Source organism: Elaeis guineensis, chromosome 5, assembly GCF_000442705.2.
Source record: "Elaeis guineensis isolate ETL-2024a chromosome 5, EG11, whole genome shotgun sequence".
NCBI classification, from domain to species: domain Eukaryota; kingdom Viridiplantae; phylum Streptophyta; class Magnoliopsida; order Arecales; family Arecaceae; genus Elaeis; species Elaeis guineensis.
Window position 1 is genome coordinate 55,032,150 of NC_025997.2, and position 144,179 is coordinate 55,176,328.

Here is a 144,179-nt window from a genome sequence, read left to right on the forward strand (position 1 = left end):
AGCAAAAATAATAGTTTATACTGATCACTCAGCAATTAAATATTTACTTGAAAAGAAGGATGCGAAATCGAGACTAATTCGTTGGGTGCTCTTATTGCAGGAATTTGACTTGGAGATTAGAGACAAGAAAGGAGCAGAAAATCTTGTAGCAGATCACTTGTCTCGGTTAGAGTTAAGTAAAGAAATTGAGAACACTGAGGCACATTGAAGAAGACAAGAGAGATGAAATGACTGAGGACGAGTTGCAAACTCGCACAAGCGCATAGGCACGCTACAAAGGGGAGTACCCCTAACCTTTAAGAATACCTTGCTATAATATGTATTGTGATGATGATCTTGTCATTGAGCACAATGTCCAATTCAGATTTGGGGGTGCATTTGCATGAGCATTTCGTGTTAATAATATAGGATTGCCATTATGTTTGTATCTTTGTCTTTATTTTTTAATAAAATTTAATTAAAAAAAAAATGGAATGTTGATTCATTGATCACTTGTAAGGATATAGAGGGGGATAATTTTACTTTTGTGTTATTGTTTGGCTATCTTAGCTTTAAAATTTGGAAGTCAAATTCAGGGATTGACTGTTTTAAACTTGTAAATACTTAAATAAAATCTCGTATAGGAGATAGTTACTTTGCTTCACCAATCCTATTTGTGAGCTTTGTTGCAATAAAATGTAGACAATTTACTTGAAAGAAATGATATAGGCATTCCTTTGGCATACCCTTTTTGACCCCTTGTATTTTCTTTTCATCCTATCTCATATCTACTATTCATATTTTTTGAGAATAAATTGATTATAATGGTTAGAGCATATTGAATTTTTAGTTTTTCTTCCATTCAAAAAAAAAAAAAAAGCACAATCTACTTCGCTGTTTCAAGTTGCCTAGTAACTAGGAGCATTCATGAGCCCCATGTTTGCTTTTACATCAAACAGTGACTTGAATTATGAGTATGCAAAGCACTTTGAGCATAAATCAAGCAGTTAATCTCTCCTATCTAGTCAATCAATCTAAATTCTGGATATTTTGGTGTGAGGATCCCTAAAAGGCAAGCTACAGGACTCCAAATTGAGCAAGATTAGATCCTATAGAATTTTGAGAGAAGCAAAAAAGGAACATAATTTACAGAATTGAATTTGGATTCCAGATAAGGTGGCTATGGTAGGTTGAAGTTGGTAACAATATTGGACACAACAAGAAACACCCGATACACCCAGATTCTTCTTAGTGTTTCTTGGCACAAAGATCTGATATGGCAACCAATTTTGGGTGGCAAAGAGCTATCTTGGAAAGAATTAAATGAAAGAAAATTAGAGTCCAAACTAATTCTGCATGAGGAGCAAACTTAGAAAGAATTGGAACCAATTCTTGAAAAACTTGATTTGGGCAGCCGAAACCTTACTTTGTTTTGCAGATTTTGTGGACCCAAGAAGGAAGAAATTCTTCTTCTCTAATTAACCATACCTCCTTTCCTTCTTTTACTATAGAAATCATAATAAAATCAAAAAATTTGGGCAGCATAAGGAGTAGATGGCTGGTGGTTGCTTAAAGCCTATCCAAAGGAGGAGAGATTCTATACCAAATAGAAAGAATGATATATAGAATAAAATCATGAGAAAAATATCACCTTAACCCTAGCCCTAGCCCTATTTAAGGATCAAAAAATACCAGCAAAAGGGAGAGGAGAATCATCTTTGAAAGCTAGAAATCAAGCAAGGAGAGTTTGGAGTATCTGGAAGATTTGAAGAGAGGATTCATTCGGCTCTGCAATTCCTTCAGAGTTTTTAATTTTTTCTCTTATTTACTTTGAATTTATTTTCTAGAACTCATTGTTAGGATGATTTTAGAGTTTTATTCAAGTAAACTTGAGTTTGATTTTGATATGATGAAAAGCTAAATTTCTAGCTAGGGTACCTGATGTAGCTTGGATTTAATTTCAATTCCAGAATCTTGTATTAATTTTTTTTGTTAATGCAATTATTTATTATTTGCACTTAATGCTTTTAAGTATTATTATCTTTGGTACTTGATTGATTTTGATTTATAATTGGTACTGGGAAGGAAGATTATAAATTAGAGTTAATAACAAACATCATCGGAATAATAATTAGAGCGGGAGCAGAAGATTTGACCTGTGGGATCTTGAAAATAATCACTGTGCTTATTGAACTAATTGAAATCTATTTTACTATTGGAAGATAGATTATAGGTTTTAATTAGTATATTTAATAAGACTCGGGAGAGATTATTAAATAATTTAGAATTATTTATCCTTGCATTAATAATTAAATTTGGATTATTAATCGGAATAGCTGGAATTGATAATTGGTCCAAGTGAAATCAGATATACCCTAGTGCTTTATCAATCGAATTTTGATTCAGCTTTCATTGAGTTCTTTAGAGTTAATTTTATTTTCCACTGTCATTCAGTTTTGATCGTTTAGATATTAGTAAAATTAGCATTCATTTTTGGTAATTAAACTCAATCCTCGTGGGAACGATCTCTTATTTATCATTATATTACTTGAGCGATTTCGTGCACTTGCGAAATAGGCTATCATCAGGCCAATCTAGGTTGGTCCCGAAACTTCTCTTGTCATTGCTGTTGTTCCTTCCTCTTCTTGCTTTGTTTGTTCAGCTTCCGAGGGTTTATTCACAATCTTTCCCGATCTTTCGGGATTTCCTTCTTTCTTTTCTCTTGTTGCAGGCACGGACGTAGGAGTTGCTCGAGCGGCCCTCACCGTTGACGTCCCTTACGACACCGAGCCTTCAGTCCTCCGAGCCCTTTCGAGGAGTTCTCCTGTCGGGGCTTCTGCCACGGAGGTCCGTCTCGAGGGGATGCTACAAATCGAGAGGAGGAGGAGAAGGAAAACAGTGGCCCACAAGTTCAGCGGCCGTCGAGCTGCCACTGAGGGCTTCCACAGCTTCGAAGGGGACTCGAGGGAGAATTCCTTTAATAATAGGGATTTAATAACGGAACTGGCCGGTGAATGCGTCTCGCCCGAGAATTTTGAAGTAGTTGAATGGGGCGACACCGGTCAAGGAGGTAGAGTTGCCGTCATAAGCTGTGGCGGGCTTCTTGACGTCGTCGGGGTCGAGGGACCAGAGGCGATCGGTGCTGACGATGGAACAGTAGAACTTGTTGCGGGGATGGTGGAAGTAGCGCATGCTGACCTCATCGAAGTACCTAGGATGGTAATTGTCGGAGAGAACATGGTGGTGGTGCATGCCTCCGACGTTACCGCGGCCTCCGGGGTACTTTCGGTTCTTTTTGATGCAGGTCATCGTTGCCGCCGCCGTCGCCACCGCCGCCCCTTGAGTTCTATCCCCCCTTTTCCTCTTAGGGTTAGGGTTTCGACAATGGGACAGAATGAGGCGGAGGGTGAGAGTCGATGGGTTCATCATACGTACTGAGAAATACTGCTGAGAAAGATGGAACTGGAAGGAGAAGTCGAAAGCTTGAAGCGATCTCTAATATATTCCTTTCAGGTCTTGTAGCATTGTTCTTCTTTCCTTGGCCTTCAGGGCTTTGTAATGTATACCTTGTTAATCAAAAATGAAAAAGAGATTTTTTGTTACCTTATCCGCACTTTGCATCAAATTATCGTCCGTCGAACTTCTTTTATTTTTATATTTTTTTTCTTTATCTCGTTTGATGTCGATGTTGTCTGAAGGTTCTTGGTCGTCGCCACGTTGGCTTGCTTTTCTTGTCATCTTTTTTTTCGGCCTTAAGGGCTTTGTAATGCATACTTAGTTAATGAAATAAAAAAAAATTTTTCATTACCTCTTCTACTCATGTGTTGAGTTGTCGTTTATCGAACTTCTTTCGGTTTTTGCCTTACTCGATATCGATGTCATTCGAAGGTACCCAATCGTCGTCGCATTGACCTGTCCCTTTTGTTTATGGCCACAGATTTATCCAGGACCACTCGAGTTTGATGCTTCCTTTTGGAGTTCGAGCTCAGGGGTCTGAACTTCTCGTCGCCTTGAGGAAGCCATCTTATCCTTGACCTGTGTTGAGAGCCCTCTTGGAGACTGGGGATTTTTGATAAGAATCTCTGTCCTCGCTGAGATGAGGTCCCCTGTATCTTTGATGTAATTTATTTTTCATTTGTCGCTGGTGTAGTTCGTCGCTTTCTTTTTTAACTTCCTCCCTTTTTCTTTTTCTTTTCTCGAGTGAGGGTTTTCCCTCTGCTCTTAGTGGGGTCACGGGAGCGCAGAGGGGCCGTCGAGAAGGTTTTCTTTTTCTTATCTAGTCTTGAATGATCGGATCTTAGTTGGCGTCAGGACGAAGTTCTCCTCCTATTCCTGATGTAGTCGATTTCAGCTCAGATTAGGATGAGATTCTCCTCCTGTTCCTAACAAGGCTGTAGGGGCACATATGGGCATTGCAGGACCTCTCCCCTCATCCGATCTAAAAGTAACCGGGCCTTCGACTTTGCTCATGTTAGGATGAGGTTCTCCTCCTATCCCTAACAGGGCTGTGGGGGCACATATGGGCGTTGCAGGGCCTCTCCCCCCATCCGATCTAAGGAGAACCGAGCCTTCGACTTTGCTCATGTTAGGGCGAGATTCTCCTCCTGTCCCTAACAGAGCTGTGGGGATACATATGGACGTTGCAGAGCCTCTCTCCCCATCCGATCTAAAGAGAATCAGGCCTTCGACTTTACTCATGTTAGGGCGAGGTTCTCCTCCTGTCCCTAACAGGGCTGTGGGGGCACATAAGGACATTGTAGGGCCTCTCCCCCATCCGATCTAAGGAGAACCGGGCCTTCGATTGTGTCGAGATGAGGTTCTCCTCCTGTTCCCGACACGATTAGTTTCGATTGTCCTGTCAATATAAGCTCGTGCCAAGAGAAAAGACATGTGGATATAAAATTTTTATTTAAAGTAAAGTTATCGATAATACATTCGTAAATTTTTCGAGCTCCATGGTCGCAGGAGGTCTGCTCCTCCGAGTTCTTTGAGGTAGTAAGTTCCGGGCTGGACTACCTCCTTGACTTCGTACGGGCCTTCCTAGTTTGGAGCAAGCTTCCCTTGATCCGGAGGTTGCGAGACAGCGGTTCGTCGAAGCACTAGGTCTCCTGCTCTAAAGACTTTATTTTTGACCCGGGAGTTGTAGTAGGGGACAACTTTCTGTCTATAAGCTGCCATCCAAACTTGAGCTGCCTCCCGCTTTTCTTCTAACAAGTCGAGGTTGCTTTGAGATCCTGCGAATTGTGATGCTCGTTGAATGCCACGACTCGTGCTGACGGGAGTTTGAGCTCAATTGGGATAACAGCCTCCATTCCGAAGGCTAGAGCAAAGAGGGTCTTCCCCGTGGGCAGTCTTTGGGTAGTTCGGTACGTTCACAACACATGATAAAGTTCGTTTGCCCAAGTTTCCTTCGCTCTTTCGAGTCTTGTCTTGATTCCTCGCAGCAGAGTTCTGTTGATCACTTCAGCTTCGCCGTTGGCCTGAGGATGGGCTACCGATGTGAAGTTGTGGGAGATGTTTAGGTCCTCACAAAATCCAGCAAACCTCACTCTCGCAAATTATCGCCCATTATCAGTAATTAGGATTCTTGGTAGGCCAAACTTGCAAACGATTGACTTCTAGACGAAGTCTTGCACTTTAACTTCTGTGATTTTTGCCAACGGTTCGGCTTCAACCCACTTGATAAAATAGTCAATTGCTACCAGGAGGAACTTTCTTTGCCCTGACGCCATGGAAAAAGGTCCAAAGATATCCATTCCCCATTGCGCGAACGGCCATGGGGTGCTCAAGGGTGTAAGTTCGAAGGCGGGCTGTCTTCAATGGAGTCGCATACATTGTCGGCTAGTAATACCCTTGTCGGAGCAACTTGTGAGATAAGGATCTAGCCCCCAGATGGCTTTCGCAGATTCCTTCGTGCACCTCCCATAAGGCGTAGTCAGCTTCCGAAGGTCGGAGATATTTTAAAAGGGGCAAAGAGTATGACCTCTTGTACAATTTATCCTCATAAAGGATATATCGGGAGGCTTGATTTCTGAGCTTCCGAGCTTCTTTTGCATCATGAGGAAGAACCCCATCTCTAAGATATGCCACCAGTGGGTCGATCCAACTGGGTTCATGGCCAATTTCCATCACGGGCTACGATTCTTCCGTACTTGAGCACTTCAGAACTTCAAAGAGGATTTCCTTGGGTAGTTCAGTCGGAGCCAGTGTAGTCAACTTGGAGAGGAGATCGGTCCTGATATTTTTCGTTCTTGGAATAAGCTTGATGTTGAAGCTACTAAAGGCGGGGACGATCTCCTTTACCTTTTCAAGATATTTGGCCATGCTGTCCTCCCGTGCTTCGTAGTTTCCGCTGACTTGTCCCACTACCAATTGGGAGTCACTATAAATTTGGAGCCGATCTACTCCTAATTCTTTGGCGATCCTCAATCCTGCAATCAGAGCTTCATATTCCGCTCCATTGTTCGTTGCGGAGAATTCGAAGCGCAGTGCGTACTCCGCGATGATCCCCTCCGGACTGATCAAGATCAGGCCCGCGCCTGCGCTCGACATGTTGGAGGATCCGTCCACATAGAGGGCCTAAAAGCAATCAGGGAGGTCTGTTTCTTCTTCAGAGGAGTTCGATCGGGACTCCAGGCTGTCAGTTTCACCTTGTTCAGGTTCGGCCTCCTTCGGGATAGTGCATTCCACTATAAAGTCTGCCAATATCTGAGCTTTTACTGTCGGTCGAGGTTGATAGTTGATGTCAAATTTTGTAAGCTCGATCGTCCATTTCGCTATCCTCCCAGAAGCATCCGTCCGGTGTAGAATCGCCTTAATCGGCTGGTCGGTGAGTAACGTTACGGTGTGCCCTTGAAAGTAAGGTCGGAGCCTCCGGACTGCAATCAACAGGGCATAAGTTAGTTTCTCTAATTTAGTATACCTGATTTCGGCGTCTCTCAATGCACGACTGATGTAGTAGATCGGCCGTTGAATTTTTATTTCTTCCTTAACAAGAACTGCTGCGAGAGCCATAGGGGAGACCGCCAGGTACAAGAACAACTCCTCCCTGAGCTCGGGCTTCGTCAATAGCGGAGGCGAGCCGAGGTAGTTCTTTAGTTCTTCGAATGCCTGTTGACATTCAGTGGTCCAACAGAAGTTCTTCGGCTGCTTGAGGGTTTGGAAGAAGGGTAAGCACCATTCGGCCGACCTCGCAACGAAGCGATTCAGGGTTGCCACCCTCTCTGTAAGGCACTGAACTTCTTTTATCGACTTCGGAGCGGCCATCTCCTGGATGGCGTGAATCTTCTCCGGATTGGCTTCAATTCTGCGTCTCGATACCATGAAGCTCAGGAATTTCTCCGAGGTCACTCCGAAAGCACACTTAGTTGGGTTTAGCTTCATCTTATATTTTCAGAGGACATCGAAGGTCTCTTCGAGGTCGACGACGTGGTTCGTTGAGGATTTACTTTTCATGAGTATGTCATCTACGTAGACCTCCATGTTGCGGCCAATCTGCTCTTTGAAGATTTTGTTCACCAGCCGCTGATAGGTCGCACCTGCATTTTTGAGATCGAAAGGCATGACCCTGTTACAGTAAAGACCATGGTTAGTAATGAAAGCAGTCTTTTCTTCGTCTTCTGGTGCCATTCTGATTTAATTATAGCTGGAGAATGCATCCATGAAGGTGAGAAGCTCATGGCCCAAGGTTGCATCCACCAGTTGATCAATTCTGGACAGAGGGTAGCTGTCCTTTAGGCAGGCTTTATTCAACTTTTTGAAGTCTATACACATCCTCCACTTGCCGTTTGCCTTTTTGACGAGGACCATGTTGGAAATCCAGTCAGATAGTTGACTTCTCTAATGAATCCGACCTTCAGGAGTTTATCCACTTCCTCGGCTATCGCCTTTTGTCTTTCCGGTGCATGACCTCAAATTTTTTCTTTCATCGGCCGATGCTTTAGATCAATGGCCAGACGATGTTCTATGACCTCTGCGTCGATCTCCGACATGTCCGTCGGAACCCAAGCGAAAATATCTACATTCTTTTGTAGGAAATCAATGAGCTGTGCCCGCACCTCTTCCCTCAGGTTGGATCCGATCTTCACCACATGCTCTTTATTCCCATCATTCAAAGAAATTGAAACAAGATCTTCAATTGGCCCACCTCTTTCCTCAGTGAAGTCATCGCGGGTGTCCAATCCATCAACCGGACAGAGGTCAGATCGATCACTTCTTTGCAAGGTTATGCTGTAGCAGTGTCTCACCAAGGCTTGATCTCCTCTGACCTCTCCAACCCCCTGACCCGTAGGAAATTTCAACTTTAAATGGTAGGTTGACACCACAGCTCAGAGGGCGTTAAGGTCGGACCGGCCGAGTATTGCGTTATAGGCGGACGGCACCTTTACCACCAGGAAGTCCACTCGTGCCCTGGACTGTTTCGGAAATCGACCTGCAACCACAGTCAGGGTTATCATTCCTTCCACAGGCATGGCATCACCCATGAACCCTACCAGTGGGAGTTCACCGGCCCTAAATGATCATCCAAAATCGATATTTTCGAGAATGCATCGTAGAACAAAATATCGGTCGAACTTCTATTGTCGACAAGAATACGACGCACATCGTAATTAGCTATATTTAAAGAAACTACAACCGCATCGTTATGAGGAAATTGAACTCTCCGAGCATCTTCCTCAGTAAAGGTTATGGATTCCTCAATCCTTTGTCGCTTGGGAGGTCCGGCCAATACACTGCTTGTTCCCCATCGGGATTTCCCTGAGATGGTGTTGGTGAAACCGGTCGTAGGCCGATTATCGGGCTGCTCTATGCCAACTGCCATCGCCGGAGGAGGAGCCTGGGAATCCGGAGATGAGGTCGGGGCTTACAGAGCTCGCTGAGATTTGGCCACGGGGGTCGTTGACCGCCTGGTGGATGCCCTTTAGAGAGGCATCAGGTGGAGATCAGGCAGGCAACCGGAGGAGGAGATGTCGGAGAAGATGACCAGAGGTGGTCCCGTTGAGCGCTCCTTTAAGAATAAGGGTACTGCGAAGACAAACCCCTTCCTCTAGCGTCAATCCTGTTGATGCAAAAATCCACCGGCGTCGGAGAAGCTGGAGTCGAGGGAGTCGCGGTCGCCACCGAGACCTGCAAAGAAAGTCTAAACCAGAGTTAGGGGTACTCCGGCAAGACCCTCCAATGCTCAAGTCAGTTCTCTACCTCAACAAGAATGGAGTGCTCGAATGAAAATTTTAGCAGAATTTTTAGATAGAGATTAGAGCTTAGAGAATAACACATCTGGGGTCTCTTTTTTATAGGCGGAGGGCGTAACAGATTGACAGTGACGTCTGTAACCACCTGGTGGTGGGCTGTTTGGGGCCATGAGGAGTTTGTTATGGAGAGTAGTGGAGTGGAGTCGTGGCCATCGTCGTGGCCTGCCACGTGGAGCCTGTTGTGGAGAGTGGAGTGATGTCCGTTGTCGTGACTTGTCAGAGCATGATGGAGCCATGTGGGATCCGTTATAGGAAGTGGAGCAGAGTCGCGGTCATTACTGTGGCCTGTCAAGGAGTCCAGGCCTGTCAGTCGAAGCTCGGTTGGGGTGTCTGGTGGAGAGGGGTAGCTCTCTGTCTGAGAGGAGCTCGAATGTTGCTGGCGAGCTTTCTACCATTGGGTGCCTTGGGCACTAGTACTGCAGGCGAAGGTCATCTGCTGTAGAAGCTCGGTCAGGGGCTTTTTGTGGATAAAGTTCAGTTTCACGCAGAATCTGACAGAAGGTCGACCGGCAGTGGATGTCGGATGGTGCTGGAGAGGTTCACCCACTGGAGGGGTTCGGCTGCTGGAGCCCGTGCGTCATAGGAGTTCGTCCGGAATCTGTCCGCTACAGAAGTTCGATCGGAGTCTGGTTCCCGTAGAAGTTCGGATGGGGATCATTTGTTGAGGAAGCTCGGCCGAAGCCTGCCTACAATAGAAGTTCGGAAGGAATTCGTTCACAAGGAAAGCTCGGGTGGAGGCTTACAGTAGAAATCCGACGCAGATCGCTCATAGTAGAAATTTGAAGTAGACCGCTTGTAGTAGTAGCTCGGAGTAGATTGCTTGTAGCAGAAGCTCGGAGTAGATCGCTTGTAGCAGAAGCTCGGTGTAGATCGCTTGTGGTAGGTGCTCGGAGTCCGGCCCTTGTAAGAATTCAGATGAGGTCTACCTGCAATGGGAGCTCAGGGCTGAAGTCCGACTCCCGTAGGAGTTCGGACGAAATCTACCTGCAGTAGGAGTTCGGAGAAGAAGTCCGGCTTTCGTAGGAGCCTGGATGAAACCCAGAAGGTGGTCGACCGCCATAAAAACTTGGATGGAGCCCGCCCGTCGTGGAGATCTGCTGTTGGGAAAGTTCGACCACTAACGAACTGACATAGTTCTGGAAGAAATTCGGATTGGAGTCGATCGAATCCTATCGAAAAAGATCCGGAAGGGGTCCGGAGAACGGTTGACCCTTGTAGGAGATCGGCCGATGGTAGAATTCAGAGAGCACTTGGAGCAGCCTGATGGACAACCGAAGAAGCTTATCGCTGGAGAAGCCCAGAAGATGCGGTAGGAGTTCGTCCGTCGGGGGAACTCGGTCGACACTCATGGAAGAAGCTATGGGAGTTTATCCATCGGCAGAACTTGAAAATATTGCGGAAGCTCGACCACTGGAGAGGTTTAGAAAGATGTCGCCCAAGGTTGGACGTCGGTAGAGTCCCGGGAGGGTCACTCCTGATACAAACTTCGACTGGGGGGGTATTTTATACCCAACAGTTAGTTAGGATATCTATTTGGATAGGGATAAAGCCTAACTAACTCAAACTGATTCTTATCAATTATTAGCGTGGGAAATAAGGCAATTTTGTGTGACAAAATTATAAAAGAGGATGGATTTTGGCGTGAGAAAAATCAACAGGTTGTTTTGTGCACCAACTACGTTGCCGCTTCCTTCATCCTCCACACCAACCACCTCTCATCCCTTCTCTTCCACGCCTCTATTCCACATCAGATAGAGATCTAAGAGAGAGAAAAAGAAAATTAAAAAAAAAATTTGATTTTTTTCTGGAGGTTAGGATCAATCCCCAGAATCCTATACAGGGCTGCTTCAAGTGATATCAAGTAAAGAGGCCTGATTCAAGCCAAAGAACGAAGCCTGCAAGGGAGCTAGCACCCCAGAGATTTTGGAGTTCTGATCGAGACATCTTTGTGTGGATACCAATAAAGGTTGGATGCTTGCACGGCTACGACAGCAATCCCAGACATCTACAGGATTCGATCTCACGAAGGAGAAGGGAAAAGCAATTAGATATACCTTTTTCTTGCTATTTATGATTTCATATCTATGTTCATAAATTTATTTATGTATATTAGATGATCCTAGACTTGATTATGATTTAGAATCAGCATTCTTAGATTAAATCAAAATTTTTAAAATCTACTTCCGTTGTGGTTACCGTAACTGTATAGATTTATGCATGCGAATCAACCTGTTTTCTAACACAATCATCCATCCATCAGTATAGATCTTAAAGTACTCTATTTGTCATCCATTTATCTATATAATCTTAAAATACTCTATCCTCTATCATCCGTTTGCTTGACAGATTTTAAAAGTAATCTATCCTTTATCATTCATCCGATGGTATAAATCTTAAAGCACTTCATTCTTATCATTTATCCATCTATATAGCTCTTAAAATGCTCCATCCTCTCTTATCCATCCACTTACATATATCTTAAAATGCTATATCCTTTATCATTCATCTAACTGCATAGATCTCAAAGCACTCTTGCATAGATCTCAAAGTGCTTTATCCTTTATCAGCCATCTATCTATATAGATCTCAAAATGCTCAATCCTCTATTATTCTTCCATTTGCACAGATCTCAAAATGCTCAATATTATATCATTATCTATCTACATAGATTTCAAAGTATTCTATCTTCTATCATCCATTTGCTTATACAGATCTCAAAGTGCTTCATTCGATATCATCCATCCATCTACATAGATCTCAACTCTATTATCCATCCACATAAATCTCAACTCCATCTGTCATCCATTAATTCACTTACATAAATCTCAAAGCTCTACATCCTCTATCATCCATCTGCTTGCATAGATCTTGAAGTATATAGTTCTCGATCATTTATTTATCTATATAGATCTCAAAACACTCCATCATTTGTTATTCGTCTTTCTACATAGATCTCAAAGCACTCTATCTTTTATTGTTTGCATAGATCTTTAAGTGCTCAATTTTTTATCATCTATCCATTTATGTAGATCTCAAAAAATTTTGTCCTCGGTTATCCATTCGTTTGTATAGATTTTAAAGTACTAAATCCTCTTCATCTACTTGTATAGATTTCAGTCTGCACAAATCTTAAAGCACTCCATCCTTTATCACCCATCCACTTATATAGTCTCAAAGCACTTTATCTTCTACTATCTATCCACATTGATAGATCTCAAAACACTCTATCATATGTGATTTAGCCATCTAATAGATCTCAAAGTACTCTATTTTTTATCATTCATCTATCTGCACAAATCTCAAAATGCTCTATCTTTTATCATTCATCTAACTGCATAGATCTCAAAGCATTCCCTTTCACTTCAATAATCTCTCATTTTTTTTGATGAAACACTTCAAGTCCCTAACTGAGCAAGTAGGAATGGCATTTCTAAAACTTTATAAAAGTTTAGCCATTGGCGGCCCTTAGATCGTGATATTTTATAACTAAAATAGATGGTTAGATTATATTATAATAAATTTGTAGTTTTGATGACTAAATGATATTTTTTAAATTTAACTCAAACGGGTGGGCGCCTCTCTAATATTTTACTTGCAAGGTGGCAACACGCGAGATTAGCGAAAACGACCCTCGAGCCCCGTCTTAGACTCCAAGAGAATCAAGCTGGGCTCAAGGAAACGTTAGAGACCCCAGCGGGTCGACTCGCCGGACCCGTCATTCCTAATACTGGTGCAGCCAATTAGACCTGAAATTTGTTGACATACCCGCCCAGCCTTTCGAACCGGGCAGTTCAAACGTTTGAACCGCCCGGTCAAACTTTTCGCGATCCCTGTCGTACTCTATTTCTCTCTTCTCTCCATCAACGCCGCTGTCCGGCAAGAAGGCTCCGTCTCTATCCCGTGAGAGACTCTACCTTTCCCTCTTCTTCTTCACCATCGATGTTATCATCGACGAGCAGGGAAAGGCCGCCATTGCTGACGAATGGATGGAGGAAAGGGACCGAGGATTTGAGGAGAAGAACGAACGGTTTGAAAAGGGGAAGGAAATCTTTAGGATTGTGCCCTCCAGCGGTTGACCCGCGGTCGAAACATGAACCGGTCACCCAGCCTCCAAAACGGGTTGGACCAGGTTACAGGTATTTTATATCTGGTTTCGTGTACCCGACGACCTGTAGCGTGAGTGGCGAAATTGAGGGTTCTGGGGTTTTAGAGCGGGAGGTTTTCGGCTGAAGCTGATAAGGCTTTCTCTCTCTTCCCCTCCATGGAAGCAATTGGGTCGCCATCTCTGCTCTCGATCTCATCCAATCTCTGGTAAGCTCCTGCTCACCAGCCTCTCTCCTAAACGGTAGGAGGTGTTGGTGGTGTTCACCGAATTCTTTGATTCATGAAATTAGTGATTGATTTGAGCGATTGATGTAGTAGGCATTAGTTGAATGCATTTTTTGTTTGGGGGAGTGCAATTTGGAATATGATCTTAACCGAGCTTTTTGGGTGGCGATAAATATAGAAGTACAAGGTTTTTTTTAAAAAAATATTTTATGTTTCAAAATTTTTGAAGGTAAACTTAGTTTGCTGAGGATAGCAACATAGTATGTTAGCATGCATATTTTTTACTAAAATTTCCAAAGCCTCTTTTTTATGTTGTATATATTTTGGAGAGTTATCTGTCATTTTCTGATTCTAGTCTGGAAAAGTTCTCTGTCTTTCGGTGGATATTTTCCATGGCAGTTGGGTGATTTATGATGTTTTCGTGCCCTGATTCCCCTCCTCCCCCTCGTCTATTCTCAATAATTCTAGTCTCGTTTATCATTGTCTTACCCAAGAAATATCTCAGACACTTTTCTCCCTCAGTGGTATCTTGTTGTGATCCAGAGAAGATTTATGTTTTCTTTTATCGTCCTTTATTTCAGCAAAACAAAGTTTATTGGGAATTCATATTCTCAGAGAGTAAAAATCAATGGAAGATTGGAAATAGTTAGTAGTGGCATGCTAGCACCAAGAAAGTTCATGCAGAGGAGGAAGAAAGTGGAGGTTTTCAAGGATGCCGCAGACGAAGCTGAGCAGAAGAAATGGCGGAAGTTGATGAGAGACATTGAGGAGTCGGGCTCAGCAGTGTCAGCTCTGAGAACCCAAAGAGCAAAAAGTGAGGCACTTCCAAGAGATTTAGTTCTAGGGACCCTAGTGAGGTTTAAGCAGCTAAAGAAATGGAACATTGTTGGTGAGGTAACTCCACTGCACTTCCATTTGTAAGTATTAAATCTTAACTCTTTCTTTTTGCTGAAAGAGAAAAAATTGCCATACAACTGATCTTTGAATATGTTGAAAATCATTCTGACAATTGCTTGATTACTATCAAGACTAGATTCTGCTATTTGGTTGCATTGATTGTGCATCTATCAAACATACAAACATCATCATCATCATCATTGAGGGAATTCTTATGCCTTGATAGTGGTTTAAGGAAACACTGCTAGTTATAGGACCTTTTTGATTCACGATAAAATTAGTGAGTGATGTATGCAAACTTTTGTTGATGGTATAATATTTATTATTGAAATGATGCCAATTATTATTATTATTATTGGTCAGATTCTTGAGTGGCTTAGGACCCAACACTGGTGGGACTTCAGCGAGATGGATTTTTTGATGCTTATTACAGCCTATGGCAAGTTAGGAGATTTCAACAAGGCAGAAAGAGTGTTAAGGTATATGAACAAGAAAGACCACTCTCCAAGTGTAATATCTCATACTGCCCTTATGGAGGCATATGGAAGAGCCCGGCAGTACAGCAAGGCTGAAGCAATATTCCGTAGGATGAAATCATCAGGCCCTGAACCATCTCCATTAACATATCAGATTATCCTTAAAACTTTTGTTGAGGTAATCATCTTTATTAAATATTTTTAGTTGTCACCTAATAGTTTGTCCTCTTGATCAACACATATTGTTTGGTATCATTTTAGATCTCCAATCTTTAGTATAAGCAAACCTTTTGCTTTATATGTCTGTTCTAAATTGGAGCTTTTGGTCCAAGATTTCGTTGAATTGCCTTACTCTAACTAGGTATTGTTTTTGATTTAAATGGTACTTTGGTGAAGCTTTCACTTGTTAATGCTCAAGTCTTGATGCTTTATCACAAAGAAATAATTCATGTATCTAGAGCATTCTCCAGATTAGTATGCTTAAGGGTGGTGAAGCGTTGTACAAATTGACCATGACCATACCCATTCAAACCTTATATTAGCTTTAAAAACTGGTGCAATCTGAAAATATATATCAAATTAAGAATGTATGATCATCAAGTCTTTTAAGTTAGGTTTCATCATTCCTATGTGTGATTTGTTTCAAAGAGTTTGTATATAGATAATAAAACATGTCATTTTATCTTTCATTCATACACATGACTCTATTACTTTGAGATACATGAGCATAAATTGAGGGCCTTCCTCCTTGTAGGTGTTATACAAATGACATCCCAAGGTTGCTAAAGATGGTTGTCAACATACCATTCTATTTTTACCATCTTTCATTGGGTATCCATATTTGCAATCATTGCCAAGTCTTTATGATTCAGTCAAGGAGAAGTAATTCTCTCAACCCGCTCAACTCGAATCTCTAAAGAAAATTGAGAAAAATAGAAAAATTAATGGTGTGGTCTAGGTTCTATTTCTTTGTTTAATCAATAATAAACTAAGTTGCATAACCTCTATTTATCCTAGTAAGGTTTGTTCTTTCACAAATTAGGTCGGATTCCTCTATTTCGAAGAGGACAAAGCTTTCCCAAAGTAGATATGATTAGTGAAAATAATCATAAAAAAGCTAAAATTTTATCCCAACAAAAATAGAAAAATATCCCATGTGGATTTTTGATTGGCTCAAAGTCTTGGAACCCAAAAGACTTTTTTGAAAAAGAAACTTTTGCATTGATTGATCCGTTTTGGAATTCAAATGATGGAATTTGGCCTTGATCGCTCAGTGCATCTCACACTTAAAGGGTAATGCTATATTGTAAAGCTTGAAACATTATCAAATTTTAAAAATTGATTACCTTAATTGAATGTCATACGAGCAAGTTGTGATCTTTAGAAGTTTGGCATATGATTTGGCTTCTTGATATGATGAATCTCACTTCTAGACCTTCTCAAATCCTCTCTATAGTAGCCAAAGTGATCCACATCGAGTCTAGCGACCTTTGTGGATCAAAGCTTCCCTTGTTAAGGTGATTTAGCTCTTGCTGAATCAGAATTGGAGATAAGGAAATGCTTGCTTCCTTGTCTCATGACTAAACCTCCTAGCTTTACTAAAAAATTGACCTTTCCAGTCAATGCAAAAAGACTCAATCATCCTACACTTGTTTTTTGTGACCTTCCCTTTAATGATGTAGTCTAGTGGCCTTTTTGGCTCCAACCATAGATTATCCATAGTTGGTAGCATTGGTTCTTAGCCTTGGTCCTTCTTGCTTTTGGATTGCAGCAACCACTTGTTTTACTCCTGTGTTTAGACCCTTATGGTTGTTCCTTGCCATCCTTTCTTGTTGGCAATGGCGACCTTGACTCCCTGCCATCTTGTTCTCAGTTGATCGATTGATAGAACTAAGAGGAGAGACTTTGGCCTCGCATGAGTGGCATCAGCTTCTCATATCATCATCAACATAAACTTACTGAGGTATTAACAAGTTGATTTGCCGGGACAATGGTTGCAAGATCTATTTTTCCGTATGTTCTATGAGCATTGATCATAAACTTCATCCCGTACTTTATGATTTAGTATTTTCTCTATCTCCTATAGAAGACCACATGTCAATCCCAAAGGTAGAGGCTCCCAAAGATGACCTAGCAGATATCCAAAGGAACTATTTCATTTGTTACTTTGTCAGTGTATTTTTTAGTTTTTGCGAAATTAAAGGTACATTTCTTGGTGACCTTCAGCTCGACATTCTTTTAAATCCAATTGAGAGGGTAGGGACGTGGATGAGATTTAGTATGCAACCTTAGTTTTTGAATTAGTCTTTCAGAGATGAGATTTTTCTGGCTTGACGGTACTTTGCTTCACTTGGTCTTTCAAGTGGAAGAATCTCACTTGCGCTTGTGGACTTGTCTTTCTCAAGTTTTCTTGCCATCAAACTTATTTTTTTTGTCTCTTGCTCAAGCTCAAGAAACTCCTCAATTTTAGTTACATTGAGGACCATCATCCTTTCTTCTTGGAATTCTCCTTTGGCTTCTTTCTTTTCAACTACAACTCGGAGTGAAGTTTACAACACTCATCCTTGGTATGCTCATTGATCTTGCAATGGTTGCAATAATTTTTTTGAGTTGTATTGGCTGGGTTCTTGCTTTGCTTCACCTCCTTGCTTTTATTTTTCACCACTTTTCTTGATCTTAGCACCCTTCTTGCCTTTCTTGGTCTGGTTCTTCTCTTCGATTTCCATGACTTTCATGCTAGCTTCATTGTTGCCTTCAACTTTGAAGTTGTAGCTCCTTCTAGACATTCTTATGGAGACCTCTGATATGCTTCATGAAGATTGAATGATTATCAATGGAGATCTCGAGTGAGATAGTTTGCTTATGGAACTTGGTGACGTAGTCCTAAATATATTGATCATACTTTTGTCACAGGTACTATCACTTAATCTATTGATTTTCTTTATGGCTAGTTGGGTAGAAGTTCTTAACTAAGTTCTAAAATTTGCTCCGTATCATATTAGATATATCGCTGTTCCTCATATGTGAATTCCACTAGGTTAGGGCATGGTTGGAAAGCTTTAGGTGGGCGAATTCTACCTTCTGGATGCTAGTGTATTTATAGATAGTGAAATATGTCTTTAACTGGTCTAGCCAACGATCCAATTTCTCTACATTGATAGTTTCATTGCATATAAGGATCTCGATTCGAGCTTCAATTTTGAAAAGTTGAAAAGGATGGTCTTCCTTGCTATATGATAGATCCTTGCTTCCAGACGTGAGAGATAATTTTGCTATAGGAGTTGGTGGTGCTTGTGTTAAAGGCATCATTAATCAAGATATGATTGTAGTAAGTTGGGCAATTTTCACCCTAGTTGTGTGAAAAGTCTATCTCATTGTCCATTTAAGATAGAAGTAGTAGGTATACTCATCTTTGCCCTTCAATGTGCTTCAAGTATTGACAACCCTTCTTCTATTAGCTTGTATGCTTGTGCATCTGAATCATAAACTACTCGTGCGTCTGGATCATAAACTAAGGCCCACCATAGGTGTAGAGGATTGAATCTCTAGTATCAACTTGATAAGATCGGTTATGATAAAGGATGTAATTTCTTTAACCTGCTCAACTTGATCTCTTAAGAAAATTTAGGAAAAAGAGAACATGGCGAAAGTCTTTCGTTAATCAGCAACAATTTGAGGTATATAGCCTTAATTTATACCAGTGAGGTTCATCTTTGCATAATTTGAGTTAAATTCCTTTTGGACAAAAGAGGACATAGCTGTCCCAACATAGATCTTGTTGGGGGGATATTTACCCTTTGCGGCCAAAGACATGAACTAACTGACTCTTGACGATCCCCGGCTTCTAGTGCTTTCATTGAAGCCAAACATTCAGTATCGACCGATCCTAACTTTGGCCTTATTCCGACTCCAGCCTTATTTTGACTCAGACTTCATGCCCATCTCAGTCTTTTTAACAATCGACATTCGACATCCATCCAACACTTGTAGACGGTCAAACATCTGAATCAGCTGATCTCTGACTCTAGTCGGAAACCTGCTTTGTCCTCCACCGATCTTATTTCATTGAATCCAGTCAGTTCCAGACATCTTCCCCCTTCAGTATACATCTCCTTCATACCACGTCGAAGCTCCTACGGGTGGAATTGGTCTGATCCCACCAGCACTGATCCCAATGGCATCCTTATTTCAAAATTCAAAAGCGCCTGCGATATTTAACGGGCTCCGAAATGGAAAAGATAGGTGCAATAACCACCTCATAAATTCCAGTCAAAAATCTCGCCACATCGCGTCTGAATCAGTCACGTAACTTTCTAAAATGGTTTTTCAATCTTTGTCTACAAAAGGACCTTCAGGAGACCCTTCGAAGGTATGCGCGAACAATCTCTCTATACTCTTTTTCACTTATTTCCACTGTTATCTGACTTGAGCATTGGAGGGTCCCCGTTGGAGCTAACTCCGATCATAACTTGCTTGCAAATTTTTCTTTCGGGAGGATGCGCCACCGCTCCAGCCTCTCTGACCGTGGTTCGGATTACAGTAGCAACAGATTGGCGCTAGAGGAAGGATCCTGACCCGATTGTGAGGAGCATTAGATTGAGATTATGGCACCACATAAAGCATTCTTCCGGCAATCTGTGGCCGCTGCAGCCTCCTAGTTAGCGGAGAATGTAGTCGGCCGATAGGTTTCGGCACAGTCGCTGTCGGAAGTCTCACAACCGTCCTCTCAGTAAGTGGTGGCCGTCAGCGCGGAACAATTCCATCTACTGTTCCAGCAAGTACAGATTTTGACTATCGTCATTCAGATGATGCAGCAACTCCACATTGTACCGTCGGTGGCAGCATCAGTGCAATCGGTTAATGCTACACCAACAGTAGCAGCTGCAGCAGCACCCCACCAATCAACGCAGCACTATTGGTAGACCCACACTCAGCAGTTCTCCTGCAGCAACCCGCAGTCGCATCGTAGGGACGACCGTTAGTCTCCCCGTAAAGCCCTGAGTGGGGGAGACAGACCCATCACAGTCGACCTCGCAGCCTAGAACATAGAAGACGGCGGTCGTCGAGTCCTCATTCTAGGTAGGATTCAATGCCTAGTCGTTGATCCTCCCCATAATGTTCAGAAAACTACATCTGAGATGCGGATATCGACCGCAGACTTCGAAAGATGAACGAGTGGATTGAAGCAATCCGCCATTAAGCACTGATGCATGACAATGGGTATAATACCAACCCGCTGTTTAGCGATCGGATTATGCAAGAGCTGCTCCCCAAAAATTTTAAAATGTTGCAGCTGGAGAGCTACTATGGGATCACCGATCTCGTGGATCACCTAGAAAGCTTCAAGTCTTTGATGCTCATTCATGGGGCAATTGATGCCGCCCTCTGTCGAACCTTTTCATCAACCTTGAAGGGCATAGCTCGGCATTGGTATACTAGCTTAAAGCCACGAACGGTCCATTCTTTCGATCATATAAGCCGGCTATTCGTGGGCCATTTTGTGAGCAGCAGGAGACAGTAGAAAGGATCGGACTCTCTGATGAACGTAAAACAGAGAGGAGAATCCATCCGATCCTACCTCGATTGCTTTAATGCGGCCGCATTGAAAGTCCGCGATCTGGATCAGTCGGTCACGATTGCCGCCCTAAAGGGCGGATTACTGAAGAACGGTCTTTGATATTCCTTAGAGAAGATCTATTCTCATGACTTCGCTGATATACTAGCTCGGATGGAGAAGTATGCTAGGGCAGATGAGGCATTCGAAGATGAGCCCCCGTTGAACCTGATCGAAGAAAGGAAGAAAAATCAATATCTCTGCCAAAGGATCGGCTGTGCTCCCACTCTCCGCTTAGATGTTAGAGGTCCCGAACTCCCCCACAGAACCCCCGATGGAGAGACAATTTTAGAAGGGAGCGGCGTGTCTCCGCCTAGGAGATTTACAAACTACACCCTGCTAAACGCCACCCGAGCTTAAGTGCTAATGGAGGTCAGAGATCGGATCCCAAGGGTGGGGAGATTGCGGTCTAATCCAAACTGACGGAACCATAATAAGTATTACCTGTACCACTACGATCATGGCCAAGACATTGAAGATTGTATTCAACTTTGGGATGAAATAGAAGAGCTTATTCGGTGTGGGTGCCTGGATCGGTTTATCAGGCGTCGACAGGAGCGGCCAGAGGAACAGCGGAGGTCGCTCGGCCCGTCAGAACAACGGCAAAGGGAATCTTCTGGAGATCGACTTCCTGTGGGAGTGATAAATGTAATAATTGGAGGGCATCGGAGTAGAGCGGAGGAGCCGGTTTAACCTTCCAAGAAGCCGAAGATTGAAAAATCCCTTGTCTTTACTGAAAAAGATGCCCAAGGGGTTCAATTCCCACATAATGACGCAATGGTTGTAACTTTGAATATTGAAAATTATAATGTACGTCGAGTCCTTATTGATAATGAAAGTTCGGTTGATGTTTTATTTTATGATGCTTTCTCTCAAATGGGCATATCCCAAGAGTGGCTGGGCTGACTAGATACCCCTCTAATAGGATTCATCGGAGATGCTGTACCAATCAAAGGAGTTATAACTCTCCTTGTCATGGCTGGACGATCACCATGACTTTTCAAGCTACAGGTGGACTTCTTGGTTGTCCGGACACTTTCAACCTATAATGCCATTCTCGAGCATCCGAGACTTAATGCACTTCGAGCTGTAGTATCTACTTATCACCTGAAAATGAAGTTTTCCACAGAATCTAGATTGGCAAAGTCCGTGGAGACTAGGCCTTAGTGCGACAGTGTTACAATATTGCACTTCATGGTGCGGGGTCTTGTGAAGCTTATCCGGTGGATGGACTAGACACATGGGATGAGTTATCTGAAGAGCGAGGAATGCCAGTGGAGGACTTGGAGACGATCTCACTGAATGACAGCAACCAAGAGCATACTGTCTAGATCAGATCAAAACTCGATTAGGTAACCAAACAACGTCTCATCTTCTTTTTGCAGAGAAATGCGGATGTTTTCGTTTGGGCTTTAGCAATATGCCGGGTATCAATCTGGATGTGATGACGCACTGGCTAGGCGTCAACCCGAGCTACAGTCTTGTCAAGCAAAAGAAAAGAAGCTTCATTCCTGAGTGACAAAAAGTGATAGCCGAAGAAATAGATAAACTACTGGATACGGGCTTCGTCCGAGAATTTACCTACTCGAGTTGGATCGCAAATGTGGTCTTGGTGAAAAAGGCAAATGACAAATAGAGGATCGGCATCGACTTTACCAATCTTAATAAGGCGTGTCCAAAAGACAACTACCCTTTACCCTCCATTAATCAATTGGTGGATGCAATCTCAGGGCATGAACTTCTCACTTTCATGGATGCTTTCTTGGGATATAATCAAATCCGGAAGGCACTAGAAGATGAAGAGAAAATTGCTTTTATTATTGATTGGGGTCTCTTGTTATAGAGTCATGCCTTTTGGCCTACAAAATGCAGGTGCGACCTATCAGCACCTTGTAAATAAGATCTTCAAGGATCAGATTAGATGGAATATGAACGTCTTCGTAGATGATATGTTTGTCAAAAGCAGGACCTCCAAAACTCATGTTAGACCTTGAGGAGACTTTTGCCATCTTGAGAAAATATCAAATGAAGCTGAATCCAACTAAGTGCATCTTTGGGGTCAAATCAAGCAAATTTTTGGGCTTCATGGTGTCCAGTCGAGGAATAGAAGCCAATCCTGAAAAAATTCGAGCCATACAAGAAACTAATCCACTCAAGAATATCAAAGAAGTTCAGTGCCTTACGGGCAAGGTGGCAACATTAAATCGGTTTGTCTCAAGATCGGCTAAATGCTGTCTTCCATTTTTTCAGATCTTAAGACAACCGAAGAACTTCCAATAGATCAAAAAGTGTCGGTAGGCTTTTGAGGAGTTGAAGAAATATCTTAGCTCCCCACCGTTCCTCAGCAAACTGAAGTCTGATGAAGATCTTTATCTGTATCTGACGGTCTTACCAGCAGCTATAAGCACCGTGTTGGTCCACGAATAGGATAAAGTTTAGAGGCCAATCTACTACATCAGTCGAGTTCTGCATAATGCAGAGACCCGATATACCAAGCTAGAGAAATTAATCTGTGCTCTCATCATCAGTGCCCAAAGACTTTGGCCTTATTTTCAAGTGCACCCTATCACAGTGCTGACCGATCAACCACTCAAGACAGTTTTGCATCGACTGATACCTCTGGGCGACTGGCAAAGTAGGTGATTGAGCTTGCTGAATTTGAAGTGAAGTTCCAGCCCCGTCCCTCCATTAAAGTCGAGGCTTTGGCAGACTTCATCGTCGAATGCACTATCCTAAATGATCAAGAAGAGCTAGAGTTGACCTAAGAAAAGGATCCATCGGTAGAATCTAGTTTGCCGAAGGAACCAGATGATTTGTGGGTAATACATGTGGATGGTTCATCAAACTCCATGGGGTTAGGAGCAGGTTTGATACTTCTCGGACCTAAAGGACTTATCGTGGAGTACGCCTTGAGATTCGATTTCTCGGGAACCAATAATAGGGTAGAATATGAAGCTCTTATTGCTGGGCTCAGAATTGCAAAAGAACTCTGGGTGAAAAAGTTGAGGATCTGCACCGACTCGCAATTAGTGGCTGGACAGGTAAAGACTTCGAAGCCTGAGAAGAAAGTATGAAGAAATATCTACAGAAAATGAGAGACCTAGCTTCGGAATTGGAAAGCTTTGATATTCAACAAGTGCCCCGGTCCAAAAATTCAAGGGCCGATTTGCTATCCAAATTGGTAACATCGGCCCCAAAAGATTTACCTCAGAAGACTTTCTTCGAAGTTTTGAAGAAACCTAGCACTAAAGAGTCGATCTCAATCCTACACATCGATAACGAACCATGCTGGATGGACCCATTCATCCGTTTCTTGCGAGACGGAGTATTACCTGCTGACTCTAAAGAAGTCCGGAAGATCAGATATCAAGCTCCTCATACATCTTCTATGAAGACAAGATGTACAAACGATTTTTTTCTCTATCGCTTCTCAGATGTCTTTGTCCTTCCGAAGTTGAGCACGCCCTTCGAGAGATGTATGAAGGGGTTTGCAGGAGTCACTTGGGCGGTAAATCATTATCTTACAAGATTTTTCGATAGAGGTACTATTGGCCCATAATGCAAGATGATGCAGTTAACTTCATCAGACGGTGTGATCATTGTCAGAGGAACGCAAATGTCCAGCATCAATCATCTATCCCGTTGGCCCTTATAGCTGCTCCCTGATCGTTTGCTCAGTGGGGGATGGACATCTTAGGTCTGTTCCCATCAGAAATGGGTCAGAGGAAGTTTTTGTTGATGGCCATCGATTATTTCACCAAGTGGGTGAAAGCCGAGCCTCTCGTTACGATCACTGAAGCCAAGGTGACCGACTTCGTTTGGAAGTCCATAATCTACAGGTTCGATCTCCCGCGAGTGTTGATCACCGACAACGGATATTAGTTTTTAGGCTCCAAGTTCGTCCAGTTTTGTCAAAGCTAGGGCATCGTCCAGCACTTCACTTCATTAGGGCATCCACAGGCTAACAGTGAGGTTGAGGTAACAAATCGCACTTATCTGCAGGGATTAAAAGCCAGGATCGGCAGGGCGAAAGGAGAATGGGTGGATGAATTGCATAATGTTTATGGGCTTACCGAACCACTCAGAGGACATCCACTGGAGAGATCTCTTTTAATCTCTCCTTCGGAACAGAAGCCATCATCCCGGTGGAAATTGGACTCCCATTACATAGGGTGGAGAATTATGATAAACAAAATAATGGGGAGCAGCTTCGTGCAAATTTAGATCTGCTTGAAGGAGTTCGTGAAAAAGTGAGGGTGCGAATGGTGGACTATCAACAAAGGGTGGCGCAATACTACAATTTCCGTATTTGGAGTAAAGAATTTAAGGTTGGAGATCTAGTTCTACATCGAGCTAAAGTCTCCCAACCTACAGAATGCGGAAAGTTATCTCTTAATTGGGAAAACCCTTGTCAAGTGGATGAAGTCATCAGACCTGGGATTTATCGTCTTAAGCAGCTGGACAGAATGCCCTTACCTCGACCATGAAATTCTGGAAACTTGCGAATGTACTACCAGTGATATATTGATTGTTTATTGAATAGAGTACTTTTCTTTTAAGAACATTGCCATTCTTCTTTTTTTCGATGAAAATGCGATTTTAACATGAGCATCTTCCGAAGACTAACAAATTACAACGTTGCAAAGATGCCTAATTCAATGAAAAAGAAAGGCAATGGGAAGAAAAAACATAAGAAATGTATGCATAAAAAACCTACTTTCATTTCTTCCACTATTTACAAACACGATGCTAGAAAAGCATCACACAAAAAAAAAGCAAAGGAAAAGTGCTCCTTCGAACCAACAGCATATTGGTCACATCAAGATCGAGATCCAGGACAAGGCCTAATCCTTATCCGCAGAAAACGTCCCAATTTCTTCATCACTGTTCCTGGGACGGAGGCGGTGCAGATCCAGCTGCGGCATTAGATGTTTTATGCGGACTTTGCAATTTTTATAGCCCTGAACAAATCCGATGGTGGAGGCGTCAAGGAGCTCCCCCTTGAAGGCCTCCGAGGCCTTGTACTCGATGACACAATATATTTGAGCCTTGTCAAACGCTTCCTTCGCAGTGCTCGGACGGGACACCTTCGTGGCGGCGGAAGAACTTTGGCCTGAGACCCTCGTTGGAGGTGCTGGTGGCACGGCCATGGCATGTTTGGCAGAGACTTTTCCTCTTAGGTACTCCACCTTCTTCTTCGTTGCTTACTTTGTCGGGGACTAGGCTCCATGGATACAGGAAAGCAAAGGCGAGAAAGGAAATTTATGAGTGCATTAGCTGCGAAGAGGAGCTATTTATAGACGATTCAAACGATGTGCGCCTATTCAACGACCAATCAGACTTCGCCACATGTCCTACTTCGAAACACCAACCGTTGTCGCCATTTATTGCGCCTTTTCCTTACCGAAGTGTAGTCAATGGAACACCTCCAGAATTATCTGAGCCTACTACGTGGCAACCAAAAAATAACCCAAAAAGAATCTTCGGTCTATTCCCTTGAAAAATTCCACTTGCCATTATGGCAGATGGAGTCGTAAGGTACGTTGCGAGCAGACGTTTGGACTTTTAGAAGATGGATTTGTTGACCAGCTATGACCAGTGAAGAGTCAACTGATAAGACTTTTGAACCCTCCTAGGAGAAACTTCGGTCACAATGATTTTTCTCCTAGTAACCGGTGAAAGCTTCGACAACTAAGAAGCGGGGACTAACCTACAAGGACCCCCGAAGGCCATACCCGCTCTTCAGCAGATCAACGCCCATGAAGACTTTAGTAACGCGAGTAGCGGGGGCTAACCTATGGACCCCCAACGTCCACTGCTCCCACATACGTAGGTCGAAGATCTCGTCAGTTCGGAAAGCGGAGGCTAACCTCTAAGGACCTCTGAAGGCCGTACTTGTTTTTTAGCAAAGTCGACGCCCACGAGAATCTCGATTGATCGAGAAGCAAAGGCTAACCTAAAAGAATCTTTGGAGGGCTAACCTATAAGGATCCTCAGGCCATCAACTTCAGCGACATATAGAGTTGAACCCAAAGAGATGGTCATGTTGCGGGAATTTCCATAAGCTTCCTCAACGCGAGAATCATATACAAATTAAATTTGAATTATAGCGCAATCCATAAGATAGCAAACATGGGTAAAATAGAAGTTTCAAACTTCATTTTTATTGACAAACTTCTTACTAGAGTTGCAAGACAGATGTCTGTAAAAAAGAAAAAAGGAAAGATACATCAATTTGTTGGAAGATCTGCCTACGATTGGTGAAACTTCAGTGTCTGATATTTCTCTAGCTGTGGTGCTTGACGCTTCTCCAGCTATTGAACCCATAAGGGTAGGAAGATGAGATTCGACTTCGGGAAAAAACCTTTTGACTAGACTTTGACATTCCTCGAAGCCGATGTCAATCGATTGGGCTGATATCTCGCCAATTGCGACAGTTGTATCGCGCAGAGTCGAGGCGAGCTGATCCTCCAATAGCTTAACAGTCGCTTTAGCATGTTCAGCCGCGATTGTACTCTCTGCAAGCTGGATTCGGAGTTCAGTCACTGCAGACCTATCCTTAGACTCTTGAAAGATCAACAATTGTTCTCTGAGCTGAAATGAGTTCGTTTCGAATGTCATCGGCTGCTAACCTCTTTGCATCCAACAATCGATGAAGTTTCCTAATTGTATCCTCGCTGCAAGAAGATCGTTCTTGAGTTGGCCAATTTCCTCTTTAGCTTCATCGTCAATTTTACCTGAGGCAATAGTATGCTCCAGCTTCCATATTTTCTCTTGAGCCTTGTGCAATTGTTCATCGAAAGCGACTTTTGACGCACCTATCCTCTAGTTAGCATCTCCGGCGAACTTCGTGAATTTATTACGCTCTATAGTTACCCTGCATTTCTTGGAGTATTTCTTGTTCACCTGCTTTAGGCACTTTCTCAAATGTCTCATCTCCATCAAAGCCTCCTCATTAGTCTTCTTCAACTTTTGGAGTTACTTTTTGGCTTCGGCAACATCCCGCTGAGATTGATATAAATCTTCTTCAAGAGTTTCAACCCGAATATTCAAAAGCAAAGCTGTCGGGGGATGCTTAGCATGATATTGGGTGAATATGTGGTTGCAACAATCATATCGAACCAACTGAGAAATGTTAGATGTATGCCTTAGAAGCCAAGTTGGCCGACACATGTAACCTTTATAGTGGCATAGTTTTGTAATTGAATAAAATAAATCGGATTAATTTTTATTCATGTTGAATCATGTGTTCATGAATCATCCAAAAAATTAATAAGATGATGACACATTCTCAAGAGTTGAGAATTTGGGACGTGTCATTGGTGATTAATTCTTAAATGCTCCCGATCGATAGATCATCATGAGGAGGATGATTGATCTGATTAGATTGGTGCACGGATCACTTTTCTCTGGAAAAACGAGTCTCAAGTTTACAGTGTCGGGACATTGGAGTGAGAGTGCAGGTGATTGTTAGAGAACAATGGTACCGAACGTGACCAACACGAGTAGTCACATAGATGTCTATCCACTCATCAGTGACATACTCGATGCTATAGTCGTGTGGTAGTCCTCAAACCTGCGGTGCCTCGGTTGCTAACAGTGGAGTTGCTGTAGTTTGACTGCATATAAATATGGTGCCTCGGCTGCTTGAAATTCTCATTAAGGTATATACCTCCTTGATCCAATCGAAGAATCTAAAGGGATTTCCTATCAAATGGCTCTGTACGTAGTGGTTCTCTCCCTATGTCCCATAGGCGATAGTTTGGTCAATTTTCTTTGAAGGCAGGATCCACAAACTTAGAATTCATGTGTCAAGGAGATGATTCCTTTTCAAATTTGTATATCCTGTCCTCTTCAAAATGACTTTACTTGAGGCACCACATGCACTTAGGTTTATCTCATCTGTAGATCTCTCAGATCATATGGAATACTCATTGTCCGAATACATCAACATGCAAACAGATCTGACATACCTTCATAAGGTGTGTTACCCTTCTTTTTTAGGTTATTTAGGTAGGACAATTCTTATCTGAGTGGCCGTCAGTACTGTAGGAGAAATACTTTTCCTTGCCTGACGTCTACTCTTTGAGAAGATCCTTGGCTCATCTTTTGTAGACCTCTGTTCTAAGAGACTCTCTCTTGGAACCAAATTTTCCACAGTAAGAACACAACCCCTTGAACTTTTCAAGGTCTCTTTAGTGATTACCAATATGTTCATTAATTTTGGTAATGCGCTATCAAACTCGTTCATTTGGTCAGTTTAGAGTAAACTGCCATATGGCAGTTTACTCTAAACTGACCAAATGAACCACTAAGGGACTGCTGGTTCAAATCCACCTGCAGTTCCTCATGCATGGTCATCTTGAACTCATAAGATCCTTGGCCATTGTTAAACAATGATCATAAACGGATTACTCAATGCGTAGTTCGGCTCTGCTCACCACACAACTATTGTAGGTGAGCTATCATAGTCTTGAATTCATGATGTCCTCATGTTGGTACCAAGGCCAAGATATAGCGCCTAATCTAATTGATATCATCCATTCATTTCTCAAGCACTGAATTTTCAGCGGTTGGATGGTTTGGTGACCCAAGAGAATCCTAGTCTAGAACATATTCTAACCTTTATTAGATTTTAGAACCATTCTGAAGTCCTAAGCCAGTTCTTTATAGTTCTACTCGGTCAATTGGTTGTATCTTGGACTTGGTCAATCAAATTGGGTTTGGATTTCATAATAAGTTAAACACTTATCAAGTTCTATCCCATTAGACTAATGAAACCCAGTCTAAGTCAAACTCAAACTTGAATTTAATCAAATTAAAATTGATTTAACTTGATCAGGATCCAATCCCATGATTTGATCAAATCAAATAATTTAGCAACTATTGCAATTTAAGAGATTCCCAGTCCATTTGGACTTAATTCGGGCTATGGGGTTTGAAGCTGAGTAACGAACTGAAGAAAGAAGAGGATTCTAATTAGATGTTTGTATTAGATTTTAAAATTTATTCTAAAGACTTTAAGAAATAAATTAGACTTCTACTATTTCTTCGGATCCCAACACTCGGATCGGAAAGTGAAAATCCCTACGTGACTAGAGTTCCTAATGGGTACTGCAGTCCCACCAATTTCTATATACCTCATCTAACAGTTATTGGTGACATACTAAACTAATAAATGAACAACTCTTGTCCAATGCATCTCATGTAAGTTGCAGTGATTCGATCTCTAAGTTATATGGGCTCACCTAACAGTTATTGACCACACTTTTTAGTTAAATTAGACCCATCGTTCACAAGCAGGTGTGAAGCCGTAATTTTTTCTCTCATCTAACAGTTATTGGGCCCAATCCCATTCTCACCTTGGAGCAACTCTTTGCTAATAGAGTGGTTGAGTCTTTTCGATACAATTGAATCTCTGTAATCAGCCGAGAACAATCAACATCAGTAGGACCCCCGCACATCTACAATGATGGAAGATCCCTCTTCTTAATATTATTGAGGAGGTTTTAATTTAGGTCTCTTCTACATAGCCATACACATCTCATGTAAATGACTAGTCTGGTTCAGATCAGCACATCTCATATCTGACTAAATTGATTTAGGTCAGCACATCTCATGTCTGTTCTAACCTAGTTCATGTCAGCACATCTCATGTCTGATCCAACCTAGTCGGCATGGGTGAACTCGAATGACCAAGCAACCTAATTCAAGACATGATCGACTAAATTATCCAGGTAAGTGAGATCGATGGGAGGGTATGCCGATGCTTGTCTTAGACACCAACGAATTGGTTAGGTAAGCATGTTCCGAATTAAAAATCATCGATTGAAATGCTAAACTTATCTTAGACACCAATTGATCAATCAGAATCGAATAGATTAGCCTAGTTAATCGAGCTCAATTCACTGAGCCAAATTTGGTCTTGAGTCAATTAATTTACATCAAAATGTGAATCGTTGCGTTCAACTACAACTAAACTTGATTTTGAGCCCCTTTAACCTAATTGTGATTAACAATTAATTAGGTTCAATCAATTGTTCAAATCGACAAGGGTTCAAATCTGATCTAATCAAAGAACTTAATTGTAGTCAATCACTAGATCTAATTTGTTCAACCCACACCCAAAATCCATATTTTATGTAATGAATTTTAGATCTTAAATTCTCAATTTTAGATCTTTTAAATTCATATCTTAATTCTCAATTAAATGCATTCTAAACATGGGTCTAAATTAGATTGTATCTCATACAACATTCTGTCCACAAAATTGAGTCGATTCATCCTGAACTCGAGTCGACTTATCTGTGATGAACAGAAACCCTATAGCCTTAGCCTGCATAACTGAGTTGGCTCACCAGCAAACTGAGCCGACTCACTAGGATCTCGAGTCGACTCAAACAAAAATCGAGTCGACTTTTGAGTCGACTCGACTGGCTAAACCGCTATCGATTTGTGAAAATCAACCTGATTATCAATCTGATTTATGTGTGAATAAATCATTTTATGTATTAGATGATTTTAATTTGATTAATGGTCGATCTAGTCTCATTCTAGGACAACTATATAACATAACATAAGTTATGCCAGGACAACCTTATGTCAGGATGATGTCAGGATGATTTTAGATTAATCCTAAAGACTATGGCATACATAATAGATCTAATCTACAGCCATTAATTAAAATATCTAACATAAATATAATTTAATCAAGATCATACATCATACATCACATGTAAATCAGATTAAACATCTCATGTTTCACATAAAAATCAGATTGCAATCAGAGTTTTCAGATCTACACATCTCATGCAATAACAGGATCCAATACATCTCATGTATTATTAATATCCAATACATCTCATGTATTATTAATTAGATCTAATCTAATTTTATAATCTGATTTTTCAGATCTAAAGATAGTAAATATTTTCATGCATGTAAAAACGACGTGGCTCTGATACCACTTGAAGGAAGTCTAGGTGATCGGCATGCAAAAATTTCATCCCATGAAAACGGGGTAGTGGAAGCATAAATTAAAATTATTTTAATTTATGGCATGCGAAGGATCTAATCCTAATATCACCTAAGGATCTAGTTTAGACATGTATGAAAATATTCAGATCTAAAAAATAGAAATAAAGAAGAAGGGAAGATCGATTACCTTAATCGCTTTTTCTTCTTGTTAGATCGGATCCTACGGATGCCCAGGGGTTTCTGATGTAGCCGCACAAGTGTCCGATCTCTGTTGGTATCCACACGGAGACGACCTGATCGGAGCGTTAAGGCCACCGAAGTGCTAGCACCTTACAGGCCTCGCTCTTTTTTCGTGGATCCGGATCATCTTCTTCAACATCTTGAAGAACAGGACTGTAACGCGATCTCATCGTGCTGATTTGATCTGATCAGATCAAGATCACCAAGAAGAGAAAGAAGATCCTTCTTCTTTTCTTCTCTCTTTGATTTCTCTCTCTCAGATCTAATCTAGAGAGAGAAAGGATGTGGAGATATGTAGGGAAGAGGGATGGACAAGGCTGTAGCATGATTTCATTACGCTGATCCGATTGGATCTAAATAAGATCATCAAGAAGAGGAAGAAGACTCTTCTTCTTCTCTTCTTCTCTCTCTCTCTAATCTCCCCTCTCTATCTGATCTGGAGGTGTGGCGAGGGTATAAAAGAAAGAGAAGTGGCTAAAAGAAAGAGGAGAAGTGGCGTGAAGAAAGACTAGCTCATGAAAAAACCCGAAAGGTATCTCACGCAAATCCTTCATAGCGCATGCCCCTATCTCATTTTCTTTATTTTTTGTTGCATAAAATCTCAGCCAATGCACCTTCTAGAAGAGATTAAATCCTTTTTTTTTTGAATCAAATTCAAATAGGAAAGAATCCTTGAAGCGATAGTCCCAGAGAGGAGGGGCGCCAACTATTGGCGCCCCTTTCTCTTTTCACGTACGTAAAGAAAAAGGGGGAGCGTCTTCACGCACCCCTTTTTTCTGACATGAAAAAGAAAGAGAAGCCCGGGGAACCTGGGCTTAAGTGGTCTTCAATTGGGTCCAATTTGGGTTCAAACTAAATCCAATTCGAGCCCGATTCGAATCAAATTCGAAAGGCTGTCAATTTTGATCCAATTAGGATTATAATCCAAGTCCCACTTGATTAATTAAACCCAATTAGTCTTAAATTGAGTCAAGCCTAATTAAATTAAATCTGATTTAAATTAATTAGGACTTAATCCGTAATTTAATCAGGCTCAATTATATTGCAACACTTGCAATTAAAGCTCTTATGTTAACAATTAGCAGTTTTCAAATTTGTAACTCTTTATAAATTGATCCAAGTCATTAATCCAATTGATAATTTGATTTTGATCCAAGCTATTGATCAGGATGAGCTCCTTTTATGTCTTCTCAGGTTCTATTCTGTCTGGTAGTGTGATATACCGTGATCTCCATTACAGTATCATCGAAACTCTTTCGATGGGTTGTAACAATTTCAACTCATGCTAACAAAGATCGTTAATCCGAAAATGATCCTAGTGAGTTCTCACAATTTACTAGTGATGCCTAACAATATGTAGTGACAATCTAGCAGAACAGAAGATGAACCTCTAGGTGTAGTTATCGTGTGATCAAGTTTCTTTATCGAGAGTTCCAACAGGATGCAGGTCATGGAAACTCGTCAAACTCTAAGCATCCGTCGTATGTCAGACTTAATCAGCTCGAGTCTAATCGTGAATTTCATGGAAACTCTTTTTCATAATCACGCTGCTGTGCCTACAGACTTATGGACTCCGCCTCTTAAGTCGCATAGGACTACTCAATTACCAAGACCGATAGATCTCCTATAAGTGCACTCCTACTACTATAGTGAACCTATTGCAGCCAATATCCACTACAAAGATCCATAAGGCTAGGGACCATGTTTATGTATAGTCAAACTACAGCAACCCCATTGTGAGTAGTCGAGGTACCGCAGGTCAAAGAATCACTCACACAATTACAGCATCGAGAAGTCACTGATGAGTGAGTAAGCATCTATGTGACTTCTCGTTTTTGGTCACGCTCAGTACCATTGTTCTCTGACAACCACCTGCACTCTTGCTTCAGTGTCTCCACACTGTAAATTCAAGACCCATCTTCCAAAGGGAAGCGATCTGTGCACCAGTCTACTCGGATCAATCATCGTCTCCGTGATGATCATCAATTGGGAGCTTTTAGAAATTAATCTATAATGACACGTCTTAAATTCTCAACTCTTGAGAATGTGTCATTGACCATTAACTCTATGGACGATTCTAAGACACATTATTCTAGAATGGATATAATTGCCCATAATTTTAATTTCAATAAATCGAGTATAGACTTGGGTTCTGAAAAATTACAATGTGTCAGCCAACAATTGACTTTCCAGATCACACATATAACGACCCATGCATCAGGTAATAAAAAAAAAATACACACATATACATATACATATGTATACAACACACACATATATATGTATGTATATATATGTATTGTGTGTGTGTAGTTTCAAGATTTTTATCTATCCAGTTTTTTGACCATTTGATGCATAAGCTTAAAGTCTCAAAATCATATGAATTTTGATATGTAAACAATTTAGATATAGTAGGTTATATTCAATGGTTTGGATTATCGATGTAGGATGTCCATCGTCCAACGAAGACCTGATCGGATCTGAGTGGAGCTCTAGGTTTCTAATGCCAAGTTTTTGAAAAATAATCTTTAAGAGAGATCATTGTCGTGTACATGAAAAGATATTAGTAATCATGACTTTGCTAGGTAAAGCAATCCAACACAAAGGTTGAGTCTTGGGGGCAACATATTGTTAAATACCTTTTGAGCATAAGACAAGAACACATATGTCAATATCAAAGAATGAATCTACAACTAAATGTGCCTCTTTGTCACATTTCCAACCATCAACATCTACATTAACAATGGAAATTTTGTCCCAGGTAATAGGAACCAACATATATCTTCTTTATCATGCTACACTAGGTCATTGCCAAGGGGCCAAGTAGCTTTTTTTCATCATAAATTAGAAAATTCTCCACTTCAATGTCTAATGTCATAGTGTAAAAACTGGAAAATGGCAGGTTTGACTTTCAGAGCTGGTCCCCATGCTAAATATCTATCCACATTTTTCACTCTTTCTTTGCCTCATAGACATTAATCTGATGTTGAGGCAATAACTTCCTTGTTAGTGTCTAGGCACCTTAATTTCGTATCTCCAACCACCTCCATCCCCCCTAATTTGAATTAAGATATGACATGAATTCGTTTTGTATTTCAAAACCAATATCACCTATAATGCCGTCCTACAGTGCCTCTGTTCATGATACTTGTATTGCTTATTTTAATCAAGGACATGCTTCTCTACTTATATGATTATTTGGAGAAATTTTTGTCTCGACCAGTCAAATCCATGCTTTATGCATCATTACATCTTAGTTATGGATGATAAAGGAGCTCACTGGTTTTCTTATACGGAGTTTTATCCTGATACCTATTTAACTAAATTGGTTAATTATCTTAACAGAAATCTGTTTCAAAAATATAATGTTACCATACTTGGTTATATAATGTTACTAAACTTGGTTACCTAAGCACAAACTTCAGTTATTTTAAAACATATCAAGACCTATGTTCAGGATTAAAAAAATACAAAATGGAAAACTATGAGAGTCAAATCAAGAATGCTCTATGTTTTTTATTAAGGTTTTATTTTAATACTTCATGCTTCTAGATGTCTTCCTTACAATTTTCCTTGTTGGTAACGTGTTTTCAACCACTCACTGAGATGATCAAGTTTGTGTTTGACCCACCAGGTCCCAGAATTGGATAATTTTGAAAAAGTTTTTTTTTTTTTTTTGACATTACTGAGAAAGGATTTTTTGCACTTTCCATTTTCATATTAGCCTTCACCATGGAGAAGAAACCCTCCCTTTGGACTATCAATATCAATCCCACTTTAAACAGAAGACTGTTTGATCTCTTCGGTTCTCAAATAACTGAAAAAGGAATAGTAAGGTGGAGAATAAAGATAGTGATTCATGCAAAATAATTACAAGAAGTATGCAAAAAAAAGGACCCGACATAAGGACAAATTACACTAATACAGCACCTTCTCCGATTAGTGCTGTATTAATGTTGTGGGTGCAAAAATCCGCTTGCACCGGAGAAGCTGGAGTCGAGGGAGTCGCGGTCGCCGCCGGGACCTGCACAAGAAGTCTCAACCGGAGGTGGGGTTGCTCCGGCAAGACCCTCCGACGTTCAAGTCAGTTCTCTGCCTCAACAAGAATGGAGTGCTCGAACGAAAATTTTAGCAGAGTTTTGAGATAGAAAATGGAGCTTATCGAATAACGTATCTGGGGTTCCCCTTTTATAGACGGAGGGGGCAACAAATTGACAGTGACGCCTGTAACCGTCTGGTCGTGGGCCGCCCAGAGTCAGGAGGAATTTATTGCGGAGGGTAGTGGAGCGGGATCGTGGCTATCGCCGTGGCTCGCCACGTGGAATCAGTTACGGAGAGTGGAGCGGCGTCCGCTGTCGTGACTCGTCAGGGAGTGGTGGAATCGCACAGAATCCGCTGCAGGGAGTGGAGCAGAATCGTGGCCGTTAATACGGCCTGTCAGGGAGTAATGGAGCTACGCAGGGTCCGCCGCAGGGAGTGGAGCAGAATCGTGGCTGTTAATACGGCCTGTCAGGGAGTCCAGACTTGTCGACCGAAGTTCGGTTGGAGTCGGTAGCGAGGTCCGGTACCCGCAGGAGTTTGGGCGAGGTCTTCCCGCAGTCGGAATAAAAGACGGAGTCTGACTCTCGTAGAGGTCCGGATGCAGTCTACTTGCAGTTGGGGTCGTAGGCGGAGTCCGGCTCCCGTAGGAGTCCGGACGGAGTCTTCCTTGCAGCAGAAGTTGTGGACGGAGCCCGGCTTTCGTAGGAGTCCGGGCGGAGTCTTCCTTGCAGTAGAAGTCAGGTGCGAAGTCCGGCTCCCGTAGGAGTCCGGACAGAGCTTATCAGCAGTTGAAGTTGGTGACGGGGCCCGGCTCCCGTAGGAGTCCGGGCGGAGTCTTCTTTGCAGTAGAAGTTGTGGACGGAGTCCGGCTCCCGTAGGAGTCCGGACGGAGTCTTCCTTGCAGTAGAAGTCAGGTGCGAAGTCCGGCTCCCGTAGGAGTCCGGACAGAGCTCATCAGCAGTTGAAGTCGGTGACGGAGCCCGGCTCCCGTAGGAGTCCGGGCGGAGCCTTCCTGCAATTGAAATCAAAGGCGAAGTTCGGCTCCCGTAGGAGTCCGGACAAGGCTTACCAGCAGTTGAAGTTGGTGACGGGGCCCGGCTCCCGTAGGAGTCCGGGCGGAGTCTTCCTTGCAGTAGAAGTTGTGGACGGAGCCCGGCTCCCGTAGGAGTCCGGGCGGAGCGACGGGAGTTCACCAACAGTAGTCGAAAGTCGGAAGAGACTTGCGAGGGTCGATCCCGCCAAGAACTTCGGTCGAGGGTATTTTATACCCAACACCAGTCCCCCTACTTTCGAGTTTGAATTTCGAATGAAGTACAGAGAGGTTGTCGCAGCCGAAGTTCTCCCCCTGACGTCCGCGCGCAACCGTCCTCGGATATGTCGGCATTTAATGCGCGCATGCCGGAGTCCTTTTTTCGATTAGGGCGACCCGAAGAGTCTTTTCGGAACTCCCATCGGGACGTGATCCCAAGCGTCGCGCCATGAAAATTTGCGAACAGTCAACCCTCGATAGCGGCGAGTGGGACACGCGGGACACGTGGCGAGCACCGGTTGGTCTAGGGACACTCGCCACCATAATTGCGCTAATATCCGCTGCCTATTTAAACCCCCCACCCTTCCTCCGGGGGCTTTAATTCGCCTAAAGGACGACATCTTTCTTTCGTCTGAGAGCTTTGCCACTCAGCCACTCCATCGGTGTCCCTGCCAACTTCGAGCGTCCTCCACGTCGGCCTTTGCCGTCTCTCTGCCATCTCCAGCCCCCCGACTCCTCTCTAAGGGGTTCCCCGCCAGGGCCTCCGCCCCGGAGGCCATCCTCAAGAGGATGCCACGGGCTTGGAGGAGGGTAAGGAGGGGAACAGCAGCTTGCGAGTTCTCCGATTATCGAGCGGCCGCTGAAGGTTCCCGTCGCTTCAAAGGGGGTTCGAGGGAGAATTCCATCAACAACAGGGGTTTAATAACGGGGACAGCCGGTGAAGGCGTTCTGCCTGAGAATTTCGGAGTAGCAGGACGGGGTGACTCCGGTCAAGAGGGCAGAGCTGTCGTCACAAGCTGTGGCGGGATCCTTGATGTCGTCGGGGCCGAGGGACCAGAAGCGGTCGGCGCCGACGGTGGGGCAGTAAAACTTGTTGCGGGGACGGTGGAAGTAGTGCATGCCGACCTTGCCGGAACACTTAGGACGGTGGTTGCCATGGAGCATTTGGTGATGGCGTATATCTCTGGCGCCATTGCTGCCTCCGGGGTAACTCCGGTTCTTCTTGAAACAGGTCTTCGTCGCCGCTGTCGTTGCCCTTATTGCTCCCTGGAATCTATCCCATCCTTTTCCCCCTAGGGTTGGGATTTCGGAGGTGGAGCGGAACAAGGTGGGGGCGAGAGCCGACAAGCTTGTCACACGCACTGGAAAATGCGGCTGGGAAGGACAGAAACGGGAAGAGAAGTTTGCAGCTTGAAGTGGCCTCCGGTGTATCCCTTCCAAGCCGTGTGCTCGAGCCTTGTAATAATGTATTCTTTTCCGGCCCTCCGGGTCTTGTAACGTACATCTTGTTAGTCGAAAAATGAGGAAGTGATTTTGTTACCTTGTCCGTACTTTGCGTCGAACCGTTGTCTGCCGAGCTTTTTCCTTTGCCGTTGTTATTGTTGTATTCCCTTCCCCCTCCTCTCTCTTTTTCTTCTTACCTTGGGTTTGTGTTGAAAGCTTCCTTGAAAGCTGGGGTTCTTGATGAGAGTCCCTGTCCTTGCCGAGACAGAGTTCTCTGTATCTTGGACGCTGTTTGTTTTTCATTTGTCGTTGACGTGACCCATCGCCTTCCTTTTTCTTTTTCGCTTGGAATTTTTCCTCCGCTCTTGGGGAGGCTACGGGAGTTCGGCTCCCGTAGGCGAAGTCGGGGCGTGGTTCGGCTCCCGTAGGCGAAGTCGGGGCGTAGTTTGGCTTCCGTGGGAGTCCGGGCGGAGTCTTTTTGCAATTAAAGTCAGGTGTGAAGTCCGGCTCCCGTAGGAGTCCGGACGGAGCTTACCAGCAGTCGAAGTTGGTGATGGAGCCCGGCTCCTGTGGGAGTCCGGGCGGAGTCTACCTGCAATTAAAGTCAGGTGCAAAGTCCGACTCCCGTAGGAGTCCGGATGGAGTTTACCAGCAGTCGAAGTTAGTGACGGAGCCCGGCTCCTGTGGGAGTCCGGGCGGAGTCTACTTGCAATTAAAGTCAGGTGCGAAGTCCGGCTCCCGTAGGAGTCTGGACGGAGCTTACCAGCAGTCGAAGTTGGTGACGGAGCCCGGCTCCCGTGGGAGTCCGGGCGGAGTCTACCTGTAATTAAAGTCAGGTGCGAAGTCCGGCTCTCGTAGGAGTCCGGACAGAGCTTACCAGCAGTCGAAGTTGGTGACGGAGCCCGGCTCCCGTGGGAGTCCGGGCGGAGTCTACCTGCAATTAAAGTCAGGTGCGAAGTCCGGCTCCCGTAGGAGTCCGGACAGAGCTCATCAGCAGTTGGAGTCGGTGACGGAGCCCGGCTCCCGTAGGAGTCCGGGCGGAGCCTTCCTGCAATTGAAATCAAAGGCGAAGTTCGGCTCCCGTAGGAGTCCGGACGAGGCTTACCAGCAGTTGAAGTTGAAGTTGGTGACGGGGCCTGGCTCCCGTAGGAGTCCGGGCGGAGTCTTCCTTGCAGTAGAAGTTGTGGACGGAGCCCGACTCCCGTAGGAGTTCGGGCAGAGTTTTATTGAGAGGGGGCCGCTGGGGAAAGTCCCCCCTTTTTTTTTCCTCTGGTCTTTGAACGACCGGACTTTTAATTGACGCCGGGACGAGGTTCTTCTCCCGTTCCTGTAGTAACAGGTTTCAGCTCTGGTTAGAACGAGGTTCTCCTCTTGTCTCTAGCGCGGCCGTGGTCGTACATATGGGCGTTGCTGGGCCCTTCCCACCTTCCGACCTAAAGAGAGCCGGACCTTCGACTTTGCTCGAATTAGGGCGAGGTTCTCCTTCTGTCCCTAACAGGGCTGTGGGGGCGCGTATGGGCGTTGTAGGGTCTCTCCCCCAATCCGGTCTAAAGGGAACCGGGCCTTCGACTTTGCTCAAGTTAGGGCGAGGTTCTCCTCCTGTCCCTAACAGGGCTGTGGGGGCGCGTATGGGCGTTGTAGGGCCTCTCCTCCCATCCGGTCTAAAGGGAACCGGGCCTTCGACTTTGCTCAAGTTAAGGCGAGGTTCTCCTCCTGTCCCTGACAGGGCTGTGGGGGCGCATATGGGCATTGTAGGGCTTCTCCCCCCATCCGGTCTAAAGGGAACCGGGCCTTCGACTTTGCTCAAGTTAGGGCGAGGTTCTCCTCCTGTCCTTAATAGGGCTGTGGGGGCGCATATGAGCGTTGTAGGGCCTCTCCCTCCATCCGGTCTAAAGGGAACCGGGCCTTCAACTTTGCTCAAGTTAGGGCGAGGTTCTCCTTCTGTCCCTAACAGGGCTGTGGGGGCGCATATGGGCGTTGTAGGGCCTCCCCCCATCCGGTCTAAAGGGAATCGGACCTTCGATTTTGTCGAGACGAGGTTTCCCTCTCGCTTCCGAGACAATTTGTTTGGATTGTCCTGTGGATGTAGGATAGTACCAAAGACATGTAGATATACAACTTTTAGTTAAAATGAAGTTATTGGTAGTACATTCGTAAGTTCTCCGAGCTCCATGGTCGTGGGAGGTCGGCTCCTCCGAGCTCCTTAAGATAATAAGTTCCGGGCCGAACTACTTCTTTGACCTCATACGGGCCTTCCCAGTTTGGGGCGAGCTTTCCTCGATCCTGAGGCTGCGAGACAGCGGCTCGTCGAAGTACTAGATCTCCTGCTCTAAAGACTTTGTTCTTGACCCGGGCGTTGTAGTATCGAGCGACTCTCTGTCTGTAGGCTGCCATTCGAACCTGAGCTATCTTCCGTCTTTCTTCCAGCAGGTCGAGGTTGGCTTTAAGACTTCGCGAATTTTGATGTTCGTCGAATGCTACGACTCGCGCCGATGGGAGTTTAAGCTCAATTGGGATGACGGCCTCCGTACCGAAGGCCAAAGCAAAGGGGGTTTCCCCTGTGTGCAGCCTCTGGGTAGTTCGATACGCCCACAGCACATGGTAAAGTTCGTCCGCCCAAGTTCCCTTCGCCTTTTCGAGCCTTGTCTTAATCCCCTGCAAAAGGATTCTGTTAGTTATCTCAGCTTCGCCGTTCGCCTGAGGATGGGCTACCGATGTGAAGTTGTGGGAGATGTTTAGATCTTCACAGAATTCGGCAAATTTCGCTCCCGCGAATTGCCGTCCATTATCAGTGATTAGGGTCCTAGGCAGACCGAACCTACACACGATCGACTTCCATACGAAATCTTGCACTTTTGCTTCTGTGATTTTTGCTAGTGGTTCGGCTTCAACTCATTTGGTGAAGTAGTCGATCGCTACAAGGAGGAACTTCCTCTGTCCAGACGCCATAGGAAAGGGGCCAAGGATGTCCATCCTCCACTGCGCAAAAGGCCTTGGGGCACTCAAAGGCATGAGCTCGGTGGCGGGCTGTCTCTGGACGTTAGCATATCTCTGGCATCGATCGCACTTTCTGACATATTCGATCGAATCATGATGCATTGTCGGTCAGTAATACCCTTGGCGGAGCAACTTGTGGGATAAAGATCTAGCCCCCAAATGGTTTCCGCAGATTCCTTCATGCACTTCCCACAAGGCGTAGTCAGCCTCCGAAGGCCGGAGGCATTTTAAGAGGGGCAAGGAGTATGATCTCTTGTATAATTTGCCCTTATAAAGGATGTACCGGGAGGCTTGGTTCCGGAGCTTCCGAGCTTCTTTCGCATCCTGGGGGAGAACTCCATTTCTGAGATAGATTATCAGGGGGTCGACCCAGCTGGGCTCGTGGTCAATCTCCATCACGGGCCGCGACTCTTCTGTACTCGGGTGCTTTAGAACTTCAAAGAGAACGCCCTTGGGCAGTTCGGCCGGAGCCAGCGTTGCCAGCTTGGAGAGAAGGTCAGCCCTGGTATTTTCCAACCTTGGGATCTGTTTGATGTTGAAGCTGCTAAAGGCGGGGACGAGCTCCTTTACCCTTTCAAGGTATTTGGCCATACTGTCCTCCCGCGCTTCGTAACTTCCGCTGACTTGTCCCACTACTAGTTGAGAGTCGCTGTGGACCCGGAGTTGGTCTATTCCCAGCTCTTTGGCGACCCTTAGTCCTGCAATCAGAGCTTCATATTCCGCTCCATTGTTTGTTGCGGGGAACTCAAAACGCAGAGCGTACTCCGCGACGATTTTCTCTGGACTGACCAAGATTAGGCCTGCACCCGCGCCTGACATGTTGGAAGACCCGTCCACATAGAGGGCCCAAAAGCGATCAGAGGGATCCGCTTCTTCTTCGGGGGAGTTCGGTCGGGACTTCAGGTCGTCAATTTCGCTTTGTTCAGGTTCAGCCTCCTCTGGGATAGTACACTTCACTATGAAATCTGCCAGTATTTGAGCCTTCACTGCTGGCCTGGGTCGATAGTTGATGTCGAATTCTGTGAGCTCGATCGTCCACTTTGCCATCCTCCCAGAGGCGTCCGCCCGGTGCAAAATTGCTTTGATCGGTTGATCAGTGAGCAGCATCACGGTGTGTCCTTGAAAGTAGGGCCGGAGCCTCCGGGCTGCGATCAACAAGGCGTAAATCAGTTTTTCTAATTTGGTGTACCTGGTCTCGGCGTCCCTCAAAGCGCGGCTGACGTAGTAGATCAGCCATTGGACTTTCGCTTCTTCTTTGACAAGGACGGTCGCGAGAGCCATGGGAGAGACCGCCAGGTATAAAAATAGTTCCTCCCCAGGCTCCGGCTTTGCCAACAGCGGGGGTGAGCCGAGGTAGCTCCTTAGTTCCTCGAATGCCTGTTGGCACTCAGAGGTCCAACAGAAGTTCTTGGGCTGCTTGAGGGTTTGAAAGAAGGGTAAGCACCGTTCGGCCGATCTTGCGACGAAGCGATTCAGGGCTGCTATCCTCCCCGTGAGGCGCTGAACCTCTTTTATTGACTTTGGGGCGGCCATCTCCTGGATGGCGCTAATTTTCTCTGGATTGGCCTCGATCCCGCGCCCCGACACCATGAAGCCCAGGAACTTTCCCGAGGTTACCCCGAAAGCACATTTAGTTGGGTTCAGCTTCATTCTATATTTCCGGAGAGCGTCGAAGGTCTCCTCGAGGTCGGTGACGTGATCTCTGGAAGATTTGCTTTTTACGAGCATATCGTCCACGTAGACCTCCATGTTACAGCCGATCTGCTCCTTGAAGATTTTGTTCACCAACCGTTGGTAGGTTGCGTCCGCATTTTTGAGGCCGAAAGGCATGACCTTGTAACAGTAAAGGCTACGATTAGTGATGAAAGCGGTTTTTTCTTCGTCTTCCGGTGCCATTCTGATTTGATTGTAGCCGGAGAACGCATCCATGAAGGTGAGGAGCTCATGGCCCGAGGTCGCGTCCACCAGTTGATCGATTCTGGGAAGGGGGTAGCTGTCCTTTGGACAGGCCTTATTTAGTTTTTTGAAGTCTATGCACATCCTCCACTTGCCGTTTGCCTTTTTGACTAGGACAACGTTGGAAATCCAATCAGGATAATTGACTTCCTTAATGAATCCGGCTTTAAGGAGCTTGTCCACTTCTTCGGCTATCGCCTTCTGCCTCTCCGGTGCATGACCTCGGATTTTTTCTTTTGTCGGTCGATGCTTTGGATCGACGGCCAGGCGATGCTCCATGACTTCCGTGTCAATCCCTGGCATGTCTGCTGGAACCCAAGCGAAAACGTCCTCATTCCTTCGTAGAAAATCAATGAGACGCGTCCGCACCTCCTCCTCCAGGTTGGAGCCGATCATCGCTACATGCTCCGCGTTCCCGTCGTTCAAAGGGATTGGTACCAGATCTTCAATTGGGGTGCCCCTCTCTTCGGTGAGGTCATCGCGTGCATCCAATCCATCAACGGAACAGGGGTCAGATTGGTCGTTTCCTTGCAAGGCTATGCTGTAGCAGTGCCTGGCCAGGGCTTGGTCTTCCCGGACCTCTCCGATCCCCTGGCTGGTGGGGAATTTCAACTTCAAATGGTAGGTTGACATGACGGCTCGGAGAGCATTGAGGCCAGGTCGGCCGAGGATTGCATTGTAGGCTGACGGTGCCTTCACCATCAAGAAATTCACCAGTCCTGGATTGCCTTGGATATCGACCTGCGACCACAGTCAAAGTTATCATTCCTTCCGTCGGAACAGCGTCGCCGGTAAACCCTACCAGAGGGGAGCTAATCGGTCTCAAATGGCCGTCAAGGATGGACATTCTTGAAAAGGCATCGTAGAACAAGATGTCGGCCGAGCTTTCATTATCGACGAGAATGCGACGGACGTTGTAATTTGCTATATTCATGGAAACTACGACCGCGTCGTTATGAGGGAATTGGACTCCCTGGGCATCTTCTTCAGTGAAGGTTATGGGCTCTTCAGTCTTTTGCCGCTTGGGGGTACAGGCGGTACGTTGGTTGCTTTCTGCCGGGATCCTCCCGAGACGGTGTTGGCGAAATCCATCGGAGGCCAATTGTCCGACCACTCCATGCCGGCGACCATTGCCGGAGGATGCAGGGCCCGGGAAACCAGAGGCGGGATCGGGGCCCGAGATATGGCTGCGGAGACCGTGGGTAGCTGTGCGGATGCTTCGCGAGAAGAAATCAGGCGAGGACCCAGTGGGGGAAAGGAGCGGGTGTCGGAGAAGATGACCGGAGGTGGTCCCGTTGAGCGCTCCTTTAAGAACAAGGATACTGCGAAGACACAGGCCCTTCCTCTAGCGCCAATCCTGTTGGTGCAAAAATCCGCTTGCGCCGGAGAAGCTGGAGTCGAGGGAGTCGCGGTCGCCGCCGGGACCTGCACAAGAAGTCTCAACCGGAGGTGGGGTTGCTCCGGCAAGACCCTCCGACGCTCAAGTCAGTTCTCTGCCTCAATAAGAATGGAGTGCTCGAACGAAAATTTTAGCAGAGTTTTGAGATAGAAAATGGAGCTTATCGAATAACGTATCTGGGGTTCCCCTTTTATAGACGGAGGGGGCAACAAATTGACAGTGACGCCTGTAACCGTCTGGTCGTGGGCCGCCCAGAGTCAGGAGGAATTTATTGCGGAGGGTAGTGGAGCGGGATCGTGGCTATCGCCGTGGCTCGCCACGTGGAATCAGTTACGGGGAGTGGAGCGGCGTCCGCTATCGTGACTCGTCAGGGAGTGGTGGAATCGCACAGAATCCGCTGCAGGGAGTGGAGCAGAATCGTGGTCGTTAATACGGCCTGTCAGGGAGTAATGGAGCTACGCAGGGTCCGCCGCAGGGAGTAGAGCAGAATCGTGGCCGTTAATACGGCCTGTCAGGGAGTCCAGACTTGTCGGCCGAAGTTCGGTTGGAGTCGGTAGCGAGGTCCGGTACCTGCAGGAGTTTGGGCGAGGTCTTCCCGCAGTCGGAATAGAAGACGGAGTCTGACTCTCGTAGAGGTCCGGACGCAGTCTACTTGCAGTTGGGGTCGTAGGCGGAGTCCGGCTCCCGTAGGAGTCCGGGCGGAGTCCGGCTCCCGTAGGAGTCCGGGCGGAGTCCGGCTCCCGTAGGAGTCCGGGCGGAGTCTTCCTTGCAGCAGAAGTTGTGGACGGAGCCCGGCTCCCGTAGGAGTCCGGGCGGAGTCTTCCTTGCAGTAGAAGTCAGGTGCGAAGTTCGGCTCACGTAGGAGTCCGGACAGAGCTTATCAGCAGTTGAAGTTGGTGACGGGGCTCGGTTCCCGTAGGAGTTCGGGCGGAGTCTTCCTTGCAGTAGAAGTTGTGGACGGAGCCCGACTCTCGTAGGAGTCCGGGCGGAGTCTTCCTTGCAGTAGAAGTCAGGTGCGAAGTCCGGCTCCCGTAGGAGTCCGGACAGAGCTTATCAGCAGTTGAAGTTGGTGACGGGGCCCGGCTCCTATAGGAGTTCGGGTGGAGTCTTCCTTGCAGTGAAGTTGTGGACGGAGCCCGGCTCCCGTAGGAATCCGAGCGGAGTCTTCCTTGCAGTAGAAGTCAGGTGCGAAGTCCGGCTCCCGTAGGAGTCCGGACAGAGCTCATCAGCAGTTGAAGTCGGTGACGGAGCCCGGCTCCCGTAGGAGTCCGGGCGGAGCCTTCCTGCAATTGAAATCAAAGGCGAAGTTCGGCTCCCGTAGGAGTCCGGACAAGGCTTACCAGCAGTTGAAGTTGGTGACGGGGCCCGGCTCCCGTAGGAGTCCGGGCGGAGTCTTCCTTGCAGTAGAAGTTGTGGACGGAGCCCGGCTCCCGTAGGAGTCCGGACGGAGCGACGGGAGTTCACCAACAGTAGTCGAAAGTCGGAAGAGACTTGCGAGGGTCGATCCCGCCAAGAACTTCGGCCGAGGGTATTTTATACCCAACAAATGTAATTCAAAGAATCTTACCAAGTCCTAAAGAAGTTATATTTAATTCCAACCAATTAGCCTGTCCTGGTGTAAGATCTTTGTAGGTTTTGAAGAAATTTAACCCAATGCATAAAATACTCCGAGCATTGTGTATATGATAGAGATTTTAGTCAATTTTACTCTCTGGATGAAGTAGATTAAATAAGAGAAATGAACAAATGACTGTTCCTAACTATTCTTCTCCAATACAGATTCTGCTATTATCAACAAATGGAGGTGATTTTAATGGCCTAGAATCTTGACAACTTGCCAAACAAGGAATAAAAGTAAAAAGGGAAACCAACACTTTGTCTTCTTGATGAGTGTTGGAGATCTAAGTTTTCATGTTTTGAGAGGTGGTAAGTTTATTTCATTATAGCAAGCCTAATGAAGAAACATATTATGCAAGGTACAAGAGATTGTTTTCTCCATCTAATTAGGTGGCAAGGAATGGATTTAGAAAACCCCTACATATAGAGTTGAATTAATAGTTCACCAGGGTGAGACATGTTCGATGCATGCAAGGTTGGCAAACTGGTGCTGGAAGCTGTATTGGTTGCCTGATGGCATGATATCATGCCATGCTGACTTGCAGCATACTGACAAAGGGGAGCCATAAGGGGAAGGGGTGAGGGAGAAGGAAAGAGGAAGAGAGAGAGAGGGCTTTCAAAGCCTCCTTGCCTCTGGTTGGTGTGTCACAAGGGTGAAGCCTTTGTTTCGAAATGAAACAAGGGCTTAGGCCCTTTTTTTTTGGAATTTTTTTAAAGTAAAGCTGGTAGTTGTTTTCTGAGATGCAGTTTTCTGCACCACCATCCCACATTCATCAATCGGAGGTGTCATCGCTGTGCTGCACACCACTCACTGATAGAAGGCGGGACTTCTTGTTGCATTGCCTTTCCTCGTCGAAGCCATATCTACTTCTTTCTCTATTGTAATCACCACTACCAAGCCGAATGATAAAAATTTTCTGACTGGAGCACAATTGTCGAGGTCTGGTTTATGGGTCAAGGGTAGGAAGATCATCTCTCCAAATTCATTTATGATATTCAGACATCTGTTCAAGCCACCTGAAAGAAGATTGATGCATAACTAAGTTTTTTTATGGCAAGCCATTGATCCATCCTTGATGGTTATGTTTTATCCTTATCAGGCATGTAAAGAGGTGTGGACTCGTGCTCATGAGCTCTACATTAGTGATGTCACCAGAATATATGATGTCTTGTCCCATCTGTTTCAACTGAGACAGGTTGACACAGATATGCAGATATATTTGGACCAATTGCAAGCACTTTTTCCTGAATTTTATGAATTGATGTCTTTTACTACAGATTTGAAAGTACAACAGGCTTAATGAAAGGAGATGTTTTCAATTATTTGTTTGTAAAGTATTCGATCTGAGTAAGAATCAGTGAGAATCCAGATTCTAGGTGGTGAATTAGTTCTTTCATTGACAGATGTCTTTTCACGATTACTTTGAGTAACCTCCACTTCAGCTGTTCCAGAACATGTGCCTACTAGAGATAGATCTATTCTTATTATACAGTCTAATTTATTTGGAGCATCCTTTGGCACTCGTAGGGAAGTTGAGGTGGTAGAGATGGCCAAAAAAATATTTTTAGATGTAGTCACTTCAACAAGCGAGGACATTATTGTGATACCTGTTATTCCTTGCATGGATTTCTTCTCAAGATTGCTAATGCAACACAACTAGAGATTTTAGTGTTGATAGTATACTACCCACTGGACAGTCCACTGTCGTCATATCTGCAAAAGAATATGCACATTTCTTATAGAGTCAGACAGCTTGACAAGCGACTCAACCTGTCATCTTGCTTAATCAGGTCACTCTACTACATGCCTTATTCAGTCATCTCTTGGCCTCTGGATTCTTGACTCAGGTGCTTTTGACCATATGTCTGGTAATCCTAATCTGTTCTCTTGTTTAACTAAGCCTAATGCTCTACCATCTGTCGCATTAGCTGATGGGTTTGTTACTTTTATATGAGGCATTGGAACAACAACACCTTCTGCTTCTCTATCTCTATCATTTATTTTGTTTCTTCCTCAGTTTCTTTTTAACTTAATTTTCATGAATCAACTCACAAAAAAACTTAATTGTATCGTAATCTTTTCTTCTGATAATGTTATAATTTGGGATATGACTGAACGGACGATTGGCATGGGATGAGTCTCAAGGTCTTTATCGCCTGTCTGCTCTAGTCTCCTCCGAGTTACCTACTACCTGTATGGTTGCTGCTTCTCCATTACAAATTCATAGTCATTTTGGGCACCCATCCTTAACTATCCTAAACAAGATGGTTCTTGATATGTCTAGTATTAGTGAATTAGATTATCAGTCATGTTAGCTGAAAAAACATACTAGAACTTAGTTTCCAAGCTATGTCAGTAAAGGAGCTAGCGCTCCTTTTGCTGTTGTTCACTTTGATATTTGGAGTCCTCGTAGTATTGTTTCGAGTCAAGGTTACTGCTATTTTGTTAATTTTATTGATGATTATTCTAGAGTAACTTGGATTTATTTGATGAAAAATCATTTTGAACGGTTATCTATCTTTGTTTCTTTCTGTGTTGAAATTAACATTTAGTTTGGAATTTTTGTTTGTACTCTTCATAGTGATAGTGTTCAAGAATACTTATCTACTCAATTTCAGTTTTTTATGTTGTCTTGCGGCATGATACATTAGTTCTTATGCTCTCACATTTAATAAAATAAAGTGGCTGAGTGGAAAAATAGGTATCTTGTTGAAACGGCATGAACATTACTTTACATATGCATATTCCTGATCGTTTTTGGGATGATGTTCTCTTTACTGTATGTTATTTGATTAATCGAATGCTCTTTAGTGTTCTTCAAGATCAGATTCTTGTTTCAGTTTTATTTTTTCAAGATGCCTTCTATTCATTATCTCCATGTATTTTTAGATGTGTATGCTTTGTTCATCAGTTATCTCACGATGCATCTAAGTTATCTGCTCATTCTATTAAATGTATGTTTTTTGGATATTCATGAAGGCAAAAAGGATATAGGTGCTACTCTTCTGAACTTCATTGATATTTTGTTAGTGCCGATGTTATCTTTTTTGAGTCCACTCCTTTTTTTTTTTCAACTCTACTACATCATCATTTGAGTCATCCACCACTGTTGCGTCCGCTCTTATTTCTCCTCTTCTAGGAACATTTAATTTCATGCCCTCTTCAAGTTCTTATTCTTTTCGAAAAGTAGGATAGATGACCTCATCACATATTAGCACAAGCAGAAGGTGCCTCAGACAGAAACCACTGCAACACAAGTGCATCTGTGAGACTTGCCAAGACTTCTTCTGTATCCGTAGGTCTTTTCATCTCGGGTCCATCTTCACATCACCATCACCTTCTGAACTGATCTGCCCATTGCATATAGAAAAGGTAGACGTGTTACTGCTACTCATCCTATTTATAATTTCTTGAGCTATCATCGCTTATCTATTTCTTGATTATGTTTCTATTCTTTGCTCTACTACAGAGGCATTGACACATCCTGGCTAGCGGACAGCAATGATGGAAAAGATGTTTGCCTTGCATGCTAATGGCATATGGGAACTGGTGTCTTTGCCACTTGATAAGACTACAGTCGGATGTTGTTGGGTATACACGGTGAATGTATCTCCTAGTGGAAAGGTTGATCGTTTGAAGGCTCAGTTTATTGCCAAAAGCTATGTTCAGATTCCTGAGACAGACTTTGGTGACTTTCTCTTCGGTGGCTAAAATTGCTTCAGTCTGTTTGCTCCTTTCTTTGGCTATTATTTATCATGGGACCTTGTATCAGCTAGACATTAAGAATGCCTTTTTGTATGGAGATCTCGAGGAGGATGTCTATATGGAGAAACCTTCCGAATTTGTTGCTCAATGGGAGTACTCTGGTAAAATATTTAAGCTTAAGAAATTATATGGCTTAAAGCAGTCTCCTCAGGTCTGGTTTAGTCGCTTTAGTTCAGATTACTCTGTTTTCTATAGACATTTTGACAAAAATTTTGGTTGTCTATGTTGATGATATAGTTATCGCTGGAGATGATGAATTTGGTATTACTCAACTTAAGACTCATTTGCATTTACAGTTTCAGACCAAAGATTTGGGATCTCTGAAGTATTTTCTTGGAATTCAGATTGTAAGTTCTGAATGTGGTATCCATATATATTAGAGGAAGTATGTGTTGGATATTTTGGAGGAAATTGGATTACTTGAGTCCAAGCCCATGGATACTCCTATGGATTCGAATGTCAAACTAGCACCAAGAGAGGGGGAGCCTTTCTCAGATCTCGGGCGATATCGAAGATTTGTTGACAAGTTGAATTATCTCACAATTACGAGACCAGACATCTCCTTTATTGTTAGTGTTGTAAGTCAATTCTTGGATTGCCCAACTAAGGTGCACTGGGATGTAGTAATCCGAATTATCAAATACGTCAAGGCTGCATCTGGAAGAGGTTTATTGTATTAGGATAGGGGTCATGCTTAGCTAATTGGCTATACTGATGTTGATTGGGTTGGTTCACCATCTGATAGAAGGTCCATTATTGGATATTGTGTATTGTTTGGAGGAAACTTGATCTTCTGGAAGAGTAAAAAGTAGAATGTTATAATCCATTTGAGTGTAGAGGCTGAACATAGAGCTATGGCCCTGACTATTTATAAGCTGATATGGTTGAAGCTGCTATTGGGAGAATTGGGCGTGATATAATCACAACTTATGAAATTATTTTGTGATAATCAGACAGCAATGCATATTGCCTTAAACCTTATTTTTCATGAAAGAATTAAGCATATTGAGGTTGACTGCCATTTTATTTGAGAAAAAAATACAGTCATGAGATATTGCGACTACATTTATAGGTCAAGTGATTAGTTGATAGATTTGTTCAGCAAAGTACTTGGGAGTCCTCGGTTAAATTATATTTATAACAAGTTGGGCATACATGTATATATGCTTCAGCTTGAGGGAGAGTGCGGAGAATAATTCTATTTAGAAAATGTATCAAATAGGAGATGTATCAATCATGAGAGATAAATTAGGAGATAAATTAGGTAATAGAATATTTGATTGAGATCATGATTTATATGGTTCATTATATTTTGACCTTTATTGCTCTATATATAGAGCCTCTTGTAACATGAATTACAATAGCGGTGGGTGGCTTAGATGATGATGTAGTAGAGTTGGAGAAGAAAACAGTAGACTCAAAAAAGGTAAGATGGGCGCAAACAAAATATTGATGAAGTTTGAAAGAGTAGCATATATATCTTTTTTGCCCTTGTAAATATCTGAGAAAAGATACATTTAATAGAATGAGTAGATAATTTAGATGCATTGGGAGATAACTAATGAACAAAGCATACACATCCCAAAACACATGGGCGTAATGAATATGAGGCATCTTGGAGAAATAAAACTGAAATAGAAATTTGATTTTGAAGAACACTGGAGAGCATTTGATTAATCAAATAATATGCAGTAAGGAGAGCATCATCCCAAAAAATGATCAGAAACATGCATATGTAACAGTAATGTTCATGCTGTTTCAACAAGATGCCTGTTTTTCCACTCAGCCACTTTATTTTGTTGAGTGTGAGAGCATGATGAGGACTGATGTATCATGATGCGAGATGACATAAAAGACTGAAATTGAATAGAGAAGTATTCTTGAGCATTGTTATTACGAAGAGTATGAACAAGAATTCCAAACCGAGTGTTAATCTCTGCATAGAAAGAAACAAAGATAGAAAATAGTTCAAAATGATTTTTCATCAAATAAACCCAAGTTACTCTAGAGTAATCATCAATTTAGGTAGCAAAATAATAGTAATCTTGACTCGAGACAATACTACAAGAATCCCAGATATCAGAGTGAACAAGAGCAAAAAGAGTGCTAGCTCATTTATTGATAGGGCTTGAAAATTGAATTCTAGTATATTTTCCAAGCTGATATAACTAACGTCTAATTCACTAATACTAGACATACCAGGGACCATCTTTTTTAGGATAGTTAAGGATGGATGTCCAAGAGGACTATGAATTTGCAATGGAAAAGTAATAACCATGCAGACAATAAATAATTCAGAGGAGATTGGAGCAGACAGGCGGTAGAGATCTGGAGACTTATGCCCCATGCCAATCGTCCTTCCAGTCTTCAAATCTTGAATCACAATATTATCAGAAGAAAAGATTACGACATAATTAAGTTTTTTTGTGAGTTGACTAATGAAAATTAAGTTAAAAGAAAATTGAGGAAGAAACAAAGCAAAAAGATGGGAGTAGGAAAGCAGTAGGTGCTGTTGTTCCAATGCCCTGTCCCGGAGTAATAGATTCAATTTTTAATGTGATAGATGGTAGAGCATTAGGCTTAGTTAAACAAGAGAACAGATTGGGATTATCAGACATATGGTCGGAAGCAACTGAGTCAAGAATCTAGGGATTAAGAGATGACTAAGGCATGCAGTAGAGTGACCTAACTGTGCGAGCGAGACAACGAGTTGAGTTGCCTGTCGAGCTATCTGGCTTTGTAAGAAATAGGCATATTCTTCTGTAGATATGACGACAGTGGACTATCTAGTGGACAATATAGTATCAACATTGAAAACCTCTAGCCGTGTTGTGTTGGCGACCTTGGGAGAAAATCCATGCAAGGAGTAACAGGTATCACGACTATGTGCTCGCTTGTTGCAGTGACTACATCTAGGAATATTTCCTCGACCACCTCTATTGCCTCTACCGTCTTGACTTCCCTCGCGAGTGCTAGAGGGCGCTCTAGGTAAATTAGATTGTGTGACAAGAATAGATCTATCTCTGGTAGGCACATGTTCTGGGATAGCTGGAATGGAGGTTAATCAAAGTAGTTGTGAAAAGACATCATCAGTGAAGGAATTGATTCACCATCTAGGATTTGGGTTTTGATTGATTCATACTCAGTTGAATACTTTGCAGCCAAATAACTGAAAATATCTTCTCTCATTGAGCCTGCTGTACTTTCAAATATGTAGTAAAAGACATCAATTCATTAAATTTAGTGAAGAGTGCTTGCAATTGGCTCAAGTGTATCTGCATATCTGTATCGGTCTGCATATCTGTATCGGCCTATTTTAGTTGAAACGGACGGGATAAGACATCATATATCCTGATGACATCACTAGTACAGTGCTCGTGAGCATGAGTCCACACCTCTTTACATGTTCGATAACGACGAAAGATAACCATTAAGGATGGATCAATGGCTGCCACAAAAGATTAAGTAGTTGTGCGTCAATCTTCTTCCAGATGGCTTGATCAGATGTCTGAATATCAGAAATGAATTTGGAGAGATGATCTTCTTGCCCTTGACCCATAAATCAGACCTTGAACGCTGTGCTCTAGTCAGAAAAATTTTTGCTATTCAGCTTTGTGGTGGTGATTATCGTGTTGTCAGAGATTGGAAGATCTATGATGTTGGTAACTTTGGAATCTGATATTTTTTTTAACAGATTCGTGTGTATGGCATTAGTGGAGAAAGAAGTAGATGTGGCTTCAGGGAGGGAAGGTAATGCAACGAGAAGTCCCGCCTTCGATCTATAAGTGGTGTGCAGCATAGCAATGACACTTCCGATTGATAAATGTGGGGTGGTGGTGCAGAAAACTGCGTCTTAGAAATTAAATCACTCTCACGAAATGCTCTGATATCATGTGAAAGTAATGATTGTATCTCTTTTCACATATATTCAATTCATGGTACAAGAGGCTCTATATATAGAGCAATAAAGGTCTAAATACAATGAACCATATAAATCATGCTCTCAATCAAATATTCTGTTATCTAATATATATATGCACGCATATATACCTACATGTACACATATATACCTATACATATATATACCAAATACAAATTTGTAGTTAACTTGATGAACATGGAATCTGTTTTCATTTGTTAATTTTTTTAATGTGTTTTCTTGACTAATATCAATAGTTTACTTTTCCTAAAATTTTTGGATTATCCGAGAACCTGCCTGATTGTGATTGGATTGGGTTGGGTTGGTTTTGATATTGATCGGTTTGGTTCGGTTTGAAAAATTGAGAACTAATTGTGAGTGGGTTAGTTCTAGGTTAGCTTCTAACCCAAATCAACATGACCCATAGGCACCGCTACTTGAGGTTGCAAAAAGTTAGTTGAAAAGATAATAGCACAAAGTTTAATATTATGAATTGTGTTCATTTTTATGGCATGAATACTTATGAAAAAGCAGTGCTACAATCCTCTGCAAAGTAAATATTCAAACAACTTAAGTGTAAGGTGCGTGATAGTTTTTGCATCTGTACGTTTTTCCAGAAGCCATCAGAAACTGGTTACAATGTAATCACTTTTGGGAAAATAAAACCACCTCAATGGACTAGATACCATCAATCAAGAATGCTTTCATTTGCTTCTTTCAACCACCATGCTTTAGTTAACTCTTTGAGATGAGTCTTCCATGGAGCATGCTTCTAAATAGATATTATTTTACTTGCATTTTGCTACACACGCTACCTAGGAAACATGAATACTTATTCTAAAATTTCCTAATTTATAAAATTAGAAAGAAGGATTACTTCCCAAATATAGCTGAGATATGTTGCAGATAAATCCAAAGCATGGAGTGTGGTCTGTGGATTTCAATAATGACAAAATGTTAAATTTGTTGGTATGATGCTATCACATCTAGTATGGACTACATTATTGCAATAATCCATAATCCATCAATATTTATGGATTCTTTTTTACATGTATGTTTAATAAAATTGGTGTGTATGTGTGTGTGTGTGTAAAATCCAACCTGTATCATATCCTATTTTCAAGTTTTGCTGTATCAGTTTATCCGTATAGTGTCATAATCATATTCCTTATTCGCTTCCGTGCAAGTAGCACACTGCACCTCAGCAAGTATTCTGTCTGCTGCAGATATGTTTGATTATTTCTCTGCTAAATTTTTGTTCGTAACTTATACTAATCGCATATGGCAGGGAGACAAATTTAAGGAAGCTGAAGAAGTTTTTGAGAGCCTTTTAAAAGAAGAGAGAGCTCCGTTTAAGCCAGACCAGAAAATGTTCCATATGATGATTTATATGTACAAGAAAGCCAGCAATTATGATCAGGCTCGTAAAATATTTGCACAGATGTCTGAGAGGGGAATCCCTCAGTCTACTGTCACATTTAATAGTCTAATGTCCTTTGAAACAAATTACAAAGAGGTTTCGAGTATCTATGACCAGGTAAATCATGATTAATCTATCAAGATTGTTTTCTGTATGATAAGAAACGATATGCATTACAGCATGCATTTTGTTACAACTAATTATTTAGATTGTTAAATTAAAACATCTGAATCTATGTAACAAGTCTTAAAGAGTAGCATGCAAAATTCTTGAGCTAGAACATCCTTATGCGAATGAAATGTAAAATAGGATTTAGTAGGGATAGTTCAAACAAGAAAAATTAAACAATAAGCAAGCTTGATATTATAGACATATTCATATGCATTTGATTCTGCACCTTTGGAACAAATTTATGGATGGTTGTCAGCAATATGTTTAGGTTGCACTATTTTTTCTTTTTTCATTGTCTATAATATTGCTAAAGAAGAACCTTTCAGTCTGGTTAATATAAAGTGAAATTGGAAGAATCAGTGATACTTTACATTGGTCTCCAAAACTGACAACCACGCACATTCACAAATCTGAACTGGATATATTGTGATGTAATGATAGAAATGGGAGAGAGTGAGCTCTGCAGATCTGTTTAAACTTTTCTTAATCTTTTGGTAACTTTGAAATTCTGAAATGAACACCCTCATAGATGCAAAGAGCTGGACATAAACCAGATGTTGTGAGCTATGCACTGCTCATCAATGCTTATGGGAAAGCAAGGAGAGAAGATGAAGCATTGGCAGTTTTTGAGGAGATGCTTGATGCTGGTGTCAGGTGGGTGGTTGTTGTTCCTTATTGAATATTTTGTCTATGCAATTTATATGATTTATTATGTTTAATTGCAAACTGTTTTTTTTTTTTAAATTCAATCATCTTATAGATCTCTCATAATTATTGGAAGTGAAAATGCTCTTGGTGCTATAATATCTATCTTTTGCAAACTGCATATTATAGAATAGGGTAGATTGAGTGTTTCTCCAGTTGGTAACTCTTTGAATATCCTGATTCGTGGTATAAAGAGAGGGATGATAATTCCAAGAGAAAAAGGAAATACAACTCTAGTGAATTTTTCGCTGAAAAAGAAGTCCACTCCATCAAGAATATTCATGTTATCTCTTTGTATGAATACTTTAGCTGCATTTGATTCAGGAACAAGAAGAATGAGAATCGTAAATGTTATGCCTGTGGAAATAGTTGGCAGCTTTTATTTGGCTCCACTTTTGAATGCAAAAGGCACCATTTCGGAAGTACTTTGGAATGATGGCCTTTTTATCCATAAAAAAGTAAAAAAAGGGCATAAAAGGTGGCTTTATGCCAAGAAATATCTTATGGCAGCTTCTCCTTCCAATAGTTATGCTGGTCATGTGCAAGTTGAACCAGCCTAACTGTTCCATGGCTATGCCTCAACAAATGCTGTTTGGTAGACATAAGGCTTATTCCAAGCCTTATGCCCACTTTATACCTCAACTATATGCAACCTTAGTTATTTGTAGATGCTTCTTGTTGTAAAATAGAGGAAGCTTATACTGGGACTTATACTAATCAAGGTTGATTTATTAGTTTCAATACAGAAAGCATTTGTTATCCATGGATGGTTGCTTGAAGTGGGAATGGGGGACAAAACCCTTAAAAAATGACAAAGGAAGCAAAACAGCTGTAAAATGTTATGATGCCTTATTATTATACATTATCTCCTCATATGCCTTTTTTAACCTTAGCGGTAGTTACAATATGGTAAATTATGTTGCTAAAACGTTGTACACAAACATTTCCTATGATGATTGTTTTGTCGTATTGCCTTTGTAGTACCCAATTCTTGCAGAACTTTTACAAAGCAACCAATTAATCAAACAATTAAAGAGACATTTAACTTGTCCAAGTGGCCAAAACTTTTCCTATAAACAATATAAAGGAGCATATAGGACTCCAAAGTAAAAATCAATAGGACCTGAACTATGTCTAAGTACAATTTTATGTGCTAACTACAATCTTCTATGGGTCCAAACTAGGTCTAAAAATGGGTCAGATATGGATTCTTTATCAGTATGTAACCATAATGATGTCCACTTTATTTAGTGAATATGAATATGGATACTAACATTAATTAATTGGATATTGAACTTGTATCCATATTTGTACTAAATTGGTTATGGATTTCGATATAAAATTGGGTAAGACAAATTTCTAGATAAGAAATTATTTGACTTTATATTTTGTTAATCCGAATTAAGCATGCAATTGCTCCTACTTTCATCATTATATTTTTAAAACAAATGAATGACTGTTCAAAAAGCTTCATCTACTTAATCATATGGCTCTTTTAGTCGATCTAATAACTTTTCTAACTACAAAACTTTATGTTGAAGAGTGTTGTTAATGGTTCAAGAATGCAACCTACTAAGTTAAAGATATCGTTGTTTGGAAATAAAGTGGAAGATGTATTAATGTTGTCACTTATTATCCTCTTGGAGGTTATGAAAGTTTTATGGGACTAAATAGGGCTGAAAATGGATCAGGATATTGTTCTGGTATTTATGTATAAATCTTCATATGCATTCACTTTTCTTTGAGGGATACAAAAATGGTTAGAAAATTTGGATATGGAAACTGATCAGATTTTATACTACTAGATCCTTTGCACCTGTGGTACAGACCCCTGGATATCTGCTTGTCAGCTTTCTTTGGTGGATTGCTCAAGGTTATCCTCCATTAGCCTGCTCTAAAATGGCATAAATTGTCTACAAGCTTTCAGCTTCATAATCTCTTCTTCGGCGAGCCGCTAAGTCTCCTTCCCATGATCACTTGTTGAAAGACTCCTACCATGACCATACATGCTAAGGCCACTGCATGCATCTCTACCACATATTACCTTCATTCTACTTTTCCCTTGTCTAAGAATAATATAGATATGTGCATTGTGCTTGTGCGCTTAGCATTAAGTGATGAGGCTTTTGTAGACAATGATCTTATGAATAAGATAATTGAATAGATATGCCTTTCAGTTTCCATCTTAAGGTTTGGTCTCTGAATAAAGAAATCTTTAAATTTGTGATCATCATCATGAACCATATGTCTTGCAAAGTTCCAGTAGTGACACCAAATTTCAAAACTAACACATTAAGGTGTTCCCTGGGAAATACTTGCTAATCGATAAAAACTTATCAGACATAATAAATAGAAATTTGTGAATTGAAGGTATTGAAAAAATTGCCTTTACAGATTTCAATAGTTCATTTAACCAGGATCATCAAGAAAAACTTTTTTAATACTCTCAGCTTGAGTGGAACGAGCATCAAGGATTAAAGTCTCAATACTCAGACCCATCCCAATTGTTGGATTTTCTACAGGTGCTAGTGCATATGGATTTCAAAAATTTTTCTAAATACAAAATGCAGTGGAAAATCAGATTAAAATAATTTTAATCTAAGTATGTATTCATCATATGAAAGTACCTATGGATCTAGTTTATATGTTAAAATTAACATAAACTGATTTTAGGATGAATAAAGAAAAATCTGTGATCAATTCACATACTGGAATCGCTTTTCCTTTGTTTCAAACTTGTAATAGGGGCTGAATTTAATTCAATCCCTGGATCGGGGTTGAGCAGGTTCTGAATCAGCAGTACAAGTGTCCTGTTGCTATAGGTATCCACAGGGTCGATTTGAATTATTTTCTCTTGAATCTTGCTTGAATCGAAGGCCTGAATAGGCTTGAACCAAGCCTGGATAGGGATCAACCCTTGAACCCTTTTTGATCTTTCTTTCTTTTTTGATTCTTGAAGAAACCAAGAACCTTTCTTGATTCTTGAAGAAACCAAGAACCTTTCTTGATTTCTCAACTAATTAAGTAGTATCAAAAAGTAGTTGTAACAAACTCCCAACAAACTTGAAAGGAAGAAGAAACCAAGAACCTTGGCACCAACCCTTGACACTATTGGAAAAGGTCACTTGAAAGGAAGAAGAAACAAAAGATCAGTCACACAACTACAGCATCGAGATGATCACTGACGATTGAATAAAAATCCATGTGATCTCTCGTATGGTCATGCTCAGTACTAGTTCTCTAACAACGATCCGTATTTGCCGCTCAGTGTCTTTACACTGTAGATTAGAGACTCATCTACTCCGAAGAAAGTGAATCGTGCGTTGGTCTATTTGGATAGATCGTCGTCCCCATGACTATCCTATGATCGGAAGCAATTTAGGAATCGATCATACATGCCTTTAATTCTCAACAGTTGAGAATGTGTCGTAACATCAATTTCAAGGATGATTCAAAAACATATAACACTTGAATGAAAAATAAAAATTTGCTCTTTATTGATTAAATCAATAGTTTAAGTATAAATTTGTGTGATAGAATGAACAATGTATCAGCCAACAATTGACTTCTAGGACATACATCTAACAATCTTTCACTTGGACTAAAATCAATTGGCCATTAATCTAAGTCCTATCTTCTCAAGGTGAGCTTCTATTTTTGGGTTGGCTTAACTGCTTTGTCAGTGGGTCTGCCACATTATCCGTGGAGTTTACTCTTCGCATCTCGACATATTGTTTCTCGAGATAGTCGCGTATGATATGGAACCGTCGCTCAATGTGCTTAGATTTTTGATAAGATCGGAGCTTCTTACCAAGTGCTATGGCTCCATTGTTGTCGCAGTACAGAGATATAGCATCCGATGTCATTACACTGAGTTCCGCGGCAAATTTTTTGAACCAGAAGCCTTCTTTTGCAGTATTTGAAGCGGCGACATACTCAGCTTTTGTGATCGAATCTATGGTGATGCTTTGCTTGGAGCGCTTTCAGCTGATTGCACCATTGCAAACGAGCACATATCCCGAAAAAAATAGACTTTCTATCATTAGGATCCCACATAAAGTCTGAATTTGCATAACCCTCAATCCGCAATTTAGATGCTCCTCCAAAGATCAAGAATAAATCCTTAGTCCTTCGTAAGTACTTAAGAATGTTCTTCACAGTTATCCAGCGCTCGTTTGGATTCGACTGATATTTGCTCATGACACTCACAGCAAGTGTCGAGTACATAGCATAACGTATATGAGATTTTCTATCATCGAAGCATAAGGGATCCTACTCATGCGCTCGATCTCCTCAGAAGTGGTAGGATACATCATCTCGGAGAGTCGAATACCATACCTAAGGGATAGCAAACTCCTTTTGGAGTTTTTCATGCTGAACCGCTTCAGCACTTTCTCTATGTACAGTTTTTGTGACAGGTCAAGCATCATTCTAGATCTATCTCTATAGATCTTTATCCCAAGGATATATGACGCTTTTTCTAAGTCTTTCATGGAGAATTCTTTAGATAATCAAGCTTTGATCGAGATCAGCATGGGAATATCATTCTCAATAAGGAGGATATCATCTATGTACAGTACGAGGAAGACAAGCATGCTCCCACTGATCCTTTTATAAACACAAGGTTACTCTTCATTTTTGATAAAACCAAACAATTTGATCGCATCATCAAAATGAAGATTTCAGTTCTGAGAAACCTGCTTTAGTCCATAGATGGATCTTTGCAGCTTGCAGACTCGGTGATCACTATCATCAGACATGAAATCCAGAGGCTGCTTTATATAGATATCTTTCTCAAGATATCCATTCGGGAAAGTAATTTTCACATCCATATGTTAGATTTCATAATCATAGTAAGCTGCAACAGTAAGTAATGTGCGGATGGATTTCAGCATGGCTTATAGGTGAAAAAGTGTCATGATAGTCAATGCCTTCGCTGACTATAAAGCAACAGCTTTGCTTTATAGGTCTCTACCTTACCATCGGCATTTATTTTCCTTCTGTAGTTCTATTTACATCCAATGGGAATAATTCTCTCAGATAGATCCATTAAGGTCCATACCTGGTTCGAATGCATTGAGTCAATTTTTGACTTCATTACATCTAATCATTTTTCGAAATTGATGTCAGACATCGTCTCGTCAAAAGTACTAGGATCAGCATCATGACCCCCATCTCTTATAAGGAACGCTTCCTCTACATCTTTTTTTAGCATACCTATATATCTTTCAGGAGGATGGGAGATTCTATCTGATCTACGAGGAGGTGGAACATTAACTACTGGCTCATCATTGACGGATTCCTGAGGATCTATAGGTTATTGCTCTTCAGAGACATTCTCGTCGAGCTCAACTAACCTTCCACTACCACTATCCTAGATAAACTATTTTTCTAGGAATGTGGCATTGCGACTCATAATTACATTGTAATCATGTGGAAAGTAAAAGTAGTACCCCATAGATTCTTTTGAATATCCTATAAATCGAGCTACAACGAATCTATCCTATAACTTGTGAGCTTTCTATCTCTTGACATAGGCTGGACATCTTCAAGCTTAAGGTAACTCAGACTTAGCTTCTTACTGTGCCATATCTTATATGGTGTAATAGGAACGGATTTAGAAGGAACCCTATTTAAAATATGCATCGCCGTAAGTAAAGCATGTCTCCAAAGAAATAAGGATAAATCAGCGAAGCTCATCATGGATCGGATCATATCCAATAGGGTTCTATTTCTCCTTTCGGATATCTCGTTGAGTTGAGATGTGTCGGGAGGAGTCCATTAAGAGACTTTGCCGTTCTCCTTAAGATATCTTAGAAATTCGCACTTAGGTATTCCCCTTCTTGATCAGATCGAAGGACTTTGATGGGTTTATCTGTTTGCTTCTCTACCTCATGCCTGAATTTTCTGAACCTTTCAAAGGCTTCAAACTTATTTCATGAGAAATACATATCCGTACTGTGACAGATCATTAGTAAAGGTAATGAAGTAGCTATAACCACCTATGGTTTGCATATTAAATGGGCCATACATGTCAGTGTGTATCAGGACTAGTAACTTAGTGGCTTTTTCCCCTTGTCCCATAAAGGATAACCTAGTTATTTTTCCTCGGAGGCATGATTTACAGGCCGGAATTGACTCAGATTTAATCAAATCTAGGATTCCATCTTTTTTCAGTCTGTTTATCCTGTCCTCTCCAATATGGTCAAGCCATGGTGCCACAAATACTTATGGTTAAACTCATCTCTGGATCTCTTTTAGCCTACGGCACTCACTACTTGCTCGTTTAAGTTCATATTAGCATCAACATGCAAGTGATAAAGATTGTCAATGAAAAGATCAGATGCAACTAATTTATTTCGTAAATAAATAGAATAATAGTCTTTATTAAATTGAAAAATAAATCCATCTTGTATTAGTACAGAAATTGAAATCAAATTTCGGCTAGCTACGGGAACAAAATAACAGTCTTTTAAATCTAATCTAAAGTCTGACGATAATCGAAGAGGATAGGTTTCAACGGTTTCTGCAGCAATTTTTACTCCATTGCCGATCCGAAGGATTATGTCATTTTGCCTCAACTTTCTACTTTCTATTAGATTCTGTATTGAAGTACATATATGAGTACTAGAATCAGAGTCCAATACCCAACTAGAAGTAGAAACCGTTAGGTTAGATTTTATTATGAGCATACCTTCAAAAGGTGGTTCATCCTTTTTCATCTTTAGGCTCTCTGAGTAAGACGGACAATTTTTTCTCCAATGGCCGTCGGAGTTGCAGTAGAAACACTTTCCCTTCTCCACAGCTTTCTTCGGAGTGTCCTTAGGTTTGCTCTCCTTCTTCTTTGCAGGCTTATTCTTTTTCTTCCCTTAAGATTTTTTTTTGTAAGGTGTCTGCTCAACAGCAAGAACAGAGCCCCTTGAACTTTTTAAGGTACCCTCAGCAATGACCTGTATATTGACCAACTCGGGTAAGTTGTAGTCCCATTTGTTCATATGGTAGTTTATGATAAACTGTCCAAACAAACTTGTTAGGGGTTGGAGGATCAAATCCACCTTTAACTCCCTCTACATAGTGAGTCTAAGCTTCTCAAGCTCCTTAAGGTTCTTGATCATTATCATATAATGATCGTGGATTGACTGCCCCTCGCGCATCTTCATATTGAACAATCGTTTGGATAATTTGAAGCACGCGACTCTTGCAGGTGAGTGATCATGGCACGGACAGTGGGCATGTGCTCATGCTGGCTATGTAAATCGTTTGACATGGAAGCCAGCACATAGCACTTTATCCTAAGATCATCATCTGTCTACTTATCTAGAGCAGCTCTTTACTCTGTCGTAGGACGGGATGGTAAGGCTGGAGCGATCTGGTCGAGTGTATACCCAATCTTCTTGGATGTCAGGACTATCCTGAGGTTTTTGAGCCAGTCCTTAAAATTTATGCCAGTCAAATGGTTGGTTTCAAGGATGAGGGTTAGTGGGTTAGAGGCCGACATTGTTTATCTGTGAGAGTAGAGATTCTAGTTAGACATTTATACTTAAAATTATATTTGTTCTAGGGACTTTTAGATGCAAATAGACTTACTATTTTTTTCGGATTTCGATACTCTTCGGATGAAAAATGAAAATCCGACGCGACTAATCTAAGATTTCTAGTGGGTGCTGTGGTCCCACCGATGCCGTGCACCTCACCTAACAGTTATTGATGACACGCACATCGATGCGTAGGTAATTTTTTGTCCAAATATTTTTCTAAGCATATTGCAGCGACTTGGTCTCTAACTCATGTGAGCTCAGATAACACATATTGCCCCACTCTTTAGTTAAGCCAAATCCATCGTTCACAATCAGATGTGAAGCCATCATCGAGTCCCTTCGATTACACATATTGGGCCCAACTTTATCTTCACCTTAGAGCAACTCTTTGCTAGTAGAGTGGTTGCGTGTTCCTAATACAACTGAACCACTATAACTAGTCGAGAACAGTCAACGTCAGTACCACGTCCGCACTTCTACAATGATGGAAGACCATAAGACTTAATATTGATTGGAGAGGTTTAGATCAGGTCTCATCTAATCAGTCATCACATGATCGATCTAACTGGCATGGGTTAAAACAAAGCGCCTTAGCAATTAATGAACCCAATCTTCTAATTGATCAGGTAAGTGAGATCGATGGGAGGGTATGTCATTAATTCGTTGAAGACAAAATTGTCTAGGTGAATAGCCTCCCAATTAAAAACCAAATGGCTTGTCTTAGACACCAAATGGCTTATTGGTTTCAATTAGTCAGCTTAGATGAATCGGATTCGAGCCATAAAGTCGAATTAGGTCCTTAGGTTGACTTGATTCTACATATGGGGTTTAATCGACTCAATCTACAATACTTGTAGAATCATAAGCTCAATTGATCTAATCCAAATCAATATTTGATTCGGTTTGATCAATAGCTATATCGATTTCAATTCAATATGATTTTATCAATAACCTAAGATACAATCCTAATGCAAAACTATCCATGCCCAACGATTCATGCACACACTAATTTTAGATCATAAAAATAATTTTCAGATCTAAATTCATTGCATAAAAAATAAGTTTTTTGGTTCACGAAATATTTTCAGAATATGCATGCAATCATGTATCATATATATGAAAAATTTTAAATTTTTCAGAAATTAATTTCAGATCTAAATATGACATCATATATCGTATACATGAAAACTTTAGATTGCAGAAATTTAATTTCTAACCTTCGCATACTTTCATATATCGCATATATGAATAAAAATTAGAACTAAAATATTTTTCAGACTGAACATAAACACATACATCACATGTATGAAGCAAAATCAGTATTTTGAAAATAATTTTCAAAACTTTTATGCTACTTTCATACATATGAACTTGTGGCTTTGACGTCACTGTTGGATTTTCTACAGATGCTAGTATATGTGAATTTCAAAATTTTTTCTAAATTCAAAATATAGCAGAAAATCAGATTAAAATAATTTGAATCTAAACATGCATTCATCATATGAAAGTACCTATGGATCTAGTTCATATGTTGAAATTAACATAAACTGATTTTAGAACGAATAAAGAAAATCCTGCGATCAATTCACATACCTGAATCGCTTTTCTTTTGCTTCAAATCTGTAATAGGGGCTGAATCCAATTCAATCCCTGGATCTGGGATTGAGCAGTTTTTGAATCAGCAGTACAAGTATTCTGCCTCTACGGATATCTATAGGGCCGACCTGAATTATTTTTTCTTGAATCTTGTTTGCTTGAACCAAAGGTCTGAATAGGCTTGAACCAAGCTTGGATAGGAATCAACCCTTGAACCCTTTTTGATATTTCTTTCTTGATTCTTGAAGAAATTAAGAACCTTTCTTGATTCCTTAACTAATCAAGAAGAACTACTATCAAGAAGTGGTTGTAATAAATTTCCAACAAACTTGAGAGGAAGAAGAAGAAACCAAGAACCTTGGTGCCAACCTTTGACATCAAGAAAGAGGATGCTGCCCACCTCTCTCCTAGATCCAAGAGAGGACGCCTAGAGAGAGAGGTGTTGGGCACAGTAAGGGTGGCGGCAAAGATAAGAGAATATGTGATGTTAAGAGAGGTAGGGCTAGGATCCTTTAAATAGACAACATAAAAGTGTCATAATCAAATTAGGATCCCTCCTAATCATATTAGCAGTCCTAGTCTTAAATTATTTCGACCAAATCAATGGGGCGCCACCCATTCTTGATCCACGCCCACATTGGGCTTGGGCGTCCCATCATATGGGACCTAGTTAAAAACTCTCAAATCAGCCCACATGATTTCGTAAGTTTACTTCAAGAGATTCTTGATCAAATCAAGATGAATTTTCAATCAATAAAATCAACAAACTTTTTCTTGATTTAATTCAAGCCTTAAATTGAGCATCCAACCATTGGAGTCCATTGAATCAAATTTAGCTACGTTCAAATCAAGTGTAAAAATTGGCTAATGCTTATCATATAAGCAAACCAACTACAAGAGGAATTGGGTTCATCCAGGTGCTAGTAAGGTTAACATGAACCCAATAGGATTTCTTTAAATCCATATAAATTGATGCTTCATAAGCCCAATTATAACTACTCCAGATCTTCTTTTTTTAATGTGTGACCTCATATGTTCAATTCTGACCGGTAGCGAGACGTACCATGATCTCTATCATAGGTATTATTGAAATCTCTTTTAGTGGATCGGAACAGTTTCACTTTAACTCGACAAGGATAATTGATCTAGAACGATCCTATGGAGCTGTCACAATCCATCAGTGATATCTAGTAATATGTAGTGGCAATCTGGCAGAATCAAAATAGAACCTCTAGATATAGTTAATGTGTGATACAGTCCCTCTATCGTGAGTCCCAATTAGATGGCAGGTTATGGATAAATCATCAAACCTCATCATCAGTCATATGATAGATCCGATCAGCTCAAGTTTAATAGTGATTCCAAATGAAAACTCTTTTTCATCAATTACACTATTATGGCCATAGACTTGTGGACTCAGCTTCTCAAATCTCATAGGATTATTCTCTATCAAGGTCGATAGATACTATCTAGATGCACATCTTGCTCCCACAGCTCAACCAACTATAGTCAACATCCACTACAAAGACTCATAATCGAATCAATGCTTATGTGTAGTCAAACTACAGTAGCCTTACTGCGAGCAACTGTGATACTGCAGGTCAAAGGACCAGTCACACAACTACAGTATCGAGATAATCACTGATAATTGAATAGAAATTCATGTGATCTCTCGTATGGTCACGCTTAGTACTAGTTGTTCTCTAACAACTACTCGCACTTGCCGGCGCTTAGTGTCTCTACACTGTAGATTAAAGACTCATCTACTCTGAAGGAAGCGAACCGTGTATCGGTCTATCTGGATGGATCACTGTCCCCATGACTATCCTATGATCGGGAGCAATTTAGGAATCGATCATACATGTCTCTAATTCTCAACAGTTGAGAATATGTATCGTAACATCAATTCTAAGAATTATGCAAGGACACATAACACTTGAATGGAAAAAGAAAATTTGCCCTTTATTGATTAAATCAATAGTTTAAGTACACATTTGTGTGGTAGAATGAACAATGTGTTAGCCAACAATTGGCTTTTAGGACATACATCTAACACCAATTTGGTCTTGGCTTGGTATGGTATGGAGATGGGTCAGGATGGATTGGGAGGTACCACCATTAACAACAAGAATGCAGGGAAAAGATAAAACATTGTCCTAGGATGCCACTGTTGTTCTGAGTCTTGGGATGCATTTATCCCAATCCTCTGATGGACTCTGAAATTTAAGTATGATAGCAGAATTTATCTTTAGTTTTTCTTATGTTTGAATTTATCCTTATCCTTATTGGTTGCTATTTTTGGGAATTTGATGGATTGCTCCCTCTTTTTAAGCCCTATACCAAAACAATCTTCTTTTTCTATAAAAAGATAACTAAGACATGAGCATCTTATAAATGGGATAAAATAGTCGTGTTGCCCAATTTTTGACTCATTCCCTTAATATTTTTATGTTAAATGACAAATATAATCTTGATTCTTGATTTTTATTTTGGTTTATGAATCATAGTCCTTTGGTGATTCACATCTCCATTTCCTTATTTCGGGTTATAATAGTAGCATAGAATAAAGTCATAATGATCATTTAACTTTAAAGGATCTAGAACCTAGTCATTAATTAGATTACAAGGAGCATCTTGTCCAATTAAAAAAATCAAAAAGATCCTAAATGTGTTTTCACTTGAGAAAAAATGGACCTTTGGGATTGGGCTGAGAAATGACTAAGATGTCAATAATGCCTTATTTTTGGGTGGCTTTTGGAGTCCTATTGTTAGTCAAAGTGGGCTTCAGTAAGTCTATATGTTGTTGGGATTTAGCTGGCTACTATAGCTAGTTATTTGTTATTGCTGAAGTCCAATTTCAAAAGGTTTTGGCTGGCTGATATGCTTTTATCTTATTGCTTTTATAGAATCCTAGTTAGGGCTGACAGTTTTTTAAACTGTTAATATAAAGTTTCAGCAACTAGCTGTTATAGGTGGTCTTGGAGTCTTATGTAGAGAACTTATTTGATAGAAAGAAAGGCTGCAGGTCTTGTTTTCCTTTCTTCTCTCTCTTCTCCTTTCCCTTTCACCACTTTCCCTTTCATTTCTCCTATTTTTTATCTTCTCCCACTCTTTATCTTTGATTTCTTGTGCTGTTATAGAAAGTGATAAAGAAAGTCTGCCATAGCAAAGCAGATCTCATAAAAGTCAGTTTTGAATGTTGAAAAGCAGAGGTTCATTCAGATTATTATAGACTTGAAGCAAATCAGTTGTTTTAAAAATCATGTAGCCTTGATTCATCTACAAGGCTACATCATCCATGCCAGCCATACCATCCAGGTTGATCTAGGAATCCCAGTTCATGAGTAAATTGTTGTTACGAGTACCATTTTCTTGTTAGAATGATCTGGTATCTGCAGAATGCAATAGGATGCATTGGGATATAAATCCTTTCTCTTTATGTATTCACTATGAAGGGCCTAGTTTGGCAAAATCCAACCAATCTAGTGGGATTTTGTGAAAAGAGCATGGAAAGCGGAGGTATGGGTGGAGCGAGAGAGGGAGGAGATGGAGGGGGTTTGTGGGGCCTGATCCCTGTGGGATTAATACGGGACTTCTTGAGGCCTGTTTCTAGTCTTGCCAGGATTAGGCCTGCAACTCCACAATCTCACTCTCTTTCTCCAGCTACCTCCTCTCCATTTTGCATGCTCTCTTCTTGCTGATCCTGTCAGATCAGTGGTGATGTTGCCATAGGCCCTCAGAAATTTGTCAAAGTCTACCACAGGAATTCTCAAAAAGTTCCTAAATAAGCTTGTTGAATGATTCTTCCTTGTATTCTTTGTAGCATTTGAAGAAATATCATAAATAGATGCATTGGATAAGGCTTAATTATTATTGAGGCAATCCTCTTTCACTTTTTATTTTTAACCAGAACAACTGCAGCTTTCATTTCTCTTTGTTCATTCCAGGAAGAAGATATTTTAGGAGGTTGGTTTACCTCTTAAGTCCTTGGAATTTTAGTGTGAGAAGAAGTGTGTGAAGGAAGGCCCTTCTGGTCATCTACCAAACTATTATTCACAGAAAGAGGTAGAGAAATGGTGAGCAAGCCAGTGCTACTTAGGGAGAGCTTAGTTGTTGGATAGGAGATTGAGATCATGGCTGAGGACAGGAGGGAGAACCTACCTGTTAGTAAGGTAGCAAATAGCAGAGGTCCCCTTGCTTATGAAGGGAGGTCTTGAGCTATTATATCTAAGGGAGAGCCTAGATCTTGACGGATTACCCATCAGGTAACTAAGAAGGTGATAAATGGGCTTAGAAAAGCATTTAGACAGATCGTCAATTTCACAATGGAGGACACATAAGATCTGAGAAAGGATTGTAAGTTTGCTTTGATTGAAACTTTGGAAGAATGGTAGGATTCCATCTAGATGACGTTTAGTTGGTAAGGTTCTCAAATCAGATTGGAATTTGACTCCAAGATTGCAACCATAGTATGGCCAATGACCACTACATTTTCTGTTTAAAATTGGAAGAAAACATGTTCTCTGTTTTGTCAAGAGGCCTATGGGTGACAGTAGTGCAAGTTTTGGCTTTGCAAAGGTGGAAAACAAATTTCAAGCCTTCAAAGGATCCTATAAATGAAGCAGCATTGTCAATGATATTACTCAAGTTGCTAATGGAATTTTGGAGAAGGGATGCAGTGATAAGGATTGCTGCTGCAGCAGGACAACCTCTCCATTTGGATAGCTAAGTTGAAAACATTGTTAAGTTAGGATATGTCAGAGTTTGTCCTAGTAAATATTGTAGAGCCTTTGGTTAGGGGGATGGATATAGAGGGAGAAAGGACTTATTGGCCATAGTTTTCCTATGAAGATTCCTATTTATTGCTTCTCTTGTGGTTGAGAGGGACACACAACAATGAATTGCTCTTATGGGAAGAAGCCATTGCTTATACTTCACAGAGCTTTGAGGTGGTTGGGAAGGATAGTAGCAATCAATTGCACAGAAACAATACTTCGAGGTTAATGCATTCAACAAATGATGTTGTAGAGATGCAGATGCCCAAATCTTACCTTTATGGACTATGGCTGGTTGTAGAACGAGCGTGGTGGCTAGGGTTCCCAAGGATGGAGATAACTGAGTTAGCTCAGGATGAGGAAACAAACGTTGCTAAGTTAAAGTAGGATCTTCTAGTTGAACTCCCAAACTTGGGCATGAAAGGCCAAACAGCAAATTTTGGAGCATGTAAAGGCAACGAGGTTGACAAACGTAGTGGGGTAGCAGAGCCAGGCAATAGCAATCATGGGGGAAATGATGGCTTTAAGTTTGCTCTTTTGTCTGATTTGAAAGATGGCATGCATGTAGGAGGCAAGGTTTTAAATCCCGTGGGATGGGGGCGTCTCGATTTTTGCCTGGAACGGGATGCCCCACATCCCGCCCCAACCCGGTGGTCGTCCCGATAGCCGTCTTGGTGCAAAATGGAGTCTCGGGCATGGATTTTTTTTTTTTTAAGAGGATGATGCCGTGCTTCACATGATATCCCACCTCCGTATTGCATGCATAAGTGCAATTGGGCTGTGCCAATTCCACGGCGCCACGCTACCCCTTGTATTTCACCAATTCAGGATTGCACGCTCTCCACCATGTCCCATGCGAATCCCACGGTGGATAACACGCCACGCTACCCTTTGTATTTCACCGATTCCGGACTGCACGCCATCCACTGTGCATATCCTTCGGGATTTGCCTTGAGTGGCTACATCCGGAGTGGCCGTGCGAGAGCCCGAAGGCTCCATGTCTCCGAGCCCTAATTCTTTCGCCTCCACCACCGTCTCCGGTCCTCTCTCTTCCCTCCCTCTCCGGCCTCTCGATTGGCTCTCTTTCGGCGTGCTCTCCTCTCCCGGCCTCCTTCCCGACGTGCTCTCCTCTCGAAAAAGTGGAGTCGAAGGAGAAGATGGTGCTCCCTTCGGCGACGATGCCAACACCGAGTCGCCAGCAGAAAAAGAAAGAGGTCGGTACCCCTTCTCGACTTCTCTTTCATTCTTCTCTCCGTTCGAAGCATCATCGTCAAAAAAAAAAGGCACGATCGGGATGGCCGTGCCGGCACCTGATTTGGTCGGGATGAAGCCGGGATGGCCGAGACCGAGGTCGGAAGTGCGTTTCGGGGTCCCGCACCCGTCCTTAGGGCCAGCATGCCAAAGGAACGGGACGGGACAGCCGGGACGGTCCCCGTCCCGTCGGGACTTAAATCCTTGGTAGGAGGTGAACTTACCTTTGAGATGAGCGAGAAGAGTATTGTAGAGGGCATCTTAGGAGAAGATATGGACACGGTGATGGAGGCCATGGTATGTGAGATTGGGGGTGGCAATTGGATGATGGAGATCACAATACCTCCCCTATCCAATGGTGAGAAAAATAGTAGAAAAGATGACCATAGACTTCCCCAACCCAATCTTGGGATGAGGACCCCTTTAGGTCCAACAAGGGCGGGCCAAGCAACACCCTAGGTCAAGGAAAAGTCCACCAAAGTGAGCTACTAATGGACCCAATGCTTGCCAGGTGTTGGTTTCAAGTTTCCTTTCTATTCGTGGCTCTTCACCTCGTTAAAACCGTGGAAAGTTTGAGAAAAGCTAGAGTGAAATTTGCATCTCAACAAGAAAGAGAACCTAGAAAATCCAAATCGTAAGAATGGTGAAGATCCAGAATGGAGGTCCATTCTAAGCTTCTCAAAAAATTGAGCATGCAGCTAAAGGAGATATTGTGAACTAGGGTGATGGCTCTAGCATTCAATTTGTCTAACCCCGAGAGAATCGGAAAGGAGGAGAAATATCGATCGAGACAAATAAAGATAAGGATGAAGAAGGGAAGAGTAATTCGACAAGGGGTGTTTCTAAATCCCATTCAAATATTTCATCCACTAGAGTGGCTATCCAGTATGTTGATGGCAAAATCTTGGAATTGATCAACATTGTGGAAACGAATCGAAGGAGGTATGCCTTCTTTTGTCTCGTCAGATGAATTTTGTTAGGAATTATAGGGGCAGGAAATTGGCTTTTATCTGTATTAGTAGGAATAATCATGAAATATAATTTGAATTTTTTTATTGTTCTGGAGACTTGTCTATCTGGTAAATCACTCTTAAACGTAATTTTTATTGTTCTGGAGACTTGTCTATCTGGTAAATCAGTCTTAAATGTGCTAAGAAGATTGTGAAGAGTTTGGAACTATAATGCAATTCTTTTAGAAGTTCCCTTTGGGTGCATGATTTTGATATCGAAAGCTCGCTTAGGCGATGTCTCTGTTACTTCATTTTCATCTTAAATAATGTATACTCCCATTACTCCTAATGTTCTTCCTTTGGTACTTTGTGTGGTTTATGCTAGCACTTCCATGATTGAAATATCACTGTATGTTGAAGCTTCCCGAGTGTTGTCACTTAATATGCCCAAAATGTTAGCAGGGGTTTTTAATTGCATTATTAGTGCAGCAGAGAAAAAAGGAGGCAGAGAATCTGTAGAGGATGTGGAGGCTCGCGATTCAAATATTCTTGCAATCAATTGGACTCATCATTGATTTAGGTTACCATGGAACAAGATTAGTTTAGCTTGAATATGGGAAATACTTGATTGAATAATATGTAATGGAGACTGGTTTGACAGATTTACAGATTGCTAAGTTTTGCATTTGTCTCAGGTGACTTCACTCCATCATCCCCTATTGCTAAGTGCTAACCACAATCAAATGCTCAGCTTTCCTTGGATTTGATAACTTTTTGATGGACTATCCAAAATCTTGGTATGTGGTGCAACAGGCATGGAGGTCCCAAGTCATTGATTTGCTAACGCATAATAAGGGGCAACCAAGAAGGCTTTATGCTGATGAAAAATAGAGAGACACTAGGCAATTCTAGACTTAAGAAATTGGAAGAAGATATTTCTTATCTTCAACAAATGAAAAATGATCTTGGTCATTTTGAGCCATTACAATTACATCATTTTCGATCTCTACTAATTGCATACAACAAGTTGCTCGTTCGACAAGAAACTTTCTAGAGGCAAAAGTCAAGAATCATTTGGTTGAAAGGAGGCAGCAGGAACGTGAAGTTGTTTCATATATCTACACTCATTCAGATGAAAACAAATATAAATCGAATAAAAAATGACAATGGGGCTATTTCTGATAATGATCAAGTTATAAGAGACAGCCTTTATAATTACTTCAAATTGAAATGGGCTCTTGAGCCACTACCTATTCCTACCAATCTCCCCATGGTTCCCGAGAGTAGTAACTGCTGCTGAGGGTGCCAATATTACTAAATCTGTAATAATGGAAGAGATTGAAGCTATTATTAGATCCTTACCTTTTGAAAAGTCGCTTGGCCGTGATGGCTTTCTTTCCATTCTCTTTAGACTATGCTGGCTTATTATGGAGGAGATGTGCAATGCAATTAAGCATTTCTTTAGAGCAAACAATATGCCTATATCTTGGAACCCACCTTCATAAAGTTGGTTCCATAGGTTTTGAAAACCTTAGAGGCCGGCTGATTCGGACTTGTAAGCTTATGTGATACTATCTAGAAAATAGTGGCAAAGATATTGGCAAAGCGGATGAATAAAACTATTCTTGGGTATCTAATCTCTCTAGAAAATGTGGCATTTGTGCTGGGGAGAAGTATCATAGATAATATTATGATGGCACAAAGAAGCTATTCAGTCTCTTCACCAAGGCTCGCTGTGCTGATACCAGAGCTTGGACTGGTCGGCCAATGGTACGGTTTGGTATGCCCCTGTGCCATTCCTTATCGGACCCAAATCAACAATAGAGAGGGTAGAGGGAGAACGGGAGAGGATAGAGTGAGGGGGGAAGGAAAAGAGAGGCAGAGGGTCTTTGGAGGCTGCCAGAAGGCAGTCGAATTTGTTGCACTGCTGCCAAGCTCAATGGAAGCTAGAGGAGGGCGAAGGGAGGGAAGGAGAGGGAGAGGGAGAGGCCTTCGAAGGCTATCAGAGGGCTAGCAAGGCTGCTGCACCACCGTTGAGGCTGTTGAAGGCCAAAGGAGGAGCTTTGCCTTTCTCCCGATTGAAAGGGGCTTTGGCCTTTGTTTTGTAATTTTTTTTGGATTTATAGGATGAACTTGGCAACTGAAAATTCAGAAAAATTGAAAAAAAATAGTGAATGTTGCGGACTTCACCCGATAAATCCAAAAAAAATTATGAAACAGGTTGCTGACTTCTTCCAGTAAATCCAAAAAAATTATGAAGCATGGGCCAAAGCTTTTGTTTCGATTAGAAGGCCCTCCAGCCTTCACCGGCCTCGGCAGCAACATGATGGCCTTGTCAAACCCCCGGAGGCATCCGGCTCCTTTCCTCCCTCCGCCCTCACCAAGCTTGGCAGTGGCACAGTGAGCTTAGCTGCTCTCTGATGGCCTACGGAGGCCTTCTCTCCCTCTCCCTCCCTCCCCCTTCTCTCTTCTACTCTTCACCCTCTTCCCCTCATTAGTTTGTTGTCTCGAACATTAGAACCATCCTGGTCAACTGCCAGCATGGTTTGGTGCGCCCTGAATCGGGTGGATCAGGGCAGTTCAGCGAACCATGCTCTTCACTCTGGTAAGGCGTCGGAAGGTCTAGTAGCTGTAAAATTGGATATTGGAAAAGGATTACGATAAAAATGAGCAGAATTATGTTTTCGTTGTATTGAACAACTTTGGCTTTCTAAAGAAGTTTGTTGGGTGATAGACTGCATCAAAGATCCTTGTTATGCCATTTTAGTTAATGGATCAACGTAGAATTTGTTTACATCCACAACTGCTCTCAGATAAGTTTGCCTATTATCCCTGTTATGTTTTTTATTCTTTGCTCTGATATGCTTTTATGGACTATGAAATAACATGTACAGATTGGTTTAATCTCAGGATAGCAATCTGTCCCAAATTCCTCCATCATTCATCACTTGTTTTTTGCAGACAATTGCCCGCTTGTAGCAAAAGCTATCAAAAGAGATTTGTATTGCATTAAAGGAAGTAATTGACTGCTGCTTTCAGCCTGAATGGACAGTGAAGCGTTGTAAATGATCAGTCTTTTTCAGTCCCACAATGTCTCCATGAAAACTAGAGCCATAAATGGCCTTGTATAGATAGTGGAGGTGGATTACTTGGGCTGATATCTGGGGGTGCCAGTATCTTACAGAAGAATCACAGGTATTGGTCTGCAGTTTATGAAAGATCTTTCAAATGGAAAGCTGGACACTTGGAAGGGATCATTGCTTTCATTGGCCGGGCAACTCACGTTGTTACATTCTGTTCTAACATCCGCTTCTGTTCATCTTCTTACACACTGTTAAATACCAAAAAGTTTTATCAGTTGGCTTGAGAAAACTATGAGAAGCTTTCTCTGGGTACATGATCCATCAAAAAGAGGAATGCATCTTCTATACTGGGACCAGGTTTGCTCTCCTAGGTTTGCTCTCCTAAGAACCAGATGGCCTCGGTATACCCGATCTCTATTTATTGCAAAATATGGTACTTAGTAAAGCAACTAGTGAAGTCAATATGGAGGGAAATCTTTGGTCAACATCATTCAAGAGTAATATCACTTTGATTGGGACTGGAGCACATATGAATCATGACAAGGTTGTTCTTGGATTTGGAAAGGTGTCTACCTTGTGTGTGTGGGGGGGGGGCGGGGATGATTTATTGTTAGATCATTTTCAATGGAATGTAGGAAGAGGGAACATAATTAAAGTTTACATCCACTATGTCCTATACTAAAATGGCTGCTTCTATTGATGTGGATCTAGTTGATCATGAACTGCTGGTCAACAGTCTTTTCCAGGGCGATGGTTGGATTATAGAGGAGATTCATCAGCAATTTCCAGATCATATGACTCCACAGATTCTCGCTATTCCTAGGATCAATGAGACATGGAGGGACAGTCTCTATTTGGGGTCAAATCTGAGGAAAATCCAGGTACTGGAAGTGTAAACTCAAAAATTAGAGCTATTGAGGTACAGAGGACGCTTCCTGGATTTGGGCAATCAAGATGCATCCTCGGATATCAATTTTCATTTGGAAATTATATTGGAGCTGTCTTCTTTGAATAGTTTACCAAGCATGAGACAATTAGGACAGCAAGGTTGTAGAAGGCGTCAAGCTGATGAATACTCCTTATTTTCTTGCTCTAGCATCGTGTCTTGTTGGATTTTATTCAGAAATTGAATCCTTAGGCAAATGATGTATAGAGAATCAACCATCATTTGGTTGACTTCAAGGGAACCAAAGTTGTGAAAAACATATATCTCTAGGTAGCTTCTTTCCTCTCTATACTTGAAGAGAGAGGTGGTAACATTTCTGGGTACAGGTGGCCACGTCTCTTTGTCATTATGTCAACATGAAGTGTCAAACTTTGTGTTTATTATGTACACTAGCCTATTACCAGTGCATGGCACCCCGTATCGGGCTTACTATATTGTAATGGTACCGAAGTGAGACTCGGTATGGGGGTTGAATTGAGACTCAATATGCTGAACCGACCATTGTATTGGTCATAATGATGCCATACCAGCATAGTACCGATATGGTTCCAATATCGAGATGGCGAACCTTCAATCAAAATTTCGGCTCTTGACATTTGAAACTAAGCATATATATTATCAAAATTCAGTCTCTTATTTTCTTTGGGAAAGATTGGGAATCATGAAATATTTGAGCAAAATGAAATGCCTAGCAATCAAATTATCCACTCTACCTACCTTTTAGATGATGAGTTTCTTAGGGTTCAATAGAGCAACACCTAGGGTTTTATCTCTCTTTTGACTACGCCCACATTAGATTCTCTCTCTTAACATCTAGTTCTCAGGAAACCCCTGTAGCTAGGATGATTGAAACTAAACTTTGACAGAGCTACCAGAAATGGAGGTGATTTTGGTGCTAGGTTTGGTCTCAACTCTCAAGGATGTGAAGGCATTGTCATTCTTGCTAGTGCTATCCCCCTAAAAATTCTAATGTTCCAACAATGGGGTTGGGGCCAACCTAGTAAGGGGTCAAACATGCTCAACTTGTTTGGAGAAAGAGCCTTGTGGATCAAATGTGATTTAGCAACGGTGATTACATGGCTAAGAACCTTGCCCACTCTATTGCTCACCCTTGTCTTAGAAACCTTTCGGATAATATTCAATCTTTTCCTACTATGAAGATCACCCGCACTTTCCCTAAAGGAAATCAGGTTTCTAATGCTCTTGTAGGTTTGACTTTCTTCCTTTCCTTTCCCATGGTCCATAATACTCTCTTTCATCCTTTGCATCTAAAAGTTATTGTTGATGCTAGGGGAGTTCTTAAAGACGTGAAAATGATTGTTTATTTCTGTACATTCAGCTACAGTCAGTTCTCTCCTCTTATAAGCAGAGAATATAACAAACTAGGAAATAATCTCCTACACTAATTATAGGATACTCCTAGAATATTACAGGATATTCCTAGAATACTTACAGAATATTCCTAATCTAGACAAAAAAAAAATAGTTCCTGTTGGTGCAGAATTCTGCCGAAGCCGGAGAAGCTGGAGCTGGGATGACTATGGCCACCGCCGGGACCTGCAAGGGAAGTCTAAACCGGAATTGGGGGTGTTCTGGCAAAACCCTCCGACGCTCAAGTCAGTACTCGGCTTCAACAGAAATGGAGTGCTCGAGTGGGAATTTTAGCAGAGTTTCGAGATAGAGTTTTGAGCTTAGAGAAGAACGTATCTGGGATCTCTTTTTATAGATGGAGAGTGCAACTAATTGACAGTGACGTCCGTAACTGCCTGGTAGTGGGCCGTTCGGGGCCATGCGGAGTTTGTTATGGGAGTAGTGGCGTCAGAGGATCGTTCAGGACCACGTGGAGTTTGTTACGGAGAGTGGTGTCCGTTGTCGTGACTTGTCAGAGAGTTCGGATCTGTCAGCTGAAGCTCGGTTGGGATGTCTGATGGAATAGAATGGCTCTCTGTTTCGTCGATCTAGGAGAAGCTCGGATGTTTTCGAGGTCGCTGACGAGTCTACTGTTGTCGGAGGCCTTGGGCGCTGAGGCCACAGGTGAGAACCATCTGCTGTAGAGACTCGGATGAAGACTTTCTGTTGGCGAAGTCCGATAGGAGTCCAATTGCTAGGGAAGTCCATCTGGGATTTGCCTGATGCGGAAGCTCGTCTGAAGATTATCCGTCGGAGGAGTCCGGTTTCATGAGGAATTTGGCGAAAGGTCGGCCGGTGGTGGACTTCGGATGGTGTTGGGGAGGCTCGTCTGTTGGAGGAATCTGAAGGATCCGGAGGCGATCGACCGTTGTAGAAATCCAGCTGCTGGAGCCCGTCCGTTGCAAAAGCTCGTCTGGAACCCATCCGCTGTGAAAGTTCGGACAGAGTTCGGTTCTTGCAGAAGCTCGTCCGGAACCCATCCGCTGTGGAAGTTCGGACGGAGTTTGGTTCTTGCAGGAGGCCGAAAGGAGGCCGCTTATTGTAGGAGCTCGGTCGAAGATCGGTTGTCGTGGGAGCTCAGAGTAATGACCTAGCCGGTGGATCCTGTCCTATGGTAGAAGCTCGTTTGGGATCCGGCTACGAAGAAGCTTGGCTGAAGTCTATCTGTAATAGAAGTTCGGAGAAAATTTGTTTACAGTAGAGGCCTGAATGAAATTTGCTTACGGTAGATATCTGGGGTAGACAGCCCACTGTAGGAATTCGGAGTAGACCGCTCGTAGTAGAAGTTCGGCTCTCGCAGGAGCTCGGTTGGAATTCAGAAGGCGGTCGACTACCGTAGAAACTTGGATGGAGTTTGGTTGCTGTAGGAATCTCGTTGTCGGAGGAGCTCGGATATTGACGAAGTCCGGAAGAAGTTCGGAGGGGATTCGGAGGATAGTTGATTACTGTAGAAGGTCGGCCGATAGTGAGGCCTAGAGAGCCTTTAGGGCGGCCCGATGAGTGAATGCAGAAGCTCATTGTCGGAGAAGTCCAGACGATCGAGGGGGTTCAGAGAGATGCCACGCAAGGTCAGAAGCTGGAAAAGTCCTGGAAGGGTCAGTCTTCTACAAACTTCGGTTGGGGGTATTTTATACCCAACACCAGTTCTCCTACTTCCGAGTTCGGATTCCGAATGAAGTACAGAGAAATTCTCGCAGTCGAAGTTGCCTCTCCTCGATTTTCGCACTCGGTGGTTGCTAGATATTTTGGCGTTCGGCACGTCGGTACTGGAGTCTTTTTCGGAAAAGATTTTTTTCCTTTGGAATTCCCGTCGGAGCGCTGCCCTAGGTACGGTGTAATAATGGTTTTACCAATTGTCGGCCACCTTCAGCCACTTGCCACGGTGAGTGGGCCACGCGGCGGTTATGGACTGGTCAGAGAGTCCTGCAGTCATTATTGCACCGGACCCCATCGCCTATTTAAACCCGCCTCCCCCCTTCGGGGATCTCACTTTGCACGGGAGTTTCTTCGATCTTTCCTTCCTGACCTTAGGCATTCGTCGAGTCGTCCTCATCTCTGTATCCCTGCATCCCTCAGACCAGCCTAGGTTAGCCCCAGAACTTTCTCTGCTTCCGCGGCCCCATTTATAGACTGTGCTGATCTTCGTTGCAGAGATGGGCGCAGACGTGGCTCAGATGTTAGCCCAGAGTCTGAAAGCCCACAAGCGGGAAGGCGCTGCAACTTCCGGGTCGACGAAGAAGGCGAGGGTAGAAGAGACAGATCTGGCCGTATTTCGCCTTGATCGCCCAGAGCCCGCGCTTATGGCACATCTTCGACCGCGAGTGCTTCCCGGTGTGCGTCATTGTGAGGGGAAACCTGACCTCAGGAAGAAGGTCATGCCCGCCGTCACTGTGAGGGGGAACCTGACCTCAGAAAAAAGGTCATGCCCGCCGTCATCGTGAGGCAGCGGAAACCATGGCGCGGAAAAGATGGCGTCTACATGTACTTTGAAGATAATGCTGGAGTAATTGCTGATCCGAAAGGGGGACTGGAAGAAGAAGCCAGGTACTTAAAGTAATCCTCGACGATGGCCGGAACCGAGAGTTCGAAGTCTGATGAAGCCGAGCTTCCTTAGAGCTTTTTTTTTTTTAGAGGCTTTGTAACGCGCACTTTGCCAATGAAATGAAAAGAGAATTTTTTGTTATCTTGTTCCTTCTTTTCTCTTTTTTTTTTGTTGGCCTTCAAGGCTTTGTAATGTATACTTCACCAATGAAATGAAAAGAAAATTTTCTATTACCTTGTCCATTTTGGTGTTAAGTGGTTGTTTACCGAGCTTCTCTTGTCTTCCGTCTTGTTCGATGCCGACGTTGTTTGTAGGTTCCTGGTCGTCGCTGTGTTGATTTGCCCTTTTTATTTATGATCGTAGGTCCTTTCGAGGCCATTTGAGTTCGATGCTTCCTCTCGGTGCTCGAGCTTGGGGGTCCGAACTTCTTGTTACCTTGAGGAAGTCGATTTTTCCATGGCCTGTGCTGAGTTCCCTCTTAACGACTGAGGGTTTTCGATAGGAGTATCTTTCTTCGTTGAAACGAGGTTCCTTATGTCTTTGATGTAGTTTGTTTTTCATTGATCACTGGTGTAGTTCGTCGCTTTCTTTTTTCGTCTTCCTTTTTTTTTTGTTCGAGTGAGGGTTTTCCCTCTGCTCTTAACGGGATCGTGAGAGCGTGGAGAAGCCGTTGAGGAGGCTTTCCTCCCCGTCCGGTCTTGATCGACTAGGTCTTTGCTTGTGTCAGGACAAGGTTCTCCTTTTACTACCGACAGTCAATTCCAGCTCATGTTAGGGGGCTGTGGGGGCACGTAAGGGCCGTTGTACGGGCCTCTCCCCTCATCCGGTTTCTAAATAACCGGGTCTTCTACTTTGCTCATGCTAGGACGAGGTTCTCCTCCTGTTCCTAACGAGGCTGTGGGGGCACATAAGGGCCGTTGTTAGGGCCTCTCCTCCCATCCGGTCTTTGAGAAATCGGATCTTCGATTTTGCTCATGTTAGGATGAGGTTCTCCTCCTGTTCCTAACAAGGCTGTGGGGGCACATAAGGGCCGTTGCTAGGGCCTCTCCCCCCATCCGGTCTTTAAGAAATCGGACCTTCGATTTTGCTCATGTTAGGATGAGGTTCTCCTTCTGTTCCTAACAAGGCTGTGGGGGCACATAAGGGCCGTTGCTAGGACCTCTCTCCCCATTCGGTCTTTAAGAAATCGAGCCTTCGATTTTGCTCATGTTAGTACGAGGTTCTCCTCCTGTTCCTAACAAGACTGTGGGGGCACATAAGGGCCATTGCTAAGGCCTCTCCCCTCATCCGGTCTTTAAGAAATCGGGCCTTCGATTTTGCTCATGTTAGGACGAGGTTCTCCTCCTGTTCCTAACAAGGCTGTGGGGGCACATAAGGGCCGTTGCTAGGGCCTCTCTCCCCATCCGGTCTTTAAGAAACTGGGTCTTTGATTTTGCTCATGTTAGGACGAGGTTCTCCTCATGTTCCTAACATGCTTAATTTCGATTATATGAGGGAGTTACTTCCTGTCGTTATAAACTCGTGCTAAAAGAAAAATATGCAAATATGAAATTTTTATTTAAGGCGAAGCTATTGATAATACATTCGCAGATTTTCTGAGTTCCATGGTCGCGGAAGCTCTGCTCCTCCGAGCTCTTTTAGATAGTATGTTCCGGACCGGACTACCTTCTTGACTTCATACGGGCCTTCCCAGTTTGGGATGAGTTTTCTTTGATTCTGAGGTTGTGAGACAGCGGCTCGCCATAGTACCAAGTCCCCCGCTCTGAAGGCTTTGCTTTTGACCCGGGAGTTGTAGTAGCGGGCTACTTTCTGTTTGTAAGCCGCTATCCGAACTTGAGCTGTCTTCCGCTTTTCTTCTAACAGGTCGAGGTTGGCCTTGAGATCCTGTGGGTTGTGCTGTTCGTCGAATGCCACGACTCGTGCTGACGGAAGTTTGAGTTCTATTGGGATCACGACCTCTGTCCCGAAGGCTAAGGCAAAGGGGGTCTCCCCCGTGGGCAATCTCTGAGTAGTTCGGTATGTCCATAACACATGATAAAGCTCGTCTGTCCAAGTTTTCTTTGTCTTTTCAAGTCTCGCCTTGATGCCTTGCAACAGAGTCCTGTTAGTCACCTCGGTCTCGCCATTTGCCTGCGGATGGGCCACCGAAGTGAAGTTGTGGGAGATATTTAGGTTCTCACAAAATTCGACAAACTTTGCTCCGGCAAATTGCCGCCCGTTATCAGTAATGAAGGTTTTGGGTAAGCCGAACCTACAGACAATCGACTTCCAAATGAAGTCCTGCACTTTGGCTTCTGTGATTTTTGCCAAAGGTTCAGCTTCGATCCATTTGGTGAAATAGTCTATTGCCACCAGGAAGAACTTCCGCTGCTCTGATGCCATGGGAAAAGGTCCGAGGATATCCATCCCCCATTGCGCGAACGGCCATGGGGCACTCAATGGTGTAAGTTCGGAGGCAGGTTGCCTTTGTATATTTGCATATCTCTGACATCGGTCACATCTGATATATTCGATGGAGTCGTGGTACATGATAGGCCAGTAATAATCTTGTCGAAGCAGCTTGTGGGATAAAGATCTGGCCCCCAGGTGACTTCCACAGACTCCTTCATGTACCTCCCTTAAGGTGAAGTCGGCTTCAGAAGGTCGGAGATATTTTAGGAGGGGCAAGGAGTACGACCTCTTGTATAGCCTACCTTCGTAAAGGATATATCGGGAGGTCTGGTTCCTAAGCTTCCGAGCTTCTTTTGCATCAGGAGGAAGAACTCCGTCCTTGAGGTATGCAACCAGTGGGTCGATCCAACTGGGTTCATGGCTGATCTCCATCACAAACTGTGATTCTTCCGTGCTTGGGCACTTCAGAACTTCGAAGAAGACTTCTTTAGGCAGTTCGGCCGGAGCCAGTGTAGCCAATTTGGAGAGAAGGTCGGCCCTGGTATTTTCTGCTCTTGGGATCTGCCTGATGTCGAAGCTGCAGAAGGTAGGGATGATCTCCTTTACCTTTTCTAGATACTTGGCCATACTGTCCTCCCGAGCTTCATAATTTCCGCTGACCTGCCCCACCACTAGTTGAGAGACTGGACGTTTGAAGCCGATCTACTTTTAATTCTTTGACGACCTTTAGTCCAGCAATCAAAGCTTCATATTCTGCTCTGTTATTTGTCGCAGGGAACTCGAAGCGCAGCACATACTCTGCGATAATTCCATCTGGGTTAATCAAGATCAAGCCCGCGCCTGCTCCTGACATGTTGGAGAAACCGTCCACGTAGAGAGCCCAAAAACCATCAGGGAGATTAGCTCTTTCTTCAGGGAAGTTTGGCCGGAGCCCTGGGTTATCGACTTCATCTCGTCCAAGTTCGGCCTCCTCCGGGATAGTGCATTCCACCACGAAGTCTGCTAATATCTGGGCTTTGATCGCTGGCCGAGCTCGATAGTCGATATCGAACTCCGTGAGCTCGACCGTCCATTTCGCAATTCTCCTAGAGGCATCCGCTCGATGCAGAACCGCCTTGATCGGCTGGTCGGTGAGCAGTGTTATGGTGTGTCCTTGAAAGTAAGGTCAGAGCCTTCGAGCTACAATCAACAAGGCGTAAGTTAGTTTCTCTAACTTAGTATACCTGGTTTTGGCGTCTCTCAATACTCGGCTTATGTAGTAGATCGGTTGTTGAATTTTTGCTTCTTCCTTAATCAGAACTGTAGCGAGGGCCACAGGGGAGACCGCCAGGTACAGGAACAACTCTCCAGGCTTGGGCTTTGCCAATAGTGGAGATGAGCCGAGGTAGTTCTTCAGTTCTTCGAACGCCTGCTGACATCCAATGGTTCAACAGAAATTCTTCGGCTGCTTGAGGGTCTGAAAGAAAGGTAGGCACCGCTCGACCGATCTCGAGACGAAGCGATTTAGAGCCGCTACTCTCCCAGTAAGGTGCTGAACTTCCTTTATTGACCTCGGGGCGGTCATCTCCTGGATGGCGCGAATCTTTTCCGGATTTGCCTCGATCCCGCGCCCTGATACCATAAAGTCCAGGAATTTTTCTGAGGTTACTCCAAAAGTGCATTTGGCTGGGTTCAGCTTCATCTTATATTTTTGAAGGGCGCTGAAGGTCTCCTCAAGGTTGGTGACGTGGTTCGTCGAGGATTTGCTTTTTATGAGCATGTCGTCCACGTAGACCTCCATGTTGCGGTCGATCTGCTCTTTGAAGATCTTGTTCACCAACCGCTGATATGTCGCCCTGCATTTTTGAGGCCAAAAGGCATGACCCTGTAACAATAAAGGCCACGGTTAGTAATAAAAGTGATTTTTTCTTCGTCCTCTGGCGCCATCCTGATCTGGTTGTAGCCGGAGAACGCATCTATGAAAGTGAGAAGCTCGTAGCCCGAAGTTGCATCCACTAACTGATCGATTCTGGACAAAGGGTAACTGTCCTTCGGACAGGCTTTATTCAGCTTTTTGAAGTCTATACACATCCTCTATTTACCGTTCGCCTTCTTAACCAGGACCACATTGGAAACCCAGCTCGGATAGTTGACCTCTCTGATGAACCCGGCTTTCAGGAGTTTATCAACTTCTTCGGCTATTGCCACTTGTCTTTCCGGTGCATGACTTCGAATTTTTTCCTTCGTCGGTCGGTGTATGGGATCAACAGTCAGACGGTGTTCCATGACTTCGGCATCTATCCCTGGCATGTCCGCCGGAACCCAGGCAAAAACATCCGCATTCGTTTGTAGGAAATTGATAAGCTGTGTCCGCACCTCTTTCCCCAAGTTGGAGCCGATCTTCACTATGTGCTCTTCATTCCCATCATTCAGAGGAATTGAGACAAGATCTTCCATTGGCTCACCCCGTTCTTCAGTCAGGTCGTCGCGGGTATCCAATCCATCAATTGGATAGGGGTCAGGCTGACCATTTCTTTGTAGGGCTATATTATAGCAATATCTTGTCAGGGCTTGATCTCCTCTGACTTCTCCGACCCTCTGGCTAGTAGAAAATTTTAATTTCAGATGGTAGGTCGATACTACAGCTCGGAGGGCGCTGAGGCTAGGTCGGCCGAGGATTGTATTGTAGGCAGATGGCGCCCTCATCACCAGAAAATCCACTAGCGCTCTAGATGATTGCTTTGGATACGGACCTGCAATTACAGTCAAAGTTATTACTCCCTCCACTGGCACAGCATTGCCAGTAAACCCTATTAATGGGGAGCTAATCGGCCCTAGCCGACCATCAGGGATGGACATTTTTTAGAATGCATCGTAAAACAAAATATCGGCCGAGCTTCCACTGTCAACAAGAATGCGGCGTACATCATAATCAACAATAATTAAAGAAACTACAACTGCATCATTATGGGAGAATTGGATCTCCCGGGCATCTTCTTCAGTAAAGGTTATAGGTCCTTCAGTTCTTTGCTGCTTGAGCGGTCCGGTCGATCCACTGGCCGCTCCCCTCCGGGGCCCTCCAGAGATGGTGTTGACGATCCCGATTGGAGGTCGATCTCCAGGCTGATCTTCTTTTCTTGGCGGCTCCGATCGTGGCAGGGCCCTCGGCCGATCCTCCCTACCTTCAGGCCGGCGTCGGATGAATCTATCGACCGCCGTTGCCGGAGGAGCATGGGAAGCTGGAGGCGAGGCCGGAGCCTGAGATCTGGCCGCGGAGGTCGTGGATCGCCTGGTGGATGCCTTTCGGGGAGGCATCAAGTGGAGATCTAGTAGAAAGAGAAGAGGATGTCGGAGAAGATGATCGGAGGCAATCCCGTTGAGCACTCCTTTAAGAACAAGGGTACTGCGAAGACACAGATCCTTTCTCTAGGGCCAATTCTATTGGTGCAGAATTCCGCCGAAGCCGGAGAAGCTGGAGCTGGGATGACCACGATCGCCGTCGGGACCTGCAAGGAAAGTCTAAACCAGAGTTGGGGGTGCTCCGGCAAGACCCTCCGACGCTCAAGTCAGTACTCTGCTTCAACAGAAATGGAGTGCTCGAGTGAGAATTTTAGCAGAGTTTCGAGATAGAGTTTTGAGCTTAGAGAAGAACGTATCTGGGATTCCTTTTTATAGACGGAGAGTGCAACTAATTGACAGCGACGTCCGTAACTGTCTGATAGTGGGCCGTTCGGGGCCACGCGGAGTTTGTTACGGAGAGTAGTGGCGTCAGAGGGCCGTTCAGGACCACGTGGAGTTTGTTACGGAGAGTGGTGTCCGTTGTCGTGACTTGCTAGAGAGTTCGGATCTATCAGCTGAAGCTCGACTGGGATGTCTGATGGAACGGAATGGTTCTTTATTTTGTCGATCTAGGAGAAGCTCGGATGTTTTCGAGGTCGCTGACGAGTCTACTGTTGTCGGAGGCCTTGGGCGCTGAGGCCACAGGTGAGAACCATCTGCTGTAGAGACTCGGATGAAGATTTTCTGTTGGCGAAGTCCGATAGGAGTCCAATTGCTAGGGAAGTCTATCTGGGATTTGCCTGATGCGGAAGCTCGTCTGAAGATTATCTGCCGGAGGAGTCCGGTTTCATGAGGAATCTGGCGGAAGGTCGGCCGGTGGTGGACTTCAGATGGCGTTGGGGAGGCTCGTCTGTTGGAGGAATCTGAAGGATCCGAAGGCGATCGGCCGTTGTAGAAATCTAGCTGCTGGAGTCCATCCGTTGCAAAAGCTTGTCTGGAATCCATCCGCTGTGGAAGTTCGGACGGAGTCCGGTTCTTGCAGGAGGCCGAAAGGAGGCCGCTTATTGTAGGAGCTCGGTCGAAGATTGGTTGTCGTGGGAGCTCGGAGTAATGACCTAGCCGGTGGATCCTGCCCCATGATAGAAGCTCGTCTGGGATCCGGCTACGAAGAAGCTCGGTAGAAGTCTACCTGTAATAGAAGTTCGGAGAAAATTTATTTACAGTAGAGGCTCGAATGGAATTTGCTTACGATAGATATCTGGGGTAGACAACCCACTGTAGGAATTCGAAGTAGACTGCTCGTAGTAGAAGTTTGGCTCTCGCAGGAGCTCGGTTGGAATTCAGAAGGCGGTCGACCACCATAGAAACCTGGATGGAGTCTGGTTGCTGTAGGAATCTCGTTGTCGGAGGAGCTCGGATATTGACGAAGTCCGGAAGAAGTTCGGAGGCGATTCGGAGGATAGTTGATTACTGTAGAAGGTCGGCCGATAGTGAGGCCTAGAGTGCCTTTTGGGCGGTCCGGTGAGTGAATGCAGAAGCTCATTGTCGGAGAAGTCTAGACGGTCGAGGGGGTTCAGAGAGACGCCACGCAAGGTCGGAAGCTGGAAAAGTCCTGGAAGGGTCAGTCTTCTACAAACTTCGGTTGGAGGTATTTTATACCCAACAGTTCTTTTACAGAAAAAAAGGATTCCAATGATTGTGTGATCTGGTCTCTTTTTCCACACACCCTCAAGCTGGCTTGAAGATATCTTTCATGGCAAGCTTGCTTACCAGATCCTCGAACTGTTTCTTATACAACCCCTTTGTGAGAATATCAGCAATTTGATTAATTGTTGGAATGTATGGCATGCAAATTATTTCATTGTTAAGCTTCTCCTTGATGAAATGTTTGTCCACTTCTACATGCTTTGTTCTATCATGGAGGACCAGGTTGTGAGCAATGGAGATGGCAGCTTTGTTGTCACAGTAGACTTTTATCAGTGAGGAGATAAAAAAATTTAATTCTTCAAGTAATCTTTTTATCCATATCACCTCACAAATTCCATGGGCTACTGAATGGAACTCAGCTTCAGCACTACTTCTGGCTACCACATTGCTTCGTCAGGTAACAAGATTACCTCCCACAAAAGTACAATAGTCGAAAGTTGATCTTCTATCAGTTACACTTCCTGCCCAATCTGTGTCGATGTAAGCTTCTATTTGCAAATGTCCTTTGTTTTGAAATAGCAATCCCTTTCTAGGTGTCTCCTTTAGGTATTTTAAGATTATGTAGGCATCCTCAAAGTGTTTTGATCCTGGTGAATGTATAAACTGGCTTACCACACTCACTGCAAAAGCTATATCAGGACGAGTATGTAATAAATAGATGAGTTTACCCACAAGTCTTTGGTACTTTTCTCTATCTACCACCTTGGTTTCTGCAGGCTGCAACTTTAAGTTGGGCTCTATTGGAGTTTTGGTTGTCTTGCATCCGAGCATTCCAGTTTCATTAAGTCTAAGACATACTTTCGTTGGTTGACGAAGATATCCTATTTGGATCTTGCAAATTTCATGCCAAGAAAGTACTTTAGAGCCCCTAAGTCTTTGATTTCAAACTCTTGTGCAAGTTTTCTCTTAAGTTCTACAATTTCGGCACTATCATCACCGGTCGTTATTATATCGTCTACATACAATCAAAATAGTTAGTTTACCGGTTTTCGAGTGCTTGAAGAGTAGTGTATGGTCAGCTTGACTCTAAATATAACTGTAGCTTTTTACTGCCTTTTCAAACTTCTCAAACTACGCTCTAAATGACTGTTTGAGTTCATACAAAGATTTTTTCAGTCTACATATCTTGTTGGTCCCCAAGTCCTCAAAATCGGATGGTAGATCCATAAACACTTCTTCCTCCAAGTCTCCATTTAGGAAGGCATTTTTTACATCAAGTTGGTATAGATGTCAATTGGAGTTTATCGCCAGAGAAAGAACTCGGGTTGAGTTTATTTTTGCTACTGGGGTGAAGGTCTCCTGATAATGAATATCATAAGTTTGAGTGAATCCCTTGGCAATGAGTCTGGCCTTGTACCTTTCAATGCTTCCATTTGCTTTGCACTTTACAGTAAAGATCCACTTGCATCCTACCGTTGTCTTGCCTCTTGGTAGTTCTACAATCTTCTAAATCTCATTCTTTTCAAGAGCATTCATCTCCTCCTTCACTGCTAATTTTCAATCCGGATCACCTAGGGCATCTTGAATAGATCTTGGTACATGCAGGTTAGAAATATTTGAAATAAATGCTTTATGGTTATTGGATAATTTTTGATAAGACAAATACTTGGCAATAGGATGATTGGTATAGGATCTTGTTCCTTTATCAAGAGCAATTGGAATATCAAGGTCAGACAACTCAAGAGTAGATTTAGAATTACCTTTAGTGAAGGGATCATCATTCATAGGAGGACCATCATTCAGAGGTGCTGACTGACCAGTTACAGGAGATATATTTGGATCAATAGTACTTCTCTAAGTTTCTCATCTAGTATAAATCTCAAGCTCAGGTTTTGGATTACTCGGATTCATGTGTAGTAATTCTCTCCCTGTTTCAGATTCTATCGTGCCCGGCACCTGTGGACTAAACAAATCCTTTTCTTCATTATTTAGATCAGTTATTTCTTTGGTTTGTTTATCAAAGTGAATTGGAGTTTCAATGAAATTTGGTAGTGGTTCAAAAATTTTTCAAAAATTATCTTCTTCAATATTCCCCCCTAAAGATGATTTTTATTGAAATAGAGTTGTTTTTCCATAAAAGACACGTCCATGCTTACATAAGTCTTCTTTGTTAGTGGACTAAAACACTTATACCCTTTTTTATTTGGAGCATATCCAATGAAAACACATTTTTCAGCCTTGGGATCCAATTTGGATCGAAAAAATTATGGAATATGAACAAAACAAATGCATCCGAATATTTTTAAAGGCAACTCAGAGTCCAACCGAAAGTTCGGAAAAGATGTCTTTAAAGTACGTAAAAGGGTTTTAAATTTCAAAACACGAGTTGGCATTCTGTTGATCAAGTAGGAGGCAGTTAAAATAGCATCTCCCCAGAAGTATTTAGGAATATTCATAGAAAACATGAGGGCCCGAGCAACTTCAAGTAAGTTTTTATTTTTTCTTTCAGCAATATCATTTTGTTGGGGAGTGTCATGACATGTTGATTGATGTAGAATGCCTTTATCTCTTAAAAATTCTCCTAAACACATTAAAATACTCAGTTCTGTTGTTTGATCGAAGAATGCAAATTTTTGAATTAAACTGGGTTTCGATCATATAATAGAACTCTTTGAAAATCTTTCCACTTCAGATTTTTTGCTTAGTAAGTAAATCCAACACAACCTAGTGTGATCATCAATAAAAGTTATGAACTACCTTTTTTCAGATAAAGTGGTAACCTTTGGCGGTCCCCAAACATCACTATGAATTAAGTAAAATGGTTTGGAAGGATTATAAGGTTTTGAAACAAATTTAACATGATGATCTTTAGATAAATGGCAACTTTCACATTGAAACATAGAATAATCCACTCCTTTAAACAATTCAGGAAATAAGCATCTTAAATAAGGAAAACTAGGATGGCCGAGTCTAAGGTGCCATTGCATTATTTGTTCAGAAATAGAAATTGAATAAGTACTATTCAGCCCTTGAGCTTTTTTATTATCGAGAAAATCCCCATTGAAGTAATAAAGCCCATTTATCTCTCTAGCACTGCCAATCATCTTCCTCGAAATCCGATCCTGAAATGTACAATGGGAGCCACAGAAGGTAACACAATAATTAGGGTCCTTCAAAAATTTATTGACAAATAATAGGTTGCAAGCAAGTTTAGGGTCATGAAGTACTAATTTAAGGCTAATATTTTCAGATATTTTGATTAGGCCCTTGCCTGTAATAGATGAAAGGCTACCATCTGTTATTCGTACTTTTCATTATCAGAACAAGGAATATATGAAAAAAATAGATTAGACAAATTGGTTATATGATCAGAAGCCCCTGAATCAATGATCCATGGAGTGGAATTCAAAGTACTAGAAAGGACTAAGAAATTTCTGCCTAAATGGGCCAAAGAACAATTAGATGTACCAGATGATGATGGATTAGCCTTTAGCAGTTTTAGAAGTTGATCAATCTGCTCTTTGTTGAATGGACTCAAGTCAGCTACAGTGGCAGTGGTTTGTGATCGTTTAGATTTTGGTTTCCAATTGACTGGTTTTCCATGAAGCAGCCAGCAAGTTTTTCAAGTATGACATGGTCTGTTACAGTAATCACACCATACCCGAGGCTTCTCATTGTGCTTGTGCTGATCAGGGACACTCCATCCACTAGCATTGACTTCAGCAGCAACCAGCGCGGAGTTCTCAATCAGACCACTCGTGCCATATTCTTTCTCCCGATTATTACTGATCTGCGGCTTTCCTTCCGACAAACCTCCGAAAAAACTTCATTGAGGGAAGGCAGAGGATTTCGTCCAATAATCTTTTCTCAAACCTCATCAAATTCGACATTGAGACCAGTAAGAAATTTGAAGATTCGATTAGCCTCCATAATTTTCTAATTGTGTTTGCAATCGTCAGGAGACTTCCACTCGTAATCATTGAACAGATCCAGATCTTGCCATATTCATTTCAGAGAATGGAAGTATTTGGTGACAGTGTCACTTCCTTGTCGGATTTTTCCAAGTTTCAGAATAAGTTCATATATTTGAGATTGATTACCCAAATCAGAATACATTTGGGTAACATTATCCCACAGTTCCTTAGCATTCTGATAACACATGTAATTGGAACTAATATCCTCGTCCATAAAATTCATAAGCCAAGTCATTACCATTGAGTTTTCAGCATCCCAGGTTGGGTAGGTCGGATTTGCACTGTCCGGAGCCGGTGTATCTCTTGTCAAGTAGCTGATTTTGCCTCTTTCTTTTACGTACATACGTATTGATTGAGACCAGCATAAGAAGTTATCACCATTGAGTCGAATGGTGGTAATTTGGACTGGATGAGATTCAGCAGTAGAAAGGACCCGTGGAGCATGGTTCACAGTAGTAGGACCTAGGTTGGTAACGGCAGCAGGGCTTGGGTTAGTGGACGGAGTTGATTAGGAGATGTCAGATATGGTGAAGAAAAAATGGGACAGCAGCAGCGTATGGGCAGTGGTGGCGTATGGGTGGCGGCTGCGCTAGGGCGGCCATAAGAGCAGAATAATGCCTTTTTGATAACAAACTGCATTTTAGCCATTGGACAGGAGTGTAGCTAAGGTTCGTCATATCGGTCAGTACTATACCATATCAGGCATATTGTACCATACTGGTACCGAACTGGTATGCATACTTGTATTGTATCAATACTTGAAATGCCTCATTGTCTTGTACCATATCGCGTACCAATACTGTAATAGGATGGTACTGATATGGGGTCCGGTATCGAGATAGTGAATCTATCGAACTTAAGTTGGCAGAAGGATTGAATCCCGAAACATGCTTTCACTGCTTAGAAGCTAGCATACTGTACCTTATTTGTACCGAACTAGTATGCAGTCTTGTGCCATACTGATATTTGATATATCTCGTCATCTTGTATGCTAATACATACTGACACTGTAATAGAATGGTATCGGTATGGGGCTTGGTACCAAGTCAGTGAACCTTGAGTGTAGTTTTTAGTAGCTTGAACATCTGTCACAACTCGCAATGATATCTTTTGCCTATGATCTACTAAATGTTGCATTTGAAGTTCTGCTTTTTAGCCTAATGGCTTTGTATTTTCACTTCAGTCTCTCAGATACATTCATGTATTTCATGAACTATTACATTACCATCTGCATTGCAAGGAAATCATTAAGTTACCATGGAATTTAAGGAGACTTGCTTTTACATTGTTTTTCTGCCCTTGATGGCTTATTCTTGTGGTATTTGTGGGTAATCTCCTCGTTGCTACACTCATCACTCTTAAGTGGTGTGAGCTAGAGAAAGGTCTTGATGCCAGAAGCTTATATCATTTATGGTACTACGCCACTACTTAATACTAAATTTTGAATCTCTTTCAAATCTTTAAACAGGAATGAAAAGGATAAAGCTTTCACTCTCACTATTGCTTCTTTGCTTCATTTCTTGTCATGAATGGGCAGAACAGTGCTGTTTTAGCTTGTCAAAATTCTTCATTTCATTATTCCTGAGATTAGATCTCTCTGGTACCAAATTGATCTAATGTAACAGAGAGAATGAAGCATAGAAGGATAATTAGATAAAGAAGCTAAAAAAAAAAATAATGAAAGGATGGAAGATTACTAACTGAAATTTATTTTATTGTAGTAAATGATTGAATCTCTTACAAAAATATCTTCCCTCTGTATGGAGATCTTTTATTTACTGGACAAGGATAGGGTGGTCAACTGAAATGATATTAGTCCAAACAAAGGCTCTAACTTGCAAAGAACCGTTATTATAGCAAAGAAATGTAAGAAATAAGAAAAGGCTAAAAGAGCAATAGCTCAAATTTACTTCATGGTAATAAATGAGTGAATTGCTTATAAGAATCCTTTTAGTCATAGAACTCTATTGCCAGACAACGATAGGGTGACCAAGCAAGGTAATTTTAGTCTAAACCATGAAATTTTGTACTGGATCGAACCGTCCGGTACAACCTATATTGTACCATACTGATAGCGTATCGGTATGCCGAACTATCACGTACTGACATAGGCATACCTAAGGTTCACGGACTTGATACAGGAGCTTGTGTCAGTTGGTTGGCGGTATGGATCGGTACGGATCCGTATTGGACTGGATTGGCACGAATCGACATAGCGGAGAGGCGAACCGGGAGGAGGAAAAGAGGGGAGGGGGAGGGAAGAGGAGGGAGAAGGGGGGAGGCAGTGGCTGGAGGAGACACCGGTAGTGGCCATAGGCGGGCTGTCGGCACGCTCGGAGGGCTGCAAAGGCCTCTGCTTCATCCGCCACTCAGCCGAGAGAGAGAGATCGAGAGAGGGGGAAGGGAAAGAAAAGGAGGGAGGGGGAGCCGTCGGAGAGGCCATTGGTTGAATGCTGGATGGTGCAATCGCGGCCTCCGGTGCTGTGAGTGTGAAATAGGGGCGATCGCTCCTGTTTCACAGGGTTTTTTTTTTTATAAATCCTGATTCATCTTCATGTTTGAGGAGTCGATAAGCTAATTCCTGTAGATGTCTATTTGCCGGGCTGTCCACCTAAACCAGAAGCAGTTATAGATGCTATAATGAAACTTTGTAAGAAGATATCTTGAGAAATCTTTGAAGACAGAACTATGTCTCAACAGAAAAATTGATGTTTTTTTATCAATCATAAGTTTTATGTTCGATGCAGTACTCATACTAGAAATTACGATCAAGGAATGCTCTATCAATCACCATCTACTTCAGAGATGCCTTCTAAAATATTTTTCAAATCCAGAAGTTCAATATCTTCTCACGAATTAGTGAATCAAGTAGGGTTCTTTTTTGCAGAATAAGAAACAGCGGGTCAATCTTTGAAAATTTCATTGTAAATATAGTAAATGTGAAAAAAAAAGCCGACGTGTGAATAGGGCGGTCGCCCTTGTTCCGTGGCTGTGGCTCCGCCCATGCGGTTTTCGTTGTCTGGTGGTCATGGCGGCCACCCGATAAACTCCAGCAGCCCCTCCACTAGTTGCACCTCCCTTTGGTACGTCGGCGACACCGAGTCGTGAAGGCCTCAGCGGGCCACCGTCGGCCTCCGCGGTATCATGCTGTATCTCCCTTCCCTCTCTTTTCTTTTTTTCTTTCTTTCCCTCTCCCTCCGGTGTACCATTTTCTTTGGCCGAACCATCCCGATTCCCCATTGGTCCGGCTCGGTACGGATGTACTGGCCAGTATGGAATTCCATGGGCGTACCTTATCGTGTATCAATACTACAATTGGATTTTACTGATACAGGGTCCAATACTGAGACAGCGAATCTTGGTTTACACAGAGTATGATAATTTTAGTTTCAAAATTTAGATCAAAAGATACCCCAAAGGCCCAAACTATTCTTAGGAGATAATCCTCATTATTCTAGGACGACTACAAGTCAATCTATGGTTAGACAGGGCTTTTAGAGCTTCTTCCTAGTAGCCAAAATAGTAACCAAACATTTGCTATGATAATTCCAAAGAGCTACCAGGACCAAAGATCAAACAGGAGCCCACAGAAGAGAAACAATTGTAATAATTTCTTGTTTGGCAGTCTGGATCTCCCATGCGGTGGACAGTATTAAGCCATCAAAGCCTACTCAGGAACCAATGCAGGAAGACTCCAGAAATAGATTTTTAGGGCAGTGCTTCAGTTTTATTTCTTACTTAATGGAACTGTAAATACCTTTTTTTGTGGGGGTTAGGGTGGTTTGGGGGGGGGGGGGTTTGGTTTGGTTAAGCAAAACGTTTGTTTGACTTCAAGGGAACAAAGTTGTGGAAAACATATACCTCTGGATAGCTTCTTTCCTCCCTATCCTTGAGGGAGAGGTGGTAACATTTCTGGGTACAACTGGCCATGTCTCTCTGTCATTATGCCAACATGAAGTGTCAAACTTTGTGTTTATTATGCACATTGGTCTATTGTATTCTTCATTATAGTCATTTGCAAATACTACTACAACCTGTAGATTTGACATTGTTGATTTATCTCAGACCGACACGCAAAGCTTATAATATTTTGCTCGATGCCTTTGCAATATCTGGAATGCTTGGGGAAGCTCGGACTGTGTTCAAGAGTATGAGAAGGGACAAGTATAATCTTTTTTGCTGTCCATCTAAATTTATGCCTGTAAATAGTTACCAAGGTTGTCATAAAATATATGTTGCCTTTCCTTTCACAGGTGTCAACCTGACCTATGCTCTTATGCAACGATGGTATCTGCTTATGTCAATGCATCTGATATGGATGGTGCAGAGAAATTCTTCCGGCGCCTGAAGGAAGATGGTCTGAAACCTAATGCTGTTGTCTATGGAACACTGATGAAAGGGTACGCAAAATTGAATAATCTCGAGAAAGTAATGCGGGTTTATGAGAGAATGCGGATGCAAGGTGTTGAGGCCAACCAAACCATCTATACGACCATCATGGATGCCTATGGTAAGAACTCGGATTTTGGAAGTGCTGTTATTTGGTTTAAAGAGATGGGCGCTCGTGGATTTCCACCTGATCGGAAGGCAAAGAATATTCTTCTGTCTCTGGCTAAGACGCCTGAGGAACAGAAAGAAGCTAATGAGCTGGTAGGTAATGCTGTTGGTAGTCTCCCAGACACCCCTGAACCAAAGGCCAGTGACTTTGCTGAGTCTGACAGTGAAATTGAGGACGATGATGAGTTGTCTGGATCAGAACCACAATCTTTTGAAACAAAACTAGCCGCTGGTGAACCTACAGAACTAAATTCCAGCATTTAAAGTGACTTTGATCCTAATGATGAGGAAGTAGAAGATCATATTCTAAGTTTGGTTCTTTTGAAGGCAAACAGGAACTGGCACTTGCCAGTCAGTTGCTAGATTCGTAAGGTACATTGACAAGTTCGAACGTGTGCCATATTAAATTTTCATTATTTTTTCCTTTGTTAATGTTATCAAACCATTTCAACATATATTTCTTCTACCACAAACTTGTATTAGAGCTTGCAGGGGTTCTGATAATGCAAGCTAAAACTTTGAATGCTGCAGGCTTTTTTGATTTCTAAATGCTTTAATTCAATTTCTAAACAAATCATTTTTATATGCAATAAATGGAACTATGGTTTTATATAAGCCCCATCATGATCATGGTCTCATTCTTTTATTTCTATTTTATTTTTTTCTTTGGGTATGGTAAGCACTACCAGAAGCATGACGGTTCCTTGCACTCATGAACAGAACCTGTGGCATCTGCTGCAGCCAAAATGCATACCGCCAGGAAATGCTGCTGTCTATATAATAGCTTGCTGATTGAATTGGATGCCCCGTTATTTGCAACCACAGCAAATTTGAGTCCAGATGGTCGGATCCTTTAATTAACGTAAGCAAGGAAGCCGGGATACAAAACTGCTGTTAATCTAAGCCATGATTGTCGAGGAATTCCCCTTGAGCAATATAGAACTAGCATGGACTGGGATTACAAACATAACTCCCTCCAAGCTCCCTGTGACTCCACTAAGCCCATGCTTTTATCAACAGTCGTCCATCTTGATCTCCAATGACAAATGCTACACCTGCCTTGCCATTGCTTTTAATTCCCTATGAAAATTGATCTCCAAAGCACCTGCCTATTGGGCAACCCTTGAATATATGTTATGGAGAAAGAAGAGGACAGACTAGAAGGCAAAGGTTGATTTACCCCAGCATCTGGTTAAAAAACACGCGGGATATTGCTTGAGCATCTGTAGATAACTTAAAACATCAGCTACTCCAATAAAATCGGAATCAACAACTCTGAATTGTTTGATTGTAAAGAATTAACCAAAAAACGAAAATGATTGCATGACTTGAACAATCTCCTGGTTCTTACAATTTATCAAGGAGGTTTCCTTTCATGGCTTTATACCCAGTTGACTTTGACAACTTTCTTCATCCATTCAGCATAGCATAGATCTTCCATATTTGATGAAAAGGACTCAGCCAGCTACAGCCCATCAATCTCAAATCAATGTTTCACAAGAAGCTAATGCTGCCTCAGTACTTCAGAGATCCTTGGAGGGAGAAAGAAAAAAAAAAAAGAAAAAAAAAATCTCCTCAACAACATACACGATGCTCTATTTCATCGAAAACATGTCAGTGCTAGAAGTACACACTGATTTCTTCAATCATCCTAGCAAGCGATTTACTGACCCGTGGACTTCCACATGAGAATTTACCAAGGATTATAATCAAGTGCTGGCATCTAGAACCCAATAAAATTAGAGTCGGCTCCATAATAATTTTAGTATAGAGGGTAAATAGAATCAAATTGCATGACCAGAATTCTTTTCTAGTACTTGATAAGTTGTCCAAGCATATTTACTTTACATAGATCATCAAGCTCGGTCTCAAACCCCGGTGCTTAACATAGCTCATCAAGCTGAGTCTCAAATTCTTGACTTTGATAGCTTTCATAATCCATCCAATAATCCACATGTCGTCTATGTTTTTGGATGCCTCATATTTGATGAAAAGAACTCAGACACCTGAGAATCAATTTCATTCAAGCTATGTAGCAAGGAAAATTCCCCATAGTCCTTTCTTTCATCATCTGTTTCAGTTTAGCAGCATCTTACCTTCCCACTAGTTAGTTCCATGAAGTTAGAGAGCACCACATAATTAGTTGCATCCTGTAGCCCAAACCTACAAGCTGATTAATCGCAAGCTCAGTCAACCCAACATTTCTATGAACTTCACATGCTCCGAGCAAACCATTCCATATTACACAACCAGGTTCAATTGGCATCTTCCTTACAAAATCCGATGACTCGTCAAGCCATCCCGGTCAAGGAGGTCCACCATGCATCCATAATGTTCAATCCAAGCAGACAGCACTCCAAGAAGTGTGACACTGTTAGGTTTTTCTCCCATCTCCTTCTATTGAAAAGCTCCAATGCATCAATGCAACCCCATGTCTCCAATCATTGAATTCCAAATATTGAGATCGCTTGGTTGCATGCCATCAAACATAGAGACTATGGAAGAAAAATTATATGAGGCAGGCACTAGAGAAAGAAATATAGGATGGGCTTCCTATTTTACTATATTTCTCCTAATAGCAATCTTAAAAAATAAATTTAAAAGTCAAAAACTCCTAACGGAGTCATCATTTTTGTAATTAAAAATAAAAGTGCACCATTCTCTTTCTTGCTTATTTTTAATATATACTTTTTACCGATATATACTATATGACTAAGTAATACACACTAAGTAAATTAATCATTAAGTCAATCCATACCTCCAGATAAATCGATACAAGAGTTCATCTAGAACACCATGTTTACCAATACACACTATATGATATGATGATATACATCAAGTTTGGGCTCTAGAGGGATTTAGTCTTGCTCATATTTTACAAGAGATGCTTATTTATAAATCTTTTCATATTAGAGCTCGTTAAGAAGTATTGGTGTTTTATCAACTTCTTGATACATATTGCAAGATTTTTTGATATATACCTAGTAGTGATCCAATACGTATCTTCAAGTAAATCGATTTATAGTTTTTAGAACATGCTTTTTATTGGAGATATGTATTGGATCACTATGGGGTGTGTATCAAAGAGACTTGTAGTATATATCAGAAAATTAATGAGTATATAGTATAAGATCATGTAGTGCATACTGATGAACATGATGTTGCAAAATTGTATATCAATTTACTTAGAGGTATGTATTGGATTACTGGATGACTAATTTGCTAAGTATGTATCATTTGATTATGTACTTTATATTAGTGATCTATATAATCTAGAAACTATATATCGATTTATTTGAAAGTGTATATTAACTTACTTGATGATTAATTTGCTTTATGTGTATCACATGATCATGTAGTATGTATGGTAAAAAGCATCTATTGAAAATAAGAAAGAGAGAATATCATATTTTTTCTAATTACGAGACTGATAACTCTATTAGTAGAAAAATCTTTGATTTTTAGATTTCTTCTTTAAAATTGATGTTCGGAGAAATGTGGCAAACTGTAAAACCTATCCCATATTTCTTTCTCTAGTGTCCACTCTATATGATTTTTGTTCGAAACTACATCCTTTATGCAACCAAATTTTGCATGCATATTAATAAATCCATTTCCTAGATATACATTTTCTTTGAAGCCATTATCTCAAGCATAGACATGAGCCCATCTTTCTCAATTGAAAGCCCCCAACTTCGAGCAGGCAGATAATGCCATAAAAGGAGTTGCATCATTTCGCTTCATATTAGATGATCTTAGCATCTGATGCCTTACTGATGATACCGATCATGCAAAGCATACCCTCTAATAAGCTATACATTGTATTAAATATACAAATGGCTTTTAGAGTATCCACTTATTTTCACTAGTAGAGCACTAAAAACATATGATAGAATGTAAAAATTAAAAATCAGCTTCATTCATTAGATATCTTAAAATATCGTTAGATGTAATTTCAGCAAGTTTTAATTGTTAGATCATAGTAAATAATTCTGTTATGTTATTAAAAATCCATTTAAGCTTTTGTTGTGGAGGTTACCTATTATTCGACCCAACCTCCTCTCCTCGGGTTGTAGCCAAGCATCTACTGATGACCTAGCAATACCACCTCAGATGTTGGAGAGAGACCCAAGAATCCAAGGTGAAATAGTGCTATGTCACTAGCTTTTGCCCAATCTTCGGATTGGATGGTTACCAATCTCGAGGTCGGGACCTAACCGATGATAAAAAATGAAGCTCAACGACTTGTACAGGTGCCAATGCACCCAGGGTAGAGCCTCAGTTCTGTCTCGACCTTAGGCCGTCAGCTTATTCAGTCATACAGATGATTTTCAAAATCTTTCAGTAACTCTCAGAACATGGGCATGACCTATGGCTGACACTCATGATTAACAAACCTGACACTATTGACTCTCATGACTAACAACTTTGATTCATAGATTAGTGGATGAATTTTGACGGTTTGTTAGATCATGGCCTCATAGACCCTAACGGCTTATCAGATTCTGGCATAATAGTCTATGGCTCTATCTATATATAAAGAGGTAATAAGGAGGCCTTCAGGTAAGGGCTTGACTTTAGAATGAAAATCATGCTCCCATTCTTCTCTTTTCTTCTATGATTGTTTTCTAAATTCTGGCTAACTTAAGCATTGAAGGATCCCCTGCTGGACACTCTTCGATGAGTGGACTTTCTTTGTAGATTCATCGATTGTCACTAGTGGCCCACACCCTCTGAAGTGCCTGATCAATCTTCGAATGCATCACCATCGGGGTTTAGTGGTAGTAGATTAGCATGCCAGGTAGGAGAAAGAAGAGAAATCAACTCTGAAGGAGGAAATGATGAGGATGAGAATGCAGAATGCTTCAGCTAATTTTGGTCAGTGTTCCTCATGATCGGATGAATGACTAGCTCCACAAGCTGAACTTGGATCTTCCTGCCCTATCATAGTGGTCGATCAGCAATAATTTGCTACCTTATGTAATAAGTGTAGACTCTTATGGCTGCCATCCAAAGTCTCCAACAGATGGAAAAAAGGTGCCAACAATAGTTTGAGGAGCAAGGCCTACATGCCACTCCATCTTAACACAACTGACGATCTCAACCTACTCGACAATCTCATCATCTGGATCCTCTGGTTTGATGAACTCCCCCTTGTAACCAAAGGTTGAGGAGGGAGAAATGATGTCATTCTCCATCAAGATCGTCTGATGAAGACTCAACCTTGGGATACTCTCAACATTATAGCGATTTTCATCAGCTGGATGACTTGATTGATGACTCACCAAGCTGTAGGAGGACAATAGAGGTCAAGTTGATGGCCTCGAATTCAACATCCATCCTTCATTTTTTAGAAGTATTATGGAAGGACCGATTTCACCTCAGTTCAAAATATCATAGTTGTAGCCATATGATAGCTCCTCAGATCTATTCGATCACCTGGAGAGCTATAAAACTCTCATGATGATCCAAGGGGCAACTAGTGCCCTTCTTTGTCTTACTTTTTTGGTGACTCTCAAGAAGTTGGCTTAGATCTGATACTCTAGTCTTCAATCGGGCACCATTCATTATTTTGAACAGCTAGAGAAGTAGTTTATGGCAAATTTCAGTAGTAGCAAAAGACAGCCACAAATCTCAAACAACCTTTTCTCGATCTAGCAATGAGAAGGAGATTCCCTGAAGGATTATATGGCATGCTTTAATGAAGCCGCCTTGGAATTCACCACCTAAATGAGGCTATGGCCATGTCAGCCGTGAAGCAGGGACATTGAAGGTCCAGACTTACCCTTTTTCCTAGACAAGAAGTTTTCAAAATCTTACTCCGAGCTCCTTGTCCAAGCATTGAAATATGCTCGAGCCGAGGAGGGTGTGACTAATTGGTGAGAAGCTAAAGAAAGAAGGTTCCCTAAGAAGAAACAAGCTCAGGAGGAACCAAGCAGAGCTCATGTTGAGAAGGAAGCCTCCCGACAACGATCAAGCCCTAGGCCAAGGAGTTCGATCTACAAGTTCGCTAACTACACTCCTCTTTTAGCCTCCTGTGCATAAATCCTAATGGAGATTGAGGGGCTGAAGTACCTCTGAAAGTCCTTATGTATGAACTACCCACAAACAGTACATGACTACAAGAAGTACTGTCGATTCCACCATGATTACGGATACAATATAGAAGACTACATTTAACTGAAGGATGAGATAGAGGCACTGATATAACATGGCTATCTCAAGAAATTTGTTCATGATCATGAAGTTTAGGTAGTGATCGACCAGTTAGCTTAGCTACAGGCCAACGAGGGAACGAGTAACAATTGATGGCTAGCATGATCCTTATGATCTCTGGAGGTGCAGATCTTGGGGAGGTAGAGTGTCTAAAGTGCACCTCGAAGAGGCAATAGGGTGATAATGTTATTTCTTTTTCTGATGATGATATGTGAGGAGTTCAAACTCCTCATGATGATGTTGTTATCATTCTTATGATAATAATAAGTTGTGATATAAAAAGAGTTCTGATAGATAATGAAAGTTCTACTGATGTGTTGTTTGATGATGCTTTTGTTCGAATGAAATTATCTATGGATTGACTAAGAAGGGTTAATACTCTGCTGATTGGGTTTTCTAGTAACTTAAAAAAAATAGAAGGAGAAATTATCCTCTCAATCACTATGGGTCGAAAATCTCGATAAGCTACTATACAACTAACTTTTCTTGTTGTCTGAGTACCTTTGGCCTACAATGCAATACTAGATTGGTCTAGATTGACTATGCTTCAAGCGCTTGTATCAACTTATCATCTGCTCATCCATTTTTTAACAAGAAATAGAGTGGAAAAAATGTGAGGAGATCAATAATTGCTTGGCAATGTTTCATGATGATGATCAAAGGGAAAAAGTTGCGAGAGACACTACCAATTGAGAGATTGGATCTACGGGATGAGGAAAGCTGAGGCAAACATGTCAAACAACTGACCTTGATCCCACTTAAAGATGAGGATCCTATAGAGACCGTACAAATTGGATCATTGGTAACCACTGAATTTTAGGTTCAACTTCTAGATTTTCTGCATAGAAATACAAATATCTTCACCTAGTTAGCCTCAGATATGCCAAAAATTCATCTTGAGATAATTGTTCATAAATTAAATATTGATCCGATGCATATACCTATTCATAGAAGAAGAGAAACTTTGCTTTGGAGAGATAGCAAGCTGTTGATGAAGAGGTAGATAAACTACTGGCTATGGGTTTCATCCAGGAAGTGCACTATCCAGAGTGGTTGGCGAATGTTGCCATGATTAAAAAGGCCAATGAAAAATGAAGAATTTGTATCGACCACACCGACCTAAACAAAACCAATACTAAGGATAGTTTTTCTTTATCGAGAAATGATTCACAAGTAGATATTACATCAGCTATAAATTATTGAGCTTCATAGATACTTGTTTTAGATATAATCAGATTCGGATGGCCCTTAAGGATGAGAAAAAAATAGCTTTCATGATCGAGAAAGGTCTATATTGCAATAAGGTCATGCCGTTTGGGCTCAAGAATCATTACAAGAATTTTATTTTTTAGTGATAAAAAATTTAGTCATATATTATTTTATTTTTATCATTAAAAATTTTTAATGACAAAAAATATTTCATCACTAGGTAGTCACTAAAGGTACCATGGCTAAAAATTTTAGTGACTAAAATATAATTTCATAAAAAAAAACTACTACATTTAGGGATGATATACAAATAATTATTAAAGATAAATATTAGTGACGATTGCATTTATGGCAAAAGATAAAAAAATAATCACTAAAGAACTAAAAAATGATGACTTAATAAGAAATTAATGATTAAAAATAACTTTTAATGAGGATTTAACATCATCACTAAAATCTTTTTTTGTTATAAATTTTTATTGGTCACAACAAGATGGTATAATTAGTCATGAAATGAAAATATTTATTAAAGACATGCATTTGTGATGATTTTTTTTATGACAAAAGATTAAAAATTTTTTTATAAATCGATCCATCAAAATAAAATATATATATTTTTTAAATTAAGGTTGTGTCTATCCATTCTAATTAGATTCGAATGGAGATCTTATGAAACTAAGATATATATTATAAAATTTTAAATTATATTTTTATATTTTTTTATTATATAAGCCTTTACAATGAAGAGAACCTAAGACTATTGAATATTTGCCTATTATTTAGCCACCATGATAACAGTAACTTCTCATATGAAGTCATAGTTTATTATACTTATTTAAAACTTTTTATATTATAAAATATTTTTATTTTAAATATATTATGATATAATTTTTATTAATTATTTTTATAATAAAAATATAATCATCTTCTTTTTATAAAGTCCTTTAAAAATAGTTTATTCATGACTCCTTTTATTTATGCTATAATTAATAAGTAATAGTATTTAATATACCAAACTTTTTAATACTTTATATTATATATTTTATGTAAGTTAGATTAGTAATCTAAATTATTGGTTAAATCGCACTCCATGCAAGTTTTTAATAATCATAACTTAGCCTATTATCTGATTTTGGTATGTAACTTTCAATATTGATAGTAGATTTCATAGTAAAAATTATTTTGTATGCTTGTTAAACTATCTTAACTCATATAACTTGTTTATTAAATAGATCATATCAAATTAAGTTGAAAATAAATATTTAATCCATCAAAAAATTTTAATTAAAAATAAAATCTATAATTAATTTTATAAAATTAAATCCTAATGGGACATATGAAATTCAATAGTTTAGTATATTTGAAAAATCCATCAAGTATCCAATTAAAATTATGTGGTATTAGGTACATCTTGTCATCTTTTAATCTTACATCAACTCTTATGGTAATTGGCTTGATTTTAACAACATACCAAATACAAAATCAGGATCTATATCTTATTTTAGTGATTAACATATGCATTATTCAAATATTATTACAGTTAATATTTTTATTGATGGTATCATTATTTTATCATTAATATATAAGATTTTCGTAAAATATAATAATTGATACTAAAGATATAGATTTTTAGTGATCAATTGATTGTTAGATATATACCCTAGAAGCTAATTAGGCTGATACATGTAATCTTTCTAAGGGCATAATTTATAATTTTTGACTTATTAACAAAGTAAAATTTAGGTTATTTTTTCATTCATATTATGTGATGTATCTATGAATCATTCAATAAATTAACAAGATGATGATATATATTCTCAAAAATTGAGAATTTGAGACATGTGTCATGGATGGTTAATTCATAAATTACTTCTGAAAGAAGGATCATCATGAAAATGATGATTGATCTAGATGGTTGGTGCACAGATTACTTTCTTTAGGGGCAGATGAGTCTTGAATCTACGGTGTGGAGATACTAAGTGAGAGTACAGATGCTTGTTAGAGAACAAGAATACTGAGCGTAACCACCACGAGTAGTCACTTGGATATCACCTTCTCATCAATGACACACTCGATGCTGTAGTACTGTGAATAATTTTCTGACCTGCGGTGCCTCAACTATTTATAATGAGATTGCTGTAATTTGACTATACCATAACTCGATCTTCTAGGCATACGGAGTCTTGAAGTGTATGTAGGCTGTAGTAGGTTCATTGTAGGAATAAGGTGTGCACCTAGATGGGATCTATCGATTTTGGTAGATGTTGGGTATAAAATACCCACAGCCGAAGTCCTCAGCAGAATCAGCTCCAGGAGGACTCCGCCCGGACTCCTACGGGAACCGGGCTCCGATCGTAACATCAACCTCAGGAGGACTCCGCCCAGACTCCCACGGGAGCCGGGCTCCGCCCACGACTCCAACCTCAAGGGGGACTCCGCCCAGACTCCTACGGGAGCCGGGCTCCATCCTCAACATCAACTGCCGGTAAGCCTTGTCCGGACTCCTACGGGAGCCGGACTTCGCCTTTGACTTTAATTGTAGGAAGACTCCGCCCGGACTCCTACGGGAGCCGGGCTTCGTCCTCGACTCCAACGGCTGCAGACAGACTTCGTCCGGACTCCTACGGGAGCCGGACTCTGCCGACAACTTCAACCGCAAGTAGACTCCGCCCGAACTCCTACGGGAGCTGGACTCCGTCCTCAACATCAACTGCCGGTAAGCCTTGTCCGGACTCCTACGGGAGCCAGACTTCGCCTTTGACTTTAATTGCAGGAAGACTCCGCCCGGACTTCTATGGGAGCCGGGCTTCGTCCTCGACTCCAACGGCTGCAGACAGACTTCGTCCGGACTCCTACGAAAGTCGGACTCCACCGACAACTTCAACCGCAAGTAGACTTCGCCCAAACTGCTACGGGAGCCGGGCTTCCTCCTCAACATCAACTGCCGGTAAGCCTTGTTCGGACTCCTACGGGAGCCGGACTTCGCCTTTGACTTTAATTGCAGGAAGACTCCGCCCGGACTCCTACGGGAACCGGGCTTCATCCTCGACTCCAACGGCTGCAGACAGACTTCGTCCGGACTCCTACGGGAGCCGGACTCCGCCGACAACTTCAACCGCAAGTAGACTTCGCCCGAACTCCTACGGGAGCCAAGCTCCGTCCTAAACATCAACTGCCGGTAAGCCTTGTCCGGACTCCTACGGGAGCCGGACTTCGCCTTTGACTTTAATTGCAGGAAGACTCCGCCCGGACTCCTACGGGAGCCGGGCTTCGTCCTCGACTCCAACGGCTGCAGACAGACTTCGTTCGGACTCCTACGGGAGCCAGACTCCGCTGACAACTTCAACTGCAAGTAGACTTCGCCCAAACTCCTACGGGAGCCGGGCTCCGTCCTCAACATCAACTGCCGGTAAGCCTTGTTCGGACTCCTACGGGAGCCGGACTTCGCCTTTGACTTTAATTGCAGGAAGACTCTGCCCGGACTCCCATGGGAGCCGGACTTCGTCCTTGACTCCAACGGCTACAGACAGACTTCGTCCGGACTCCTACGGGAGCCGGACTCCGCCGACAACTTCAACCGCAAGTAGACTCCGTCCGAACTCCTACGGGAGCCGGGCTCTGTCCTAAACATCAACTGTCGGTAAGCCTTGTTCGGACTCCTACGGGAGCCGGACTTCGCCTTTGACTTTAATTGCAGGAAGACTCCGCCCGGACTCCTACGGGAACCGGGCTTCGTCCTTGACTCCAACGGCTGCAGACAGACTCCGCCCGGACTCCCACGGGAGCCGGACTCCGCCCACGACTCTAACCTCAAGGGGGACTAGTGTTGGGTACAAAATACCCACGACCGAAGTTCTCAGCGGGATTAGCCCTTGCGAGCTCAGCCCAGACCCCTACAGGAGCCGGGCTACGTCGCCAACTTCAACTGAAGAAGGACTCCGCCCGAACTCCCACGGGAGATGGGCTCTGTCCACAGCTCCAACCTCAAGAGGGACTCCGCCCGAACTCCTACGGGAGCCGGGCTCCGTCCTCAACATCAACTGCCGGTAAGCCTTGTCCGGACTCCTACGGGAGCCATACTTCGCCTTTGACTTTAATTGCAGGAAGACTCCGCTCGGACTCCTACGGGAGCCGGGCTTCGTCCTCGACTCCAACGGCTGCAGACAGATTTTGTCCGGACTCCTACGGGAGCCGGACTCCGCCGACAACTTCAACCGCAAGTAGACTCCGCCCGGACTCCTATGGGAGCCGGGCTCCATCCTCAACATCAACTGTCGGTAAGCCTTGTCCGGACTCCTACAGGAGTCGGACTTCGCCTTTGACTTTAATTGCAGGAAGACTCCGCCCAGACTCCTACGGGAGCCGGGCTTCGTCCTCGACTCCAACGGCTGCAGACAGACTTCGTCCGGACTCCTATGGGAGCCGGACTCCGCCGACAACTTTAACCGTGAGTAGACTCCGCCCAGACTCCTACGGGAGCCGGGCTTCGTCCTCGACTCCAACGGTTGCAGACAGACTTCGTCCGGACTCCTACGGGAGCCAGACTCCATCGATAACTTCAACCGCAAGTAGACTACGCCCGGACTCCTACAGGAGCCGGGCTCCATCCTCAACATCAACTGCCGGTAAGCCTTGTCCGGACTCCTACGGGAGCCAGACTTCGCCTTTGACTTTAGTTGCAGGAAGACTCCGCCTGGACTCCTACGGGAGCCGGGCTTCGTCCTCGACTCCAACGGCTGCAGACAGACTTCGTTCGGACTCCTATGGGAGCCGGACTCCACCGACAACTTCAACCACGAGTAGACTCCGCCCGGACTCCTACGGGAGCTGGGCTTCATCTTCGACTCCAACGGCTGCAGACAAACTTCGTCCGGACTCCTACGGGAGCCGGACTCCGCCGACAACTTCAACTGCAAGTAGACTCTGTCCGGACTCCTACGGGAGCTGGGCTCCGTCCTCAACATCAACTACCGGTAAGCCTTGTCCGGACTCCTACGGGAGTCGGACTTCGCCTTTGACTTTAATTGCAGGAAGGCTCCGCCCGGACTCCTACGGGAGCCGGGCTTCATCCTCGACACCAACGGCTGCAGACAGACTTCGTCCGGACTCCTACGGGAGCCGGACTCCACCGACAACTTCAACCGCAAGTAGACTCCGCCCGAACTCCTACGGGAGCCAGGCTCCGTCCTCAACATCAACTGCCGGTAAGCCTTGTCCGGACTCCTACGGGAGCCGGACTTCGCCTTTGACTTTAATTACAGGAAGACTCTGCCCGGACTCCTACGGGAGCCGGGCTTCATCCTCGACACCAACAGCTGCAGAAGGACTCCGTCCGAACTCCTACGGGAGTCAGACTCCGCCGACAACTTCAATCGCAAGTAGACTCTGCCCGAACTCCTACGGGAGCCGGGCTCCGTCCTCAACATCAACTGCCGGTAAGATCCGTCCGGACTCCCACGGGAGCCGGACTTCGCACCTAACTTCAATTGCAGGAGGCTCCGCCCGGACTCCTATGGGTGCTGGGCTCCATCGCCAACTTCAACTGCAGAAGGACTCCGCCCGAACTCCTACGGGAGCCAGGCTCCGCCCACGACTTCAACTCTGAGAGGACTCCGCCCGGACTCCCACGGGAGCCGGGCTCTGCCCATGACTCCAACCGCAAGGAGGACTCCGCCCGGACTCCTACGGGAGCCAGACTCCATCATCAGCTCCGACTGCTGCCGAACTTCAGCCGACGGATCTGCACTCCCAGGCAGGCCACAATAACGGACAACACTGCTCCACTCCCTGCGGCGGACCCCACATGACCCCATTACTCCCTGACAGGCTGTATTAATGGCCATGATTCTGCTCCACTCCCTGCGGCGACCCTACGCGATCCCATTACTCCCTGACAGGCTGTATTAACGGCCATGATTCTGCTCCACTCCCTGCGGCGGATCCTGTGCGATTTCACCACCCCCAGATGAGTCACGACAGCGGACGCCGCTCCACTTCCCGCGGCAGGCCCCACGTGGCACACCCCGATGATTGCCACGGGTCCACCCCACTACTCTCTGCAACAAACTCCGCCTGACCCTGGGCAGCCCGCTGCCAGACGGTTACAGATGTCGCTATCAGGCTACCGCCCCCTCCGCCTATAAAAGGGAGCTCCAGATACGTTATTCAATAAGCTCTCATCTTTCATCTAAAAACTCTGCTAAATTCTCCGTTCGAGCACTCCATTCTTGTTGAGGCAGAGAACTGACTTGAGCGTCGGAGGGTCTTGCCGGAGCAACCCCACCTCCGATTTAGACTTCCTTTGCAGGTCCCGACGGCGACCGTGACTTCCTCGACTCCAGCTTCTCCGGTGCAAGTAGATTTTTGTACCAACAGGATTGGCGCTAGAGGGAGGGCCCTGTGTCTTCGCAGTACCCTTGTTCTTGAAGGAGCGTTCAACGGAGCCGCCCCCGATCGTCTCCTCTGACACCCACTCCTTGTTTCCCCCCACGGGATCCATACTTGATGCCTCCTCGCAAGGCGTCCACGCGATGGTCCACGGCCTCCGCAGCCAGATCTCAGGCTCCAGCCTCCCCTCCTGTTTCTCAACCTCCTCCTCCTCCTCCGACGGTGGCGGTCGGTGCGGAGCAGTTTGACTTGCTGGCGCAGCAGGTCAGAGGCCTCACCGAGGCTGTGCAAGCTATGCAGCAGCAGCAGCCGCAGGCATCGGTGCGCCCGAAAAGGGCATCCCCGGAATACCAGAATCCGGCGGTGGGGCGGGCCACCTGGGCCAGCCACCCCGTCCTTCCTGGGAAAATGAACCCGAGGGTAGAGAGCCCTCAATCGGACCACGACTCCACCCCTGGAAGATCCCTGCCTCCGTTCTGCCAGAGGACCCTCGAGACTCGAAGTCGAGAGGATTTCCTGGACCGGAGGCTCCAGGAGATGAACCGGTGGATCGAAGAACTCCGCCATGCGCCCCCCGCTTATGATGAGGATATTTGTACTGACCCTCCCTTCTCCCAAATGATCATGCAGGAACCGATCCTGCCAAACTTCAAGCTTCCCCAGTTCGAAAGCTATGACGGGACTTCGGACCTGATTGATCATCTGGAGGCCTTTCGGACGATGATGCTGCTTCACGGTGCTCCTGATGCCATTTTATGCCGGGCCTTCCCGTCTACCTTGAAGGGAGCGGCGAGGAACTGGTACTCGGCTTTGAAATTGGGTACCATCTTTTCCTTCGATCAAATGAGCCACCAATTTGTGGCCCATTTTGTCAGCAGCCGACGCCCCCGGAAGGGTTCGGAGTCCCTCATCAACATCAAGCAAAGGGAATGGGAGTCTATTCGGGCCTACATCAACCACTTCAACATCGCGGCGCTGGAGGTCCGAAACTTGGACCAATCAGTCGCAATGGCCGCCCTGAAGGGTGGCCTTCAGAAGAATGATCTTTTGTTCTCCTTGAAGAAGAAGTATCCCAGGGATTTTGCTGATTTGCTAGCCCGGGCCGAAGGATACGCCCGAGCGGAAGAAGCCTTCAAAATGAAGGATGAAGAGACGATGAGGGAGCGGCAAGTGGGAGACTCGAGTAATCCCGCAATTGAAAAAAGGCCAAAGGAAGCCCGGCTGCGTTCTCGATCCCCTCCTGGGCACAAGCGCACCCATACTCCACCCCGGGCGCGCAGGCAGAGAAGCCTAGATCGTGGGGTTCGGTGGGGTTCCCCACCAGGGAGATTCCGCAACTACGCCCCCCTCAACGCCTCGAAGGCCCAGGTATTGATGGAGGTCAGGGAGCAGCTCCCTAGGCCGGAGAGGATGCACACACACCCCGGGAAGCGCAACCCCAACAAGTTTTGCCTGTACCACCGCGACCACGACCACGACACAGAGGAATGCATCCAGCTCCGGGACGAGATCGAGGAGCTCATTCGGTGAGGTCGACTCGATAGGTTCATCCGACGCAGGCCCGAGGGTAGAGGAGATCGGCCAAGGGCCCTTCCGTAGCCTGAACCGCCAAGAAGGGAGGAGCAACCCGGGGACCGGCCTCCCATCGGGACCATCGACTCCATCATCGGAGGGCCTCAAGGAGGAGCGGACCACCCGTGACCGTGGAACTTGAAAAATCTGTAAATGTATCACTTACGATTTCACCTTGAATCTAAATTTTTTTCTACTTGACGTACTCTTCCCATCTGGCGTGGATTTATTACGACTGGATATGACCCCTCCAAATGCTTGAAACAAAGTTATGTTAGGAACGGGGGAGAACCCCATCCAAACATACCTAAAATGAAAGTCTGACTATCTCGAAATCGGATGGGGGGAGAGGCCTTACAACGCCCTAATGTGCCCCCACAGCCATGTCAGGAACAGGAGGAGAACCTCGTCCTGACATGAGCAAAGTCAAAGGCCCGGTTCTTTTAGACCAGATGGGGGGAGAGGCCTTACAGCGCCCTAATGTGCCCCCACAGCCATGTCAGAAATAGGAGGAGAACCTCGTCCTGACATGAGCAAAGTCAAAGGCCCGGTTCTTTTAGACCAGATGGGGGGAGAGGCCTTACAGCACCCTAACGCGCCCCCACAGCCAAGTCAGAAATGGGAGGAGAACCTCGCCCTGGCTCGAGCAAAGTGGAAGGCCCGGACTCCTACGGGAGCCGGGCTCCGTCCATGATGCCAAGGAAGACTCCACCCGGACTCCTACGAGAGCCGGGCTCCATCCACGATGCCAAGGAAGACTCCACCCGAACTCCTACGGGAGCCGAGCTCCGTCCACGATACCAAGGAAGACTCCACCCAGACTCCTACAGGAGTCGGGCTCCATCCACGATGCCAAGGAAGACTCCACCCGGACTCCTACGGGAGTCGGGCTCCGTACACGATGCCAAGGAAGACCCCACCCGGACTCCTATGAGAGCCGGGCTCCACCCGCGACTTCTGCAGCAAGGGCTGATGGTGGCGAAACCCAACCGCTCAACAAGATCGGATGAGAGAAAAAAGCCCCTCAGTGGCACCTCCTCGCTTCTATGCAACTCCGTGAAAAGCGGGGGGAGGGCCCTCACTCTGAGAAGAGGAGGAAAATTAAAAAGGAAGGATGACGAACTACGACGGGAACAGATGAAGGATGAATCGCACCAAAAGACCTAAAGGACTTCATCCCAACTGAAACGGAGAGTTCCTACCGAACACCTCCGGCCTCTAAAAAGACTTTCGACACCGGTTAGGAAGACAACGACATCCCCGAAGTAATGCGGAGCCCGGACGGCCAAGCTCGGGCTTGCGGCCAGGTACGATGAGAAAGGCGAGCTAACGCATTGACGACCGGGCGCCCCCCAACGATGTCTACATCAGACAGGTCAAATGACAAGAAAAGTTCGACGGACGGCAATTTAGTGCAACGCGTGGACGAGGTAACACAAAACACCCTTTTCATTCCATTTCTGATATACACGCTACAAAGCCCGAAAGGCCAAGGAAAGAAAGGCAAAACGACAAAAAGGAAAGTAAATACATGAAAAGACAGAAAGACGAAAAGAGCTCTAAGGAGGCCCTGCTCCCTCCGACCTAGAATTATCTACTCCATCCCTTAACCAGGACTGCCTTAGATTCTCAATTTCTTCTTCTAGCTCTTCCCTCTTCTGCAGCGCGTTCTGGAGCGCCCGATGAAGTCACTGGCTCTCGGCCTCCGCCTCTCGATGCCTCTTCCTCAAGACCTCGGATTCCGCCTCCGCGTCCACGACGGCCCGCTGCTCGTATGCCAGTTGGATCTTCAGTTGTTGCAGCTCAGCTGTCTTTTCCCCGAGGGAGGCAGAAATCTCCTCAACGGTGCCTCTTAGGGCTTGGAGCTCATCAGAATCTCGGGCGGAAGTTAGCTGTGCCCTGCTAGCCAGCTGCCTCTGGAGACGGACGACTTCGTCGGCCGCCGCCCTGAACCTCCCTTTATATTCCTCCACCTGCTTGCGCCAGCTAGCCCGATGCACGTCATGGCTCACCTCGGCATCCTGAAGCTGCTGCTGAAGGTCGGAGACCTTCTTCGACCACTCTTGATCACCGTCGACCCGGGCCAAGAGCCGGGATGAATTTCCTTCCAGCTGGCCGATCTTCCCCTTCGCAGCTGACAGTTCCACCATGAGGGCGCTGATCCTGGCGGCCTGGGCCCAAATTCGGTCGCTGGCGCTCTTCTTGCATTCCTCGAGTTCCTTCACGAAGTCCGCCTTCCTCCGGCTATACTCCATGATCCCCTTCACGTGGAGATTCCGAAAGTGGGTGACCTCAGTGGTGGCTTCAGAATGACCCTCTCTCAATCTGCGGAGCTCGCCTTCCATCTTCTTTAACTTCTTTGTCAGGTGAAGGATTTCCATCTTCAGCCGCTGGATCGTCGATTTCAGCGGGACCCCTAGGGGCAGGAGGAGTGCTTCTGCAGGACACTGCCATCGGAAGGCAAAAGCATCAAAGCACGACTCATTGCAGGAAGGAGAACAGAGAGAAGGAGGGGGGGGAGGAGAAGCCGTCCGCAATAAGAAATTCAACTTTCTTGATTGGATGATTTTTGAAGACAAACAGAAAAGAAAAATTACGACGAAATAAAGGTACAAGATCGAAGGTCTCAGATCTCGGGGGTGGGGGTTGGAGAACTCGGCGTCCCCGGCAAGGGGGCTGCGACAGCAGTGGCGGCTGGCGAGGGACCGGTCTCGTCTTCAGACTCCTCACCTAGGAAGCTGAGGTCGAGCTCTGGAAATTTTTTGGCCACCTTCTCTTGGCAGAGCTCGAACCCCTTTATGAACGCTTCCTGGCCAAATTGGACCTTCAGGTCCCTCATCTCCGCGGAGGCCTTGAATTCCTCTACCGCAAGGGCTCTGGCCTCCGAGACCAGGACCGAAATTTGCTCGGCCAAGTTGGCGACCTCGGCCTCCGCCTTTCTCGCCGATTCCTCCAAGGTCTACCTCTCCTCCTCCCGGGCTCGTTTTTCTCTTTCCAGGGCCTCCTGGAGGGTGACTACTTCGGCCGTCTTTGCTTGGAGGCGAGCAACCTCGGTCTGACAGCGTTCCTCCGCCTGGAGGATGTCCCTCCTCGCACGGCTCACCGCCTCGATATAGGCGAGGAGCTGGTGTCCAATCTGCAAGGGCGGCTAGGGAATTAGAACAAAGGCCGAATAGCCATGAAAATGAAGATTCACTTACCTCAAGGAAGGACCCCAAAGAGTCCCAGGCCCGCTGCTCAGGATCGACGCGGTCGATCCTCTCAACGACGTCAGGCAGAATGCAGCCGTCGATCAGCCGCCTGATCAAGTCCCTATCGTTGAAGGGATTCTCCGACCCCTCTTCAGAGCAGAGGGACTCGTCCGCAGTAGTTCGGCAGCTACTCGCCTTGCGGACCACCAATTTTCTTCTTTTCCTCTCGGTTATGGGCGCCTCCGTGGAGCGGACCCCCGAAATGGGGCCCCCAGTCGGCGGACTCCTCGAGGAGGCCCAGGGGGCCGTTGGCTCGGCATCCGAGGGAATGTCGATGGTCGGGGCCGTCTGGATGGGTGCAGCTAAGCTTGACTCCTCCGTCCTGGCCCTCTTCGCCGATCCAGAGGTCGCGGCACCCTTTCTCTTGTGGGCCCTAAGGCCCCTGGCAAGCATCTGCGCTGCTTCGGCGTCCATTCCTAAAAAAAAAAAAAAGAGAAAAAGAGAGAGAGAAAAGGAAAGAAGAAAAAGAAGCAAACCAATCAATCAAGAGTCAAAAAAAAAAAAAAAAAAGAGAAGAAAAAGAAAGAAAGAAAGAAAGAAACAGAGGGGAAAAAGAGAGAGAAGGAAGAAGAGGTAAAAAGAGAAAGGAAAAGGAGAAAGGCATGAAAAGAGAAGATAAGGTAAAAGATGAATACTCGCTGGATCCTGGGGACTCAGGCCGATGTTGAAAAGAAATTGCTCCCTCAGAAGATTGGGAAGGGAAGGAGCGGAGTAAGCTAGAAGCTTCCGGGCAGCCTGGAGGTCATCCTCCCCCAGGCTGGGGGCCCGACGGACAGAATCCCTCAGAGAGCCCCAAGGGGGCAGGCCCAGTCTCAAGGTTGGGTAGTGGACGAAGAGATATTTCTCCTTCCAATTGTGGATTGAAGAAGGGGCGCCTTTCAGTAACCCCTTCTTGCCGAACTGGGGGGAGAAGTACCACCAGTCCTTCACCGAAGGATGGCGCTTGAAAGTATAGAAGTACCTAAACAGGGAGAGGGACGGTTGGACCTCGACTACGTGGCAAAGGTAGAGAAATCCTATCAAAAACCTAAAAGAATTCGGGGCCATGGAAGCCAAGGAGATGTCTAAGAAGCAGAAGAGGGCAACAACAAAGGGAGGAAGCGGAAGCCGGAGTCTGGCACGGAACGCTTCCTGGTACAGACAAAAATGACCAGATGGGAGAATGCTGGCTCAGTCAGAAGGGCCAGGCAGCTCCAGGTCGTACTCCAGAGGAACTCCATACTGAACTCTTATCAGAAGGAGTTCCTCCGAGGTCAGGGAACATGGAATGGCGCCCGGTGCAAAAATCGGGCGGAGCCCAGCCCCAGACGTAGGTTCGTCTGTAGAGCAGGGGACCTGGGGGTTTGAGGCGGAAGAGCTCTCGAAACTACAGGGAGCGGAAGAGCCGGACGACATTTCGGGTAGTTTCGAAGGAGGGCTCTAAAGGTCCCTAAGAAGACGGACAGGATGGGGAACGAGAGGCCACAGGAAACTAACTCGGTGGGATGCAAAAAATAATGACAGAGAAGAAGTCCCTAGGCGGTGGGAAGAAGGTTGAAGGTGCTGGAACTAATCTATATCGCTCTGAGGGACTAGAGGGACGAAGACAGGGACGATTTGGAAGACACCTATGGCTCGAGAAGATGCCCACTGAAACAGGGCTCTCGAAGAGAAGGCAGACACTGATAGAAACTCTGGAATGGAATAGGGCACCTAAAGGTGGGAGGACGGGCTTAAATAGACCCTGGGATCTGGTGCCATAATGATCACGAATCCCCCCAAGCCAGTCCACACCCGGCACGTGTCCCACTCCCCCTGACGGGCGGCTAAAAGCGGCTGACGGATCAGCAGGGCCATTATGGCATCGTACCAGGGCCAGTGTACCGGCGAGAATTTCGAAGGGTCCCTTCGTATCGCCCCGATCCGAAAAGACTCCAGCACGCGCACATTTAATGCCAAAATATCTGGGGGCGGCAGTGCGCGAGATTCGAGGGGACGGTTTCGACTGTGCCCATCTCTCTGTACCTCCTTCGTTCAAAATTCAAACTCGGAAGTAGGGGGACTGGTGTTGGGTATAAAATACCCACAGTCGAAGTCTTCAGCAGAATCAGCTCCAGGAGGACTCCGTCCGGACTCCTACGGGAACCGGGCTCCGATCGTAACATCAACTTCAGGAGGACTCCGCCCGGACTCCCACGGGAGCCAGGCTCAACCCATGACTCCAACCTCAAGGGGGACTCCGCCCGGACTCCTACGGGAGCCGGGCTCCATCCTCAACATCAACTGCCGGTAAGCCTTGTCCGGACTCCTACGGGAGTCGGACTTCGCCTTTGACTTTAATTACAGGAAGACTCCGCCCGGACTCCTACGGGAGCTGGGCTTCGTCCTCGACTCCAACGGCTGCAGACAGACTTCGTCCGGACTCCTACGGGAGCCAAACTCCGCCGACAACTTCAACCGTAAGTAGACTCCGCCCGAACTCCTACGGGAGCCGGGCTCCATCCTCAACATCAACTGTCGGTAAGCTTTGTCCGGACTCCTACGGTAGCCGGACTTTGCCTTTGACTTTAATTGCAGGAAGACTCCACCTGGACTCCTACGGGAGTCGGGCTTCATCCTCGACTCCAACGGCTGCAGACAGACTTCGTCCGGACTCCTACGGGAGTCGGACTCCGCCGACAATTTCAACCGCAAGTAGACTTCGCCCAAACTCCTATGGGAGCCGGGCTCCGTCCTCAACATCAACTACCGGTAAGCCATGTTCGGACTCCTACGGGAGCCGGACTTCGCCTTTGACTTTAATTGCAGGAAGACTCCACCCGGACTCCTACGGGAGTCAGGCTTCGTCCTCGACTCCAACGGCTGCAGACAGACTTCGTCCGGACTCCTACGGGAGCCGGACTCCGCCGATAACTTCAACCGCAAGTAGACTTCGCCCGAACTCCTACGGGAGCCGAGCTCCGTCCTCAACATCAACTGCCGGTAAGCCTTGTCCGGACTCCTACGGGAACCGGACTTCGCCTTTGATTTTAATTGCAGGAAGACTCCGCCCGGACTCCTATGGGAGCCGGGCTTCATCCTCGACTCCAACGGCTGCAGACAGACTTCGTCCGGACTCCTACGGGAGCCGGACTCTGCCGACAACTTCAACCGCAAGTAGACTTCACCCGAACTCCTACGGGAGCCGGGCTCCGTCCTCAACATCAACTGTCGGTAAGCCTTGTTTGGACTCCTACGGGAGCCAGACTTCGCCTTTGACTTTAATTGCAAGAAGACTCCGCCCGGACTCCTACGGGAGCCGGACTTCGTCCTCGACTCCAACGGCTGCAGACAGACTTCGTCCGGACTCCTACGGGAGCCGGACTCCGCTGACAACTTCAACCGCAAGTAGACTCTGCCCGAACTCCTACGGGAGCCGGGCTCCATCCTCAACATCAACTGTCGGTAAGCCTTGTTCGGATTCCTATGGGAGCCGGACTTCGCCTTTGACTTTAATTGCAGGAAGACTCCGCCCGGACTCCTACGGGAGCCGGACTTCATCCTTGACTCCAACGGCTGTAGACAGACTCCGCCCAGACTCCCACGGGAGCCAGACTCCGCCCACGACTCCAACCTCAAAGGGGACTAGTGTTGGGTACAAAATACCCACGGCCGAAGTTCTCAGCGGGATTAGCCCTTGCGAGCTCAGCCCGGACCCCTACAGGAGCCGGGCTACGTCGCCAACTTCAACTGAAGAAGGACTCCGCCCGAACTCCCACAGGAGATGGGCTCTGTTCATAGCTCCAACCTCAAGAGGGACTCCGCCCGAACTCCTACGGGTGCCGGGCTCCATCCTCAACATCAACTGTCGGTAAGCCTTATCCGGACTCCTACGGGAGCCGGACTTCGCCTTTGACTTTAATTGCAGGAAGACTCCGCCCAGACTCCTACGGGAGCCGGGCTTCGTCCTCGACTCCAACGGCTGCAGACAGACTTCGTCCGGACTCCTACGGGAGCCAGACTCCGCCGACAACTTCAACCGCAAGTAGACTCCACCCGGACTCCTACGGTAGCCGGGCTCCATCCTCAACATCAACTGCTGGTAAGCCTTGTCCGGACTCCTACGGGAGCCGGACTTCGCCTTTGACTTTAATTGCAGGAAGACTCCGCCCGGACTCCTATGGGAGCCGGGCTTCGTCCTCGACTCCAACGGCCGCAGACAGACTTCGTCCGGACTCCTATGGGAGCCGGACTCCGCCGACAACTTCAACCGCGAGTAGACTCCGCCCGGACTCCTACGTGAGCCGGGCTTCATCCTCAACTCCAACGGCTGCAGACAGACTTCGTCCGGACTCCTACGGCAGCTAGACTCCACCGACAACTTCAACCGCAAGTAGACTCCGCCCGAACTCCTACGGGAGTCGGGCTCCATCCTCAACATCAACTGCCGGTAAGCCTTGTCCGGACTCCTACGGGAGCCGAACTTCGCCTTTGACTTTAATTGCAGGAAGACTCTGCCCGGACTCCTACGGGAGCCTGGCTTCGTCCTCGACTCCAACGGCTGCAGACAGACTTCGTCTGGACTCCTACGGGAGCCGGACTTCGCCGACAACTTCAACCGCGAGTAGACTCCGCCTGGACTTCTACGGGAGCCGGGCTTCATCCTCGACTCCAATGGCTGTAGACAGACATCGTCCGGACTCCTACGGGAGCCAGACTCCGCCGACAACTTCAACTGCAAGTAGACTCTGCCCGGACTCCTACGGGAGCCGGGCTTCGTCCTCAACATCAACTGTCGGTAAGCCTTGTCCGGACTCCTACGGGAGCCGGACTTCGCCTTTGACTTTAATTGCAGGAAGACTCCATCCGGACTCCTACGGGAGCCGAGCTTCATCCTCGACACCAACGGCTGCAGACAGACTTCGTCCGGACTCCTACGGGAGCTGGACTCCGTCGATAACTTCAACCGCAAGTAGACTCCGCCCGAACTCCTATAGGAGCCGGGCTCCATCCTCAACATCAACTACCGGTAAGCCTTGTCCGGACTCCTACGGGAGCCGGACTTTGCCTTTGACTTTAATTGCAGGAAGACTCCGCCCGGACTCCTACGGGAGTCGGGCTTCGTCCTCGACACCAACGGCTGCAGAAGGACTCCGCTCGAACTCCTACGGGAGCCGGACTCTGCTGACAACTTCAACCGCAAGTAGACTCCACCCGAACTTCTACGGGAGCCGGGCTCCGTCCTCAACATCAACCACCGGTAAGATCCGTCCGGACTCCCACGGGAGCCGGACTTCGCACCTAACTTCAATTGCAAGAGGACTCCGCCCAGACTCCTACGGGAGCCGGGCTCCATCGCCAACTTCAACTGCAGAAGGACTCCGCCCGAACTCCTACGGGAGCTGGGCTCCGCCCGCGACTTCAACTCCGAGAGGACTCCGCCCGGACTCCCACGGGAGCCGGGCTCCGCCCACGACTCCAACCGCAAGGAGGACTCCGCCCGGACTCCTACGGGAGCCTGACTCCGTCATCAGCTCCGACCGCTGTCGAACTTCAGCCGACGGATCTGCACTCCCAGGCAGGCCACAATAACGGACAACACTGCTCCACTCCCTGCGACGGACCCCACACGACCCCTTTACTCCCTGACAGGCTGTATTAACGGCCATGATTCTGCTCCACTCCCTGCGGCGGACCCTATGCGACCCCATTACTCCCTGACAGGCTGTATTAATGGCCATGATTCTGCTCCACTCCCTGCGGCGGATCCTGTGCAATTCCACCACCCCCAGATGAGTCATGACAGCGGACGTCGCTCCACTTCCCGCGGCAGGCCCCACGTGGCACACCCCGATGATTGCCACGGGTCTACCCCACTACTCTCTGCAACAAACTCTGCCTGACCCTGGGTAGCCCGCTGCTAGACGGTTACAGATGTCGCTATCAGGCTACCGCCCCCTTCGCCTATAAAAGGGGGCTCCAGATATGTTATTCAATAAGCTCTCATCTTTCATCTAAAAACTCTGCTAAATTCTCCGTTCGAGCACTCCATTCTTGTTGAGGCAGAGAACTGACTTGAGCGTCGGAGGGTCTTGCCAGAGCAATCTTACCTTCGATTTAGACTTCCTTTGCAGGTCCCGGCGGCGACCGCGACTTCCTCGACTCCAGCTTCTTCGGTGCAAGTGGATTTTTGCACCAACAGTAGAGAAAAGAAAAATTTTATGTGGATTATGAAACTGAGTTCGAAAGTCCATGGCCATGATAAGTATGAATGATGGAAAGGAGTTTCTATAAGATTTTACTAAGAACTCAGATTGATTGAATCTTATATATGACAAGATTAGGTTGATGAGTTATCCATAACCTCAGTCTTGTCGGACTCATGATAGAAGAATCGAATCACACGGTTACTATGCCTAGAGGTTCATCTATTCAGTTCTGCTAGATTGCCACTACATACTACTAAATGTCACTAGTGAATTATGGAATCAATTAAAATTATTTAGATGATCAATAATTCTCAAATTGATTGAATTGAAAATATTTTGATTCATTGAAAGAAGTTTCAATGATATTATTAATGGAGATCACAATATATCCTACTATCAGATAGAATTGAATCTATGGGATCACACACAAAGAGAATTGGTCTTGGATTGAGCAATTGGACTTATGTGATTTTAATTGGGTTAAAGATTTGAGAAATCCTATTGGGTTTAGGAATACTATGCTAGCACATAGTTAAATCCAAATTCTCATTAGACTTGAATTCCTATGAGATGGAGATTGGATCAAATCAACCGCATGCTATATAGGCAGCCAAGAGTTGGTTTACCATCTTAATTAAGATTAGACAAGATTGGGCTCATGCACAACTTAGATTGGATCAATCGGTACCCCACTTGATCTTATGCGACATGAAGAGGAGGCCTTGATGGGGTACACGCCCCATCTGGTTTTGATGCCAAAAAGAGCAAGAGAGAAGCACCCTAGAGTCCTTAGGGAAGTTGATTTTGATTTCTTACGAGATAAGGATTTGATTTGATCAAATCCTAAACCAAAGAGGACTTCTTTATGCCTATAAAAAGGCCTTGAGATGTGATCTCAAAATCCTATGAAAAATCAAGCCCACACCTCCTCTCTCTAGTGCTCATGCCCCTCTCTCTTCCCTTCTTCCTCACACCCATGCCCAGGTGTTGGTTGTCCTTGATCTCCATGCCTAAGGAGTTGGGCATCCTCCTTCTCCATGCCCAAGGTGTTGGGTGTTCCACCTAGAAGACAAGAGAGAAGGTGTTCTCTCTTCTTCCATCTTTCCTTCAAGGTGCATGCTAGTTTCTTGGAGAAGAAACAAGAGAGGAGCATCCTAGATCGTTCTCATAGATACCTGTAGAGGTCAGACTCTTATGCGGCTTTTTAAGGAATCTGAAGAGATATCCATGATCATCAAATCAGTATGAATAACTACCCACACTAAGGTGAAGATGAGATCTTCATATTTATGTATTTGATATATTTAATTTCTACTTTAGATCTCAAGGATTTGATAGGCATGGTCTCATGAGATGAGATCTAATAGATGCATGCTAAGTTATATTACTTTTCACTGTATAAAATTTTTATTGATCTAGCATGCACCCCTGCAGTTTTTCTCTCAACTGGTATCAGAGCCAGAAAACATGATCATGTCCTTAAGATCTAAAATTCAGATTAGATCTAAATTCTTATGCTATAAATTAGATCTCTTTTTTAGATTAGATCTAAAATTTTATGTTTATCAATTATATCTGAAATTTGGATGAGATATGAATTTTTGCTTTTAATTAACCATGAATGTTAGATTAGATTTGATTTTCTGTTTTAGTTAGTTTTGATTTTTGTGCTTAGATCTGAAATTTAGATTAGATCTAGAATTTTAGATCAAAACTTTTAATAAAAAATCAAAAAATTTAATTGATAAACATAAGGTTAGTCTAAGTTCATCCTGACATAAGGTTGTCCTGGCATAACAAAAATTATGTTGAAAGATTGTCCTAAGATGATAAGAGATGAAACCTTTAATCAAACATCTAAAATTTAGATTGAATCTAAAATTTTAGATTAGATATCTAATTGCTAGGTATTGGTTAATCTAAATTCATGCTGATATAAGGTTGCCCTGGCATTACAAAAGTTATGCTAAAATATTGTCCTAGGATGATAAGTGATCAGACCTCGTTAATCATAAGTCTTCTTTTAAGAAAAAAGACTTAATTAAAATAAAATTTGATTTTATTTTTGATTATAAGATAATCGTATTGTGTCTTATTGATTTATATAGTGATCACATTGAATCACTACAACCCTTGATGTAGGGTTGTATCGTGAATACACCTTAGATGGTTGCAATAGGGCATTTTGTGATGAGGAACCAAAAACCAAGGCCAATTTGGATGAGGCTGATCTATTGGTGTCTAAGGCAAGTGCTTTGAAAGGTGGTTACTTAATTAGGACCGTTGCATCAATAGTATGGGGCCTTCCATCGATCATCACTTATCTGATCAATTTGGTTGACTGATTGCTATCATGGACGGTCAAAAAGAAAAATCTAACTTAAACTATATAGATAGGGTGAGTCAGGATCTTATCCAAAGGGATCGTGGGCTAAGTTATATTCGAGTTAAGTAAGGTTTTAAGAAATTTTACTTATAACTAATTAAGTTAGAGTTGAAAATAAATGAGAAGAGTGCAGACTGCAAGTGAAAGAAAATTCAAAGTAATAAAGAAAATATGTCTTGAGAATTTCAATTTTTATTTTTAATTATAAATTTAGTATTCGTTCTTTAAGCCAATAGATCTATGATCAATTTTTGAGAATAATCTATCTCACTGAATACGGATCGTATTGCTTGATCATGACCCATTTCTACGTAGTCATAGACTATTCAAAGACTCGTATCATATTAATATTTGAAAAAAAAAGAATACACTTTATTCATGAAGAAAGAAAGAACATTACAATTATTCAAATATTTATTTGCATAAAAAAAATATAAGATCTAAAAATAAAAACTAAAATTTACTTTCTCTCAAGAAGAAGACTGCTAGCCATGCATGGAGCTACTCCCTTCTTCCTCTCCCTCTTTGCAAGGCTTTTGAAGGATTTTTGGATCTTCAGATCCCCCGGATGATTCACAAGGTGAAGGTATGGAGGCCTTTTTATAGGTGTTAAGAGGGAGGAGGTTTTTATATTTTTTAGATGTGGGACTAAAAAGATGAATAAGAATTAGGAGATGGACGGACGAGATTGAAGAATAAGAGAGGATAGAGCAACAGGAAAGAGGCTTTTCCAACCCAAACTCTTCTTCTTCTAAAATATATATATATATATATATATATATATATATATATTCTTGAATCCTGGACATCCACTTGCTTTGTTTCTGCATTTGCCGCATCTTTGCTTCTCGCATGTTCTCACATTCGATCTCGCATCGCACCCAACTTCCACGAACTTCTTCCTCTCGCGTGCACCACCACACACTCAGCTTCACTTCCTGACGTTCCTAACACTCCTTTCTTATCTTTTAAAAAATCATGGGTCCCATAGCTTTTAATCTTATCTTTTAATATTCTCAAAATCTCCTTTTAAAATTTTAACTCAACCAAAATCTCCTTTCAAAATCACTTCTCATCTCTTCTCTCAAAATCACTTGGCTTTTAATCTTGCATGATCCACGTCCAGCGTGCATCTACTCCACATGCATCCACATGGAGACCTCAGAATGAAGACTTAGGCTTGCACGTTCTGAATTTGTTAACTACAAATATATAAGGCTTTTGTAGATTGGAGTGTGATTAGTCCACATAATTTATTATTCCTAAAAAAGAGTATAAGAAGTATAAAATACAAAATAAAAGAGATTAAATAGCATAGATTCTAATACTTCTTATGTCATATTTAATATATTCATCACACCTTCCAACTTGAACTTTACTTATTCTCGAGTAAAAAAGGTGTTGCCCAGCTATGCAACCCAAGAGGGGGGGTGAATTGGGTTTCAAAAAATTTTAAGCCCAACAAATAACTTATGAAGAACAAAACAATGGCTTTAAATCAATATTAATTACCTAAAGTAGTATTGCAAGGATATAATAAAGAAATAAGATAAAGCGATAAAGCACACCACAAACACAAGGATTTATAGTGGTTCGGTGCTAACCTTGCACCTACATCCACTCCCCAAGATCCCACTTGGGAATTTCAATCCACTATCCTTTGTATTCAACCCGAATACAAAACGTCGGAAACTCCGACACTAGCTATCCCAAGCTAGAATACAAGACGTCGGAAACTCCGACCCTAGCTATCCCAAGCTAGAACACTTGTTTCCCGGGTACAAGCAAACCCAAAATACTCCGATTTCAGGTTCGGATCAACCTTTCCTTGTTTTGGAAATCCTCCAAAAATAAGAGCAAAAACTCACAAAGAGTAAGAATATTTAGAGCACAGATTAATACAATAACAGCTCCTTAAATGAGCAAATATAACAATAAAAGCTTTACTCAAATGAAGAACTCCTTTTTCAGATTTTCTCAAAGTGGATGAATGCTTGAATGCTTGAGAAGAGGTTGATTGTTGATTGAAGATCTCTTGAAAGCTTTGAACAATCTCTAGATCAAGGTTGAAACGATAAGCGTGAAGAATTCTCTCCTTGAAAGATCTTCCTTTTCTCTTTCACAATCTCTCTGGTATATTGTGGATCCTCTCTCTTTTTCTCTATGGATATTTCATTGATCTCAGGCTTTTTCTTGCAAATTTTGGATCCTCTCTTCTGTTCTTCTCTTTTTCCTCTCTTTCTCTTCTTGTTTGATTTCACGTTTGATCCACTATTTAATCTGCAATTTCTTTCATCAAATTAAGCATTTTGTAGCATTAGAAGCAAGAGAAAACAATTTAGGCAGATAAAGAGCCGTTAGAGGATTTTTAGGAAGCATAAATGGTAATTAAAACGGGCAAAAAAATAGCCGTTGCTGACATTTCCCGTCGCAGGGGTCGACTCATGAGTCGACTCATGCTTCAGGGGTCGACTCATGAGTCGACCTCTGTTGCAAAAACCAGAGAATGCTTTTCTGGAATTTCTTGGCTCGAATTAGCAGGGGTCGACTCATGAGTCGACTCATGCCTTGTGGGTCGACTCATGAGTCGACTCACAGGTCGTGCCAAGCCAGAAAACTAGCGTGCCAAGGAGAATTTTTGCGTGCCAATCAGCTCACAGTGCCATGAGTTGACTCATGAGTCGACTCATGCACTTCAAACCTTCATAACTTCAAAAATATAAGTCCAAACACAATAAAATTTTCACCAATAGATTTCAAATCATTTGTTCTACCAAATGGTACTATCAAATCAGAATTTTAATGAAATTATAATTTTGCCCTTGAAGAGCATAAGGACTTTTTCATTTTAAAATATTGTATCCCTTCAATCTGCTTTGTAATCATCAAAATCAATCTAGGAGCAACAATCTCCCCCTTTTTGATGATGACAAAACATATGAACAAAAATATTTATGTTAAAGCATTAATTTCAAAAGAATCCATTATAGGTGTATATGCTTGAAAAGAGTATGATTCTTTTGGCATGTAATATAAATGCAAAAATAGTTTGTCCATTTTCTTTAAGATTTGAAAAGGGTATTAGATTATTTTGAGTTCAAGATATATCAGAGCAAGAGAAGATAAATAACTTTTTCTATGTATCAGAGCAAAAATAATTTTTACAATGATATCAGAAAAGATTTTATAATGTATCAGAGCAAGAAAATTTTTAATGTATCAGAGAAAATTTCATACAGTATCAGAGCAAATGTTATAATATATTAGAGAAACCTTCACACTGTATCGGATCAAATGTTATCATGTATCAGATCAAGTTGAAAGAAATTGTAGGATGTATCAGAGTAAAACAAATTTCTTATTGATGTATCAAGGTGAGTAAAATTTCAAAAGCAAGTTTGAATATCAGAGCTTATATATATAAAAAAAATACTTATTTGCATTGTACTCATGATTTTGCTTTTGATGGATAACTTTTTGTTAAAGTTCTGTCTGATACCAAATTTTGATACCAAAATTTCTCAAAGTTTTGTTTAATCTTTCAATCCTTGTTTTTATCTAATTTCTCCAATATTTGTTTAATTTCTTCAATATTTATTTTAATTTAATTTCTCCCCCTTTTTCTCATAATTTAGGGTTTTGCTTTTTGTCTAATTTCGATTTTTGTTTAATTTTAATTTCTTCCCTTTTTTGACATCATCAAACATAGTTAACTCTTCCTTTTCTTTTTTTGAAATATTCTTTAATTTCTTCCTCTTTAGAGTTTTTCACAAATGTTTGCTCCCCCTTAATATAGCAATTATCAACAGCAAACAACAACAAGGAGAAGATAATATTTCAATAGATGTATCAGAGATTGAAATATAACCAAAATATAATCATTACAAAGAGGTAGAGATATAGGTAAAAGATGATTCCATTAATATCATAATTGTTTCAATACATAAAAGTCAACCAGCTAAATGTCAATACATGGCCCCAAGGTATAGATCCTAGAACAAGATACTAACTCCTAGAACCTAGTAAAGATCAAGATAAGTCAATGATCAAGACAAATCATGGATCGGAGTCATCAGATATGGTATGAGAAGATGATGGATCAGAAGTGCATCCTCTACCTCGTCTGCCTCTGCCACAAGATGAACTGGGAGGCTGAGAACGCTGAGATACTAGGGCTGATACCATGAGTCTGATAGAATCAAGTACGTTCAGTGCTCTGGAAACAGATTGAAGTAGAGCAGTGAACTGGGTGGTAGCATGCTCACTCGATCCTCTGATCTCTTTCCTCAGTAGCTCATATCCACCTTCTAATGCTCCTCTGAGCCTTCCAGCCTCTGCAGTGAGGTCTGTGACCTCAATAGTAGACTCCTGTGGCTGGGGATGGGCCAATGCAAGAACTTGCCCCTGCAAGTCAAGAACTATACCAGTAAGTCTCCAGACTGTATCCTCAAGCTGCTGTATCCTGACGGACTGATCTGAAATCATCTGAAATACAGTGGAGATGTGGGGAGTAATGGTCTGATCAGAAGAAGTAGCTCCAGGTGCAAAAGAAGTACTACTCCACTGGCTAGACAACAAAGAAGCCACACTCTGAGATATATGCTCGATCTGATCATCAGCCAGTCTGAACTCTGAAGGAGGTGCTCTGCTCTTTGGCTGATACACTGGTGTGGGCATCCTAGTAAACTCAGAAGGGCCAGCCTCAGTATCAGGAATGAACTGGGTATCTGGTGAAGCTGCCCTGAAATCATGTACAGGAGAAGATGGACCTTCTTCTTCTACTCTGCCTTCAGTTCTGTCTTCAGCTCTTTCCTCAGCTCTCTCCTCAGCTCTTGATCCAACCACCAACAGTCTTTGTAATTCCCATTCGGTGCAGGCTGTGTTGGTTGAAAGTGTCCACATGTGAGAGTTTGGTAGGTGTCTCCCCCTCACAGCTAACTCCAAACCTCCTAAATACTCTAGTAAGGGCCATACCATAAGGCAAGTGTGCCTTGGATCTGTTCAAAGTTTCTCTCATGGCCTTTATCATAAGTGCAGGGAGGTTTAGGGGGGTCTGAGTGATGTATGAAACATGACACATATATCTCTGCCAGATAGTAAGTCATGTCTACCACTCCTAGGAAAGAAAAGTTTTGTCACAATCTGATGCAGGACCCTCATCTCAATGGATAATATCTTTGCTTCCAATCTGTTTAAATTTCCTGAAAAATCTTCTCCTAAGATAATTCTGATCCCTTCTTTAATTGGGAGTTCCATATATGAGTATCCTTCACTAGGCAACTGAAGTATCTCTCCCAATATCCTAGAATCCAAACAGATGTCAATCCCCTTTACAGTTGAAGTCACAGACCCGTTTCCATAATTTAGGTTCTGGTAGAACTCTCTGACTAGATCAACAAAGGTGACTTCCTTAAGAGAGCAATAAAGTTCCCATCCTTGATTTTTGATCTTGGTAGCAAAAGTAAAGCCTTCTTTCTCAAAGAACCGAAAATTTATATTTTTCTCGGTTTCTACTTTTCTATCAGAAAGAAGATTTACACTGGGGCTTATGGAGGATTGAGAGGGACCTTGAGCAGGTACTGAAACTGGATTGGAAACAGTGGAAGACTGAGCATGCCTTTTCTTTCGGACAATTTCCTCAGGCTCTCGGATTGATTTCCTCCTTTTGGGAAGTTTCATCTTTGGAGCCATATCCAATAAAGTAGCAGACAAGAAGACTCAATTCAGTGGAGGAGGGATCACAAAAGAAGAATTTTGGTGGAGAAAAGAAGTGGATTTTGAATGAACGGTGAAGTTCTAGGGCACGTTCCACCCACGCCTATCACTGCGAGAAAGCACAGAAAAATCCTATTCAAGGAGGCGATTTTTGGTGGAGAGGAGGAGGGAGAATTGCCTCGAAATTGATCCTTGGATTTGGAGCAAAACAAAAGTTTGGAGAGGACGGCTTTCGGAAGAAGAACGATGAGAAGATGAGTCGTCTCACAAACAGGGTTTCCCGTTTTAAAAAAAAATGAACCTGATGGAAGTTGGTGGGATTTACAAGTTTGCCATTGAGTCGACTCATGGGGGTCGACTCATGAAGTTCAGAAAATCAGAAAAAATACAAATAAATTCCAAAAAAATTCAAAATTTTGGGAGAAGGAATTTTGCTCAATGATAAGTTTTTAGAGTGATAAAACTGAGCTTTTGGAACCAGGATAGTTGTTGGAAATTGAGCTCTAAGAATATTTGATAATAATTAAGAGAAGTTTAGGCAAATGGATCTAGAATTCCTAGATTTCTCCTAATTTCACAGAATCTATCCTCACTAAGGGCCTTTGTAAAGATATCAGCTAATTGATTTTCAGTGCAAACATATTCAAGAATTATATTTTTGTTTTGAACATGCTCTCTTATGAAATGATGTCTTATTTCAATATGTTTAGATCTTGAGTGTTGTATTGGATTTTTAGATAGATTTATGGCACTTGTATTATCACATTTTATTGGAGTTTCATTAAGTTTGATTCCAAAATCTTTGAGTTGTTGCTTAATCCACAAGATTTGAGCACAACAACTTCCGGCTGCAATGTATTCGGCCTCAGCCGTAGACAGTGCCACCGAATTTTGTTTCTTGCTAAACCATGAGATTAGGTTAACTCCAAGAAATTGGCAAGTTCCACTTGTGCTTTTTCTATCTAATTTACATCCAGCAAAATCAGCATCAGAATATCCTAACAAATTAATTTGTGAGTCCTTAGAGTACCATAACCCTATAGTTTGTGTACCATTTAAGTATCTAAGGATTCTTTTAACAGCATTCAAATGAGATTCCTTAGGATTAGATTGATATCTTGCACATAAGCAAACACTAAACATGATATCAGGCCTACTTGCAGTTAGATATAATAATGAGCCAATCATACCTCTGTAGTATTTTAAGTCTACGCTTTTACCTTCATCATCCTTGTCAAGCTTACTTGAGGGACTCATTGGTGTGCCAATAGGTTTGCAGTTCTCCATTCCAAATCTTTTGAGTAGTTCCTTGGTGTACTTGCTTTGGATGATGGAGATTCCCTCTTTTGATTGTTTGATTTGGAGTTCGAGAAAGAAAGTGAGTTCTCCCATCATGCTCATCTCGAACTCTCCCTGCATAAGCTTAGCAAAGTCTTGACAAAGGGATTCATTAGTAGACCCAAAAATTATGTCATCAACATAAATTTGTATAATTAGCATATCATTTTGGTTTCTTCTAATAAATAGGGTTGTGTCTACATTGTCTCTTGAGAAACCATTATTTAGTAAAAATTTGCTTAGCCTTTCATACCATGCTCTAGGTGCTTGTTTTAGGCCATATAAAGCTTTATTTAATCTAAAGACATGATTGGGAAAAGCATGATTTTCAAATCTAGGGGGTTGTTCTACATATACTTCTTCAGAAATATATCCATTTAAAAATACACTTTTAACATCCATTTGAAATAGTTTGAATTTCATAAAGCAAGCATAAGCAAGTAGAAGTCTAATGGCTTCTAATCTAGCAACAGGTGCAAAGGTTTCATCAAAATCAATTCCTTCTTCTTGATTATATCCCTTAGCAACCAGTCTTGCTTTATTTCTAATTACATTTCCATGCTCATCTAACTTATTTCTAAAGACCCATTTTGTGCCAATTATTGAATAATCTTTAGGTCTTTTCACTAAGGTCCAAACATTATTTCTTTCAAATTGACTGAGTTCTTCTTGCATAGCATTAATCCAGTTATGATCATTTTCAGCTTCTTCAAAAGTTTTAGGTGCAAGTTGAGATACAAAAGCACAATGATTAAGTACATCTCTAAGTGAAGAACGTGTTTTTACCCCATGCATAGGATCACCGATAATTAATTCCTTAGGGTGGTTGTGAACATACCTCCATTCCTTGGGTAAGTCATTTGTACCTTGAGGTTGTTCTTGAATTTCTTCACCTTTCTCATTTTGTTCATCTTCTTGATCCTTGTCTTCTGGAGTTGCTGAATCTTTCAGAGTGATCTCCTTCATACCTTCTATTAGTGGATCTGCATCATCAACACCCTCATTCTTCCTTGAAGGAGGATCGTTAGATTCATCAAAGACAACATGTATGGACTCCTCAACTACTAAGGTTCTTTTGTTGAACACTCTAAATGCTTTACTAGTGGAGGAGTAACCTAGAAGGATTGCTTCATCTGATTTTGCATCAAATTTATCAAGTTTTTCTTTGCCATTATTTAATACAAAACATCGGCAACCAAAAACATGAAAATAGGCAATATTTGGTTTTCTTCCTTTCCAAAGTTCATAGGGGGTTTTCTTTAAAAATTATCTTATTAAAGCACGATTTAAAATGTAACATGCTGTGTTAATAGCTTCCGCCCAAAAATATTTTGGAAGGTTGCTTTCACAGAGCATGGTACGGGCCATTTCTTCTAAGGTTCTATTTTTTCTTTCAACTACCCCATTCTGTTGGGGTGTCCTAGGAGCAGAGAAGTTGTGGCCAATTCTATTTTCATCACAAAAATTTTCAAAGTCATGATTTTCAAATTCTGTTCCATGATCACTTCTAATATTTTGAATTGAAAACCCTTTTTCATTAGTGACTTTTCGATGAAATTTCGTGAAAATTTGAAAAGTTTCATTTTTGTGAGCTAAAAAGAAAACCCAAGTAAAACGAGAGTAATCATCAATTATTACAAATCCATATCGTTTTCCTCCTAGACTAGTGGTTTTAGTTGGTCCAAATAAATCCATATGTAAGAGCTCTAAAGGTCTAGAAGTTGAAATAGTGTTTTTGGATTTAAATGATACTCTAGTTTGTTTACCTAATTGGCATGCATCACAAATTCTATCCTTTTCAAAATTTAATTTTGGCAAACCGAGAACTAAATCCTTTTTGATTAATTTTGAAAGAGAATGCATGCTAATATGTGCAAGTCTACGATGCCACAGCCAACTAGTCTCATTTATTTTAGCATTTAAGGAAACTAGGCATTGCATGTCTAATTTAGTTAAATCATTCAAGTCTACCATATAAACATTGCCATGCCTATGTCCTATAAATTTAATGCCATCGTTAATAGGACTCGTCACAATGCATACAGTTGATTCAAAACTTACTTTATACCCTTTATCATAGAATTGACTAATACTGAGTAAGTTATGCTTTAAACCTTTAACAAGTAAAACATTCTCAATGTATTTGAAGGGAGTGATACCAATGTTACCTATCCCGATGATCTTTCCTTTGCCATTATCTCCAAAGGTGACCATCCCTCCATCCTTAGCATCAAGTGTGATGAATTGTGATTCATCACCAGTCATGTGTCTCGAGCATCCGCTGTCAAGATACCATTTCCTGTTTCCTTCTTGGGATGCTAGACACACCTCATTTTCATGTGCCATCAGGCACAGATTGGCTTGTTCGGTTGAGGTTTCCTCGTCGGAGCTTGAGTCATCACTCGCACTCCAGGTCGCCATCATTGCCTTCTTTTTGAATTTCTTTGGACCTTTCTTCAATTGAGGACATTCGGATCTGAAATGTCCTGGCTTCTTGCACTCGTAGCATATAGGGGTTTGATCTTTCTCCTTTTCTATGCTTTGATCCCCTTTTGTAAATTTCTTTCTCATTCCCTGTTTCCTTTTTCTTAGAAACTTCTTGAATTTCCGGGTGATGAGAGCCATCTCCTCATCCTGATCTTCATCTTCAGAGTCATCTGTTTCATAATCAGGTGAAGTTGTGGATTTGAGGGCAATGGTTCTTTTCTTTTTGATTTCATCCTCTTGATGTTGCATCATGCTAAGTTCATGAGTCATCAAGGATCCAAGAAGCTCTTCTAGAGGTAGAGTGTTCAAGTCCTTTGCTTCTTGGATGGCAGTCACCTTGGCTTCCCAAGTTCTTGGCAGTGACCTGAGAATCTTCCTTACAAGTTCACTGTTAGTATAAGATTTGCCAAGACTCTTTAAACCATTGATTATATCAGTAAAACGAGTAAACATAGCAGTTATGGACTCATCATGCTCTATTTTGAACAATTCATATTTATGTACAAGCATGTTTATTTTAGACTCTTTTACTTGATTTGTTCCCTCATGGGTGACTTCTAACATATTCCATATTTCTTTAGCAGATGCACAAGTAGAAATGCGATTAAATTCACTAGCATCTAGTGCACAATAAAGAACATTCATAGCTTTGGCATTTAATTGTGCCAATTTCTTGTCAACCTCATCTCATTCTTTCTCGAGTTTGGTTGACTCCTCACCATCTATAATCTTGGTGGGTGTGTGAGGACCATTCACTATGATACTTCACATATCATAGTCGAGTGCTTGTATGAAAATCTTTATCCGAGCTTTCCAATAGGTGTAATTAGACCCATTGAAAAGTGGAGGTCGGTTTGTTGATTGCCCCTCAGCTAGAGAAGTTCCAACATGGGTTGCCATAGATCTTTGGCTCTTTGATTGTTAGATCAAAGAAGGGCTAGAGCACTGGCTCTGATACCACTTGTTGCCCAGCTATGCAACGCAAGAGGGGGGGTGAATTGGGTTTCAAAAAATTTTAAGCCCAACAAATAACTTATGAAGAACAAAACAATGGCTTTAAATCAATATTAATTACCTAAAGTAGTATTGCAAGGATATAATAAAGAAATAAGATAAAGCGATAAAGCACACCACAAACACAAGGATTTATAGTGGTTCGGTGCTAACCTTGCACCTACATCCACTCTCCAAGATCCCACTTGAGAATTTCAATCCACTATCCTTTGTATTCAACCCGAATACAAAACGTCGGAAACTCCGACACTAGCTATCCCAAGCTAGAATACAAGACGTCGGAAACTCTGACCCTAGCTATCCCAAGCTAGAACACTTGTTTTCCGGGTACAAGCAAACCCAAAACACTCTGATTTCAGGTTCGGATCAACCTTTCCTTGTTTTGGAAATCCTCCAAAAATAAGAGCAAAAACTCATAAAGAGTAAGAATATTTAGAGCACAGATTAATACAATAACAGCTCCTTAAATGAGCAAATATAACAATAAAAGCTTTACTCAAATGAAGAACCCCTTTTTCAGATTTTCTCAAAGTGGATGAACGCTTGAATGCTTGAGAAGAGGTTGATTGTTGATTGAAGATCTCTTGAAAGCTTTGAACAATCTCTAGATCAAGGTTGAAACGATAGGCGTGAAGAATTCTCTCCTTGAAAGATCTTCCTTTTCTCTTTCACAATCTCTCTGGTATATTGTGGATCCTCTCTCTTTTTCTCTATGGATATTTCGTTGATCTCAGGCTTTTTCTTGCAAATTTCGGATCCTCTCTTCTGTTCTTCTCTTTTTCCTCTCTTTCTCTTCTTGTTTGATTTCACGTTTGATCTGCTATTTAATCTGTAATTTCTTTCATCAAATTAAGCATTTTGTAGCATTAGAAGCAAGAGAAAACAATTTAGGCAGATAAAGAGCCGTTAGAGGATTTTTAGGAAGCATAAATGGCAATTAAAACGGACAAAAAAATAGCCGTTGCTGACATTTCCCGTCGCAGGGGTCGACTCATGAGTCGACTCATGCTTCAGGGGTCGACTCATGAGTCAACCTCTGTTGCAAAAACCAGAGAATGCTTTTCTGGAATTTCTTGGCTCGAATTAGCAGGGGTCGACTCATGAGTCGACTCATGCCTTGTGGGTCGACTCATGAGTCGACTCACAGGTCGTGCCAAGCCAGAAAACTAGCGTGCCAAGGAGAATTTTTGCGTGCCAATCAGCTCACAGTGCCATGAGTTGACTCATGAGTCGACTCATGCACTTCAAACCTTCATAACTTCAAAAATATAAGTCCAAACACAATGAAATTTTCATCAATAGATTTCAAATCATTTGTTCTACCAAATGGTACTATCAAATCAGGATTTTAGTAAAATTATGATTTTGCCCTTGAAGAGCATAAGAACTTTTTCATTTTAAAATATTGTATCCCTTCAATCTGCTTTGTAATCATCAAAATCAATCTAGGAGCAACAAAAGGGATTTAGAGCTAAGTACCATTTAGCTTAGAATTTCAAATTTCATCAAGCAATTTTCAAAAGGGCCATTGATATTCAATAGAGCATGAGTGAGGTATGTCATTGGAGTATTAATACTAATCAATATGAAAGTTAAGCTAAGAATGTTAGACCTTTTCTGAATTTTTTTCTAAATTGCTCCTACCTTTATCTCTAAATCATTAACTTTCATATGGGCGAATGTAGTGTTACTTTCATCCTTTATTTTTTTTTATTTCTTTAATATTGTACTGTTATTGAGTGTCTTAACCTCTTAAGTTTTTTATTTGACCCGTGTAATGAATTTTCAGCCAATGACTTCCAAACCAGATGGCTTTAGGGCACTAAATATAAAATATCCCTCAGATTTACTAGCTCGAATTAAACAGACTATGAGTTAAGACTAGCTTTATAATGAGCTTCTTTGCCCTTTACATCTTTTGATACGAAACTCAATGCTTACTTAGACAAAGAGGCTCGATTACTCAGCATGAAGTTCTTGAAAATTATTTTATTTTAAAAATAATTTTTATTTTATGAAGAAATATATAGTTATCCTATGCTAGCCCATAAAAAGTAAACTCTTCTTTGATGCTGGTGGGAGGAATTAAAAGTGCTCATAGAAAAAATATTTATGTTCTACACTTAATTCTTTATTGGATTTTCTTAATACTTGATCTCTCAGTATCTCACACACTCTCTGATCTGTGTATCAATTTTTTTTTAAAAAAAATACTTGGTTCAGCTCGATTCTTGAGTATAATCGGATGCCTAAATGCTAAATCCTAACTTATTCAAGGATTTATTGATTTATTATTCTCCCCCCTAACTTAATCGACATTCCTCAATGGAGTAAAGAAAATAAAGGGTGCAAAAAAGGATAGAAAAGAATATACCTAACTTAATGTATTCTTGGTCTAGCATGGGTCTTGAAGCTTTGGTTCTCCCTCCAGCCTAGCTGTCTGTCCTAAAAAGAAAGTAAGCAAACTAGAAAGATAAATTAAGTGCAAAAACTAGATTTTTTTCTAGGAGCACTAAGTTTAAAGTCTTCAGTCAGACTTTTATTAAGACTACTCCTAAGAGATTAAGTTGTCTCTCAACAAGTGCTAAGTTTAAGGTCTTTAGCTGGACTTTTATTAAGACTACTTCTAAGACATTGGGTTGCCTTTCAATAAGCGCTAAGTTTAATATCTTCAGCTGGAGGCAGCACGGATCTAATTTATTAAATTATTTTGATATGTAATCAAGGGGTCTTGATTAGAACAATCCTTTTTTGATTAATTTTTTTTTTATTTTTTTTGAAGAATGAGAAGAGGGATGAGGAGAGAGAGTTCTAAAGATAAGAGCCTAGAGGATCCTAGATCTAAAAGATAGGTGTGAAGAATTAGTTAATATTTGATGTTAACTACGATCAAGTTAAACAAAAATAGACTCTCTATCTTAGGATTAACCTAGATCTAGATAGCTTCTAACTGTTCTAAAGTCACCTTCGAGTACTCTAAATTAGAGATCAGCCAATCAACTAGCCAGATAAGTATAAGATCGATGGAAAATTTTTTGTGCTTTCGTAATATTTTTTAATTAGAGAACTACCTTTATTCGAGATCTTATCCTTGAACCACTTTTTTAGACATCAGTTAACTAACTGATCCTAATTTGGTCCAACTCTTAGGATTTCTTATCCTAGTGAGCTCGAAAATCCTTAAGGGTTAACATTTAATTAATTTTAAATTAAAGGCCTAGATCAATGCAATATGAGGGATGGTGGTTTTTAGGCTAAGAAAGGGTGATCAAATGCCTACCTTATCTTGTTTAATTAGATTAAGTGTCTTTAAAGTATTTTATGAAAGATGCAATGTAATTAGAAAAGGTGTCCAAATATATTAAGTTCTTTTATTATGTTTTAGATTTCTCTATATTAATTAAGTATTATGAGATGTATATTTTGTTTCTTTTTATATTAGGTTATTTAAAGTAAGAAGAATAAAAAATAAATTTTAATTAAGTTAATTAGATTTAAGGAGATTTAGAGAATCTAACTAAATACGAAGTAAATTATGCTAAGATTAAAAGGCAACTAGATAATCTACAAATAAAGTAAGAAATCAAATCTACTTCGTAGCAGTAAATTATTCTAAGCTATAAAAAGTAGTAAATCATTAGAAATAATAAGCAAAAATTACTTATGCAAAATAAGATAACTACTTAACTATGCAAATAAAATAATCTCAAAGTTAAGAATAAAAAGGCAACTACATAATCTAAATAAAAGGCAAGGAGTCTAATCTACTTAAAAAGTAAAAAATCATTAATTATATAAAACAGTAAATTATTCTAAGCTATAGAAAGTAAAAAATTTATAGAAATAATAAGTAGTAAATTACTTATGCAAAATAAGGTAACTATTTAACAATACAAATAAAGTAATCTAGCTAAAAAGTAGTAAAGCAATATAAGGTAAAAATAACCACTAAAATATTTTTTTTATTTTATATATTTTATTGATTTTTTTTTAGAAACAATCGTGCCAAGGTTTCCAATAATAGCATCAAAATTTGATCGCTGTCATGGACGGTCAAAAATAAAAATCTAACTCAAACTATATATATAGGGTGAGTTAGGATCATGTCTGCAGGAATCGTAGGCTAAGTTATATTCAAGTTAGTTAAGGTTTTAAGAAATTTTACTTATAACTAATTAAGTTAGGATTGAAAATAGATGAGAGGAGTGTAGGCTGCAAGTGAAAGAAAATTTGAAGTAATAGAAGAAAACCTGTCTTGAGAATTTCAATTTTTATTTTTAATTATAAATCTAATATTCATTCCTTAATCTAATAGATCTATGATTGATTTTTGAGCATAATCTATCTCACTAAGCACGGATCGTATCACTTGATCACGATCCATCTTTACGTAGTCATAGACTATTCAAAGACTTGTATGATATTAATATTTAAAAAAAAAGAATACACTTTATTCATGAAGAAAAAAAGAACATTACAATTATTCAAATATCTACTCGCAGAAAAAAAAATATAAGATCTAAAAATAAAAATAAAAATTTATTTTTTTTGAAGACGAAGACTATTAGCCATGCATGAAGCTGCTTCCTTCTTCCTCTCTCTCTTTGCAAGGCTTTTGAAGGATTTTTGGATCTCCATATTATTGGATCCCTGGATTCCCCAGATGATTCACAAGGTAAAGGTATGGAGGCCTTTTTATAGGTGTTAGGAGGGAGGAGACTTTTATGTTTTTTAGATGTAGGTCTAAAAGGATGATAAGAATTAGGAGATAGATGGATGAAATTGAAGAACAGGAGAGGATAAAGCAATAGGAAAGAGGCTTTTCGAACCCAAACTCTTCTTCTTCTAAAAAAATTTCCAAATATATTTTTTTCTTTTCTTTTTTGTTGAATCTCGGACATCCACTGGCCTTGTTTTTGCGTGCACTGCATCTTTTCTTCTCTTGTGTTCCCATGTTCGGTCCTGCATTGCACACAACTTCCACAAACTTCTCCCTCCTGTGCGCACCACCACACACTCAGCTTGACTTCCTGACATTCCCAACACTCCTTTCTTATCTTTTTAAAAATCATGGATCCCATAGCTTTTAATGCTCTCTTTTAATATTTTCAAAATTTTCTTTCAAAAATCTCAACTCAACCAAAATCTCCTCCCAAAGTCTCTTCTCATCTCTTCTCTCAAAATCTCTTTGACTTTTAATCTTGCATGATCCACATCTAGCATGCATCTACTCCACATGTGTTGCTCCTTGAATTGATTTTGATGATTACAAAGCATTTGAGGGGGTTACTAATGATTTTGGCTTGAAAAAAAATTTATTGTATTTTAGGGGTAAAATCATAATTTTACCAAGTTCTGATTTGGAAGCCTCAAGAGCAAGAACACAAGATTTATAATTTATTGGAGGTAATTTTAATATTTTTGGATATATATTTTGAAAAAAAATTATGTTTATATATTTGAGTCGACCCCATGAGTCGACTCATGCAAAAGGGGCTAAACGGCATGTTATTTTTTGCTGGCACACCCAATTGAGTCAACCCTATGAGTCGACCCCTGTGCATGAGTCGACCCTATGAGTCGACCTCGTTGCTGTGCAAGCCAAAGATACAAAACTGTCAATTTTTGTTCTGCGCCATATGAGCTGATCCCATGAGTCGATCCCTGTGTATGAGTCGACCCCTGTGAATGAGTCGACCCTATGAGTCAACCCCTGCAACGAAAAAACTCCGCAACGGCTAGTTTTTAGCTCATTTTGGCTGCATTTAATGCCCATTTAATATGCTCTAATGGCTCTATTTCAGTCCAGATTACTCTCCACCATCATTTGAAGTTATAAAAGGTACTTAAAGGAGGCAATCAACAAAGTAGAGAGAAGAGGTTACTCAAGCATTCATTTTTCAGCCCTAAGAAAAGAGCCCGCTTGAAGTTAAAGAAGCTTTTATGTCAAGTTCACCAACCTCTCAAGAGCTCATTCAAGTCTTCAACCACCTTGAAGAAATTCAAAAAAGCTTGCTTCTCTTTGGGTAAAGTATATTTAAAGCTTTATTTGCTCATTAAAGGAGCTACATCTGTTTTTTTGTGTAATTAACTGCTACTTTATTTTGAGTTGATAGTTTATTTTGGAAGGATTCCAAAATGTGGAAAGATTAATTCGAACCTTAAATCGAATTGTATTGGGTTAGCTTGTATCCAAAAAATAAGTGTTCTAGCTTGGAATAGCTAGAGTCGGAGGTTCCGACGTTGTATTCGGGTTGAATACGGTTTAGTGGATTTAAATTCCCAAGTAGGAGCTTGGGGAGTGGATGTAGGTGCAAGGTTAGCATCGAACCACTATAAATTTTTTTGTTTGTATTGTGCTTACTTGCTCTCCTTTTAAATTTTTTTATCTTCATGCATTCTTGCATCCAACTTCTACACCTTGTATAAATATCATACTTCACATTTATCTTACTCATTGTTAAATAATCTTCATAGTTGTAAGTTAATTTTAAAATTTTTAAAAATCTAATTCACCCCCCTCTTGGGTTGCATAGCTGGGCAACAAGTGGTATCAAAGCTCGGTGCTCTAGCCCTACTTTGATTTAACCATCAAAAGAGCTAAAGATTTATGGCAACTCAAGTTGGTGCTTCACTAGCCGAGGGGCAATCCACTAACCGACCTCCACTTTTCAATGGGTCAAACTATACCTATTGGAAAGCTCGGATGAAAATCTTTATTCAAGCACTTGACTATAATATGTAGAGTATCATAGTAAATAGAACACACACACCCACTAAAATAATTGATGGTGTGGAATCAACCAAATCCGAAAGAGAATGGGATGAGGTTGATAAGAAAATGGCTCAACTAAATGCAAAAGCCATGAATATTTTATATTGTGCTCTAGATTCTAATGAATTCAATCGTATTTCAACATGCATGTCTGCTAAGAAAATCTGAGATAGATTAGAAGTAACTCATGAAGGAACTAACCAAGTGAAGGAATCAAAAATCAACATGCTTGTGCATAAATATGAACTTTCTAAAATAGAGCATGATGAGTCAATAACTAAAATATTTACTTATTTTACTAATATTATTAATGGTTTAAAAAGTTTTGGTAAGTCTTATTCTAACAGTGACCTCGTGAGAAAGATTCTTAGGTCTTTACCAAAGACTTGGGAGGCCAAAGTGACCGCAATCCAAGAAGCCAAAGATCTGAACATCCTATCTTTGGAAGAGCTTCTAGGATCACTGATGACTCACGAGCTGAGCATGAAACAACATCAAGAAGAAGATATCAAAAAGAAGAGGATAATCGCCCTCAAATCAACTGCTCAACCTGATGAAGAAACTAATGATACAGAAAATAAAGAACAAGATGAAGAAATGGCTCTCATTACTAGAAGGTTTAAAAAATTTTTAAAGAAAAAGAGACAAGGAATAAGGAAGAGGCCACCTACAAAAAGAGAACATAGCAAAGAGAAGGATAAAGACCAACCCCTTATTTATTATGAATGTAAAAAATCGGGACACTTTAAGTCTGAGTGCCCACAACTGAAGAAGGGTCCCAAAAGGTACAAGAAGAAGGCCATGATGGCTACATGGAGCGGAAGTGATGAGTCAAGCTTCGAAGAAGATGAGTCAAATGAACAAGCCAACTTGTGCCTTATGGCACATAAAAATGAGGTAAATATTGAAACTCCTATTGACTTTACCTTTGAAAAACTTCATGAAGCTTTTTATGATCTAATTGATGAACTAAAGAAGCTAGGGGTGAAGAACAAAGAATTAAAGTCAAGAAATCAATCTTTACTAAAAGAAATTGAGAGCATCTCAAATGAAAAATCTATCCTGTCTCAAGAAAATCAGAATTTAAAGAATGAGATTGCCAAGTTGAAATCAATGGTTGAAAAATTTAGTTTAAGCTCAAATAAAATTCACATGATACTTGACAATCAAAAAGCCATTTATGATAAAGTCGGTCTTGGATATAACCCTTTAAAGAAATAAAAATTTCTAAAAAATATCTTTGTAAACTCATCATACAATAAGTTTTTAAATATAACTTATTTTAAATGCGGTAAAGCAGGATACAAATCCTACTCATGTTTTTCCAAAAAATCTAAAAATTCTAATGTAAAGAAAATATGGGTTCTAAAAGGAACCATTATGACTAACTAAAAAGGACTCAAAAAAACTTGGATACCTAAAGTCAAAACTCGATTCTTGTGTGTAGGTGTGTCTAGCATCGCAAGGAGCAAACCGAAAATGGTATCTTGATAGCGGATGCTCAAGACACATGACTGGTGATGAATCTCAATTCATCACACTTGATGCTAAAAATGGAGGGATGGTCACCTTTGGAGATAATGGCAAAGGAAAGATCATTGATATAGGTAACATTAGTATCACTCCCTCCAAGTATATTGAAAATATTTTATTAGTAGATGGTTTAAAACATAATTTATTAAGCATCAGTTAATTTTATGATAAAGGATACAAAGTCATTTTTGAATTTTCAGTTTGTATTATAACTAGTCCTATTAATGAAGGCATTAAATTTGTTGAGCATAGACATGGTAATATTTATATAGTAGATTTGAATGATCTTTCTAAAATAAACATTCAATGCCTAGTAGCCTTGAATGCCAAGATTAATAAGATTAGTTGACTTTGACATCGTAGGCTTACACATATTAGCATGCATTCTCTTTCAAAATTTATTAAAAAAGAATTAGTTATTAGCTTACCCGAATTAAATTTTGAAAAGGATAGAATTTGTGATGCATGCCAAATGGGTAAACAAACTCGAATCTCATTCAAATCTAAAAATATTGTTTCAACTTCTAGGCCATTAAAACTATTGCACATGGATTTATTTGGACCCATTAGAACTACTAGTCTAGGTGAAAAATGATATGGTTTCGTAATTATTGATGATTTCTCTCATTTTACATGGGTCTTCTTTTTGGCTTATAAGGATGAAACTTTTCATGTTTTCTCAAAATTTTATCGAAAAGTCACAAATAAAAAAGGATTTTCAATTCAAAATATTTGAAGTGATCATGGAACCGAATTTGAAAATCAAGATTTTGAAAAGTTTTATGATGAAAAAGGTATTGACCATAACTTTTCAGCACCTAGGACACCCCAACAAAATGGGATAGTAGAAAGAAAAAATAGAACTCTTGAAGAAATGGCTCGTACCATGCTATGTGAAAGCAACCTTCTAAGATATTTTTAGACGGAAGCAATTAACACGGTATGTTACATATTAAATCATGCTTTAATCAGACAAATTTTAAAGAAAACTCCCTATGAGCTTTGGGAAGAAAAAAAACCAAACATTGCATATTTTCATGTCTTTGGTTGTCGATGTTTTGTTTTGAACAATGGTAAAGAAAGACTAGAAAATTTTGATGCAAAATTTGATGAAGTGATTTTTTTTGGTTATTCCTCTTCTAGCAAAGCTTTTAGAATTTTTAACAAAAAAACTTTAGTAGTAGAGGAGTCAATACATGTTGTTTTTGATGAAACTAACGATCTTCCTTCAAGGAAGAATGAAGGTATTGATGATACAGATCTTCTTATAGAAGGGATAAAGGAGATCACTCTAAAAGACTCAACCATTCAAGATGATGAAGAACATGAAGACAAACAAGATGAGGAAGGTGAAGAACAACCTGCAGGTACAAATGATCTACCCAAAGAATGGAGGTATGATCACAATCATCCCAAGGAACTAATCATTGGTGATCCTACACATGGTGTAAAAACTCGCTCTTCACTTAAAGATGTATTCAATCATTTTGCTTTTGTCTCTCATCTTGAACCTAAAACCATAGATGAAGTTGAAAAAGATTATAATTGGATAAATGCAATGCAAGAAGAACTTAATCAATTTGAAAGAAATAATGTATGGACTTTAGTTTCAAGACCTAAAAATTATTCAATAATTGGCACAAAATGGGTATATAGGAATAAATTGGATGAACATGGAAATGTGATAAGAAATAAAGCAAGATTAGTTGCAAAAAGTTATAATCAAGAAGAATGAATTGATTTTGATGAGACCTTTGTACCTGTTGCTAGATTAGAAGCAATTAGACTTCTACTTGCATATGCTTGCTTTATGAATTTTAAGTTATTTCAAATGGATGTCAAAAGTACTTTTCTAAATGGATATATTGCTGAAGAAGTTTATGTAGAACAACCTTCAGGTTTTGAAAATCATGCTTTTTCTAATCATATTTTTAAATTAAACAAAGCATTATATGGTTTGAAACAAGCACCTAGGGCTTGGTAT

At 42.3% G+C, this 144,179-nt stretch overlaps 1 protein-coding gene across 3 annotated transcripts; it reads left to right on the forward strand.

Annotated features, from left to right (window-relative positions):
• Positions 1-13,334: 13,334 nt before the first annotated feature.
• On the forward strand, positions 13,335-96,675 carry LOC105033126 (pentatricopeptide repeat-containing protein At3g59040). Of its 3 annotated transcripts, XM_010907793.4 has the most exons (7): positions 13,335-13,541; positions 14,141-14,453; positions 14,820-15,110; positions 55,220-55,468; positions 56,052-56,176; positions 95,654-95,752; positions 95,842-96,675. In XM_010907793.4, the coding sequence occupies exons 1-7, from the start codon at positions 13,492-13,494 to the stop codon at positions 96,407-96,409; spliced, it is 1,695 nt and encodes a 564-aa protein (XP_010906095.1). In that variant the 5' UTR covers positions 13,335-13,491; the 3' UTR covers positions 96,410-96,675. The 3 variants fall into 3 exon arrangements, with proteins under 3 accessions (XP_010906095.1, XP_010906096.1, XP_073114037.1); XM_010907794.4 differs by lacking the exon at positions 95,654-95,752; XM_073257936.1 differs by lacking the exon at positions 14,820-15,110.
• The last annotated feature ends 47,504 nt before the right edge of the window (positions 96,676-144,179 follow it).

Coding starts and splice junctions, on each gene's coding strand:
- LOC105033126 (XM_010907793.4), top strand. CDS start 13,492: ATGGAAGCAATTGGGTCGCCATCTCTGCTCTCGATCTCATCCAATCTC. Junction 15,111..55,219: donor TCCTTAAAACTTTTGTTGAG/GTAATCATCTTT, acceptor CGCATATGGCAG/GGAGACAAATTTAAGGAAGC. Junction 56,177..95,653: donor ATGCTTGATGCTGGTGTCAG/GTGGGTGGTTGT, acceptor GATTTATCTCAG/ACCGACACGCAAAGCTTATA.